At 35.4% G+C, this 110177-nt stretch overlaps 2 protein-coding genes across 2 annotated transcripts; one reads left to right on the top strand and one right to left on the bottom strand.

Moving 5' to 3' along the window:
- Positions 1-15504: 15504 nt before the first annotated feature.
- On the top strand, positions 15505-65015 carry LOC129759743 (chondroitin sulfate proteoglycan 4-like). Its single transcript, XM_055757263.1, has 10 exons — positions 15505-16007; positions 35277-35473; positions 35555-35785; positions 35849-36250; positions 36320-37578; positions 37640-37799; positions 50192-51730; positions 51791-52091; positions 52151-52516; positions 61968-65015. The coding sequence occupies exons 1-10, from the start codon at positions 15920-15922 to the stop codon at positions 64616-64618; spliced, it is 7194 nt and encodes a 2397-aa protein (XP_055613238.1). The 5' UTR covers positions 15505-15919; the 3' UTR covers positions 64619-65015.
- LOC129759744 (protein grindelwald-like) lies at positions 64653-82242 on the bottom strand. The gene is made up of 2 exons (XM_055757264.1): positions 81517-82242; positions 64653-69990 (listed from the first exon to the last, which is right to left on the bottom strand). The coding sequence occupies exons 1-2, from the start codon at positions 81728-81730 to the stop codon at positions 69446-69448; spliced, it is 759 nt and encodes a 252-aa protein (XP_055613239.1). The 5' UTR covers positions 81731-82242; the 3' UTR covers positions 64653-69445.
- Between the last annotated feature and the right edge of the window lie 27935 nt (positions 82243-110177).

Below are 110177 nucleotides of genomic sequence, written 5' to 3'. Positions count from 1 at the left end.
ATCGAGGAAAAGAAAAGAGCACATATGATCAAGTTGAGCTATGAACGCGTAACCTTTGAATTGTGGATCTAAATTATGCTTGCTGTAATTTTTCCAGAACGTATCTGAATCGGGAAAATTCCGGATATTCACTAACAGTCAAAAAGAAAAACACTTGAATAGTTTTTTTAGCTAAGCTTAGCTTTTCCGTGATTGACCGAGGCCATCAACTTTGTTCCCAACGGTCAAAAGGATGGTGTCTGGGATTGACAGCACATTTACAATGCCTCAAACTGATGTTCTCTTTTTAAACATCAATGACGACGCCGGCCACGTACTAGTAGTCCACCCAAGTAACACAAATTAAGCCAATTGGATTTTTTGAGTTTTATTATTGTTTTATGGAAGGCTTTTTCATGGCATTCAATTTTTAAAACGGTTTTATTGTAACATAGGAAATGCTTCATTTAACGTGTGTTTTTAAAGAGCCCTGAAAGTATTGCTAAAACTTGAATTAAACACTATCTTAAGAGTGTTGTAAAAAAGTTGCAAAAGTATTTCTAAGGCTACAATAAAACAGTGGATGTAGGCATGATAAAACTAAGTGTCAGACGATTTGACAATCGAGAAGAACGTATACAAGCATAAACTTTTTAAACTCCTTTTGAGATAACATAACTTGTTTTGAAAGGATTTTGAGTGATGGCTTTGAGAAAAACGGGCTCTCAAAATTATATAAATTCATCTGAATACATCTGAAAAATAAAAACAACTTTGTTGTATCCACATTAAAATTTCAAAAGATCCGCAAATCAGTCCGCATCATTCAATTCTCAGGGTTCGAATTAAAGCACACTGTGAATAAACGTTTTTTGTGATTCGATATGAATAAATGTATCAGAGAATTTATTTGTTCTTGATTGCATAATATTTATTAGTAATTCAAAGTTAGTTCTTTCAGTTAAATAAAAAAGAGCATTTGAAGTTCATATAACGACAGTATCCATAGACTAACAATTGCAATTAAATCCAGTGCAAATGGTGTTTAATCCTTAGAAAAAGCTTCATTCAAAGCTGATTAAAGTATTTATTTTATTTATCAATTTCTGTCTCTCACTTTCCTACCTTAAGCAAAATAAAAACAATTCTAGAACTACGACGGTACGTTAATCATTGTACAGGGTGACAAAAAAATCCGGTCACACAGAAAAATCTCAAAATTTCAAAGAATAATATGAAAATCAGAATCTGACTTTCATAGCTGTATTCAGTAACTCATCAAGATACTTCACAGACGATATCTCGGAATTACACCACCTTTCTCTGATCGAACCAGCTTCAGACGTTTCGGAAAGTCGTCGCAAGCGGCGCGCACGTCCGGTCTCGTAGAATCTTTTCCAACCTTGGAGTTCTCACAGACCTTGGTCGTCCAGATCGTGCCTCCAAATCGTGTCTCCTCGGTGCCTCTGGTCTCTAGGTATCGATTTATGGACTTTTCGGTTGATTACGAGCGGTTTTAGGCGTTTGAATATGTTGAATATGTGTCCGGGTTTGTACACTCTCACATATTCAGCGATAACAGCTGCTCTCAACTCTGCCACTCACAACTTAATGTACACAAACTGCACAGAAATGAAACTCTGCCACTGTGGGCAGCAAAGTTAGCATTTTCATTTGACATATAGACGGCACCAGAGAGATGCAAGTGTGACAGGACTTTTTTGTCACCCTGTAATAATTACCTTACACTGGAGATTCTGTGATCAAAACAGTTTTTGTTTTTTTTTGTTGAATCAACAATAAAAATACAAAACAAATGGGGATACAGAATTCTGTAACAAAAATTTGAATGTTATAAACCATCAAAATCAAATATCTTGAAGCTCATGTGAACTTCTGTTCCTTTTCGTTCCGGTCTTACGTTGTTTTTTAAAAAATAATACTAAATTAGATTTTTTCTGACGGGACGCAGTTATCCAAAAATTTGTTTGATTTTACATGGAAATGAAAATGTACTCACTCATGCACATTTCCCAATAATGCCTCAGCCCAAACTTCGAAATGTTAGCTATCAACATCTTTTTTTTTTTTTAAAAAAAAAAAGGGTGCACTTTAAATGAAATTTTTCCATGACTTTTATCGATGAATACGCCAAGACTTTTATCGGTGCATACTATTACTAATAGCGTTTCCTAAACCGTTAGCAAACTGTTTGCATAAAAGATTTCCCATACAACTGTTTCGTCAGTTTTTTACAGTTACATAACCTAACAACAAATTATAAATACAATCATTTCGGAGTTCACGATTCAGGCAATGTATGTATTTTACGATTGCAGTAATCGTTCGCTAAACGTTTTTTTACGCTTCATAAAATTGTCGTTTGACGATTTAAGAAATCGTTTGGTTATAATCCTAATTTATGCGCGTTATTATTCAGCTTTGAGGCCAGGCTTTGGATGACAGAAACTGATCTATTCCAAAACTGTCTGAGGTTATTTGATAACATTAGGGAAGATAAGGGCATAATGGCCACTTTAAGGAAAACGCTTATTTATCCATAGAGAACAGCTATAAAATGTGAATCACATCATTGTTTCGTGTTCAGACACTCAAATAGTCGATTGCTTAATTGGATGAAACTTGAAATAGTAGATAAAAACGTTCAAAAATGCATTTTAAAATTTTTTGCCGAAAGTTGAAAACCAGTCACTGTAGGGGCATAATGAGAACCCCCCTGGGGCAGTATAAGCACCATTTTTCAGGGCGTTTTAAAATGGATTAAAGTGAAAAATCAAAAATATTATGATGATGAAAATTGAGAAACAATGTCTAAATCATGTTGCAGTGCGTACATTTCAGATCATGACGATTTAAAAGATCATAAAAGCTTATTTGGTGGTGCTCAAAAATTATAATATTTTCGCACTTGAGAACCTAGCTGGTTATTATTTCATATTTTTCTAAAGATGATTAGGATTTTTTTTGGTGAAAAATTAATACTATAGGTAGCACGAAACAAATCCTCATGAAAATTTGTTTAAGAAAATAAGTACTTTTGTAGAAAAATGGAGTGCTTATTATGCCCTGGGTGCTCGTTATGCCCTTATCTCCCCTACCTACTTGTTATTTAAAGATAATTGACTGCCCTCATAGTCAAAAGGAAACAAAACAACCAGGATCGAAAAATCGAACCAAAATCGGTTGGATTTCGGTCCGTTCAACCCGTGAATCGGTCGGCAATCCAACTAGAAATCCAACCGAATTCGGACGAACTCAGTGCTCTGGTGACACAAGTTTGCTGACGGCGCGACGCGTTGCCAAAACCAAACTGTCAAAAAAATTGGTCCGGATTTCCAGACCGAGTTCTGTCCGGATTTCCAGACCAAATTCGGTGTAAATCAACGTAGATTTAAAAAATTTGTAATGAAAATGAGATTTCAAAATTATCATTGGAATGTTTAGCAAGTGAAAATTTTACTGGTAATGTTATGGAACTAAATGTTGCTTCTTCGAAATACGTAATTTAAATCGCGATTTTCCTTTCATAATTGTAAAGAAATGGGAAGCACGCGTACTATCAGTTCGACTTTCAACTTCCATAAAATTTATTCAGATGATATTTTTAAATCGATTTTTTGCAAAAGATCGCGAGGTACGCTTGATCATAAAAATGCGATTTTTATATTTTTTTTTTTGCTTTTGCAAGGCAGAATTACCTTTCCTTAAAAATTGGCAAAAAAATACAGCTCTAATAAGTTCATTTTGAGCCGGTCTATTAAGGAAACCCTCGGTACTTGGTCATGAGTGGAAACTTCTTACAATTATGTCAGGCAAAAGATGCTGCTGTTGGTTCTCTCAGTTGTGTCACAGAAAAGCGTCGTCGTCGTCGTCGGTAGATGGGAATGAAAACTGAAGAAAACATTCAGTTGACGATTTTCTTTTCTGTACATTGCACTCAAATGGCGGGCGCTCTAGCTTAATTTAAAGTACCGAGAAGCAGACGGCGATTTGTGATTAAAATTTAAGTGTTTAATTGAAGTGAGTTTAAGCTACTCACAAGTTGTGAAACAAACGTGTTTGATAACAGCCGAAAAGTTGTTCAACTAGCCTTCGACGATTCAAAGAGAACCCCTTTGAAATTTCGTTGAGAAAGCAACGGACAAACATAAATAGATTTCTAAGCCGAGATTGTACTACCCGGTACCTACCGCAAGTGATGGTGATGATTCATTGGACAGACCAGAGAAAAACAGGAAGGTGGATTGCCCAAAATTAATAAGTTTGGAAGAAGTGTTCTGTGCGATTGCTCTAGTTATTCGGGGACTGTCCCAAGAAAAGTGATTGATCAATTCACAGAAAAATAGGATGAGTGAGTTTTTTTTTTTCAATTGATCGATGAATCAGTGGTCGAAAAAAAGATTACCCTCTATACGATATTTTGAAAAGAAATCAGACTGAAACTGTTTATTATATTTATACCACAGGTATATTTTGTTGGAAAACTTCTCAAGTAGTGGGTTTTGTTAATATTTTTAGAACATGAATTAAACGGGCAAGAACGCCAAGCGGTGCGATACTTTATGAATCTTACGAATGAAGAGCTGACAGTTTATTGATGTCTACATTCGAAACTACCTACTCTCAGCTTGCAAAACTATCCGTTTAGGCTGGCGCACTTACTTCCGGTTTTTGATTTGACACATCCGACGTTTCGGAAGTGAATTAAAAGCAAATTTCAACTGGTACATGATATAACTTCCTGCAGAATACTAGGCCTCATTCAGAGTATTTTTTTCGAATAGATTCACTTTCTTCAGCATGTCGTTTGGCTGTGGATTGAAGAAAATAATACGAGTCAAATTCAACTTTTTTATGTCTTTTTTTAGTTGGTTTAATGACGCAAGACTATGGACTCCACAAGCAACTGCGGTCGAGAAGACTTAGCCCTCGCACGAAGTGTAACCTGTATATGACGCTCATTAGACCGGTTGTTCTCTACGGGCACGAGACATGGATATTGCTCGAGGAGGACCTGCGTACACTCGGAGTATTCGAGCGACGAGTATTAAAAACCATCTTTGGCGGCGTACAGGAGAACGGAGTGTGGAGGCGAAGGATGAACCACGAGCTCGCGCGCCTCTACGGCGAACCCAGTATCCAGAAGGTGGTGAAGGCTGGCCGGATACGCTGGGCGGGACATGTTGCGAGAATGCCGGACGACTGTCCTGCAAAACAGGTGTTCGCTACGAATCCGGTAGGAACAAGACGAGCGGGGGCGCAACGAGCGAGGTGGTTAGACCAAGTGGAGCGTGATCTGGCGAACGTGGGGTGCCCGAGAAATTGGAGAACGGTTGCTATGAACCGAGTGAATTTTAGGAATTATGTTCGTCAAGTTATGTCGTGAGACGGAATACTATGTAAATAAAAAATAAAAATAATGACACAAGAATCGTTTCCTGATAACCACGGATGTACGACTCGAATTGATCACGGTTTTTGTCCGAGTATGTGCTAAAATATAGGGGAGAGTGGGGATACTTGATCCCCTTTTCTTATTTTTACCATATCTTTTTGGAAAAATTAAGCAACTCGCCGTCTTTGACATTTTCTGACAGCTTGTAACTTCAAGTTTCTATGCTCCAAAAATTAGAACGATACTTGAACCCGTTGATGAACTAGAAGCATTTTCGTGGGAGTAAAAAAATTGCGATTTTTCTGAAGTTAGGGGAGATTTGATCCCCTTTTGAAGAAGACTTGGTCTTTTATTCAGGAAGCCCTAATCCTTGTATAAAAATCAAACAAAACCCTAAGATAGAATGTTTGTTTTCATTTCACAATTTATAGCAGACATAAGAAGAAAATTCTATAACTTTGTCTCAACGCTAATAACATTGCATACTTAAAGGCGCTATTTTTTCTTATTAAGAGAATATGAATTATTTTTGCTCTTTTCTTCAGACAATTGTTTGATAAATATTAGTTTTTGGATAAATATTAGTAATTTCGTAATCAGCAATCATAACGATCAATTCAGAAGAAGAAGATGCCGTTTGGAAAGGGGATCAATTGTACCCAACTCTAGGGGATCAATTGTACCCATAATCAACATTTTAGAAAACTTTTTCTGAAAAAAGTTGAGAGTTTTCCATTGCTTTGAAAATATGGCATTATGAAGTTCATTTTCGCTCGAACGATTGATACATTTGAACAAATATTGTTTTCATAATTTTCCCTTGTAAGGAACATTTTAAAGTGATGAAAAAAGATCTTCAAGTTACATTTTGTGGAATTTTTCAAACAAAGTTCAATTACTCAAACAATTATTTGGTTCAAAATGTTTAAACTACAAGCATTGTTATTTTGCTCATTTTTGGCACATTTTTCTTGAACATTTGATCTTTGTAAGACATTCCAGTTTCGAGATATAGCTAAGGAATCAAGTATCCCCAGGGATCAAGTATCCTCATTCTCCCCTACATTGCATAGATTTAAAGAACAATTCACGTACACGCACAATTGATAATTTATAAAATTTCCAAAAGTAATGTTGTAAAATCTACACAATCATAAAAAACTTATGGTTTCAGTAAAGCATCTGAGGTGTATTCGTGTATCTTTCACTGTAGATCGTACAGAAGAATGCTGACAAGAAATGCTTTATACATTGATTATTGTATATTCCTGATTTTCTTGATATATACCTACAGGGTTGTCAATAAATTCAATAAAGAATTGCAGATAGATCAAATCTGGCCGGGATGCATACATAGCATGTTTATAAGTTCTCGGATTCTGCCCAGGGTTATTCAGAATATTTGGTTAACTTAATAATAAACTCATAATTCTGTTTGAAATTTTTTGGACATCGTGTCAAAAAACGACTTTTGAAAAATTTAAAAAAATTACACATTTTATTTTGTTTGATTCTTAGATATGATTTCAACACTGTTGTGATTTAACTAGAACTTAAAATTTCAAGTACTTTAATTACATTTTTCTCTTATATATTTAAGAATAATGCCCAGATTTTATTCAAATTTTCTTTTTGAAAACGTGTGATAGAAAGTATGGGATGCTTAAGGTTGAAGTTCATTGTTGTTATTAACAAATGTATTGAAGCACCTGTTTCTGCATGTTTTGTTCCAGATTGCACAGAAACCCAATCTCTTTGATGATAAACAAAGACATTTTAAAATCAGAGAGACACCTACTTGAAAAAGATTTTAATATATTATCTTTTTGAAAATAATCTTATCAAAAACATGAGGGACATTAAAATGATAGGAATAGAAGGAAATTGAAATTATCGCTTTTGTTTTTTTTTTCTCATTAAAAACTCATAGAATACTCGACCGAATATTCGGCCGAATATTCGTTTGGTGTCAGTTTAATTTGCTTCTTGTTGGATGTTAACCCTGTTGGGAAACTGAAATATAAAAACATTTATTACAAAAAAAAAAAACTAGTGATTTTCCGATTATTTCATCAACAGTGTTGGTGTATTGAAACCAAACCAGTAAAAAGTTTCTTGATTGTATCGTTAAGTCGATCCGCCATACTAGATAATTTCAAACGGTATTCTATCAAATAATATAATTCTATGTATATTGCACGATTTTCTAATTTTTTATAAGAATTAAAAACTTAAAAAATTGACTTAATATTTGCGGCCAAAATACAATTTTTAAACGGCAATAGCTTTTTTGTTTTTAGTCCAATCGTGTTGCAGTCTACAAGTGAAATATTTGTCTGAGTGTTGGCTTTAAGGAAATTATTCATAAAAAGCAATCGACTTGTGGAGGAAAAAGTTATCAATGAAAAACCAGTATTTTTTCTTCCTCTCAAGCAAAATACCTTAAAATACTACTCACGTTTCAGACTCAAGCAACTTTTCCCCATGGTCAGATCGTTCTGAGATTTGGCATGTGGCCTTCTGGTAAGCTAATAATCAGTTTTAACTTGGAGCGAGTGTGATTTACCATGTTTAATTCTTCATATACTATGATAAATTATTCAAAAATGCTAAAATTATTGTTGTGGGAAAGTAACCATTACTTCTTCACTTTTCAACCGATTTTGATAAATAACCACTTGAAATCTTAGTTTTGAAATAATATTTAAATCAGATTTTCAAATGTTACTTTCGAGTCCAAAGCAGTCGCTGAAACAAAATTTTCTCCGAAAAAATGCGTTTTTTATATTTTTTCTTCTATCATAAAGTCACTAATATCCATAATATGGTTGATCATACGCAAAAAGAAGTTCAGTTGATCTATAGCAAACTTATTCACCTTTAATATGCCAAAAAGAAATTCAAATTAATGCTATGCATTCCGAAATTTGTGAACCTAAGAAGTGTAAGTGAGCTTAATTTCGCTATATTATATCAGTGGTTTTAAGTTTTTATATTATTTAGTAGGTCAAATCTTTAATTCTTAGATAAACAGTTTTTGGAAACTAAGTTCTAAATTTTTTTCTGAACTCTGTTATGGTTTGAAATAATCATTTCAAGCTTTAATTCACGAAAAATAGCATGTTTTTTAAAGAGTTTCGATGTTCCTAATTTGGCACAAATTGTTCCTAATGTTAACATACGAGAAAAAATGTATAAGCGTACTCAATATTATTACCCAATGTTCCTGATTATTGGGTGTTAATATTGGGTACGCTTAGTATTATTAATTCCTGACACTTAAGTTATCGTCCAAAAGTTTGGGATCACCCCTTAGTGTGCTGTATCGGCCAAAAGTTTGGGATCATTCTTCGAAAAACATGCAAACTTATCTCATTCATATCTTTCTCATCTAAAATCGTATTGCAGATCTTAAGCGTTCATTTGGAAGCTTAAGTATTGTTGATTTTTCATAAATTCATCCAAAAACTATACTTTTAAGTGATAACCATAAAAAATTCACCTTCAATTAATTGTTTTCAGAAACTTCACTCTTATGATTCTGAATTTTTCATGGTTATCACTTTATAATATAATTTTTAAATGAACATATGAAAAAATGAGTGATGTATCCACAAAAAATATTCTAGAGATTAAAAGAAATTAGTCCACGGTATTTTTATTACGATATTTCAATGTGTGCGTGAGATGTCGAATAAAGTATGTGGAGAAATTGCAAAAATTGAATTTATTTTTTTTTTTTTGAAAAAGTAGTTTTTGGAAAATTGCTGTTATTTCATCAAGTTTGCAAATTCAAACAATTTTTTTAATCTCAATCAATCACAAACACCTTCCTGCTCCCAATTAACAAGGTTTTGAAGAAATTAGCAATTCCGTATTGAAATTAACTAAGAATTTCGAAAAAATATTTTTCAACTTTGATGGATCATAACTTTTATAATACTCAAAATAACGACTTTAAACCTCTTGAGTTTTGTTTTTCGAATTAAAATGTTATTATTTCACTGAATCAATAACTGCAATTCTCATTTTTAAAAAGTCATGCATTAAAGGGTTAAAAATGACCCTTCAGATCTGCAATACGATGTTAGATGAGAAAGATATGAATGAGATAAGTTTGCAGTTTTTTAAATGAATGATCCCAAACTTTTGGCCGATACACCATACTAAGGGGTGATCCCAAACTTTTGGACGATAACTTAAGTGTCTATTTTATTAATTAAAAGTATACTCTTAAATTTTTGCACAATTTTTTTTATTGTGTTTAGAGAAGTAAAGAATAAGGATTCTAATGCAACTCAAAGTTTTGAAATTTGGTCCACTCTATCTATCCCGAGATGATCGGCTTTGAATATTGAGTGCGATTTTTTGAAAATGTTCTAACTTTAGGTTAAGTTTAAGGTACAACACTAAAACATTATGTCTGAGTAAAATACCTTCGAAATAGCTATTGCTCATTATCTTTCAAATGAGATAAAAAGATTTGCAATATTTATGTCCTAAGACGGCTGAGATATGAACGATCAAAATTTGCATGTTTTTTAGTAGGTGATCTAAAACTTTTGGCCGGCAGTGTAAGTAAAGTCATACAGAGCATCATGCAACAGAATGGTTAGATGCAACATTTGAGTACCACAACACTTATTCAATTTTTTTTCATATAACGTAATAAAATTATCATTTAATGATGATGCCATAGTTTCTCAAATCGTGAGATAGTTTTTTTTTAAGTTTTTGATCCTCACAGAAAATTAAAAAAATCGAAATTTTTACATTTTTCGGTGCCGTAAAAAACTTTACACAGTATGACGGATTGGCTTAATTATATCCCCTACAAACTTTATTCCTTTTATCATCCTGCTTGTGTATAAAAATATTCTATGCGGACGAACATTATTTTTTTAAATCAAATATTTTTTTAAAATTCCGTTACCAGTCTGGGCTAAAATGCATCAACATGCAAATCTATGATTTACAGTTTAAATCTTGTTTCTATATGTGGGAGTATAATTTCAAATTTTTTTGTAGTATTTTTTTATCCCTTAATGTGTATAGCATCTTTATGCTTTCTCTTAAAAAAATCATTGCAGAAAAAAAATTAATTTAAATCGAACAAAATCAAAAATAACTGCAGATCATGCTTTATGCGTAACGAAATCACAAATTTATCAAAAACTATAACTTTTCAAATTTTTGATTTGATTTTTCATTAAAAACAAAGGTTGTTGCAATTAACCTCATTTTCTTAGTAGGGTGAAAATCGCATGATTTTGTAAATTTAAAAACAACTGATGAAAATAATTTTTTTTTTCTGACTACGTCAATTTGATGTCCCATTAACCTTAAAACTTTTGATGTACAAGCGGTATGATTGTCTGTGGACATTAGGTTTTAGTAGCCATTGAAGTTGAAAAGTGTTACATTATACCCCAGGTGACGGTATACAACGTATTTTCTTTAGTTTATTTTTTTAATTTTTTCTTTCGATTCTGTCCTTGTTGAGAAGCTCTCTGTAATTTGATGGTTTCCTTTTCTGTCGCGTAGTGCTCGTTCTTTACAACCTGGCAAAAATATGTTTTCAACAACATAAAAAAAATCAAATATGTTTTATTAACTAACAGTTTATTTTACCATATCGTTGAAAATTAAGTTAAAACTCAATTTGTTTCAACAACTTTGCGTCAAACAAATTTACTTCAAATACATTCCATGACTTTGCTATAGTTTGGAAAACTTTGACTTTGTCCATCATTAGGAACACATTGAAATCAGTGTTCCTAATTGTGGACATAATTGTGGAAAAACTAAAAAATTTCACGAAAAAAACAAGGTTCTTACATACTAATTACTATAAAACAATCCGACAAAAAATTTAAAAAAAAAATCGGTTGACAAATTCAGCTTTTATCTTCCATTTTCAAAAAGGTGATTTTTAATAAATATGCTAACAATTTCATTGAATTCAGACAAACTTTGAAACAATCCGGATTTATAAAAAATCCTGTGAGTTAGAAAACTAATTTGTTTGTAAAATGAAAGTTCACATGATCCGTTACATTATAATTTTTTTTTTAAATTGTGATAAGTGAAAAATAACGTCAAAAACAGTCAAAACCGAACGGTATGTTAACATTAGGCACACATGTCAAATCAGGAACACCCAGCCTACACATACTTTTTTAATTTTTCTAAAATTATGTATTTGGAGCATAACTGAACAACTGTTCCACTGAGATTTTTTTAAATTTCATTTTAGGATTCAGCGCCCAATTTCACATTTAAATTGATCTTCTGTTTAGTTAGTTGAAAAATGCTGTAAACTCGTGTATGCTGAAAACTGAGCATTAGATTTTTGCAAAGCGTTGTATCTCTGAAACAAGATTATTATCAAGGCAAAATCTGTATCGTTTTTTTCCGGGAAACTGCCACAATGGAGGATAATAAATTGATTAAACCTTTTTTTTTGTATTTCATGTAGGTTAGTTTTTTCATCAGTTATCAATGGTTAATTTCATTCTAAACCCAACAGACTTTTTGGCTGATTTAAAACGACAACTGGCTGAACGAAAGCATGAGTTAAAGCATGATTGCTGTTTCAGCTTAATGGCTGAACAAAAGCAAATTGGGGCACTGTTTCAGCATTTAAAGAAGTTTAAGAGCAGCCAATGGGAGTAGTTGAAGAGTTGTTTTTGTAACACTTTTTCAGCCTTTCTTCACCCGTTCCTGCAACCATATAAACATGTCGGATTGAACTGTGGTAAAATTGCTTTGAGAATGCATAATGGCGGAAACTTTGAAATGAGGTTTCATTTTGATTTCAAAATACAGACTTTTTTAGGAATTTCTTGATTGGCTTGATTTTATATGGAAAAATGGCTTGCCTGGAGGATTGCATTTTTGATTCCCAACATCTAAAAAAATCCATTCATTTCTCATATGCATGTTTGCCTTCTATAGAGAGCCATTTCGGTCGCTTACGAACGACAAATTTTCGTTTCTTCGCAGACTTAATGGTTGGACCAATAAGCCAGATGTTTAAATTTCGATGCCAATTTTGAAACAAGAAAACAACCCAGGGGCAAAAATGGGTACCAAACATTGGGCCGACATTGGTCATGGTTTTTTTTTGTTTCTTTTTTTTCGGGTTCATCCGTCAATCTGATGACAGAATTGATGAATAACTTCTCCGGATTATGATAATTAAGGGCTGAAGACACGCTTTTTAGTGAATTTTGGTGGCCTTCTTTCAGCCAGATTGCTGATTAAAATTTATACCACGATATTTTTTCAGCTTTTTTTCACCGAAAAATGTTTGCTGGGAACTGATTAATTCTAAAACTTCTATGTACCATGTCCCTAAAACTAGAGGTGGTATACAAAGTCTGACAAAAATAACAAGTTCGTAAAAATCATCCAAAATCAGTGCCTATGTTTTCATTTTCCCCAGAAGTTCCCATCAGAATTTCAGCTATAAAGTAGAAAATTCATTTGGAAAATGAAACTTTGGTTCCCTTCCCGTGATCCGATCTGGCTCAAATTTGGCATTAGATCAATTATAGCCTGCAGCGCATAATTTTTTCAAAACTCGAGTCATTTGGGACACTCTTGTACCTACATAAAGAAAAAAAATACGCTTTTTCTTATTTTCCATAACTAAGTCATTTGTTACAAATTTGTTATTATTTCATTCGTTTCAGTTTCTAGAATTTCAAAGATTTTCAAAGGTTTTTAAAAGGGGGATTTAAGAGATGCTCCTATAGCGTTTAGGAATTTGAAACTTGAGCTATAATACTTTATCAAATTGCTATATTTCTTCATTATCATTTATTAGTATGATGCAAATTGACGAAACATAGATTTGAGGCTGAATTCGAATAAAAAAACAGGCTTCTAATTCAAATATTCTAATGTTTTGAAATAGTCAAACGCTATTTCTCTAGTTTGAAGCCATAGAAGGCAGCACAATCTGGCAATTAAACCGAATTGATGCCTATTTTCGAATATCTGGGATTAATTCAGGTGTCCTGGATGATTTTGGTCAAGAAATAAGTACTTGCAGCGCATAATTTTGTCAAAAGTCGAGTCATTTGGGGCACTCTAATGCCTATATAAAGAAAAAAATACGCTTTTTCACATTTTTCATAACTAAGTCATTTGTTACAAATTTGTTTCTATTTCGTTCGTTTCAGTTCAAATAGAACTAAAAATCTAGAATTAAGGTTTGAAATTCATGAGAAAAGTCACAGTGACATTTTTCAATTTTCGTAAAGTGCAATGTACTTTAAGCTTCACCGTTTATATGCTCAGTATTCGGATCTATAAGTGTCTTCCACAGCTGAATAGTGTCGCTAAATATAGACAAGTAACGCATGAATGCAGTACTAAAGTGTACCTTTAGGGTGTTGTGTTCCCCTCTTTGGAACCGAACGTGTCACCGAGTGCAATATGAGAAATAAAGTAGCAAGAGCGCTACCTTCAAGTGAATATGTTTCAGGCGGCACAAGAAGCTTGGAAGAGTTCTAAAGTTTGTGAGGAAAATAGGGCTGGTCCGATCTCTTTCATACCGTCAACTGGGGCAACATGCAACAATTTTCAACTTCAATGGCTTCTAAAATCTTAATGCTGACAGATAATCATACCTCTTGTACATCAAAAGTTTTAAGGTAGATGGGACACAAAACTGACGTAGTCAGAAAAATTATTGGTTTTACCAGTTATTTTTAAAATTACAAAAACATGCGATTTTCACCCTACTAAGAAAAAGGGGTAAGTTGCAACATACTCTGTAATTACTGAAAAATCAAATGAAAACGTTTGAAAATTTATAGTATTTGATACATTTGTGATGTCATAATGCATAAAGCACCAATTGCAGTAATTTTTGGTTTTGTTCGAATTAAATTTTTAATTTTTTTTTTTGACAAAAATGTTTTTAAGAAAAAAGTGTTAATCTGCTGCATACATTTAGGGGTAAAAAAATTCTACAAAATATTCTATTAGGTCAAATCGTGAAAATTAATCTTAGAATGGATAAATTTTTATGTTAACAAACGCATAATGCAAAACAATCATATCCCAGCATATGGAAACGTGATTTATGAGATTTAGTTCCGATTTGCATTTTGTTGCATTTTGCCCCAAACAGCTAACTGAATTATAAAAATATTCATTTAAAAAAAATTGGTGATTTTCCGAAAAAAATTTATACACCAACAGTGTTGGTATAGGATAATGAAAGCAATATAAAATTTGTAGGGGATATCATTAAGCCAATCCGTCATACTACGTAAAGTTTTTTATGGCATCGAAAAATGTAAAAATTTGTACATATATTGCTCGATTTTTTAAATTTTTTATGAAAATCAAAAACTTTAAAAAACTCTTTCACGATGTTAAAAACTAAGTTATCATCAATTTGTTATCATTCAATGATAACTTTATTACAGTATATTGAAACAAAAATTGAATGAGTATTGTGGTGTACAAATGTTGCATCTAACCCTGCTTTTGCATGTTGCCCCGTTTGACGGTATATATTGACAGTTGCGTGTCCTGATCAAGATCCAACTTCATTTTTTTTGTCAAAGAAAAAAACTTTCAGCACCCGAAAACATCCGTGAGTCATTTAAACTTGATTGATCCTAAATCTTCAAATTAGTTTGGTATTCTTAAAAACAGGTTCTAAATTATTACAACCTTTTAAAAACATCCAATGAATGTGAATCAGAACGGAAAACCAACATCTCAACTCTCCGTAAATCACACAACATAATTCGATCCATTCATCCAAATCAAGATCAAAAGATTGTCGCATCCGAAAGGGTGAATCCGCTAAGCGCTTCGAGGAACCAGGAGAAGTGCATTTGGCCACACGACTGTCCCGCAGTAGGTAGTCGGTAGCCAATTTTCTGTGGAATTCCGTCGTGCGTGAAGGAGACCATTGACCGAGCGTATCGGGGCTGAATGGCCGGATCTCATCACAGCCGAGCTCCGAGAGATGCTCTGCTCATCGTTCACGCAAAGAATGATCGTGGGCGGTTTCTCGGATATGTGAACGGGTGTTCTAACTACGAGAGTTGGGTACAGGGAAAGTGGAAAGCAAAACAAACACCCAAATGGACGCATTCAATGTTTTGAGCTGGGCACGACGTCGGGTGATTAGTGGCGTAAATTGATTAGTAAACACCGATGCGTGCATACTGCACATACTTATCTGATAATGTGATGAAGATTAATGTTGGCAACGATGGCATTTCGTTTTTATTGATATGTTTTTCCAACCAGTGCCAGTGAAGCTGTGGTGTGGGTTTATTTAAGCCAAAAAAAACGGAAGAAAAGCAGTCGACCAGCCATGAGGAAACGGAAACAGTGAAATGTTGGGGCCGGTGCAACTTACGGTGAAATCAAAAAAAGTAAATGAAAAAATATTTATATCTATACACAACAGTGAAAGCAATTAATAGTGAAATATAAAGTCAAGTTAATTGAAACGGATGCCAAAGATCATCGATCGACACATTTAAAATGCCAAAGATGGAAAAGCTTGGAGGCCGATTGGCGGCCATTGTAGTGTTTCTCGGAATGGTTCTCACGGTTGTCGATACTGTTAAAGGTTAGTAATTTTAACGATTATTTAAAATGACTTTTGTTGTTTATTTTATGCAATAACATGTTCAGAATGAAAAACTCACAAGAGCTTAAATCCTAGAATTAAAAAAAAGAAATTCAAACTATCAAAAATACTGGCAATTAAACTGATTGCATGTCAATAAGCTATTGATTTTATGTCCCTTTGAATAAAAACGTAGTACCGTAATCCAGGGTAAGAATGATCACTTTTTTCAATATTTTTAGATTATTTTTTCTGTTAAGGGGAATGTGGCATGTTTTATATTTTTTAAACCAGTACTGAACTCCTATGAACGTTAAACATCATTGCAGAAATTTATAAGACTATTTTAAATTTGATTTAAAAATTGATTTCGTCTCTGTTTAGAATTTGATGCTTTGGGGTAACATTGATCAGTCTCTATTTTGACGGTTTAACGAGTTTTCTTGATCATAAAGGATACAAAACACCAGCTGGATTTCTGTATTTCTGGATTAAGATTTATTCGCGGTCCAATAAAAAACAACATCGTGGTCCTTAATGTGTTAAGGCCGAACAACAATTCAAATTGAAAGATGGTCAATGATGCTACATAAATTAAGGGGGCTAAATTTTTTTAAAATTACTAATAAAATTTTAATTACAAAAACAAAGGAAATTTTGCCTTCTTTAAATTCCCTATACCCTCGCTCTATTCCCTTTTATTTCTTCTCTCAAACTTTACCATTCGACAAGGTTTCTAGCCTTTTGTCCTAGAATGGCTTACTCTTGTAAAATGTCTCTATTTTTTAAATATCAAAAATTAACCTCAAACTACAATAAAAACTACACCAAAAACTATCGATTTAATAAAGATAAAAATGATGAACTTTCACATAAATCAATCTATTTGTATCTAAACTCTTTGATTTCATCAGGAAGGGTGTTTGTTTGCGAACCTTCAAATCATAGATATTTCAAGATTTTCGAAATTACATTTTTACTTAAATTAAATTTTATTTTAAAACAAACCAAGTTTTTCCCAATTTGAAACTCAAATTATAGGTTTTCAAACGTAAAAAAAAGTTTTGAGATATTTTAACTTTAAACTCAGTCACTTTATGTTGATCAAAATTACCTCGGTTTTACGATATTTAGAAAACTGTAGTACATGAAATGCTTGTTCAATTCAATCAACATTAATCGTTTAGTTTGTGTTGAAAAATATTATTATTCATTTTCATAGTATTCTGTCTCACGACAGAATTCCTAAAATTGTTTTCATTTTTGTTTTGTATTGAAAAAATATCTACTAAATCAGGTAGATTTTTGTATTGTTTTTCATCAAAACATATTCAGCTTCGAAAACGGTTGGTTTTAAAATAATTCAAAAGTCCTTATCTATAGATAAGAATTCAATGAATCTAAATTTAAATCATGAATTTGAAGTACTCTCAAAAAGTATTTATCGATCAAGGAGTAACGAGCTTTAGCGATTTGTTTCTGTTTTGGCACCGGAACACTATTCGGACACAATTTAGAACGCGACGGTTAAATTGGTAAAAACTTAAATACTCAACTTTTATTTTAGTAAGAATGATTGGGTGTTTATTAAAGGCGATGTGTAGTACACGACGGATTGGTTTGAACTGTTTTTTCTACACTTGTGTTTTACAAAAAGTGGCGAAATAGAGAAATGTATATAATGCAAAAGTTCTCTACAACAAACACATGCACATTATTCAAGTATTAAATACTGAGAGTGTTTTTCTACGGATGTGGACTTTCGGGGCTATTAATTATGCGATGTTACTGGGCAAGACAAACATCAATTTATTTTACAAACGAACGAATAAAATCAAACTATAGCACGACGGTTCGGATCAACTTAGAACGTTTTATTGCTTGCTAGGTAGGTACGGACGACACCAGACAGAATACAAAGGACGCGTGTGTTCTGCTGGCCGTTTATTGCAAGTCTAATTGTAGGTACAGTTTTACTTAGCCAGCAAAGTACCGACTATTGTGTGGCGCATGGGTCGGCTCGTATGCGCTAATTGTAACTCGCCTCTTGGAGAATCATTCAATGATTCAATGATTGTACAGAGAGGAAAAAGCATAACTTTAGGTAAACAATTCTCCTCCTCAATGAACAGAGCTTATCTCTCCTAACTCCTATGAGATATTTTAGATGTGTTTCAGATGGTCTAAATTCCCGTTCCCTTCTGTCGTTTTGTTCTCTCACTACCACTAGGTCAGGGACCGCAATGTTTATACTTCAAAAGTTTCTTTTGAAAAACTTATTGAAAGGACGTTATTAATAACTTCTACAAATTCTACAGCCATTTTTTTTTGTTCTTGATTAAAAATTGGCAAAAAAAAAAAAAATTCAAAATTACTTTTAATTACTGAAACAATCGAAAAGGTTTTTATGAAATTAAAATGCATCGGTTCACTTTTGTTCGTTAATTTGGCTGCTTTTCAGTTATCTTTAAAACATAGTAGTTTTGAATAATTTTATAAATTTTCCAATTATTATTTTATATTATTATTATTTTGAAGCACACATTTGAACAATAGAAATTTGTGCACATTTTTAGCATAACTGTAGAATATCATATGAGTTCTAAATCTTAAAGTTTTAATTCGATGCTGAACTTTCTCGGAGATCGCGAGTCATTTAAACTGCTGAGAGAAATATTATCCATGATTTCACTTTGTTTATTTTTTCGAATTCTACACAATACGCGAAATCTGACGAAATTTTAAGAAACTTTTAAAACATAATTGATTCTTATATGTTTTTAAAGCATAAGTCAAATCGTTTTGCAGTCTTCAAAAAGTTAAATTAATAAATTCAAATCTTCAAAATTAAATATATAATTCATGCCACTCTTCAATGATATTAGTAATAATTGTAATATTTTGTAATATATTTAAATGCTTTGAGTCTCTAAAGCTACAATATTTGAGCCACATCTAAATCCTTGATTGAAAGAAACATAATAGATAGATTTAAAAACAGTTTTTGTTTTTCATGTATCAAGGATAGATTTCTTTCAAAATGGATTAATTTAAAAAAAAATTAAACATCATATCACCAAAACTAGTGGTAATGGACAAAATCCAACAGAAGATTCGAATCAGGATGCTAAAATTTTCCGGAATTTGAATACATGCTCCAAAAACCTGAGCATGCTATAATTCATAGCACAAAGTAACCAAAATGAGCTATCAATGCCAAAATTAAAGCATAATATGGTTTTGTATTTTTTTCCTATGCCAAAGTTAGGTTCCATTTAAATATCAAAATGTTTAAATATTATGACAAATAAATACCAAAATAAGACGAAAATTGCAAAAATTATAGCACCATTAGGTGCTGATTTTCCAACGGAAGGTAATAAGGCATCATTAAGGTTCCATTCACTTTCTTAGATAATGAGTTCAATATGATAGCATAATTTAGTTTCTTATTTTTTGCTAGAAAAAATTAAAAAATAGAAAATTTAAATATCTATAGCTGAGAACGAACTACGAATTCAGTCATTAACAGTACCTTTCATCCATATATCATTATTTTGATTTCATTTCTCTGTAATAGCAAAACTAGGCATCAAGGTATTTTAATTTTTTAAATATCGTTTTCATATAGCCGTATGCAGAATACAAACTTGGAATGAAAATTAATCAATTGAATAAAAATTTATCGAATCGAATGAGTTTTGAATATACAACGATGCAAAATTTTTAAATTACTCGACACCAAAAAGTGGTATTTCTGTGTTCTTAAAACGCGTTTTTAAATGGTGGCCTAACGTTTCATTAAGATTCCAATGAAATTAGCACTTGGCATAACTAAGGTCTTCACATATAGAAATTGAGACCCAATTACTGGCATTGTTCCACCTTTATTCGGGAATGATGAGACCACATTTTACTTTCAAGGCAAAATAAGGTATATTTTTGTCATAAAAGTCTGCTCCAGAATGCTGTTCACTTGTTTTATTTTCGGAGCTAAAAAATAATAATATCATGAGTCATGTGTGTTCATTTTAAATTCAAAATCATAAATTCAATTTTGGCTACGATTTTCAGTTTCGCATTTCAAATCTTCCACATCGTAAATGAAAGTATGTAGCTATGCAAAATAAAAATGGAATATAAAATATTTCAAATTTTTAAACTCAAGTCACTTAAAAATTTAAATCGGGTGACTGTTTTCTCAACAAGTGAGTGACTTTTGACCAATATGGTTGGAAATTAAAATTTACACCAAATATTAGTTATATGGTGTCCAGTTCATTCAAAAAATGATAATTAAAATTGAACTATAATCCAGTTTCAAATTTGATCAAAAAACCAATAGCTCGTGGAAATTAAAAAATGGATCAATTTTTACTGAAATAAGGTATTATTAACAGACAAACTAATAAACCTGTGTATAATATAAAAACTGATTTTAAATCTTTTCACTATCCTTTATTTAATGAAGGATCCAGATTTTGACTAGATTCAATAGTTTCAGAGATTTAATTCTTTAATTCTTAAGAAAAAAATGCAATATTCTTAATTTTTCAAAACTTAATAAAAATAAAAATTAATATTTCAGTCATCATAGAAGGGCATTTAACAACCATGTTGAAGACCGAAAAGCGTTCTGCTGTCAAAAAACCTAAGTTTCTTTTGGTTTTAATTTTTTTTTTGAAATTTTCTCAAATTCCTAAATTTCCGTAGAACTGCACAAAAATATTTTTTTCTTTTCATTTTCTTGGTTTTAATCCTATGCAGATGATTCATCCCTTAGAAGAATAAATAAATTATGTAACATTTTCCAGAATTCAAAAAAGGTACACCGGGGTAAGTGGGGAGGGTGGCTATTAAAACAATACTGTGAACTATTTTTTCAAACTTTTAATGCAGAATGTTAAATTTACTTGTAATCTATCCAATAGCTGTAGAAGAGATACGGTTCCGACCATTGCGGATGTTTACGGTGACTTTTTGTAAATTTTCTATTTTTATTTACGATGTGGAGTTGATGTGCATTTTTTTCAATCGCAAACTTCTCGTAAACTAGCTGGCCTTTGACGAAAAACTCTACATTGAAACAATCCTTACATTCGAAACAACCAGTTAGGAAAAGAAACGACGGTGACAAATTGAGAAAAAAGGGTTAATTTGCAAAAATCTAAAATGTTGTCTCCAAACCCTACCTGGGGTAAGTGGGGACGGCTTTATACATACTTGATGTTAACAAATTTTTTCAATTTTCTCTCCTTCATTCAATGAAATTTCCTTCATTCAATGCAATTGCAATATTTTTGATAATATCGGATTACACACAATAATCATTGAAAGATGCCTTATTAATAGTACCATGAACTTTTTTCAAAATTTCGGACGGTTCGAGCAATAAAGTAACGTATTCAACCAAAAAAACGCAAATTTGTTGAAAATTTCCTGAGAAATCAAAGGGAAAATCAACGTCCCCACTTACCCCATAAAGCGGGGTAAGTGAAGACACCAGCAGTTCATTACAATTTACGTGATAACTTTTTTTCGCTTTTCGTCTATCAAGCTCATCTCTTCAGCAGTTGTGAACAACATGTTCTGCATCACATTGAAAGCGATTTTATTTAAATTGACCCACTGCTGATTTTTTATTGATTTTTTTAAGTTGAACTATACGAAAAACCGTCCCCACTTACCGCGGTGTACCTTATTGAATTGATGAAGTGTGAAGAAATAAATCTAATATTTAATTTAAAAACTCTTAATCTTTAAAAAAATTGGAGTAATGTACCCATCAAGGAATGTAAAACATTTTTCACTTTTTTTCGTTTATTTTTTAATGCAAATTCGTTTCTATTCGAAACGAAGGGCTAAAATTGTATGTTGTTTGTTTCGGATTTGTTAATATAAAAATGTCGTATGAAAGCTTGAAATTCAAGTGCAAATAAAAAAAAAGTAGAGTCCCAAATGCTCCAGACATCAGAATCACATTGAAGGAATTTATTTCAGAATTGAATTAAGATTGAAAAATAAAATTCTTCACCCACAATTCACAATGTGAAATATATTTTAGAACTGATAAAAACAATTCGATATTTCCAAATTCCTATTCAGAAAAATAAAGGTATCAGAATAATAAATAAATTCCAAAATATCAATGTTTTAAAAACATGTTTAAATTCATAGCAATTATTATCAAAAATTTATCTTAAATATTTGCTCTCTCGAAAGATGCAAAATGAGAATCACAAAAATTTCGTTGTTTTCACCATGCGTTTTGCGATAATTTTGAACTCCTTATTTAGTACCTATACAATTACCCCCCCGGAGGAAAATCTAGAACTCGTTATATTAAAAGTTTCTTGTTTGTCAATTATGATGGAAATAAATAGAAAATTGTTCGATCAAAGTCCTATTTTATTTTGACTTTATATTGGAACAGTATCAGATTTCAAGAAAGGGGAGGGGCATTGGGACCCAAATATAATAGTGAGAGGCTCTCACTGAAAAGGTGGTAAAAATGTAAGAGAAGAGCAATTTGTGTAGAAAGCCACAAAAACTTTTCATCAACATTTCACTTTATCTAAGAAGCGCACTCGCTATATATTTCACAAAGTCTAAAATTTCAACCTAAGAATTAATTTCAACAATTTAAACGGTAAACAATAAATTTAAACGGTGATTGAAATTCTCAAACATAGATTTTATAACACGATCATATCAATAATTCTGAAATCTTATTGCAATTTAATTGCTAAATTATCCTCTTTGTCAACTAATCGCTTTGCAATCAGAATTTGTTAGTTCATAAAAATAATTATTCGTCCAAATTTTGGCTTCAATTCTATGTTTCTGCGAAGAATTAACATTCACTTTTTTTTAAATTATGATCAATTAGTTAACTTAATCTACTTTTATTTAAGTTCACTTTCATTTTAAGTTGCATAATAGCTTCAAATTTTAATTCTTGTTCAATCGGAATCTTTTATTATACATTGTTCATGTATTTTTGTTCATTTTTCTAGAGCTTCATTTTTTTCCAAATCCACTGCTTAAATTTCTGGGATTGTAACTCACGTCATTAATAACATTGTTGAATTTTCTGATTAAAAAAATGTCAGATTTGTTTACCAATTTTTCCATACAATGAATGTTAGTAATTCATGATTCAGTAAATTTTGAGATTTTTATTTTATAAAAGTTGGCAAAACGATTCAAACGATTTGGAATAATATAGGCGTTCAGATCAAGTTGATAAAGTTTAAATGCCAATATTTACTGACTCGTGCTGTACAGACATTTTGGCTGTGATCTGAGAAAAATTGGGATTAGGATACTTAAAAAAACAAGATGACGGACCAATTTCCGGCATATTTTTTGGACTAACTGTAGTATATTTATCACATCATAAGATCATGTATGTTTATGAATAAAATTATCCTTGATCTTAGAATTAGTTTTCTTTGCTCAATCATGAAACTTCAGTTCCACTATCGATTAAAATAGAATTTTTGAAGAATATTTTGAAATTAATGTTAGCGCTGTTTCCCAACTGTATATGTATATCTACTGTATCACGAGTTCGAATTAAGGCGATTCCTACACATTTCAAATCACTTATACAAACTTATTTTTTCATGATCCACTTTTAAAGTCATATGCCTTGTCCTATGACTTTTAAAACATAAACCAACTGCATTTTTTATGTCCTAATAAGAGAGACTTTCAGCCTTTGGCTGGTTTGGCATGCTTTGTAGGAACCACATGTAAGTTTTGATGTATCTTTATGAAATAAAATCAGACAATTTGCTATCACTACGAAAAGATTGTCAATATTTTGTGAAGTGTTGAAACACTTTTTTTTTCTTTTTTTACAGGGGTTAAATTTTGGGGATTATTTGGGTCATTTTTTCCTCTGTATGTGTTAAAACACTGATTTTTCCAAAGCTTGTGATTGTCGTTTTAAAGGATGATTGAAAAACAAGTCAATAACGAAAACGATATTACGTCTAGAGTTTGAGCACAGAATTTAAAAAGGAATAGGTACTTAAGTTTTTTTTTTTACTGAAAACATATCATAATTTCAAACAAGTTTTTGTTTTGTTTCAGATATCCATTGGTTTTCGGAAAAAGCTTATATTTATAAATTCTAGGATACTCATTCCTTTCCTTTTTTTGATACCTTAAAACGGGGTAACTTTGATCATCGAGGTAACTTTGACCAACAATAATTTTTTTCACATTATCATCAATAACTCAATCTATAGTTTGAATTTTTGAAAACTGTTTTCTACGTTTGAAAGCCTAATAATTGAGTATCAAATAGGCAAAATTTGGTTTGTATTTGAAATTTTTCTGTTAGAAAAAATGTAATTTCAAAATCTTAAAATATTTTTTCTCAAGGCTCGCAAACAAACAGCTTTCCTGATGATACCAAAAAGCATTTAGAAGTAAAAGGGTTGATGAATGTGAAAAAACAACTTTTTTCTTTGTATATGTATAGTTAGTGCTATTTTTAAAGTCATTTAATGATAAATCTTTGATATTTAAAAAATAAGGAAATTTTCCAAAAGTAAGCTTGTATTGGACAAATGGATAGGAACTCTATCAAATGGTTAACTTTGAAGAAAAAATGGAAATGGAAATAATGGGAGGGTCTAGCTAGGGGAATGAGTGAAGGTTAAATTTCATTTGAATTTTGAAGCTAAAACTATTTAGCAATTTTATAATTTTTGCCCCTAAATGTATGCAGCATTATTGATTGTTATTTTTCGAATATAAATGTTTTTAACGAAAACGTTAAAAAGCAAGGTTAAATTGATAAACTTGCATTTGTAAATATTATGAAGGTGTTTTGTATCCTTTATGATCAAGAAAACTCGTTCAAACCGTCAAAATAGAGATTGATCAATGTTTCCCCAAAGCATCAAATTCTCAACAGAGACGAAATAAATTTTTAAATCAATTTTTAAATAGTCTAATAATTTTCTGCAACCACGTATTACGTTCATAGGAGTCCTGTACTGGTTTTAAAAATATGAAATATGCCACATTCCACATAACAGAAAAAATAATCGAAAAAAAAAAGGAAAAAGTGATCAATTTTTCCCCGGATTACAGTACTAAGATAAGAAATGATTTACATCGTTCAATGAAAATGTTTTAAAATTTTTGTTCCTAAACTTCGTTCACACATAAAGAACGAAGAATTGAATTATTAAATTAATCTTTTTGATAGACAATATTTTTTTAAAGCACTTGGTATGTTTTGATATTATGGTTCTAAGCACCATGCAGTTAGCAACACGTTTTGTATTGTGCTAGCATAGCACATGTTCTGTTTTTGACTCACTCCTGCCTATTTATCACTTATATCCATTCGAATCGGTGGGGTGCAGCATCATTCACATTGCGCTGGTTCAAGAAACACATTGCATTTGTTTTTAACAAATAGCTACCATTTATGTTTTATGAAATGGGCCGGCCGGCTTGGTGGGTCTGTGTCATATGGTGTTATGTGGGATTTTCGATGACTTCCAGAATATTGTTCGCTCTTCAGTTCGTTGATCGACCGAGTATTTGAGTGCATCTAAATATAGATACGGCGATGTGTTCTAATGTGAAGCAGTTTACCCTAGCTTGGGATCGATGTCATCAAACTTTATGCTCGATCGCCTTCCAGCTGTCTGATAGACCCTTCATTCTTCATAAGTTTATTGACAGTCGTGTAAGAGTTTTCATAAATCAATAGAACTAATATCCATTCGATAAACGGCGTAAGAGTATAAAATATAAAAAATATATAGAAAAGTTTTTCAATTTAATGCGTATTTGATGAAAATATCACGTGATTTTTCTAATTGCTTTTTTATGCCAATTAAAACTCTTCGATTTTTTGGAAAATATAATTTCAGATGAAAATTGAAGCTTGAGGATCGACTTCTATTAGATCGATCTTCTTCATTTATAAAAGGGGAAGCTATCTCTTGTAAAAACACACTGACTTTCAAATTTCTGTCTACCTGATCCCAATAAAAAACGCTTCCAAAAACTCTCATGTTGGTATTCGATGTACCATCAAACGGGGCATCTTGCAACAACTGGGTTTGATGCAACATTTATATATCACAGCCTGAAGATTACTTAGATTTTTCCATTGAAACTCTGTTTGCAACATTACAATTTTTTTTTTCTCTATTTTGATCAGTTGAATGTCTTCTACATAGTTGTAGCCAGGGAATTGCCGTTTTAGATCAAAGGCAACGAAAATTCTGTAATTATTTTTCCGTTATATATAATTATATAAGATTTAATGAGATTTAAATTAAAAATGTTTGAAATGAAGAGGGTCTATATGTTTTTGTTATAACCAGAAAATAAAACCTCAAATATAAATTTCATGATGAACTTTTAATTGTAAGTCCCGATTTTGAATCCCATTCATTTTCTGAATAAATGGTAATTAACGCACTAGACAATTTCAACTAAGAATCACCTTTAACATTTTTCCATTTCAAGTCTACCACATTTTTTGAAACCGCGGTTTTCCTAATGAAAAAATTGTACATTGTGTACATTGTAAAACAGACGTAGAATTTTAAAATATTATGGATCAATAAATTCGATATAGAACGTTGTATGTCAAGAGACTAACTATTGTGTTCATTAAGAATTTTCAAAGTCAAGCTGTGATAGTTTGCATTAAAACTAACGCTGTTTGATATAAAAAAATGAATGCTTTGTTGATAGGAATTTAAAATCAGCTCCAGAATTGAAGAACACTTACTCACAATAATAACTTAAACTATTCCGTTATCATACAACCAAGGCCGGATTAAAGGGGGGGCAAAAGGGGAAATTGCCCCGGGCCCCCCAGCTCAGGGGGGGAGGGCGAGAGAAAAAAATTTTTTCACATTATTTTAATCATTACTACTTCAATTTCTTCAAATCAAAACTAGAAAATCGAAATGAAAACTTGAAATATAACAACTAATGTGGCCCCGTGAACTAATATCTTGAATAGTTTTTCTCTTACATAAGTTGAAGGGGCCCCCTAGAGTAAGCAGTGAAGGAGTTCTCCCGCAGTTTTCGGATAGAGAATATCAAAATCTTGGTATTAAGTTTCAAAATTTGCAGTCCAAAATCTGAACAAAACTAATGTAAACTGAATTCGAAAAAAAAAAAATCGACATATGAAGCATAACATCACAAATTATCTTTTTTTTCATCGAAACATGTCAGTCAGGATATTCTGTACAGAACAGGTAAAAAAAGAAAAACATCTTCATATTTTCATTACATAAAAACGTCTAGCACGATAATAATGTTTATTATTACGATAAATTTCCAAGTAATTGTCACTCCACTAAAATAGCAGCTAATTTTGCCAAAACTGGCTCACAGTGCTGAGAGAGGATAGAGAAGCTTTATTTGATAATTTTACCCGGGCAGTATCCGTGTTGATACCGGATATTATTATAACTTTTCACTTTTCAATTAATACTATTGATATTTCCGCTGGTTTATGAATTCTAAACCCTTTTCTCTACCTATCTTTGAAAATAAAATCTTTAAAAAAAATGTAGTTGGGCCAATCAACAGTACAGAGTTTCTTTTTTGAATTTCCATACCAATTTCTGTCTTAGACTTGAAATTCGTATTGAAACATTTTCAACTGATTTAACAAAAATGAATATCCTGAACTAAGCCTTTCATTTTCAAAATAAACATTTTCAAATTATCATAAAAGCGATCTCATAGTTTAGTTGCTAATATCATTGAGTGATTCTCTTAACTGAATATATCTATGTCTTTAGTCGTATCGTATTCCAGACTCAAGCCATTTCTATTTTCAAGTATTGTTTCTATTATTCAGTTACTTAAGATCAGTTTCATGATTTTTCTGAATATTGAAATTCCTTATCTGACTTTTTTCAATGATAACTGATTCTGTGTTTTTTAAACATTTAATCCCTTTTCTGATTTTTTTTTCAATTAATTATTTCCCTTTGGCTTTGAAGTCATCGAATAATACTGTTGTCTCATTTAGAATAACAATTTGATAACATTTTTTTTTATCTGATTAGAGTCATATACTTAAACATCTCATGAAAATGTTTTATTTTTGTGTTCGAAAGATATAAATTGAAATACACATTTGGTGCAATTTCGGCTTTGTCTCTGATTGTAACTTTGAATCTCTATTATTTTTATTAAATTTAATAGATATTTTTTCTTTACATTTGATTTGAAATCATGATTGAAATATTATTATATTGTTTTTTTATTTTTTATTTTTAAATCTATGTTTCTAATCTTCATAATACTTCCCAATTGTCATTTGGTAAATATTTCTCGATGAAGCACAAACCAGACGATCAATGATGAAATGAAAAACATTTAAAATATATATCCGGTCATTTTTCTCAATCAGAAAATTTTAAGTGATGAGAAGGGTTTGAAAAAAATTGAGAATTAGATTTTGTATTTCGCAGCTCAAATCAAAGCTTTCATTTTTGAGTAATTTCTAAATTCTTCCGCAATGATTGCACGTGATTAATTGACAATTTTTTTTTAATATACCAGAAACTATTCTCTACGCAAACAACATGGTTATTGTAAGACAGTATACTGAACTCACCTCTAGATCGTTTACACGTTTAAAATGTTTTATATTCTCTGGGATAGCGTTTGAAAAAAAAGTGAATCACAGCGGCCCTTTGAGAAAAATTACCCCGGGCCCCTCAATGGCATAACCCGGCTCTGCATACAACTATTTTATCGGCACGAGGAGATTGCTCGAAAAATCTTGGAGTGATTTTTAACTAGCTTGGATTCACAACAATCATATCGTTATAATCTATTTTCAGATTTTACATAAATGTTGATTGTTTCAATTCCAATCTAAGAATAGTACACAAGATAACAGTATTTTTGTTGTCTATGTTTTAATAACTGATTTTGAAAGATTTTGGCATCGGAAATTCTGATATATTGTCAGATTCTCTAATAAATTTTGAAATTTACCAATTTTTACATAAAACAGTCATTGGTGGGTGATCAACTTATATTTATGTACCTACTAGCTGACCCGTTGTACTTTGCTACACCTTCCGAAAATAAATGTAATTTGTAAAAATTTATTCAAATTTACATTTTAGAGAGCATTTTTTTAAATCAAACCTCATCATACTTCAGAACCAACAACTTTGAAATGAGAGTTGCAGCTGCAGTTCTGAATTGCAATTCAAAGATGGTATATATTATTTACTGAAACTTGATCTCTAAACTCGTTTTTCAAGAACTGAAATTTATACTCTGTACCCAAAAAAAAAAAACTTTTTAAATATGGTCCCTTCTTTGTAAAACTCTTTATCTTAAATTTACATGGGAGCTCCCCCATCTTTTCCAATTTTGTCCCCCACTGCTTGAAGAAGGTAGGCAAATTTAACCGGCTCGAGTTTACATAAATTACTAATTGAAAGAAAAAGATTCGCATATTAGAATTTATTGCAAATTTTACTTTATTGAGATAGAATTTTTAAAACCGATGAATAGCGTGAATCGAGACAGTTTTTTGAGTATATTACTAATATTCTGTATTATGAGCACTTCCAGCTCCTAATAAGCTTTAGATGGGGTATTTTATGGAGTTGAAAAACTAAGCTATAGAAATTTGAAAAAAAAAAAACGATGAAAAGGATTTTTAATAACCATTTTCAAACAGCTTTTTTCACCATCCTCGCCTACAAAGCAGTTTGAATATCTATCCTTTTTACTTATTTATGTTAAAAAATGTTTCGCCATATTCCAAACTCGTGGACATGAGACATTATAGCTTGAAGTTTTCCCAAACAACACTTATCATGATAATAAAAAATATATTAAATTTGTTATGTATTAAATACAGAGCAAATTTCTTTTTTTTTTAAATAAATTTACTACGGAAAAAAAATATAAATATTTAAAAAAATATCAGTTGCATCACTAAATAAAATCTTAACGTTTTTTTTATTTTCTTTTTGAAAGTCAAATATTTAAAAATGTTGGCAAAATCAAATTTCTAAGTTTACATTTTCCCGTATATTGGGGCAAGTGTCAATGCAAAGCTTATTTACAGATGCGTCAGAGTAATGGCTTTAAAATGGATTTAATACGTATTCCTGTTTTTTGTTCTACCAAGTTTCACTGATATATCTGCAGTATTCTTGCAGGATAAATTTATGTTTGTTACTCCACTTTTAACGAATGCTGTTCAAAGGGAATGACCTTCATTTACAAAGACATTTAAGAATTTTTAATATCCGCTTCAGTTTCAACATTCGGAATACCCCTTCTGGTCTTTCCAACATATTGAATCATTTTGAAGATGAATTTCTTAAAAGTTCGACGTTTTCCCTTGCCCCACCGCGTAAGTTGACAGGAGGGAATATTGTTTTTATCAATTTAAGGGTTTACTATAAATTTCTCAAAAATTTTGCGTCCAGTTGAATATCAGTTCTAAAGTCTCGCTTTTCAAAAACGAAGCGGATCAATAGTCTCTTTTATGCAGCTATGAAACACAAAAACACTTTTCATATTAAGTACGTACTTGAATTAGTATGTAATCAAAAAGTACGATGGTTTTTCAGAATTATTTGAAATAAAAAGCTCCCATATTCATTTCTAAATTCGTTTCCGTTGTGTATTTGGGCCGAAGTAACAATTTCTAGAAGAAAACATAATTTTTATTTTTTTTTAACAGAAAAAGTTGAACGTTTGAACATGTTCTAATATTCCTTGAATGAAAAGTCGAATGCACCTACATTAACACGAACTAAATATGGAAGTATTTTTGCAAATCTTTCAATTGGTTATGATTCGATTGATAAAATATCAATCCGTGTCACATCTAGGCGTCATTTATCACCACGTGCAATTAAGCAAGAAAAAACACATCTAGGTTGCATATCGCCCCCACGTGCATAAGAAACATAGGTACTTGGTTGAGAAACAGGCGCCTGTTTGTTAAATTAGTCCAGCGATCAATGAACAGTATGCTTTAGTTACTATCCACTTGTGACGACGTTTGCTTGACCATAGAGACGAAAAACAAACCCCTCAAATAAAAGAAAATCTCTAAAAATGGATGCCATGACTTTTCAATATTCAGATTTTGACAAAAAAAATGTACCTATATGTTTTATTCGATCGGCAAAATTTCAATCTGGGTCTCATCTAGGCGTCATTCATAACCATGTGCTGTACAAATGAGCTAGGAATCAAGTAGAAAAAAAAATCACATCAAGGTTTCATATCGCCACCCCTTGCATTGAAAATATTCTTGATTGAGAAATACGCGCCAAAATATTCCCACTGATCAGTATGCTATGCCATGGTCACTATCCTTTTGCGACGTTGGCTCGCGACGCCTCGACCATGGAGACGAAAAACAAACCGCCCAAAGGAAGAAAAAATCTCGAGAAAATGGATGTCATGACTTAAATTCGTTTCGAAAAACAACAAATTTTGTATGGAAGCTCCCCCTCCCTTAAGTCGGATGGAGTTTTGACTATTACAGAAACCATCCCCGGCCTCAAAAACCCTCAGATGCCAATTTTGACGATGATCGGTTCAGTAGTTTCCGAGTCTATAGGGAACAGACAGACAGACAAACATTCATTTTTATATATATAGATAGATGTACTATTTAGGATCCGGATTTGAACAAAAAAGTGAAACTAAGTTTTCTGAGACTTCGAAAATGATGATTATTTGGTAAAATGGATCACTTTCTCATTTTTACTGATTTTTAAGCTTTTCTAAGCACATGCCACGCGCATGTTAAAAAGCTGTATTCATTACGGAATCTTAACAAAACATCTTTTTAATCATTTAGCGTACAAAAATAACTATTCGATGCAGTTTTTTGAAAATTTTGTGAATTCCGCCTGAAGGCAAATGTAATCCTTAAATTTTTCTAAAATTAAATTTAAAAATGTAAAACCATTTTAAATATCACAACTTTTTTCAATTTCTGATATTAAAAAATTTAATTCATTTAACACCTTGATTGAAGACTGCAGACATCATTTCGATATAAAATTTCTAAGAAATTTCATCAAATTTCTGGATTTTCTAAGACTTGAATACATCAAAAAGAAAACTAATATATTTTTCTCCTGAAGTCATAATTACTCGCAGTCATCTAAAGAGTTAAGACCATCGATTTAAAACGTTTATTTCCATAACCTTTGTTACATTTTACAGTATTTTTGGGGGGGTTCCAATTTATTGAATGATTTTTTACGTATTTCCAAATGTAAATCTTCAATCTCAGAATCTCAGGGCTGAAATAATGAAATTAAATGCATATTTAAATTCAGCATTCCAAATAAGTCAAAATCCGCTGTTAAATTTTACGCAGCAAGAAAAAAAAAATATGTAAATTTCATAATGGCTTGTTCTATCAAAAGTTAATGCTAAATTTCATGATTTTTTAAACTTCGCATGGCAACAAAATACACACGTTTCGAATTATATTAGAGCTAAATCGAATAATTTTTGGGCGCTCAGTCTAAATATATTTTTTTGTTTCAATAAGCTCTTGATTCTTAGATATTTCCAAAAATTATATTTTTAATAATATGTATAAATTTATTAAACAAATTTTTGCACTATTTTGGCAAAACTGTAGAACATCACAAATTTATAAGAAAATAATGTTTTAAAATCAAGAGTCATCTTTTCCAAAAACTACGAAAAATATTCCTCTGAGAAAAAAGTGATTAAAGATTTTTTCCTAGTTTTTTTTTTCTCCAAATATATCAAAAATGGGAATTTTTACGGAAATTAAAACAAGCTTTAAATAAAATTGAATGTTTGATATTTTTAATATGATTGAACATTTCGCAAACTTCAATCAAGCTGTTGAATGAATTTGAATATTCAATATCAAAAGACCAAATCTTCCACAATCTGTGTTTGAAGCTTAGGTGCAAAAATGCTGTTCGCCTCTGTTGTTTCTTAAAAATGGTTTTGAAATATTAGGAATAATGTGCCTTTTAAGAGTTGAAAAAAAAACACACTTTTTTCATAAATTCATTTAATTCGTCCTCAACTGAAAAAAGTTGAAAATATAGAATAGGAGCTTCAAATTCAAAATCATATCAATGACACTAAAATGGCCACAATGAGATATGAATATCTGAATTGAAAAAATATCACGATATTTCCGAATCACTATTCAGAAAAATATAACAGAATCATAAAAATATTATCGGAGTTTAAAAATCACGTTTCAAATCATAGCTTTCACTTGGTCAAAAACTTATCTCAAATATTTGTTTATCGAACGCAAAATTAAATCATTAGGGGAGAGTGGGGATGCTTGATCCCCTTTTCTTATTTTCACCATATCTTTTTGGAAAAATTTAGCAACTCGCCGTCTTTGACATTTTTTGACAGCTTGTAACTTCAAGTTTCTATGCTCCAAAAATTAGAACGATACAGGAACCCGTTGATGAACTAGAAGCATTTTCGTGGGAGTAAAAAAATTGCGATTTTTCTGAAGTTAGGGGAGACTTGATCCCCTATTGAAGGAGACTTGATCTTTTATTCAGGAAGCCCAAATCCTTGTATAAAAATCAAACAAAACCCCAAAATAGAATGTTAATTGAATATTTTGGCCATGTTTGTTCTCATTTCACAATTTATAGCAGACATAAGAAGAAAATTCTATAACTTTGTCTCAACGCTAATAACATTGCATACTTAAAGGCGCTATTTTTTATAATAAAGAGAAAATTAATTATTTTTGCTTTTTTCTCCTGACAAATGTTTGATAAATATTAGTTTTTGGATAAATATTAGTAATTTCGTAATCAGCAATCATAACGATCAATTCAGAAGAAGAATATGCCGTTTGGAAGGGGGATCAATTGTACCCAACTCTAGGGGATCAACTGTACCCATAATCAACATTTTAGAAAACTTTTTCTGAAAAAAGTTGAGAGTTTTCAATTGCTTTGAAAATATGGCATTATGAAGTTCATTTTACGCTCGAACGATTGATACATTGGAACAAATATTTTTTTCATAATTTTCCCATGTAAGGAACATTTTAAAGTGATGAAAAAAGATCTTCAAGTTACATTATGTGAAATTTTTCAAACAAAGTTCAATTACTCAAACAATTATTTTGTTAAAAAATTTTAAACTACAAGCATTGTTATTTTTCTCATTTTGGCATATTTTTCTAGAACATTTGATCTTTGTAAGACACTCCAGTTTCGAGATATAGCTATATCCTTATTCTCCCCTAAATTTTTCTGTAGTAACCTCGAGTTTATATGAAGAATATATGGAGGTGTTCAAAATTTCTAAAATAATCTTAATAATCTTAATAAATTCGCTTGGAAGATTATAGATTCGTTGATTGGAGTTGGAAAATCGTAGGATATCGAAAAAAAATATGTAGAAAATGGGTTGTAGTTTGAATTTCTTCTTTTATTTTGATTTAATTCAATGAGATCAATTAGGAGGAAGCAGTGGCATGGAAGCGCCAATAATGAAAAGCAGTTTTTAGGATGGTGCAGGAATCAACATTTTGCACGAAACTGAATCTCAAATTCTCCGGAATAATTAGACCGATTTAATCGCTTTTTCCAAGGCTAAAGTATCGATGCAAAAAATCGGAATTTGAGTTCAAAAGATCGATCTCGCAAAGATCGATCCAAGATCGACCAATCCTTGGTGACAAAAGAAGAAATTGATATTTTTTGAAAATTTTTGTTCAAACAAAACCAAAAAAATACTGCAATAGGTGTTTTTATGTGTTCTAGCCTTAATAGCATCGAAAACTTATCATAAAGTAGCAGTTTTCCTACGTTTTGATAATATTTTTCATTTAAAACGAAATTTGTTGCAAGTTACCCCTTATCACGAGTAGGGTGAAAATCGAATGTTTTTAGAAAATTTAAAGTTACTGAAGAAACCAATCATATTTTTGACTTCATCAATTTAATGTCCCATCAACCTTTAAAGTTTTGATGGATAAATCATACGATTATCTGTTGACATAAGTGTTTTAGAATCCATTGAATTTGAAAAGGGTTGCCCCAGTTGACGGTAATCAAAATTGTATCTTCAAGATATCAAGATCGATCAATTTAATACCAACTTGTTTATTTGATTTTAGTAATCATATTTTGGTGATAATTAGTTTAAAAAAAACCCAATGATCATAATTATCAACTTATTTTAATGATTTTTTTTTAATATCCTTCTCCTAATTATCAGTATCCTTCTATGGAGCCAGCCACATCGCGATGCCCTTGCAAGAAGCGAAAATTTCCACCAACATCCGGCTGCGGTTCCGTTCCCGTCAGGATAATGCCCTGATTCTGCTGACCGCCGGCAGAACCGACTACTCGCTGCTCAGCATCGATGGAGGTCGCATACGGTTTAGTTTCAAGATCGATGACTATCACACCGATGTAAGTTTGTTTGGCACCTGGGTTTCTGTAATCGATATGAAAGATATTTTATTTTTTAATTTGATTTTTATATTTCAACAGTTATGGTCTCCGGTAACGTTAAAATTCAACGACCTTCAGTGGCATGACATATCGATTTCACGATATGCGGCCAATTTAACGATGCAAATTGACGAGTATTTTACTACCAAAACACTTCCCACAAATGTGACGGAGTTGAACGTTCATTTTGGAGTGTTCATCGGGGGAGTTGGAGCGTATTCGGCACCGTATCTGGGATCGCTGGAACATTTCAGAGGATGCATTGCGGATGTGAGTTTAAATTTTTTGTTTAAATTTTTAAGATCATACTTATTTCTTATTTTTTTTTTTAAGATTTTCTACAACAATATAAATATCTTCAAGAGAGCTCGCGAACGCACGGGACACGTAACCAACGAAAGGGTTTCATGGATTTGTGCTCCGGAATTTGATGCAGACGTGAGTACGCCTATAAGCTTTTTGGATGACGAGAGCTATGTCATCATCCAGAAGCCGACTTCCCGTTCCGGCGACCGATGGAGTATGGAGTTTAGAACGAACGAGCCCTTCGGTATGTTGCTGAGTAATATTCCAACTAGCGCCCGGTATGACTTCATGGCGCTGGAAATCGTCGAAAGTCAGGTGCGACTTTTGGTGGGGAAAGGTTCCAATGCAGTGGAGCTGATCCCGGATAGGAATGTTTCCGACGGAAAGTGGCACAATATTTCGATAACCTACAGTCCTATGCTTGTCGATGTAAGTATTGGCAGAAGTTTTACCATTCAGAGTCACTCTGCTTAACATTGAATTTCTATTTCCTTCCAGGTAACTGTAGACGATGTAACGAACACTGCAACGTTTGCTAACGGTAGCAGTTCTGTGATCGAGCTGGAGGATGAGTTTTTCATAGGAGGTTTCGATCACCGGAAGAAGCGCAAAGCATTTCTGAAGGGAGCTCGAGCCACCGAATCGAATCTGAAGGGCTGTATCCGGGACATTGTTTTGGATGATCATGTTGTTGGATTTCCCAATTTTAAGGTTACCCACGGCGTGACGGTCGATTGCGTTTGGCGCTATCCTTGTATCGAGAAACAACCCTGTATTCCATCTGGCCGTTGCCATCATCAGGGAATCAACGATTTTATTTGTGCCTGTGACCAGGCCTATTGCATAAAGGCAGATTATTCCGAAAGTTATAAAATATTTTCACGATCGGATCTGGTTCTCGAGAAAGAGTTGATGTTCATTAGTCCATTGGAAGTGATGGAGGGAGGCATCACATTTCTATCGCCCAAAAATATCGAAGTGCTGTTCGATTACGTCAAATCGGGAATACAGGAAGCTGGGATAATTTTTCACCTTATTCAACCTCCCAAACATGGGAAAGTAACAATCCATTCATACGGAGCGGAAGGAAACTCCACTGCAACTCAAATGAAATTTTTCTCCCACATCGATCTTACTACCGATAAAGTTAAATACACGCATAACGGAGCTGAAAGTTTGAATGATCACATGACCATAGATATGCAGATAGTTTCCGCCAACAGGAATAATCTCCCAAAATATCTGGAAGGGAAGCATCGTTTCGTGCTGCACGTCAACGTAACACCTGTCAATGATCCTCCGGTTTTGAAACTTCCTGCAAATAAACTGCTTCGAGTAACCCAAGGCATCCCGAAACCAATAGGACCGGAACTTTTGCAATCTGAAGACCCCGATAGTCCTCCGGAGTCACTCATCTACACAGTCTTGATGAATCCTAACTCCGAAGCACAGCAAGGTCGGTTCGAACTAAATGGTCGATCGGTTGCAACATTTTCGCAATCGGATGTAAACAACGGGCTAGTTTCGTACCTGATCAACATCCGTGGTTCCGATGATGCATCGTTTGATCTCAACATTCAAGTTTCCGATGGTATGGAGACAAGTCCTGCAAGTGCCATTCGAGTTTCGGTACTACCGTTGCAGTTGCGAATGATGAACAACACCGGATTGGTGCTGATTCACAAGTCTTCAGCATTGATAACACCCTACAATCTGTCGTTTGTACCGAATTCAGAAGAGGAAAATGTTGATATCAGGTATTTTTTTGTTGAATTTCTACATGTACAGAAACTTTCATAATCCTTAATTTTTTTTTAGATTCGATGTGGTGCAAGCTCCGATTTATGGAAATCTTCAGAAACTGCGAACGGTTGATTCTTCATGGATTGGTATCGATTCTTTCAGCAGCAGTCAGCTTCTATTGGAGCAGATTCGTTACCTTCACTCCTCCGAAATGCCACAGCATGATGAATTTAAGGTAAATATTGCACAAATCCTCACTGGCAGCCTTCTTTAATTCCAATCACTTGAGTGATCATTGGTTTTAAGTACACTGGATTCTTTTTTTAAACGATTGTTGTGTTCGTGCAAAAAAAGAAATCGTTTAAAAAAAGTTCAAAACAATCGGGCTAAATTCATCGCTCATTTCGAGTAAAGTGGCCAACTTGGACTGCAAATCGATCATTTCCAGCCAGGTAGACCATTCTGGGGTGATTTGAGTGAAAATGGGAAGCTCAAAGATTTGTTTTCGATTGATCTGTTTTGGGTTATAAGCCACGGTTGTTCCGGAACTTCCGCAAAGTCTGTAAGTGGCCATTCCGGCCTTGTTTCTGTCGGGAAGCAACGTCCGAACCAATTTACCATCCAGGAGTGGTTTGGTTAAAAGCGGGAATGTCTACAATCTGTTTTTGACATGTTCGTAAATCGTCTTATTCCGAGAAAATCGTTTAGAAAAAATCGTTTAAAATAAAACCGCGTAAAATAAGATCGTTTAAAAAAAGAATCCAGTGTAGTTTTAATTAGATTAAATAAGTGTTAATGAGGTCAAATCCAAAAGCTGCCTCGTAAGTTCTACTTCAGGAAGACGGTGGCACAGTTAAAATCGCTCCAAGTGGCGTCTGTATGCATTTTTCGACGCGATACCACTGCTTCCTGACAACCAAAACAACTGAGTGAGGACAGTTTGGCGGATTAATGTCCTTTGGAACAAAATGGACAAAATTGGCCTCATAAAACTCAAGGAAAAGTGACATGATGCCAAATCTGGCCAAAATAGCGGAGTTTCTTCGTGCTACTGCAAGCACGGCAAAAGGCGCTCCTCGAGACACTCAGAATTGTAGATCTCTCGAGAGGATTACTCCTCAGTCCGCAAGAGCAGATGGCCTGCCAAACGAGATATTTGGAGGCGAACGACATTTTTTCTTCCTCAATTGGTCTTCCACATCAAACTTGTTCTTGCCGGTGAAAAACTCTAACCCCGGAATTTGCTTAAAATCGGCTTTAATATACGTTTCGTCGTCCATCACACAGCAGCCATACTTTGTCAGCATCTTCTCGTAGAGCTTCCGTGCCCGAGTTTTAGCCGTCGATTGTTGCCGCACAGCGTGGTTTGGGAAGTTCTGTACCTTGCATGTATGTAGTCCAGCTCTCTTCATTGCATTCTGTACGTTACTCACGGCTTGAGACGTTGGGATTTGCTTTAATCATCAGCTTCACCTTTCCCTCCGTCTTCTTGTTCTCCGATCCCAGTTTTCTTCCAGTTTTTTTTGCCGTGGTCTAACGTCAACCGCTCTTGGAGCCGCTTCAACACTCTGGAGACGGTTGAAAGGTGAATGTTCAACATTTTTCCCAACTGCCGGTGCGACAGGTCAAGAAATTTCAAGTGTTTGGAAAGATTTTGTTCTCTCGACTCGCGTTTGTCTACCTCCCCGCGGTGCCGGCTAGGGTGCGAATAACCTAAGTGGAGATCGGGTACCCAACCCCGGTGGATGCTTTGGTCGCATGCAGACTGAGAAGGTGGCCGCACGCGTCTGTTCCCCAGGTCAGGGGCGGCGTGCAACAACAACCGAGCGTCTGTTCTCCAGGTCAGGGGCGGCTCAAACAGCGTCTGTCTTGCAGCAAGCGGCTGAATTTATGAAATGCGGCTCCCGCCAGCTAAGTCCAAGATGGCAGCCCCATCGCGGGATAGGGACTTTAGGCTAACAACCTACTGCTCCCGATTTGAAATTGTTACGGAATCCGAAAGAAATGACCGACCTGGAACTTTAGCGACGACTTTAAGCATGAAAACACGGACACGAATTGGAACTTGGAATGTTTTAACCCTTGCCCAACAAGGCAAACTGGAGCAACTTGCTAGAGAGGCTAGCCGCCTCAAGCTTGAAATTCTGGGACTGAGCGAAGTCCGTTGGCCTAATACTGGAGAACACAAGACACAATCCGGGCAAGTCCTGCTTTACTCTGGCATACGAGGAGAACATGCTACTCGGGAACGAGGAGTTGGTTTCCTGTTAAGCCCGCAGGCCTACGCGGCCCTCATTAGATGGGAACCGATAAACGAAAGAATAATCGTAGCCAGATTTAGAACACGGGTTAGAAACCTTACAATGGTCCAGTGTTATGCGCCAACTGACGTTGCCGACTTGCAGGAGAAAGAGCAGTTTTACAGTCAACTGAACAGCGTGGTTGAGAGAATTCCGAAGGGTGACATTCAAATCCATTTGGGCGACTTCAACGCAAAGATTGGCTCCGACAATCAAGACCTTGAGCGCATCATGGGGCGCCATGGCCTAGGACAGATGAGCGAAAACGGAGAGCTTTTTGTAGAATTTTGTGGCAACACCAACATGGTGATCGGTGGATCGCTCTTCCCCCATCGACCAGCACATAAGGTCACTTGGGTATCCCGAGATGGCCGAACAGAAAATCAAATTGACCACATCAGACGAAAATGGAGAAGGAGCCTTCTTGATGTCCGCAACAAGCGAAGCGCAGACATTGCACCTGACCATCACCTCGTCCTTGGCGAGATACGACTGAGAGTTGCACGTGTCCAACGGCGCGAGGAGAAAGTCGGGTGTCGATACGACGTCCGCCGGTTGGAGAATCCAGAGGTGAAAAGGGCATACGTTGAACAGCTAGAATCCCGAGCCTCGGAGCTGCCGACAGACGGAACAGTCGAAGAACAGTGGTGTGGAATCAAGAATGCCTTTATCACGACGAGCCATGGTAAAGTCTGCTTCATTTAATATTGGAACAAATTCTTTTGCTCATTGTGGCGCTCCTAGTGGACGGATTTGGAAACTTTTTTCACCCACGTGTCGGGAAATTCATTACCTTTCACCATGTATTTATGTCATAACACCAAACGATAGCATTTTGTAAACAACCGCCATGGAAGCCGAACGGAGAGATCAAATTGTGCACAGTTTTCTTACGAGTACGAGTACGAGAATTTCTTCGAAACAGCAATGAATAATTTTTTTAATTTTTTTTTATGAAAGAGTAAAGAAAGTGCTACATTTGTATGAAAAACAAATTATGAATTCGTTAATAAATGACTGAACTACACGCAATTGTTTGTGTTCCAATATTAAATGAAGCAGACTTTACATCCGTCGAACTTGGTCAGCACTTGGTCGTACAGCTTTCGAGCACGGATTCTGGCCACATTGTTCTGCTTCAGCGTCCGATTTGGCTGTTTGCTGGCTCGGAATGACCTTATTCCTTCCCGGAGACGAATTCGTCGCACCGTACTGTGAGCGGCCTGGAACTTATTGGCCAAATCGCGGTCTGAAAGATTGGGATTCCTCTTAACGGCCTTGATGACTTTCCCACGCAGTTTCCGGTCGACAGTTCCACTCCGACGCTTCGAATGCGGCTTCCGAGCCTTCGTCAATGTTTCCTTGTACTGCTTGATAACACGCCATACGGTATTTCTGGGCATTTTAAGCTGTTTAGCTAGCTTCGATGCCGACAACAATGGATTTTCAAGAAAACTGTGCACAATTTGATCTCTCCGTTCGGCTTCCATGGCGGTTGTTTACAAAATGCTATCGTTTGGTGTTATGTCATAAATACATGGTGAAAGGTAATGAATTTCCCGACACGTGGGTGAAAAAAGTTTCCAAATCCGTCCACTAGGAGCGCCACAATGAGCAAAAGAATTTGTTCCAATATTAAATGAAGCAGACTTTACTCTCGGTAAAGTTTGTGGAAGAAGGAGTGAATGGATGTCGGATGAAACTTGGAGGATGGTCGATGATCGGAGAAAGGCGAAAGTCGGAATTGAGCAGGCATGTACCGGGTCAGCCAAAGCAGCCGCCCGCTTACGATATGCGGAGCTGGAAAAGGCAGTTAAACGAGCTTGTAGACGAGACAAGAGAGCCTGGACAAACTCCCTAGCCGAAGAGGGGGAAAGAGCCGCCGCCAATGGAGATATCCGATTACTTTATGACATTTCTCGCCGCCTCAGTGGTGCAAGGACTAATGCAAGAATGCCGCTGAAAGACCGAGCAGGTCAGTTATTGACCGATCGAACAGATCAGCTCAAACGATGGACTGAGCACTTCGAACAACTCTTCCGAGTCACGAATAGCGATGCCCAACAGAACCCGCAGCTCCAAGCGCCAACAGTGAGTCGCATAAATGGCGTCAGCTCGGAAGCGCCCTCGCTGGCTGAAATAGAAGCGGCAATCAAAAACATTAAATCCAACAAAGCACCTGGGATCGATTGCATCGCTGCTGAAATGCTGAAAGCCGACCCTGCCCTATCAGCACAAATGTTGCACCGTCTTTTCGCTGACATCTGGGATACTGCAACATTCCCGGCCGACTGGATGCAGGGTATCCTCGTAAAGGTTCCGAAGAAAGGAGACCTGACAGAGTGCGGTAACTGGCGAGGCATAAAGTTGATCTGTACAACCCTCAAAGTACTCTGCAAAGTGATTCTGAACAGGATCCAGGAGAAAATAGACGCTACACTCCGACGGCAACAAGCTGGATTCCGATCCGGACGATCATGTGTGGACCACATCACAACGCTACGAATAATACTGGAACAAATCAACGAATTCCAGGACTCTCTTCTGCTGATGTTCGTTGATTTCGAAAAAGCATTCGACCGACTTAACCATGAAAACATCTGGGCGGCTCTAAGGCGACGAGGGGTCCCAGAGAAACTAGTCCATCTCATCGAAGCACAGTATGAGGCATTTTCGTGCAAGGTCTTGCACGACGGTGTCTTGTCCGAACCAATCCCGGTAACTGCTGGAGTGAGACAAGGATGTATTCTATCACCGCTACTTTTTCTAATCGTAATGGATGAGATTCTGATTGGATCGATTGACTGTGCACCGAACCGAGGATTGCCGTGGAATCCTTCAACAATGGAGCAACTGAACGACCTTGACCTGGCTGACGATATTGTTTTGCTCGCCCAAACACAACCAGATATGCAGAGCAAACTCGACGACCTCACCGAAAGTTCCAAGGCAGCAGGTCTCAAAGTCAATGTCGGAAAGACCAAGTCGATGGAGATCAACACAGGAAATCCCTCCAGTTTCATGGTAGCTGGGCAACAAGTTGAGAAAGTGGAGTGCTTCCAGTATCTTGGTAGCCAGATTACGCCTGATGGTGGTACCAGAAAAGACATCGAAACACGGATCAGAAAGGCCAGATTTGCGTTTGCGAGTCTCCGAAACATCTGGCGGTCACGCCAGATCTCTCTACGAACAAAAATCCGAATCTTCAACTCAAACGTCAAATCCGTATTGCTGCACGGGTGCGAAACTTGGTGCACATATGCGGTAACGACGCGAAAACTGTAAGTATTTGTAAACCGCTGCCTGCGGAATATCATCCGCGCTTGGTGGCCTGGCAACTGGATCTCGAATGAGGAACTACATCGCCGGTGTCATCAAAAGGCGCTAGAAATCGAGATTCGGGAACGTAAGTGGAGATGGATTGGGCACACGCTGCGAAGAGATGAAAACGAGATTTGCAGAGAGGCGCTAGATTGGAATCCAGAAGGTCATCGAAGAAGAGGCAGACCCAGAAATTCGTGGCGGCGAAGCCTAGCCGCTGAAATCCGAACTGTCGACGAGAATCTTGACTGGGACCAGATGAAGACGCTGGCTCCGGATCGTCAACAGTGGAGGTCTTTTACCACGGCCCTATGCACCGGAGGATCGGCGCGGGATCATTAAGTAAGTAAGTACTCGCGTTTGTTCACCTCCATTTTCGTTGAATCGAGAAACACGACTTCGAGTTTGACAGCATGTAAACAATACACATCGAGGAGAAAGTGTGCAAAATTTAGTTGATTTTTACCCAATGGTAAAAACGTTTAAAATGAAGCAATTCGCTGAAGGAATGCTATAGCAAAAAAAACGGTGTCCACACGCATACGCTAAGGGATGATATTAAAGATTTGTTGGATAATTGCAGCAAGTTTTGAGTCAGCACTCCTCTAGCAAATTCCGGGCCCATTTCTTCGATCCTTATTTAGCGGGTGCTAACATCACACCCAAAGCAACGCTGTGATACTCAAGAGCCAGATTGCGATCCGTTGTTTCTGCCGGAGGACGTTTCATGAAGATGGTAGACTGTCAGTACTTCATTTCTACACCGATCTATTCGTTGTCCACCTTCAGGTGCCCGTTAATGAAGCAAACTAACCAACTGTCTTCATTGATAATCGGGATCTGGATAATATCTTGCTGGAGGGTAGAGCACCGTGTTCCGTCTTGTAACTTGTGCCCTCTCAAGTCAGCTAATGTCGGCAGATGTGTCATCGATCAAGTTTTTTTTTCAAATTAGCAGATGATATTTATTTCATAAGCGCTGATGTGGTCTAGTGGATAGGCTGGCGCGAGTCTGGTAACCCAGGCGTACTGGGTTCGATTCCCGGTATCGGCAAGAAAAACTTTTGGGTTCGAATCCCATAAGTTTGCCGACAGGTAAGATGTGTTTCATTGTATAAATAATCATATATTTCAGAGAGAATGCATCTGGGGTTAATCTGAAGAGACTATTGCAAGCGGAGTGGATTGCCAACCATTGTAGGTCTCTGAAGGTAGGATGCCTTCCCTTGACGAACCATCGGCCGTGGAAGCCTGAGAAGCAATTCGAAGGCCAAGCCACACAGACATAGGCTGGACCTTGCTACCGATGGGGGAACCATACATACATACATTAGCAGATGATATTTATTTCATGACAAATATTCAGTAAAAACCTTAATGAACTTACGTTCCTCTAAAAGGTTTAAGTAATAGTGAATAAAGATAAGACTTAAGTGTTATCATGCTTAAATTAAATTAAATTAACCGCTCTAAATTAGTTTTGAAAAAATGTTTAACACGAGAGTTAAATAAAGGTACATTATTGCTATTTCTTATATCTGTTCTAAGACGGTTGTACATATTTGGACCTGTTGTGAGGAGTCTCCTTTCTCCAACTCTAGTTGATGCATTTTCAACAAAGAGCCTATCGACAAACCGGGTGTTATAATTATGCGAAACGTGTTGTACATCGAAGTTATGATGGATATTCTTGATCTTAACTATCCGGTGCATAATTAATAAAGTTTGCAAGTCCCGCATGCAACTTATTGGCAAAATATTATGTAGTGGCATTTTATACAATTCTAAGGTGGGATAAAGGTAGGGAAGTTTAAATATTGATTTTATACATCTATTCTGCTGGACTTTCAATGTAGATAAATTTGATACGTTTGTGTGACCCCAGGCACTTATCGCATATGTGTATCTACTGTGTACAAAACTGTGATAAAGCTTCTGTAGAACATGCCTTGGCATGAAATATGAAAACCTGCGAATTATTCCACAAATGGGAGCACAATTTTTAATAACGTTCGATATATGTGGCTTCCAAGATAAACTATTGTCTAAATGTACACCCAAATATTTAAAGCTAGAAACTTCTTCTACTTCGTTTTGCTTATGGATCAGGGGGGAATGCGGTGGTATTTTAGTTTTGATTCCTCGGAAAATTATGAATTTTGTTTTATCGGTGTTCAATGTTAATAAGTTATTTTGGAGATAGTTATCTACAATATCGAGGTCGTTCTTCATTTGATTAATTGTTGTTTCAACATCCTTATTGGAGTATTCTAGAACCGTGTCATCAGCGAAGAGTTTCGGGATACCATACAGAGGAAGCTTTGGCAAGTCATTCACATAAATGAGAAAGAGTAATGGCCCTAAATTGCTACCTTAGGGCACACCAACAGTTAAAGGTAGTTGAGAGCTTAAGGTGTCTTTAATCCGGACAACTTGTTGTCGATTATGAAGATAGCTTCGCATGAAGTCGTTGACTACGCCTCGTATGCCATACGCTTCTAATTTTTTCAGTAACAGATCATGATCTATTGTGTCGAAGGCCTTCGATAGATCTAGAAACAATGCAGCCGGTATCTCCTTCTTCCTGTCTAAGTTGTGTGAAACACTGTTCACTAGTTCCAGAACAGCAATCTCTGTAGATCCACCTTTACGAAATCCATGTTGCTGTTCGTAGATAAATCTTTCACCCTCGAGAAATTCCATCAACCTTGATGCAATCAGTTTCTCGAAAACTTTACTAAAGGCGGACAGCACAGAAATCGGTTGATAGCTATTAAGGGATTTGGGATCTCCAGACTTGAATACCGGACGAACGACGGGAAGCTTCAAACATTCGGTATACTTGCCCATCGACACGCTTTCGTTGAAGGACGAGGTAAGAAAAGGGGCTAGTTCCTTTTGGTAAGTTTGCAGTGCTGAAATCAGGAAGGAATCCTCACCAGGAGCTTTTCCAAGATCCAGTTTGGATATAATCGTCGTGACTTCCTGGACTGCGGTTGGCTGGAGATATATTGAATTTCTAATTCGCTTGATAGTGCCGTTTTCGTTGATATTCCCAATCGATTGGTGTTGGTTTGCTAGATGTTTTCCAATTGAGGTGAAGAAATCGTTGAAAGCATTAGCCACGACTAATGGATCATCCACAGAATCGCCCTTTATATTCAGTACTAGGTCATCATGTTTTAAGTTCTTTCCAATTAATTCATTTATTTGTTTTCAAAGCAATTTCGCGTTGAAGGTACTCATCAGTTGTTCGTAGTATTCTATTTTCGTCTTCCGTTTTAAGCTCTTCAGTTTTTTATTAACCCTTCATTTCATGATTTTTTATTTTTTCTTGAAAAAATTCTCAATAGTGCGCAATGACGAGTACATGAAGGGAAAAATAATGAAAATATATAATTTTCACACATTTCGAGTATTTAGCCAAAATATTAATTGTTGCAAATTTGCAACAACATGAAATGGTTATACCTTTTTGTTCCTCATACAAGACAGCTAGATATAAATGTTTACTCTTAGTTTATCTTGCACTAACCACAGTTTTAGCTCAAAAACTGCGTAAACCTAGTGTCTGGACACCATTTAGATGGGGGTAGAACCTATGTATGCTGGTTATCCACCATGGGTGCATGGATTCACCGCAGTTCCTACCTAAGTATATGCTTACATGCATTATTGAGACTAATTAGATCGACACAGATCCAGTTCTTTTTCAGTAACTTCATTTTTTTGTGTAAGATTTTATGTGGTTTTATGAGCTTCGTGTTCATGGTTTTTTAGCGCAATACACAACAATCTAAAAAAAAGTTCATTCTCGGCTGACAACAACGAATTATAAAACCATTTATAATAGAAAAAGTGATTGTTGTACATGGTATACTTAATTTCAAAGAACCAACTAACTTCAAAATCAGGGAATACAAATTGTTGAAGAAACAATTTGAATTGTTTATTGAAACACCAATAATAAAAAAAAAAAAACTAAAAACAATATTTCAAATATTCCTTAATAAAGAAAACCGATAGATAAAATACCTTCAAAATGCACTCATATAACTTTTGTTGATTTTTTTTAATCATAGCTTTATTTATTAAGGCATTTTACTTATAAGTTTCATTTTGCCGAGGGGATCACTATTTAATCCATGTTAGTAGAGGAAGGAGCCGTAAGAGTTGCGGTGACTCAACTGTTAGCTTTTTCTTCTGATTTGGAAGAGGGAAGGGGAACGTTTAGGGTTCAATATCGAAAAAGGTTTTCCGATGGTACACATTCAGAAGAGTTAACGGAATTATTAATAAGTAGGACTAAAATGAAACTGCTATTTCACCACCATGCACCGTTTCCTTATCACAGTCGTTCTGAAAACATTAATACTGTAAACATTAATACTGTTTAAATGATAAAAAGTAATTGAAGCACATTATGGAACTCATGTTACAAACTAGGGTACTACATTGTATAATGTTGAGAACATGTTATGCATTTGTTCTTCAAAATTCAATGTACTAGTATGGAAAAAGTATGTTAATAATTAATTTACTAAAAATGCAAAAATATTTATTTCGAACCCAGAAAATCTTTCCCGGGGATCACAATATAATATTAAAAATCATAGAAACACAGCGCTTGTTGTATTTGAAAAATTAAAGATTCAAACTATTACTACAAATACTTCAACTACTCAAAAGTCACAAATTTGTACTAAATGTGACCCTTTGGAAATATATTATCGAACTTAATAATCTGAGAATACATTTGAAAACAAACTGAGGCAGAAACTGCAATGAATCCGTGCACCCATGGTGGATAACCAACATTCAACATACATACATATGTGACCCTTTGGAAATACAATTTTTCAACATTTATGCAGGATTTCTAACGAGGTTTCGTAATTGATGCCATTTTTTTAACTTTATGATACGAATGGTTGATGATCTAGTCAAAAGAATTTTTCACTGTTTTTTCCCATATTTCTACAGTTAGTAGCCATTTTGTTCAGTTAGAGGCTAATGTATCTGCATTATTTTTAAAAATGTCTCGATAACATGATAATATAACATTAAAATAATAATACTTTCATCGGGACACATATACACTGTTTAAACGATGAAACTTTCGAAAACACACTTTGTAGCCCATATACGTAACTAAAGGTGCTACTGTTGCATGATGTTGCAAATTTGCTACAATTAATAAAAGGCCATTATATCAGACAAAAATAAAAAAAAAATCTACACAATAACCAATTGTGTTAATTGCATTACTGAAAATGCGAAAATATTTTTTCCAGTCAATTTTTTTTCCTCGGGGCGAATTGGACTAGGTCAAAGTTCTGAAAAATAAGCCTATTTTAACATTTCATATTTTTCAGATTGGAGTTGGTATAGTTTGTACATATATACTCGGAAATTCTTTTTTTTTTAATTGAATGGTATCTTGAAGTTAGAAATATGATTGTCATGAGAAAAAAAGTTGACTATTTGAATTTCTGCATAATTTACAACTGCTTTAATTAATTGTTGCAAATTTGTTACTTTATGAAACGAAGGGTTAACATGCTTAAGTTGCTCGGACATATTGTGATCGCTGGGATTTCTTTTACATTTACTCAGGATTTTGTCTCTGGATTTTGACAGTTGCCATACTTCTAACGTCATCCAGGGGCAAAGTTTTTTCATTTTAACCGTAGCTGTGGAAACTTTGGTGTGTTTTTCAACAAGTTGCTGATAACGTTCAGATATCGTTCGTAGTTTAGCATTGGGATCTAGATTTCGTGAATCGAAATATCTAAGAAAAGTCAATGAAGTCTCGATTCAGATCCATCCAATTCGTATGCCGCCGTGATTTTGTAGAGGAATATGTTGTGAGAACTGGCCTGTGATCACTGTTTGGAGTCCGGATTACTGACTGCAAAAATGGATTTTTCTCCCTACCACCCAACTCAATCCGACTAAATAGCTAAATTGATTGACCTCCAAAATCAATTTTTTCCTACCACCCTACCCAATTGTATTCATCGAAGTGCTGCTTTCACCTTTTGATCACCTTACGATTGTCCGTCAGGATACCCCCGTCCTTATCCCGGCACATTTCGGCTTGCGGCACGAAGCCTTTGCGGGATGCGTTGAGTTTCTGATAGAACTTTCGTGTTTCTTGGGAACGATGCAGCTGCTCCAGCTCCTCGAGCTCCTCCTCCTCCAGGCGGCGCTTTTTCACCTGGAAAATTCGGACTCGCTGCCTCTTCCGCTGTCGGTGATTTTCCACATTTCGACGGGTGCCTCTTTGCACTACTGCATCCCGCGCGGCATTCTCTTCGTCCATCACCCTTCTACACTCCTCGTCGAACCAGTCGTTCCGTCGTTTTCGCTCCACATAACCGATGACGTTCTCCGCAGCACTGTTGATGGCTGTCTTGATGGTATCCCAACAGTCCTCGAGAGGGGCTTCATCAAGCTCGCCCTCTGCCGGCAGCGCTGCTTCGACCGATTGCGCGTAGTCTGCCACGACCTCAGGTTGCTTCAGTCGTGCGATATTTAACCGAGGCGGGCGCCGGTTTCGTGTGTTGTTCACTACGGAGAGTTTTGAGCGCATCTTCACCATCACCAGATAGTGGTCTGACTCGATGTTGGCGCCTCGACAGGATCTGACGTCGATGATGTCCGAGAAGTGCCGGCTGTCAATCAAAACGTGGTCTTTTAAATAAGTGGTCGTGAATCTCGTTTTTAGGGTTTTTTTCAGATTTAAGCTTTTTTGCCTTGAGAGCATAGGAGATGAAAGCTTAAATCTGAGGAAAAAAGCTTAAATCTGTCAAAAAAGGGGACATTTGAGAGATTCCGTGAATCTCACTTTTTAATGAAGTTGTTGCGGTCAGTTGTTTGCGAACAAGGCTTTTTCAGTTACATAAGGATTTATCGTTAATTCTTATTAGTTGTAATAAAATGTTATGAAATACACCAACCAAAACCACAACGTTTTCTCCAATTAACCATTCATTTTTTTTAGTTTACTGTCACACTTGGTCCGGTAACTACACCTACCTACGATTTTCGAATTTCGTTCACCAAACTTCGCATCGGAGTCATCCGCCAGAACAACATGTACATCAACACTAAGGAAAACACTATCCGTGCCGAGTATCTGTACCATCAAACGACACCGATAACGACGTTCGCTCGTAACATTATTTACACCGTAGTGAAGCCACCGCGATTCGGTATAATCTACGTTGATGGTCACCCCGAATACGCCAAACCGGGAGATTCGTTCACTCAGCAAGAAATCGACAAGAACCTTATCAAGTACCGCACATATCAGTCCTCGTACGGAAACTTCATTGACACGTTCGAGTTTGTAGTTTCAGTGCCGGAATGCGAGGATGTTCAGGGTAAACTTGATTTCATCTACAATCCGCCAGACTATTTGGCCAAACAAATCATCTATCAGAAACGTGAGAAGATGTTTGTTCACGAGGGTAACAAAACGGCCCTGTCCAGGACTAACTTTGAAGTGCTGTTTAACAAGTTTAGTCACCTTACTTTTAACTTGACCCATCATCCGAAGCATGGTACTTTGTGCAAGGTTAATCCGAGGACTTTCGAGTCCAAGGAAGTTAGTTCGTTTACGTTGCAGTATTTGTATTTGGGTGATATTCACTATTGTCACGACGATTCGGAATCAACGGAAGACAGCTTTAGATTGCTGATTTTGTCCGATGATGAAACGGACTTCCAGTTTGTTTGCGAAATACAGGTGGAAATAACTTTGCTGAATGATAATGGGCCTTATCGTGTTTTTGACAAAGTATTTCATATAGTAAGAGACGAAACTAAGTTATTGACTTCACACGACCTGAAGTACGCTGATCCCGATATGGATACCAGAAACTCAGACATTGAATACAGATCTGTGACTTGCACTAACGGAGAGTTGCTGAGACATGGAAAGCTAGTAGAGTTCTTCACACAGGATGATTTGGACTCACGAAGGCTTCTATTTCAACACAACGGAACTGATCAAGGAAAGCTAGCTTTCATAGCCACTGATGGGCTGTATGAAGTTCCTGGAATGTTAGAAATCGAGGCTTCAGATCCATTTTTGAAAATACGAGAAAGCAATGCTTCGATTGTTCAGGAAGGGCGTGTAGTGCTTTTGACACTAGAAGACCTTAACGTTGATACCAATTTGAACGTAAAACCTGAAGAAATAGACTACCGAATGCTGAATGAGCCGAGTAATGGTTTGCTCAAACTATTCAGGAGCAAATTCAACACCACCCAGTTGCACAAACTGAGTAATGCCACGACGACTATGAATTTCACCCAGGCAGATATCATTGGCGAACGCTTGGTCTACTGGAATCGGGATGTGGCTTCTATGGACAAGATAAGATATCGCGTAACGACGAAAGGTGTCTGGGCGGAAGGTGAAATTATGATTCGAATTTATCCTCCAGCTTACTGGGAACCTTTGAGGATACGGCGTAACCAAACTTTGTTCGTCGAAGAATCCACCAGCGTTATCATCTCGAGAGATATCTTGGAGGTAAGTTTGATCTTCACAAATCAGGATATTCTTTAATTCTTATTGCTTTTTTAATCGTAGATCGTTCATCCCAATATTTCACCGGGAGACATAACATACCTTGTGACGACACAACCTCAGCACGGTTACCTGGAAATTCAATCGATCACAACGGATGACGAATACAATTCGAAAGTATTCGACCAGTCAACTATCAACGCGGAAAAAATGTTCTACATCCAGGCGGGTGTCAATCAGTCTTCGGACTTCTTCACCTTTGACGTAACGAACGGAATAACCTGGCTTCGGGATCTGGTTATGAGGATCGTTATCATTCCTGAAAATTTGTACATAAAAACCAATGTAGTGGTTGTAGAAGAAGGTATGTGTTTCGTTTGATTTGTTAAAATGTTTGATGACACAAATGATAATATTTTGCAGGAAAAACTGTTAGAATCGAGCCAACGGACATGGTACCCTATTCGGAGTACTATACCGGTAAAATTCTGGAGTACAAAATTCAGGAACATCCCCAGCACGGTAGCATCAAGTCGGGCAAATCGTCGAAGGTAAATCGCTTCACCCAGAAGCAACTGGAGGCGGGCATCATAACATACGTGCACAATGGAAGCGAAAATTCATCGGATACGATTCGACTGATAGCGCTGGCCAGAAATAAGGACAGTGTTCCGTTCAGTCTGAACATTCAAATACTGCCGATCAACGACGAGGTGCCGCAGGTGGTTACCAATACCGGGCTTCAAATGTGGATCGGTGGGAAATCGATGATCCAGAGTACAGATTTGAGTAAGTGCAAATATTCATGTTGAAAACGCAAGTTTCAGTGGTAGAATAGAGTTAATTTTTATTCGTTTTGTTCATCAAGTCCTTAAATAACTACTTATAACATAAGCGATAGCTATTTACATTATTCACTGAAGTGATATCCTCACTTATTAGTTTTCTCATTTTCGTGTGATATTCTTAGCTAACCACTCAGAATATCTGGCAACACTGGTGACTAACCTCACCATCACTAACCTAAATTGAGTTGTTTGGCTTCACAGTGTGATGATGTAAACATTTATACCGTGTTTACCATCATCGGCTATCATCATCAATCAACACCGCTATTGTTTCTATTGTGAATTGACTCAAAGCATGCGGAACCAAAACAAACTGTTTTGGTTTCGCCGAACGGGTCGGCAGATTTCCTCTGCTGATTGTTCCGAAAACCGATTGTATCAACAATTCTTTATTTATATTTAGAAACGTTGTTACGCCAAATTTCGACAATCGCATGTTGAATAAAAATACAATGCATCGGCAATGCATCATTTTAATATTTTTAATATATTCAATCAGAAAGTAAAACAAAAATGTTTCTGACACGACAGTTTATGTTCTTGGATCAATCTTGGTACCATCTTGGCGCACACTTTGTTTATCTCGAAACCCTACACTACTTAAAACGTACTGTGGTCTGAAATTATACATATAGGTCATGCCATCCCAAGTGACAATTTTAGCTTTATTATGGTCAACACAACTTCGTTAGAGCTACAACATTAATCTTCTTAAAAAAATGTATACAATGTATACATCATCAGAACTCTAACGAAGCTAAAATTTGGCTATTTGGCCCTGTTCTAGTAACTTCATGATGACTAATTGGAAAATCTGCTGTAAAATTTAGATCTCTACAGCATTTATAAAGCTTTTAAAAATATGCTAGCAATTTATTTTTTTTTTTCGATTTCATGAGTTCTCCGAGTTTTTTTTATTTTTTTCAGCAATCATGATGGTTGATGAATGATGATTGCTGATTATTGATTATTGAGATATGATCTGGTTAATTATTAACAAAAATAAACCAATGTTTTAACAATAATATGAGCATCTTTTTTACTGCCAGTCAAGATTTTAGGTAAAATGTTAATGAAATATTTTATCACTGTAAATCGCATGAAACTCGCATAATATGGGCATTGGGTGAAACGGCTTAAAAAGTACAAGTTGAATTTCGATATCAGACGCCATTTTGAAATCCAAGATGGCGGCTTTAGCTGAACTTTAAAATGCTGTAAATGACTGGAAATCGCACGAATACCCTAAAATGCAAGGGATTGCAGTGGAGAGAGAATTCTTTGCATTTGGAATGGTAATGATCAAAATTCCACAACTGCTTAACAAATCGTAACAATTTGCAACAATAAGCACATTTTCCCTCTCTCTGAGCATCGGTTTCTCTCATTTTAACTGAAACCTTCTAATTCTCTCTAACAAATTGCAACAAATTATAACAAATTCAATCATTGGCTGCAAAATTTGTTTGATCATTGACGATGATTCTCCGTTTATCTCAGTCGCCTGCTAAAATATGTGTATTGGGTGAAATGCTAAAAAAGAAGAAGTCGAATTTCGCTATCTAGAGCCATATTAAAATTCAAGATGGCGGCTTCCACTGAACTTTAAAATGCAGTTAATTACTGAAAAACGCATGAAATTGCCATAATATGGACACTGTATGAAAGGACTAAACTATAGGAGTCGAATTTCGCTATCTGACGCCATATTCAAATCAAAGATGTCGGCTTCCACTGAACTTTAAAATTCTGTAAACGACTAAAAATCGCACGAAAGCCCTAGAATATTTGTATTGGGTGACAACAAGAAGGAACCGAATACCGTTATCTGAAGCCATCTTGAAATCCAAGATGGCGTCTTCCGCTGAACTTTAAAATGCTGGCAATGAATGAAAATCGTTTAAAAGCCCAACAATATTGGTAGTTGGTGAAAGGGCTAAACTAGAAAAAAAACTAATTTCACGTCGGACAACGAAATTCGACTTCTAACTCGTTTAGCCCTTTCATTGTGGATCAGGGCCGTATGAAGAACCGACTCATGGAGGGGAGGGGGGTTGGGTTTTGGAGAATTTTTTTTTTCCTAAAACATTTTTGCTTGAACTATGCATTCATAAAAAAAAACAAAATGTGTAGGTTCGATCTATTTATTCAGATTAAAGTTATTTCACATTAGAAATTATTTATTTTGAATCCTAACTTTGGAAAATAAGTCCAAGATGCTACCATTTTTATTATAAACTTTAGAAGAATAAATATAAAATTTTGAAGGCTTCATTTCAAAGCAAATATTTTCGTTTTGAATCAAATTGACAAATTCAAAGCTAATTATATTTACCAACACGCATAACCATTTTAAGAATTGGTTAAATGTATCAAATATGCTTAAAAATATTGTATACATTATATAAATTTAAGATTATAGTTTGAAACTTTGTGTTTAAAGAGTCTGCAATATAAATGCTAAACAACAAACCAATAAAAAAAAAAATTCAATCTGAATTTTCACCTGATGATTCAGTACAAGTTCTATGACCAGCAAATAGTTTGATTATTAATTTAGCTCAAAATGAGTATCCTGCGAATAACTATTTCAAGATAAAACATAGATTTTTCACATAGCAAAATCTTCAAAATTATAGTAAATTCGATTATATTTGTGATTTCTTTTGGTTTGTGTTGCCATATTGACTTTGAGAGAGTGTTAAATTTTAATGTTGGATCAATAATCTTTTTTTTGTAAATGTATTTTCGAGATATTGATGAAAATATGTATTCTTGGAGGAAGAATATCAGAATTGAAAATTGATAAAGATGGATATAAAATCTAGGAGAAAATTTACAAATGTTGAAAAGTGCAAACTCCTAACTTTTTATCCATCTTTATCAATTATCAATTCTAATATTATTTCTACATGAATATACATTTGAGCCGATATGCCAAAAATAAATTCACAAAAATATTAACGGTGGTTTATTTATCTTAGGAATCAAGAATCAAAATTATGAAACTGCAAATTGATCCCGTGATGGAATTCTCACATTGATATTTTAATCTTTTATAAAACTTAACTTAAGAGCTGAAGCTGAACTTATAATTTTAATTCTGAATCTGAATCCTGCATTTTTTATCTGAGTTCAAAAACTGAGTTTTGAATTCTTGGACGTTTTTTTTAATCTGAAATGCAGATAATTTCCATGAATTATGAACCAAAATGGAAAATTTTTATCAGAACCCTCAACCAGAAATCTTTTATTTGAATTCCAAAATTCGATTACAAAACAATTCTTTCATTACTTATTCATTCGTAATGCAATTTGTGATTCAAAAAGACAATTGCAAAGGACGAAACTATTTCATTATTATGAAACTTTTTTTTATTCCAATTTTGAATAAGAATTAAAAGCAATAAATTTCAATCCGAATCTTTCAAATGGTTTGTAATTTTGAATAATTTTTTTTCATACTGCGAAATGATGAGTTTCAAATAACGATATTGCCTCTTGTTTAAGTTTGAAATTCAAAACCAAGATTCGAATCAGGATTATGTCTAAACCGGTCAAAACTCGAGACTCTTATTTCAAAATTTACCTCAAAATCCGGCCAACATTCAAGCAAATTTGAAAATTATTCAATAGAAATCACGTGGAAATTTTAAAGACTTCATCCAAATTTTTGTTTGATTATGCAAATAAAGTGGAAAAATTCGGACAAAATCTAGACAATCTGGCAAGCTTAGTCTAATTTTAATAAAATTAGATATTCGGGACGAAATTTTATCAACCAGAGAAAATTTTTTTGACAGTATGTAATATGGAAGATTGAGGAATCATGGGCCACTTTTTTTTCTTTGTTTCATAACTTTTTTATTATAAAAGATAAAAGGAAAAAAAATAAATGGAAAGGTTTTCTACATTTTTTAAGTATCATTTCTAATTTTTTTAAAATTTTAAATAAGTTATTTTCCTTAAATTCTGACTGTTTTAAAAAATCAATATGTATAAGATTTTGAAAAATGGTGGGGAATGTCGGGGGGGGGGGGTGGTTAATGGTGAGGATCCACAAACCCTCCACCCTCCCCCCGTTCCTACGGCCATGTTGTGGATGTTTCATAAGATTATTAGTAATTTACAGCTTTGAAAAGAAAAGTGGAAGCCACTGACTTTAATTCAAATAATTATTTTTTTGTAACCAAACTCTTGTTCCGTTGAACCAACGAATAATGGTTTTGATTCAAATGAATAATTTTTGAAAGAAAGAATTAATTTTTAGAACTGAATAATTTTGACTATAATTTTGAACGAATCCTTTAAATAAAAAAAAAGTTCAAGGGCATATTTCTAATCAAAGAAAAATGTTTCTAAAGGAAAGAAATGATTTTTTAAATAAAAACTTCAAACTCGAATGTTTTTTTTTTGCATTGAGCAAGAAGAATTTGAAACCGAAAAGCCAGCAACCGAAGTTGCTTTCGGAAGTCTATTGAGCGGCCCACGAAGCCCTTCGACCAGAATGGCAAACTTTATCAACGAAAATTATGACCGAATGATTCAATTATAGTAAACTAGTGTTTGTGTTTAGTTCGTGAATAAAAATGATTTTAAGATAAAAATTCTTTTTTTATTAGTATCTAAAATTCCTAATATGAGCTTCGGAACAACAGAAAATATTTTTTCTAATAGGAATCAATTGAAAATGGTTCAATGAATAAATGATTTAAATCTAAATCTAAATTCATTGTAGCAAACGAAAAAATCATTGCATCAAATGAAACTGTTTTAGTTTCAAAGCATTAAGATTTAGTTTCCTAGATTTTCCAAAAGAAAAACTCTTCGAAATAAAGGAAAATGCATACATAGAATCAAAGGAATTTTTATTCATCCCAAAATTAAAGGAAAAAAAATCTTTTTCGTTGCGTGTTAGATTAATGATGGCGTCAAGCAACAAATTTTTTGACCTACGGGCCCTTTCAATTGATACTCATGTTGTAGGGATATTCATACCACTTACGGTGATTAAAAGTTTTTCAAAGATTTTCAGGTATATATTATTTTATTAAACTCCAAAAACAACACACATAACTTATCTAAAATGTGGCTTATTCTGTGTTACTTGGGATGTCTTAGCGTATGCAAAGAGAAAAAAACTATTTTATCCGAAACTCTCAAAAGTTAGCCGATAAACTCGCTATGGTCTACAAATAAATCCTGAAATTTTCAGAGCAAAATAAAAAAATTGGAAACATATTTGATCTCTAATATCTTGGGAACAAGAAATGTTTTATTGAGGTTTTTATTGGTTCTAATGTGAAACTGCCTCAAAAAAAAAAGATGCAATTAAAAAAAATTTAAAATTAAATTATTTTAATTTATTTCACACATCGTCTTGGATTCAAATGTCCTACAGACTGATCTTAATATCTAAGGTTCTTTATCCTATGTTTAAACATTGTTTTGGACATAGTAAAATCAAACAAATTGTTCACAACATTAAAACACTGAAAACAGCTGGTCAGAGGTTTATTCTGTCCGTAAGTAGTGCGGTGCATGCCTGGTGCTAAAAGTTGTCTTCTTCGCAGATGTCTGGATGGTGCAAGAAAGCATACTTCATTGAGTAGAGCTGCACAATCCACGTTGCCGGTAACCAGATCAAACACAAAAAGCCGTTTTAGTTTTACACGTCTGGAAGAGAGGGTTTCTAAATTGATCAACATGCACCGACTCTCATAATCCGGAAGATTGATGGGGTCGTTCCACGGAAGTGACCTGAGAGCGTAACGAATGAATGATCGCTGCACTCTTTCGATTCGAAGACTCCAAGATGTATGGTAAGGAGCCCACACACAAGCAGTGTACTCCAATACACTTCTCACCAAGGAACAGTACACAGCTTTAAGAGTGTATACATCCTGAAAAGATTGTGAATTGCGCCTCACGAATCCAAGAACAGAGAAAGCCTTCGCTGCGATGGCACTGATATGGTCGCTGAACGTTAGTTTTTTATCAACGATGACGCCCAGATCGTTCATGGAGCTGACTTGATCGATGCTGGTACCATTGATACTATACTAGAAGCAGACATTGGACTGACGGTGACTAAAAGTTATGGACTTGCATTTTTTATGTTTAACTGCATCCCATTTTTCAAGCACCACAGGAGAAGCTCGTCGATGTCAGATTGAAGAGCGTGGCGATCTAGAACCGATGAGATTATTTTGTAGATCTTAAGATCATCAGCATATAGCAGCATACAGGATTTCAAACAGAAAGCCCGGTCGTTAACAAAAAGAACAAATATCAAAGGGCCTAGAATACTGCCTTGAGGGACACCTGAGGTCAAGTCAAAAATACGCGAACGTGATGTATTGATCTTGACAAACGCTCTTCGATATGATTGAAGCCATTCGGTCATCCAAGGGGGAAGACCCATGTGAACCAGCTTTTTAATGGCAAGTCGATGAGGAACTTTGTCGAAAGCCTTACTGAAGTCAAAGTAGACTGCATCCACTTGTCGACGCTTCTCGATTTCGGTTGATTGGAAGTTGGTGTTACACATCAGGTTTGACACTGGATCGCTTCTTAACGAATCTGTGTTGATAGTCAGAGATCAAGTGACGAGTGGCGTTATAGAGCACCGAGTGGACCATGCTCTCAAAGACTTTGGTTATGCAACATTCCTTTATGAAATTCCTCGGTAATTTTCCACGGAATTACGACAACCGGATTTATGTATCGGAGTTATCGAGGCGGTCTTCCATACCGCAAGAAACTTCCGTTCGTGAAGAGAACGATTGAAAAGCAGACAGATAGACAGCTTCATTGATTCTGCACATTCCCTCCAGAATACTGGTGGAGTTAGATCAGTTCCAGGACCTTTTTTGACGATCAGCTTTTCCAGCTCAGATAGGACACCACGTTGCGTAAAGTTAAAGGATGGTAGCGTAATGTCATGCATAGGAATACCCTGTCTACTCGCATCAGAAAGCTCAGGTGAATTGGGATTGTTCACGCTGCTGAAGAAGTCGGCAAACAGATTGGCCGATTCTTCAATAGAATCTGCGGACAATTCGTGGTACTTCATTTGCTCAGGTATACAGTTGCTTAACTTGCGGTTCTTCACAAACGTCCAGAAACTAAATAGATGGGTTGTCCTTCAGGTTTAATTCCATTCGGTCGATGTAGCTACGAAATGATGCGGCTTGGCAATCGTTGTATCGAGTTTCGAGTTGTTTTAGACTCTCTTTATCCTGTTGGGACTTGGAACGTAGTAAACGCTTTCGAGCCTTGCGTACAATATTTCGAAGATGACGAAGTTCAGAAGACCACCACGGAAGTTTGGTTGTGTTGAGACGTCTCCGCTTACGTGGAATGATCCTATTCATGACATCAAAAAGCTTTCCGTAAAACAGCACCGTTGCGTCATCCGTTGATTTGTCACCGAGTAACTCAAGCCAGTTGATAGAAAACAGACTTTGATTCAACATAAAATAGTCACACCCTGCAAAGTTGAGCTCTAATTCACCGTAGTTTGTTGGAGAGTGTGCGTCAAAGTTATTATTAAGAGAAGACTTGAAGGGGGTTCAATCACTTCAATGTCACAAGTGTCACTAACGAAAGCGAGATCAAGATTACGGTCATTTGCGTTCCGTAGAGAATTAACTTGACTAAGTCCAGTAACCAACATCGTTTCGGTGAATGTTGACTCTGCTTCGGTCGATGCATTGGTGGGTATATAACAGGTTAGTTCCTCGTCATAAACCCAAACAAATCCCGGTAGATTATAGTCCCCCAGAACAACGATTGTGTCGTTTTCAGAAGAAAGATTGCAAATCTGCTGAACAGCCGAAGCGTGCAAAGAGTAAACTTCAGCAGGAGAAGAAGGCCGTATGTAGATATCACAAAGATAAATCGTGAACTCCAGGAGTTTCAAAGTGACAGCCACTTGTTCCTAGGGACTGGAATCACTCAGTGTGAACGATGAACAATGCAAAGACGAGTTTACAGCAATTAGCACACCTCCAATCCGAAGAAAGGAACTAGTTTGAATGTTACGGTCACATCGAAATACTGAATAGTGCGGAGTGAGCTCGAAATTAAGAACCTCAGGGCATAACCAAGTTTTCGTTAGAACGATAATGTCGTAATCGCAAGCAGCCGCGCTGAGATAGAAGTCGTGCGTTTTCGTTCTCATACCTTGGACGTTCTGGTAGTATATTGTAAATTGACGGCGGGAAAGGGTGGAAGCCAGATGCACAGTGCGTTCTGTGCGTTCTAGAGGAGCAGTTGGTAGTAGGTACATCCGTCAGCCTGCGTCGAGGTTCTGGCATAGGTGTCTCTTTCGGCGCTCGATTCTCGGATGCAAGCGATGGAATCGAATTGTTCCACGTGAGTGCTGCGAGAAGAGAAATCATCAGGGGAGAACGTCGCTCTATAGCCATTAAACTCACCTGATAAAGGAGCTTGGGAGATCCCTAGACCAGGTCCATACACAGGAGCGGGGCGACTTTGATGGCTGGAACCAGACGCGTGATTCTTAAAAAGACGGGGTACAAGCTGATGTTGAGCACGAAAAAGTAGTTGTTGGATTGGCAAAGTCGTCTGTGGTATGCATGCTGAAAACCGGAAATACTTGAGAAAATAAGGACATTTTCCAAGAGTAAGCCCGTATTGGACAAATGGATTGGAACCCTATCAAATCGTCAACTTTGAAGAAAAAATGAGAATGGAAATAGTGGGAGGGCCTAGGGAATGTGTGAAGTTTAAATTTCATTTGTATTTTGAAGCTCAAACTATTTAGCAATTATAATTATTTTTGTCCCTAAATGTAGGCAGCATCATAGTTATTTTATCGATTATAAATATTTTCAAAATAAAGCGTTAAAAATCAAGGTTAAATTGAAAAACTAGCATTTTTAAATATTATGAAGGTGTTTTACACCCTATATGATCAAGAAAACTCATTGAGACCGTCAAAATTGAGACTGATCAATGTCACCCCAAAGCATCAAATTCAGAACAGAGACGAAAACGATTTTTAAATCAAATTTAAAGAGGTCTAACATTTTTCTTCATCCATGTTTTACGTTCATAGCAGTCCAGTACTGGTTTTAAAATTATGAAACATGCCGCATTCCCCTTAACAGAAAAAATAATCGAAATATATATAAAAAAAGTGATCAATATTACCCCGAATTACGGTACCTATCTCTAGTGATTTCATCTGAGAAATTGAGTTAAGGGATTTCTCACAGGTGGTTTGATAATCTCATTTTGCACAGAAATCTCCCAGCACTTCTGATACTTACTGAATTTATCCTTTTTTTGGTAGACTGGTTCCTTAAAGAAACTTCCTTTGAAAGCAATGTACTGACGGTTTTTTTTAAATTTTTTTTTTGCAGTGGTCCAAGACTATGATACCTTCCCAGAGAACCTAACGTTCTACATCACCCAGATGACAGGCGGTTATTTGGCATTGAAGGACAGCTACAACAGAAAGATTCATACCTTCACCCAGGAAAATATCAACCAAAACCTGGTATACTTCATTCACGACAGCAGCAATCAGAACGGAAAAATAGCGTTCTACGTGAGTGATGGAATCCACAACACCACCGAACAGGTGCTGCACATCGTCACCAATCCGGTAACATTGGAGCTGGTTAGGAATGAAGTTCTTCACGTTTTTCCCCTAACGCGAAAGCAAATCCTGCCGGATCAACTGTTCTACAAGTGTTCGGATGACGATCGCGAAGTTAAGTATGTGGTCACAGTTCCACCCCAGCTGGGACGATTGATTTACGAACACCTGGAGTTTGGTTATAACACCGAGATAACCGAGTTTCGCCAGCATGACGTGGAAAATGGAAGGATATTCTACGAGCACACTCACGCCATGGTGGAACTTAAAACGAATGACTCATTCTACTTCGATGTGACTGCTCCGCTCTCGAACAGTTTGGTGGATCAAATATTCAATATTGATGTGTCAGTTTCTTCGGGAGGTTTGTTAAGATTCTTGCCCGTTCCAAGAATAACACTCGATGAAGGCGAATCGGCACCGATTAAGCTTGATTTGTCGAAAATTTTGGAATATTTGGAAACGAGAGCAGGGATCCAGAATCCGGAGCTTTACATTGAGGTTTATGATCCTGCCCATGGATTGGTTGAACTGGATGAATCTGCCGCGGATTTGAATCGGTTTTCGTTGAACGACTTCTACAGCAATAAAGTATTCTACAAACATGACCATTCCGATAGTGTTGAAGATAAGATAGCGTTGGCAGTTTATCTGGTACCGGGTCATTTGTTTTTGTGCAATATAACGATCCCCGTTACGATCAATCCAGTGAATGATCAACCGTTCCATTTGGTTACGGCTTCGCCGCACATTTCGGTTATTGAGGGAGAAAATCAAACCATAACTTCGACACATTTGCTCACCGAAGACGCTGATACAGATCCTAAAGATATAATTTATGATGTAATCAGTGGTCCCAATTTGGGCGTTTTGCTTAAAATATCAGATGAAGGTTATCCGCAGGACATCATAACTTATGGAAATCAGTTTTCTCAAGCAGATATCAATGAGAACCGTATAATCTATACGCATTCCGGGAACCCTCAATCAACGACGTTTTATTTTAAAGTATCGGATGGAAAGTTCAAACCAGCCTATCAGATATTTAACATCAAGGTCCTGCCGATCACGATACTACCTGGGTTTAACAACCAACCGATTTTGGTTCAACAGGGAACCACTTTGGGTGTACTTGAGCCGAAACACGTATCAGTTGAGACCAATGTTCAGAAGACTCGTATTGTTTATAACATAACCAAGAATCCTTTGGGTGGAATCCTCATAGCGAACAACAAACCTGTGACGAAATTCACTCAGCGACAGCTAGATGATGGTAAGATTAGCTATATGCAAACCGATACGACTCGTTCAAATGATACTTTCCAGCTGGATGCTTTCATTCCGGATACAACCTCGGCTTGTTTGGTTGATGTGAACATGATCGTGCAACCATTTATCATAATTAATCCGGTAACGATAACACCAGGAGAGCGAAGTCGTTTGAGCTCTACCTTCATTTTTGATAATCCAGCTCAGTTGAAGCTGAATCGATACAATCCCAAGATAACGATTACCCGGAAGCCAAAGTATGGAAGATTACGCAAAATCGTTCGAAGTTCTGGTGTAGATTACATCGAACAGCCGAGTGACAAAGATATTACAACATTCACCTACAAAGAATTGAAAAGCGGGGTGATTTACTACGTTGCGAGGAAGTTCAGCCAGGAGTTCCAATCAATAAATGATAACTTTGAATACGTTCTATCCACGAAGACTGCGCAGCCTGGACAAGGTACGGTACCGATCGAGATATACTCTCCCTCGAGAAACTCTAACGGGAGCAATGATGTAGACATCGTTACAGCCGATAGCGCCTTACCATGGGATTATCTGATAGCTGCCTGTGCAGCAGCTGCCGTAATCGTTATTCTTATTCTGATCATCATTGCTCTTAGATGCCGATCAAGCCGCTCCCATAAAGATCATCCAGATAAAGATCATCCACCGTCTCTCCCAAGACCACCAGACTTCATGACCCTGAACAATCGCATGTACACACCATCGGAAAACGAATCTCTCCCGGTGACAAATGCTTCAACTCCACTGCCCATCATCAGCAGTATACCCCATTGCAAGGTCATCCCCATTGGCTTGGACAACTTTCAGCTAGACTCGGAGAGCGAAGAAGACATGCTGGACATGAACGATGATCTGCTGCAGCACCAGAACAATCTCAACTATCCCTACGGAGACGAAGCAGACCAGTGGAGCTCGTCATGCGATGTTGGGCCCGATGTGGGTTACTCTACGATCGCCCATCAGAATGCACAACAACACCAGCAGCTACTACAGCAACCGGTTCTAGCTTCGCAACAACAGCATCTACAGCAACAGCAACAACAGCAGCCACTTCTAGCTTCGCAGCAGCAGAAAGCGAATCCGCTGCTGCGACGAAATCAGTATTGGGTGTAGGGACATTTCTCGGTAGAAAGAATACACGTTTAGCCAATTTCGACTTTCTATTGTACAGAGTTCATAAATTACTTACTTAAGCTAACTAAGCTCCTTCTGCTACGTCATTTAAAACGATTTTTTTTTTCGACCAGTGCCTTTTGTGGGCCGTACTTCATTTTAATACTATACCGGCATGCCTTTGAATTCTATTAACATCAGAAGATTTGAACTGAAAAGAAACTTAAATTTGCCATCCAGCGATTGGTGCCACATCAATAAACTTAAGCTAGAATAAGTGTCCGGAACGAGATTCGCGTGCGAAAGGTTGTAGAGTGAAAGGTCAAACACCTTAGTCGAAAAAGGTGTGTGTTTCGTTTGACTAAACGTATGATAGGAAGCATTTTACTCAGTAGTACTTAAGGTTTGAATGATGAATACATTAAAACGATTTTCAACTTATAATAGTAATGCTTTTCATTTACTTTTAACTGAAATTATATTACCAATTACAAACGTTTGTTACTTTTATAAAACATATCGAAAAACCTGCCTTTAAGGAAACCGAAATACAAACTTCGTTAAACAACGTACATATGTACATTAGGTGAGAAAGATAGAATCGCTTTAGGGCTTCTACGTTTATCTTTCATAAATAAAAAAAAACATTTTTCGTATATAGAAGAATAGAATCACTACTATTTTAAAACTGAAATTATCACTTCAATGTTCACTATAGAGTATTTCACTAAGTCTAAGCACGATTTTGATACAGCACTTCCGCTTAATCTGGAAATGACGTTTAAACAGCTTAAAGGGTGCCCACGATGAAATTGCCACACTAATTATTTATTTATTTATTTATTTTTTATTACTTGGTCTTTGGATGAGGAATCTCTAAACAAAATTTAATGAAAATTTGGGTGAATTTAGTTCATAGTGCATTGTTTACATCCTGCAAGTTTTAAAGTCCTGTGATCGAGACTCGCGGAAATAGAGCCGAAAGAACAGCTCATGGGTGATAAAATCTTGCACATTCATCGCGAGGATAAGGATCTCTCGCATCGTTCAATCGCTAAAACGTTGAAAATCGTGAATTCCACGGTGTCGCGAGTGATTAAGTGGTTCGAGGAACGATTGACCACCGATCGAAAGCCCAGAAGTGCAGGAAAAAGTATTCCGTACAACAAAAAAAAAACACAACCGCGTAGTTGGGGCCTTAAACCGAAACCCGAACGCCTCCGTTCGGGATGTGGCTAAGAAGCTGCACCTAAGCCGAAGTTTTTCAAAGAGGCCAAAACGAAGGCTGAGCTTCGAACCTTCTTAAACGACCTAAGGTAGTGAAGACAGTCAAGGAACTGAAGAAAGTATGGGTTTACATGCAAAAAACCATTGATTTACATGCAGAATCTTATGGCTGGGCCAAGCCATAAGCCAAGGTGTGGGCATTTGCATATGGACTGTTAATAAAATACGAGTAAAATGGTAAAATGTAGTTTAAAAGCCATTTTTCAATGCCTGAAAATTAATTTCATCTGATGGCAATCGGATGAAAACTCGAATCTTACTAATCAATTGTGTGTGTGCGGCAATTTCATCGTGGACACCCTTTATTTGTGTTGTGAATTGTTGTTCGAAGTTCATCCTAAAAGTCTGTGTATTATGAGCTCCAGTTTTCATAGTTTTTTTGAAATGCGATACCATCCCTAAAGGGTTGATACGGTCAAAATTTGGTCAATATCAACTTGACGTATTTCTTTCAATTTTGCATTTAAAAAACCTGAACACCCCTCATTTTTAAGGTGTGTGTGTGTGTAGAATGTTGCTCCTATTTTGATTTTGGAATTCACTCTTCAGTTGTCAAAATGCCAAGGAAAAAGATTTTCGCGCATCGCGAAAATCCAAGCTACTTGCGCGCAAAGCTGGCCAAATCGCTAAAAGTTGCCAAATCAACCGTTTCAAATGTAATTAAAGTGTTTGGGGAACGTTTGTTGACAGCCAGGAAGTCTGGATCGGGGGGAAATCGAAAACCGGAAGCCGCTGAGACGTCAAAGAGAGTTGCCGGTAGTTTCAAGCGAAACCCTAAACTCTCTCTCCGAGATGCCGCAAATAAGCTGGGTGTATCGTCTACAACCGTGCATCGAGCCAAAAAACGAGCGGGACTATCGACTTTCAAGAAGGTAGTGAATCCAAATCGCGATGATAAACAAAATACGACGGCCAAAGCGCGATCCCGGAGGCTGTACACGACGATGCTGACGAAGTTTGACTGTGTGGTAATGGATGACGAAACCTACGTCAAAGCCGACTACAAGCAGCTTCCGGGACAGGAGTTTTATACGGCAAAAGGAAGGGGAAAGGTAGCAGATATTTTCAAGCACATGAAACTGTCAAAGTTCGCGAAGAAATATCTGGTTCGGCAAGCCATCTGTACCTGTGGCTTGAAAAGCAGCATTTGCATAGCTTCCGGGACTGTCAACCAAGAAATTTACGTGAAAGAGTGTTTGAATAAGTGTGCTGCCGTTCCTGAAGAAACATGGTTGTTCCGTATTGTTTTAGCCGGATTTGGCATCTTGCCATTACGGTAAAAAGGCCATGGACAAGAACCCTCCCAACACGCCAGAGCTCCGCCCAATTGAGAAATACTGGGCTATTGTCAAACGGAACCTAAACAAGACCAAAAAACTGCTAAGGACGAGCACCAGTTCAAGGCAAATTGGCTTTCTGCGGCGAAGAAGGTGGACAATGTGGCTGTACAAAGTCTGATGGCAGGGGTTAAGCGTAAGGCCTGGCAATTCGGATTTGGAAAAGCGGAAGCCTAACTAAATATTTTTCCTGAATTTTATACCAATTGAACTTGAAAAAGAAATTTAATTTGATTTTTTGAATAAACGATTTCACCGATTTACAAGCGTTTTCCCTTGACCAAATTTTGACTGTATGACCCTTTAAAAGGTTTTACTAAGAATATATCATTCCTAACTTTTCTTATTAAATAGCCAATTGTTATATTGTCTACATTCATTAGATGGACCAACATGGTTTAAGTTGTATTTGCCAGAGTACAAATAAACACGCGATTTTATTTTGTTGAATTAAATTCGAGTTTAATTATAATATCGCGATCCTTATACGGATGTAACATTGGCGACGAGGGCCAAAAAACCGGGGAAGTTATTCGTAATCGATTGGATTAAATTCGAACGTAAAAGTTGTTGGGAAAACCGCGTTAGTGCAACCACAAAATGTGTGGTTATAATCTGCGAAAAATGGATCCATTGCATCAAAGTCTTCCTCCGTTTGATACCGGAGACACAGCTACCGTCTCTGCTAGATGGAAAAAGTGGAAACGTTCCTTGGAAATCTTTTTGGATGTCAACAACGTAGCTTTGCCCAGCCGGAAAAGGTCTTATCTGCTGCATTATGGCGGATCGCAAGTACAGGACATTTATTACTGCTTGCGAGGTGATGCTGAACCTGAAATTCCTGAAGGATCGGATCACTACACAGTAGTACACAGTGGCATTATAGTTACTCGATAATTATTTCCTGCCGATGAAATGCCTGCCACTAGAGCGCCATAAGTTCCGCAATATCGAACAGCTGCCGGACGAATCAATTGAAAAATGTGTCCTTCGTCTGCGCGAGCATTGTAACCTTTGCGAGTATGGTGACCACCTGGACGACGAAATAAAGAAGCAAATCTTCGAGAAAGGTATATCCGACGATCTGCGGTTCAAAATTTTTACGAAACAGGAAATGACCCTGGCTGAAACTGTTGAATTGGGTCGTTCTTTGGAAGCATCGCAAGAACTTGAACCCAGTAACCAGCTGCTCCGATGTCAACAAAATAGGCAGCCAGCCAAACGATGCTAAATGTTCCCGCTGCGGAAACACTGGTCATTTCGCAAAAGCTCCTCATTGTCCGGCTCGGCTCAAGAAATGCAGAAAGTGTGGAAGAAAAGGCCACACAAGTGAACGCTGTAAAACCAAGATATCGGAGTCCGGGAGATTTTCCAGTGACCACAACGTACGTCAGGTGGAAAATCGGTTTACCGAGGAGGAATCTGGAAGCGACGAATCTGATGGAGAAGTCTAGTACCTGTTTGCGACGGAACCTGACCTGGGAGAAAAAGTGATTTGTTCCCTTGGCGGAATAAGACTGAATTTTATACTCTGGAAGACCTAGGCGCCAAATCCGACGGCCGTTGAGGTATGAAGATTAATATGTTAACAAGAGAAAGAGAAGAGTGTAATATTGTCTACATTCATTAGATGGACCAACATGGTTTAAGTTGTATTTGCCAGAGTACAAATAAACACGCGATTATAATTTGTTGAATTAAATTCGAATTTTAATTATAATATCGCGATCCAAATACGGATGTAACACCAATCTCTACTGAAAATAAAACTATTTTGATAACTAGAATACTTGATGTGTGTCGTGAATCTCACTTCTCATCCATTTCAAATAACTTTATCACACCTATCAAAACGAATGATATGTTTTAACATGCTAAAATTCATATCTCATGAATTGAACTCACTGGTTTGAATTTTCATACTTTCATTGCACTGTGATGATTGATTCGTGAGGAATTGATTAAAAGTGTCAATGATGTGGCTTAAAATAATTAAGTTCTACCTCTACACACTTTAAGTAAGTATTCCTCAATTGCATTGCATTGCTTTCATCAACTGTAAAGTTTAGAGATCTAGATTGAAATAATCACCTGGGAGGACAGAAGTTGAAGAAAATCAGCAGATAGTAGTCTCACTTTTGCATTGAGGAATTAAGTTCCAACATTTTCAAAGATACGTCGTCGACCCCGACTTAATCCGATCTCATATCCTTTGATGCATCCGTTGATTCATATTAGCTTCGACATATTCGTAAGTGTTTTCCATGGGCGTCACTGCCAAGCCCCCATTATCGTAACAGTGATTCTCTCGCCAATCTTCCGCCGGATAGCTGGTCCTACTAAGTGGTGTGCTGAGCGTACGCATCGAAGTCCTGTCCATACCCATGTAGCCGGGAAAGTCCGCACCGGAAATGGTGGTCACTGCCGTTGGACTACTTCCGATGCCACTGTCATGTGGGGTCGGAGGGAGAGTGCTTCCGCTGTTATTTGGATTGATGCGTGCGCTGAGCTTGGGACTTTTGGTGTTAGGATTTTCGTGGGTATACTCCATCGTCGGTGGAGGAAGTTTATCGTTGACTCCGGTGAACCGTTTCAGCGTAGACATGGAGCAGTACCCATTTTTGCGACACCATCGGACAACGATGATGGCCACCATCAGGACCAGAATGACGAGGATAACCGCAAAGATGATGATCGTTGTGTACAGATTGTTTTCCAGAACGGCAATTCTCTGAATGATTAAGTAATCTGCAAAAAAAGAAATCAAACATCACAAAAGTATTAACTGTGGGATACCTGTGATGAGGAATTATAACAAATCATGTTCCATTATCGAACATTCCTAACAGTTTAAACTGGCAACACGATTTGCCAGCATTTCATGCATATCTCCAGTTCTCTCCCCATCCCATCCTCACTCGCACCAGCCATTCAACTAGCCACTTCGTCGTTCATCGTTTCGCTCAACAGACGTGCCACCTTTTAACGGGAAGCTACCGCAGGTAAGTCTTTGGACCTGGTCAGAGAAAATCGGATTGTCTCGTTGTTTCCAACCACAACACCCTCTGCACCTCAGGAACGGTCCCACATTTTGGCGACCGTGACAGGACCGGGTATCATAATGATGATTCCCCTTAGTTCTGAAAAATCGAGACGCAAGACGCCGACAAATGCGTTTCCCAAAATGGCGGCCATCAAGGAAAATTAAACAAACCCCAAATGACGAGACAATCCGATTGATTCCATTGAATCCGACTGATATCAGATATTTACCTTACTGGTAATCTTGCCAAAGTTTGGCGGAAACCGAACTAGGCCCAAAAAAACCAGCGGATACCGGTATAAAAATTTTCCGCAGTTCGGCTGATACCGACTGCGGACCAAAAACCGGCGGATACCGGTATAAAAATTTTCCGCAGTTCGGCTGATACCGACTGCGGACCAAAAACCGGCGGATACCGGTATACAAATCTTCCGCAGTTCGGCTGATACCGACTGCGGACCAAAAACCGGCGGATACCGGTATATAAATTTTCCGCAGTTCGGCTGATACCGACTGCGGACCAAAAACCGGTGGATACCGGTATACAAATCTTCCACAGTTTGGCTGATACCGACTGCGGACCAAAAACCGGCGGATACCGGTATATAAATCTTCCGCAGTTCGGCTGATACCGACTGCGGACCAAAAACCGGCGGATACCGGTATATAAATTTTCCGCAGTTCGGCTGATACCGACAGCGGGCCAAAAACCGGCGGATACCGGTATATAAATTTTCCGCAGTTCGGCTGATACCGACTGCGGACGAAAAACCGGCGGATACCGGTATACAAATTTTTCGCAGTTCGGCTGATACCGACTGCGGACCAAAATCCGGCGGATACCGGTACACAAATTTTCCACAGTTTGGCGTATACCGATTGTGGATCGAAAACCGGCGGATACCGGTATAAAGTACCCATAGCTCGGCTGATACCGATGTCTTTACTTCGAATTTAGAGGTTGTAAAAAAAAAAAAAGAAGCAATCAATTATTGAAAAGCACTTATCAAAACTTGATTGAGATTTACCTGAACATTTGGTTGTTTAGTCTACTTACAGACAGAAATTCAAGATGCCGAAGCCTGGACGTTTCGTTCGTATCAACTGGAGCGACACAGATGAGAGCAGCTACGACTCCGAAGTTGAAACATTCAACAGTTCCGGATGTTCGAATTCACCGTAGGATATTGTAAAATTTTAATTGGAATAAGTTATATGACTAATATCATTTTTTAGAATCAGAGAATCGACAAACCCAGAACCATCAACGAATTCAATCCAGAAGCCTATCCAAGAAAACTATGGAAAGAGCACGCCTTTAACCGAATGCTCGCAGATTGGCGATACCAGTACTGCACCTCCAAGTACATCTTCCGGCAACAGGATGGAACAAATAGAAACGTTCGGTCGAATGCTGAATGCCTTTTTGGCGACATACCACAGAGAGGATCAAACCCTTCCCGTAGCCCAACCAGAAACACAGCCTGATATGCCAACTAAAGTCAGCCCGACCGGCAATAATGAACTCGAGCCATTACCTTCCTCATCCGCTTTTGACCCATCACAGGGCATTCGTTGGGGACATGTCCAAAAGTTCCCAGAAGATGTGCCAACCGGTCGGCTATGGGAGGTATGGCGTCGCTTCATTCAAAATTTTTAAATAGTAGCTTCGCTCAGTAACGCTCGAAGTCCTTCTCAGTTGGCGAAGTTGTTATTCCTTTCTCTGAGTGAGCAGTTACAAAGAATAATAAACGCCTTCAACTTAATGCCGGATTTCGAGGCACCTGACTCGTATAATGTCTTAGTGAAAAACATAGAAACACACCTCGTTTCTATGACTGACCCAGCGGCAGAGCACGAGTCCTTCCAAGCTATGAAGCAGAGCTTGGACGAATCGATAGTATCGTTTCATTCGAGGCTTGTGGAAAAGGTGCGACTATGCGGATATAGCCAAGATGACCAGTATAAGTTTGTTAGGTCCCAGCTAATCGCAGGTATGCTGAATAGGGACCTAGCTATTTCAGCAAGAAACCTTGGCTACACCACGACCCAGATAGTTCAAATCGGAACTAGAGCAGAAGCTAGTAATGTTGGAGCAGGTCCTTCCACAAGCATCTCCCGAGTGGAACAAAGAAGCTATGAACCAACCAGGCGCGATGAACTAAAACGTAGCTACAAGGAACGGTTCCGAAATTCATCTTCTAAGCGATTCCGAAACAACAATGATCAACGCTTAAGACGGCAGTTTCAACGTTGTCCGAATTGTAACTACAACAAGTCACCTAATCACCGAAGCCCAGCCCTCACGAGAAAGTGTATAAGATGCAAGAAATTCGGTCATTTTGTGGAGGTTTGTCCATCTAGTCGAGTCGATGCCGTAGAGGACGATACAATTGTACCCGCAAAACAAGAAACCGAACAGGTATAGCTATTGATTTCAATGGCCCCTACATAAAGTTTGGTGGAATTTCAATACTAGTAATCGTTGACTATCGCTCTAGATATCTAATCGCAAAACCAGTACAATCAACCAGTTTTGATCACACCAAAAAGATCCTCGATGAAATTTTCGATAGAGAAGGCTATCCCCAAAATGTAAAAAGCGATAACGGACCCCCGTTCAATGGGGCTGAGTACCGGGATTATTGTTCCCAGCGAGGCATCATTTGCATATACTCGACGCCTTACCACCCACAACAGAATGGGCTCGTCGAGGGGTATATGAAAATAATCAATCGAGCGATGGCAGCGGCAATTAGCAAAGGAACATCTTATACAGAAGAGATACGAAACGCGGTACAGGCGCACAATGCCGCAGAGCACAAAGTTACAAAACTTCCTCCTGAAGAAGTTTTATCTGGTAGACGAATAAGGAGACGGTTGCCACTTATGTGCCCGGGAAAATCTGAATTTGAGGACAAGCAACTTGACGAAAGGGATCGCAATTCTAAACTCCAGGGAAAACATACTGAGGATGCACGTCGTGGCTCAAAAATTTGTTCAGTCAAGCCTGGGGATATAGTCATACTCGAAAGGATGATGCGAGCCAAAGGCGAGAGCCGATTCGATCCTAAAAGATACACGGTATTAGAGGAAAGAAATGGTGATCTGCTGCTTAGCGACGAGACAGGTCAAACCTTGAAGCGCAACGTTATTCACACTCGTAGGGTTCATGAGTGGAAGGTATTCAATCAGGTACCTTTTCCTTGTCAATCGGCGCCAAGATCGACAAATGAAACTCCTGTACAGGACAGGCCATCGCGCGAAAAGAAAATTCAACCCACCTGCAAGACTACGTACGAATCTGCGAACAGGAGGCAAACGAACGTAGTCAATTTTCCGCCACACAGCAGCTAAAACGAAAAAGGTATGATTAATTACATGTTATAGATAAACATTACCATATTTATGTTGTTTTGTTTCCTGTTTTTAAGCCTTCCGGAGTGAATTTGGCCACTTCAGCGGTGATATCTTTCCTACACAATCTGTATTAATCTTCATGTCAACATAAACAAACAAAGTTGGAAAGATACACGATTAAATAAAGTTACCCATTAGCTGTTAATTTTAATCTAATTTTGAGTTAACTAAAACCCACTGACACGTTAAACTGAGATACTGAAACAAACCAATATTAAATACTCAGATTGCAGTTTGAGCACAGGAAATAAAAGTAGTTGTTAGATACAATTTATGTTTATTTTAATGAAATCGAACTAATGAGAGTTTTATGATGAGCATCGGCGAGTAGAAAAAAAAGAATTATGTTTCCCCCCTTTTTTTTTCCTTTTCTTTTTTCGGGAGGAAAGGGAAGATGTGGGATACCTGTGATGAGGAATTATAACAAAACATCTTCCATTATCGAACATTCCTAACAGTTTAAACTGGCAACACGATTTGCCAGCATTTCATGCATATCTCCAGTTCTCTCCCCATCCCATCCTCACTCGCACCAGCCATTCAACTAGCCACTTCGTCGTTCATCGTTTCGCTCAACAGACGTGCCACCTTTTAACGGGAAGCTACCGCAGGTAAGTCTTTGGACCTGGTCAGAGAAAATCGGATTGTCTCGTTGTTTCCAACCACAACACCCTCTGCACCTGAGGGACGGTCCCACATTAACGTAATGTAATTAATTACTTAATATTAGTGTATAACAAATTTAAACGAACACACACACATAGGATCTCATGATATGCTAGTTTAATGGCATTGCGGTGAACGTTATGATGGAAGTTTCTTGATAGAAGAATTACAGATTGGAAAGAAATGACGGATAGATAAAGCAGATGATTATTAGAAGAGAATTTATACAGTATGCAAAAAACTTTATCCACCCACCTCACAAATTTACAATTGTAATGTTTTTCTGGTGAAAATCAAGTTGATTTCATGAATGTTCCACCACAATTTATCATTTTATGTTTATTTATTATATTACCTTTGAAAATACGGCGTTTATATCTTTTCTCGAGGTTTTATGCGATAAATTATGAAAAAGGATAAAAAATTCCCAAAAAAGTATATCCACCCTCAAATGGATACTACGATTTAAGTGTGTTTTACAAAGTTTGAGCGTATAGCCTGCAGCTTTCTTGAATGTAAACATTATGTCTAGCTCTAGCATTTAGCGCTCTTGAAGTTTTCGTTTCGTGTTCAAAATTGGAAGTAATTGGTTGTAAAATGCGCAAAAAAGCACAAATTCCGATCGGCATCCGAATTTTGATTGTAAAACATCACAAAACCGGCAAAAGCTACCGTAATATTGCCGATATCCAGCTTAATAAAGATAAGGTTGCTAGGATTGTTCAGGTGTACAAACAGCGTGGTTCAATCTCACTAGCTAAGCGATCGGGGCGTCCTTCAAACACTACAGGCCGAATTGACAGAGCAATCGTGAAGAAGGTAGAGCTGGACCGGGGACTATCAGCTCCGAAAATTGCGAAACAGATTTAAAGCGAATTTTTCATTCAACTGACATCACAATCCGTGCGAAATCGTCTTCATAAGAAAGGTCTTAAGGGCAGAGTACCACTTAAGAAGCCATGGTTGTCCGCAAAAAATATCAAAAAAAAAACATTGAAGTGGGCCCTGGACCACATTTCATGGACCAGTGATGACTGGAATAAGGTGATTTAGTAAGATGAGTCGAAAGTAATGCTATTTCGGTCAGATGGTATCACAAAAAAATGGCCGTGAACCGGAGAAAGTTTGAAAAAGGAGTGTTTGCGCCCTACAATCATGCATGGTGGTGGTGCGTTACTTAACATACATTGATTTTTCAGCCAACTGAGCATAACTTTGATTTTAATTTGCAGGTAGAGTCATGGTGTGGGGATCTATGGCTACATCCGGCGTTGGAGAACATGAATTCATTGATGGAATCATGACCAAGGTGGTTTATTTGAATATTTTGTAGCAGAATCTACCAGCGTCTGCACAAAAGCTAAAGTTGGGGCGCAGATATACGTTCCAACAAGACGGAGATCCGAAACACACCTTGAAGCTGGTTTCGCAATGGTACAAAGAAAAGCGTATCAAGGTTATGGAGTGGCCAGCACAGTCTCCCGACCTTAATCCGATCGAGCATCTCTGGTCAATTTTGAAAATTAAGCTTCAGGAGCAAAAACCAACAAGCATCCAGCAATTGCGGCAGGTAATCTCAACTGAATGGGAAAAAATCACCCCGAAAACAACTGCTAAGCTTGTTGAATCGATGCCACGACGTTGTCAAGCAGTTATTGAAGCCAAAGGAGGTTACACGAAGTACTAAAGCTAGGTGAGCCAGAGGGGTGGATAAACTTATTTGCGTTATTTTTAATCTTTTTTTTTTAGCATTATATCTCAAATGCAACAGAATATTATTTTTATTTGGAACTTGAATGAATTGACTTTGTTTAAACATAAACAATAATAAACTGAACAACAATTAACTGTGTTTTAATTTTCCGTAGGGGTTTTTGGAATAAATCTTGTTTTTAGCTGGGGGTAGATAAACTTTTTTAGCATACTGCAGGTGTTGAAATGCACCTTTGAAGCTTTCCGTGAAAATATGCTATTGGCTATATTTCAACACCTACAAATTTTCTTCTAATAAGCATCTGCATTATCTATCCGTCAATTCTTTCCATTCTGTAATTCTTTGATTACTGGTTAATCGCCACGATGAATTGTTTGTTGTTTCCATCGACTTTTTTCGGCGAAAATTAAAACGAAAATACTTGCAGTTGGTCCAAACGTTTCGAGCTACTTTTGGCGTTTCGCTCCTCGTCAGTGGACCTTAAAATTAAATTTATTTATTGTATAATTTTCCATTTAACAAGAGCTAATTATCTTACTTTATCTAGCGATCGTCGTACTATTATTCGCTGTCTGTTGTTTGTTTTTGATGTTATGTTTACATTGATCTGTCAGTGCAGTGTCTTGATCGTTGGTAAAATGGAGTTGTATGCTGATTTGAAATTGATTAAATCTTTCTGTTTGTAAACAACGTCGTTGTCGCCTCTTATTTTAATGTGAAACATTTCTGCACAGATTCTGGTGTTGTATTTCGAAACTTTTTCCAAAATGTTGGTATTTTTAAAATCAAAAACATGACCGTACTCGATACTATGTTGTGCGAGTCCGGTTCCTCCTATTTTTTTGGTTTTAACATCGTTTTTATGTTCATTTAGTTTTTGCTTTCAATATTTTGAAACTAAACACTGTCATCAAAAACTTTGAAAAAATTTCTAAATCTTTAAAATTAGTTACAGAGCTATTTAAACATAAAAAATTGCTTAAAAATAACTACTAATCCTTAAAGTAAAAAATCGGCAAATCCTGCCAGCAGTCTGAGGGATCAGATTATTTGGAATTATTAGAATTATCTGGAATTATTAGAATTATCTGGAGTTATATGAATCCATATGTAAATCCATTTGAATTAAAAAAAAAATGAATGATTGAGAAAATCAGTTAATACTACAGGGTGACAAAAAGTCCGGTCACACAGGAAAATCTCAATATTTCAAAAAATAAGAAGAAAATCTGAATCTGGCTTTCAAAGATTTATTAAGTAACTCATGAAGATACTTTACAGACGATATCTCGGAATTACACCAGCTTTCTCTGATCGAACCAACTCCAGACGTCTCGGAAAGTCGTCGCAAGCGGCCGCGCAAGTACTCCATTGGCAACTCGACCCAGATTTTCGTGACAAATCGCTTGAATTGCTCCAAATTTGTTATTTTATAGTCTTTAAGCTTCGACATGATGTATCCTCACACGAAATAATCCAGTGGATTCAGATCTGGAGACGACGGAGGCCATTCATTCTTCGAAATTAAATCGGTCAAGTTTTCCTCACATCACGCCTGAACAACCTTTGCGGTGTGGGATGGGGCGCCATCTTGCTGGAAGCAGTAGTTATCGTCTTCAAACAATAGTTCAGCATGAGGCAGATCATTTTTCTTCAAAACCGTGTCCAGGTAGTAAGATGCGTTGATTTTGACCCCTTTATCGATAAAAATAAGAGGCAGTTTAGATCTCTTGCAAATGGCTCCCCAAACCATCACTGACGTCTTATTTTGGAACCGGGAAACGTTAAGCTTGTCCGCAGGACCTTGCTGGAGGATCACACTCCAAACTCTATCATTTTGGCGAATGACTGTTTGCTCCAAAACGAACAGCTTCTCGTCCGAAAAATAATCTCGTCATGTGCGCGCCAACAACCGAGCAGCGATAACAGCTGTTCTTAACTCTGCCTTGGCTCACACACAACTCAATGTAAACAAACTGCACAGAAACGAAACTCTGCCACTTTGGGCAGCGAAGTTAGCCCTTTCAATTGACATATAGATGGCACCAGAGAGATGCAACGTGTAGGCTACAGGCGACCCCAAAAAAGTGTGACCGGACTTTTTTGTCACCCTGTAGGAACCACTTAACTTTTTTTGTGGTAACGCTTATCCTGATGCGATCTGAGGAAGAATCGTTTGCCTTATTTAAGCTTTGAAAAGAATAAGATAATGAGTGTTTAAAAATTAACGATCCGCTAAAAACAATTTTTGATGAGAAATCAGTTTTTATACTTCTCCTGAGTAAGATGTTTAATAATCTCATTCGCACTTTAGACTCAATACAAATCGCTTCAGCAGTTTAATCTAGCCGAAATTTTGCAGGTTACTTTCTTTTGATACAATGATCGCTATGAGCCTTGAATTTTATTAAACGTTTAATTTTCATTATTTTCTTGTCCAATTTTAGTAACCCTGCTGCGCACTGTAATTCTTCCATTTTATTCAAAGAATTATTATTATTATTATTTTTATTATAGACATTTTACCATTTACATGGCATTCGTGTCTGTACAATTCAAAGAATAAAATAGAAAAATCACTATTAGGTCAGATTTTTCGCAGCGGCTGATATCCGGCCAGTGATTATACGGAGAAACTTTTGTCAGAACAATTCAAGTGTGCAGGATGCTGACCGAAAAAATATGATTTCCGGAACCATTCAAGGATGCTGATCATGCTCATTCGAAAAACATCCCCGTGCTGGGAATCATCGGATGCAACAACAATTCCAGCCTGACGCTTTCCGAATGGTTTTTTATGTTCAGTTTTGGAAATAAATGTGAATTAAAAATGATACATGCGGCGTATTTATTCAAGACAAAAGCAAAAACTTTAATATTTAGAAAAAAATTCGTTATTTACGGTAATAAATTTTAAAATTTTCATCCCTGTTTATTTTTACACGACGGCTTTTGTGATCCAATATCGTGCATTGATTTCGATCTAAATTTCCACGCCTCAAAAATTACATCCTCGAAAAAATACACCGTAATAGAATTTTACATCAAAATTGATGTTCCGTTTTTGTGCATCGTTTTCAATTTAAATTTACACGAATTTTTCTCGCTGTGTATATCTGTGATAAATTTGAATTTTTTTTCCCCAAAAATGCATTTCTATGGTAAAACCACAAGAAATCATTGGTTTGAATTGGCCATAGAAATCCATGAAAACAAAAAACAAATAAAATGCATAAATCTGGTCTCAATCCGTCGATGAAATCAAAATTTCTTCTGGAATAAAGATTAAAATAAAATATTAATAAAGAAACTAAAATTTCTTCTGAAATAAAGATCGTTTTTTATCTTTTTGTTGAACATTTATTAAAAAATATCAACAGTACTTCAATTCTTAAGCAAAAATGAAGGGTGAATGAATGATAGAAAATGTTTACTTTCAATATGAGAAACAGAAATTTTAAATTGATATTTTTAATATTTCGTTGGAAACCGATTAAAGGGTGTTGGACTGTTGTTATTCATGTATCCAAAAGTATCATTTAACCAGAAAAAGTTTTCAATGATATACACATCTGAAAGAAAATTTTAGTTTAATTCACCAATCATGAAAAAATATTCCAAAAAAAAATTGTCCAATATTTCCACGTAAAAATAAGTTTATCAAAAAATCTAAATCACTAATCTTTCCAACTTTAACATTTTTTATTGTTTCAAAATGACAAAAACTTGAATAAAAAAAAAACAAATTTGTAAAGCAATAAATTACTTTTCCATTGTAACGGAATAATTTAACAGATATAAAATTATAAATATGGACTGCAAATCTTGAAAAAAAAAACGTATGGGAACCCACCGACCAAATATTTTAATTTTGCCTGAAAATAATTCAGAAAAGGCTTAATTTTGTATTTCTGAAATAAAGTTACTGTTTTTTTTTCTTTTAAACATCTTCTATAAATACACCGTGTTTATTTTGAAACTTTTAGAAACTAGATTAAATAATCTACCCAAGAATCTAATATCATCAAAATCGGTCTTAATTTGCCGCCACGGGAATAACAACAAACTACAAGTAAAATTTCTCCGAAACGAATATTTTAAAATTTTGCGAACAGCTCTGGAAGGATAAATTTGTTGAAAATGAATACTTTTTTTCAAATTGAATATTCAAAACCGTTCAACGTATGTATGTCCTATTATTAAAAAAATATCCAATTGCTGTTGATTTTATTTGACTTTAGTAATAAAAATGATAAACGAATTTGAAAGTTTTTGGTTCACAAACGGACGAAGTTAAATGTTGTCGACGACGACGACGTTAAATGTGTCCTATACAAGTTTCAAGTTGAGAGACAAAAATTCATTTATGTCATAAAGTTTTTTCTGGAGTGAGCATTCATCGGACTTGTATTTATTGTTGTGGTGATTACTGAAAAATGCTTACTGAAATAAAAATTATAATTCGGACATGTGCTAACGGCTTTAGAATCTGGAACCAAGCATCCGATCATCCAAAACATCATCTATCAAAAAAATCTGAAAAACGTTACGATGGTCTGGATTCCAAGTCACGTTGGTATTCAGGGCAACGAAGAGGCTGATCGACTTGCGAACTTAGGAAGAAATGAAGGTAGATACGCTATAAATATTCCAAAAGCGGACGCGCTAAAGTGGATCAAGAGAATGTTGAAACTGCAACACGAACGGAACTGGAACAATCAGCGGAACATAAAACTACGAGAAATAAAATCGACAACGGAAAAATGGAAGGATAGGAACAACAAGAAAGAGCAGAAGGTCCTTACCAGGTTAAGAAACGGTCACAGCAGGTTGACCCACAAACATCTGATGGAAGGAACGGAAACACCAGTATGCGACGCGTGTGGTGTTCAACTGACGGTAAAGCACATAATTATGGAGTGCTTGAAATACAACGACAGAAGACAAATGCTGCCGGAAGGCAGCCTAGCGGAAAAACTTGAAAACATTCGATCCAAGGAGAAGAAAGTGATACAATTTTTAAAACAGTGTAACCTTTTTAGTGAGATCTAAAGTGTAAAAACAAAACTTTTGGAGGGTGAAAACAGAAGGTTAATCCCTCATTTAATAAAACGTACAAAAAAAAAAATAATAATTCGGACATTAAATTATCCTTTAATAACCCAATTAAATTTTAGTTAGTATTTCCCGAGAATTAATTTTAACATCAAAACCAGAGTTGCAATTGCAATTGAATATTTCAACAACTTTAAAAACTGTAATTGATGAGAGTAAAAGTGCACAATCTTCCAACCGAGATCTTATTTACTCGCTTCCAAGCAGGAAATTCTCGAAGTAGGTTAATAAGTGTAGACATTCTTTCACGTTCACACTTAGCACAACGTATCTGGAATGAAATGTTAGATATTTACTCGATGACATTACACATTACCTTTGCATTTCTTCTCACAATCTTTACTCTGGGCACCGGTCACACAAATTTCACTGCAATGACCGCAACTATAATCGTGCTCGTTACAGAACTCATCATCTCCACAGGGTTTGTTATCGTGGCACGATTCTCCTTCCGAAGATACCAGTGATGCAAATGTCAATATGACCAGCGCCATTGACAAAACTGTCGGTATTCTTATCACGTTCGCCATTATAATTGTAATTTGTGTTGATTTTTTTTATCTTAATTAGCACTAGCTTAACAACAACGTTTTATGGAATCAGATTTCACTCAAAAACTGCCAGCTCAAATCATCACGAATCGATGTTCCGCTCAAAGTCACAAGTTAAGAATGGCCGAACAATCTGTCCAGACTTGAGGCGTAGGTAATGAAACACGCTGCATCAGAACAGGTTTTGGATCAACCACAAACTACCGGAATGCACGATCATTCCCCACAGGGCGATGATATAAGGGGAAAAAACCCTTGGCCGTATGCCTTTCGGTAGTCTTAATCTTCAAGAGGTGATTCCGAGCATAATTTTCGGGAAACTGCGATGACTCATCGCCAGTCAACTCCGTTTCACGTTTGCAAAAAAATGATACTGTTTTTTTTGGTCACTTCAGCTTCACACTTTGATTATATTTGTCTCTCTATAGCCAAGCTTTAACAATTTCACAGGTTTTAATCTTAACTTTTTGCTTCGGAAAATAAACTATCGATGTTCGATCAATCACTCTTAAGTCAAGGCCGGAATTTTCACTACTGGAATAATTGAAAAATCACCTCCGGTTTCGGGACTGATCGTTAGATCACTTGAAGCTGGACCACAGCTAGGTGGCTGATTGTGAACTCACATACGCGAAGGCACCATCATCATCATCTCGATCACGCCTGAGCGCGTTTACCTGTCGTAGTAGAATTGTTTGTTGAAAAGCTCGCATCGAGTTTCTCTCCCGTTCGAGCCTTTAAATCTACAACACGCCAATGCAATGCAATGGTTCTCTTCTTGTTCTCTCCCAACCAGAAAGGTCCGATTCATAAAACAAACAACACAGGTACACGGCCTACACCCAGGTAAACAACGTGTGTACATAATAAACGATTCCACGGATTGAAACAGGTAGGTAAACGACAGGTGCGACTGAATTTTTTGAATCTATTGATTCATAGCTAAATTTGAAGAAAATATTGATAGTAAGTAAAATTTAACTTTTTTTATGTTTCGATTTTAGTCGTTTTACAATCTTTATGGCATTTGCGACTTCATATCAACGTTGCAGTTGCGCTGTTGTGTTCGATTTTTACTCTTCTGATTGATTCTGATCTAATTGTTGAACTAATCTTCAAATATTATCTTAGCATTTCAGAATTTTCTTGCACATCAAAACATTACTCCAAAAAAAAACTTTAGAAGAAAAGAAATGAAAATCACTTTTGATGTCATCGAAGCACATAAGCAACGTTCAAATCACATTTTATGGTTAATTTTTCTTATGTTCATCTATGTATAAATGGATGTTTGTCAACCTGTCTGTCTATTCCCTATAGACTCGAAAACTACTGAACCGATCAATGTGAACTTGGTATGTAAGAGATTTAGGGGTCGAGGATGGTTTCTAAAATACTTTCAAACCGCTCCGACTTAAAGGAAGGAGGGCTCCCATACTAATTCTACAAAAATATTACACAATTTGAACTATTTCCGAAAACTAATGAAACGACCAACGTGCAATTTGGTGTGCACGTGCAACTGGTTTAATTTGGTTCAAACCCTTGAAAATTAAGAAGGAGAAGGCTATATATGGTGTATCCTATACCAAAATTTATAAAAATATGACTCAATTCGACACAATTTTCGGAAACTACTGAACCGAGAAATGTGAAATCTGGTGTGGAGCCGTTTTGTAGACTGGAAAAAGTTTCTATAACACTTTCAAACTTTTCCAAATTAAGAGAAGAAGGGGGGCTCCCATACAAAATCAACAAAAATTTAATACAATTCGTACATTTTCCGGAAACTGCTGAACCGATCAACGTGAAATTTGGGAATGGTTTTATGATATTTACTTTCAAGAATTAATAAAAACATGAAAAAATTCGAACAATTTTCTTAAACTACTGAACCAATGAACGTAAAATCTGGTCGATGACCGTTTCCAGGGCCCATGGTTTCTATAATTGTTTTAGAACAGAATTGCTTATAAACGATTTTTAAAACGTTTTAAAATTAACATAAATTTTTGTGTAATCTTTAGAAAACTAAGTAATCTTTAGAAACATATTTTGCTCAAATTTGACTTTCATCTAATTCTATATCAAATAAGCAATTTAAAATTACTTGGGACCCGTCTCGACGTGTTTTGTAACAGACTTCATTGGGAACCATTCTCTTTGGTTAAAACACCCTAGAAGCGTCAAGCCATTTGATGTCCTTTCAGTTATTGGTGTCATTTTGAGAATCAGAGAGACCTCTATTTGGAAAGATCTTGTAAAACGTCATCTGGTTAGATCATTCGGTTGAAAATAATCGAAACAAAACATAAGAGGAAATAAGACGGAAGAAATAGAAGGAAATTGAAAGAATCACTTTTGTATGTATGTATGTTGGATATCCACCATGGGTGCACAGATTCACAGCAGTTTTTTGCCTAAGTATGTGCTCACATGCATTCTTAGATTATTAAGTTAGAAAAATCTCCAATGCAGCACGAACACCATACCCGGACCCCATGGCTTCGAATGAACTGTTATGGAGTGAATGTATTGTGTTGTTGTGAGGTATATTTTGGAAGAACGAGTCAATCAGGTGGGCTAGTTTACTTACAGGTATTCCGGCATCCGTGTATATACCTGACCAGCTGACAACTGAATGAACATTCCGATTATGTAGTCAGTTATAGAAACACATCTTACCTGTCGGCCACTTTATGGGATTCGAACCCAAACGTTTTCTTGCCGATATCGGGAATGGAACCCAGTACGCCTGGCATACCACAACCAGACTGGCGCCAGCCTATCCACTAGACCATATCGGCACTGTGGAAATTGAAATAACCACTTTTGTACTTTTATTAAAAACTTGACAGAATACTCAACCAAATATTCGGTTGGATATTCGTTTGGTCAAATAATTGAAATGGTTAATATTCGGTTTTACCGAATACCACTATTTGGTAAATTTTTATTCTCTTATTCACTGTAAAAGGTTACAGAACTCGAACGATTTTTAAACGATTATGTTCAAACTTGGCACGAAATGGATATTCTGAAATTATTCAAGGTATCATCCACCTTATTCCTTTTGTAAAGCGCTCCTATAGAAAATAAATAGAATTGTGGTAAATTCGTACATTTTTTATTCAATGATTTGGCAAACAAATTTTGCTGTAACTAAATTATATATTGTATCGAAAGATTGGTTTCGTTTTATTTAATGAGAACTCTTTTATCATTGAAATGTAGCATACATGTAATCAACTTATTGTGTTGAAAGACTCCCTCCACTTTCAAACATGGTCATTATTTTTTTCATTTAATGAGATAATTTATTGTATTATTTTTATAAAGACCGTTCCCATTTATTTGTAAAGGACGTCTTGCATAAGGTTGCCAGATTGCCCGGTTTTAACTGGGTGTGCCCGGATATTTTGTACAAAATTTGGGAACAGTCCGGCCCGGCCTCGTTGCACGGATTTCATTGAAAAATGGCCGGATTTTGCCCGGATTTATTCATTTTATTTGGAAAATCATACAAAAAACAACAAACGCCTCCAAACGCCTACAAAACGAAATTTGATGAGTTAGTTTTTTTTTAAATAATCATGAAAGGAAGCCAAAAATGGGATTAAAGTCCATCGAAAAGTTTTAATGAAAAAAAAAAATGTTTTTTTCTTAATTTTCTTAAAGTAGTTTCAAGGTTTTGAGAAAATTTGCCCGGATTTACGGTCGTCACTTTTGAAATCAAATTCCCGGTTGCCAGGTTTTTATAAAAAAAATTGCCCGGTTTGTCCGGCCCGGATACGTGCTGACAAAATTCTGGCAACCTTAGCATATACAATCAACTTTAAGCATAACGCAAATCGAAACATTTCTGAGTGATATTCATCGAAATTGTATAAACCGAGTGTCGATATAGTTTGATGATTCGTTGTTTTGAAAAACTTCTAGAATTATTTTAAACGATGACATTATACAAATTTTGACACTCAACATAGGGTATTTGGGTACGAGTAATATTTTATTATTGTTTAAAGATTCCTTTCTCCTTCTACAGGGAGATAGAAAGAGGGAAGGTGGGCTCTTATACATTCTCAAGCATAACTAGGGAACTAATCGAGCAAATAAATTAAATTTAGTAATTATTTGAAAACGAGAAATGATTCTATGACTGTTTGCAATCCTCCCTCCCCATTCTTCAACAGGGGAAATCAAAAGAGGGCTCTCATACAACTATTTACACAAACCAAGCAACAGAAATTTCTATGATGATTTCAGATCCTTACACCCATACAGAGGGAAAATAGAATGGAAAAAGGCTCTTACCAATTTTTCTCACACTCATACAAGCCATATATCCCTGCGTTAGAGAGGAGACGAGAGTTAGAGGAAAGCTGTTTTATATATTTTTCGCATAACTTGAAAACTAAATAAACAAATAAATCCAAATGATGCTTGTGCTGTTATTTAGTTACGAAAAAAAGTTTTCTATGTTAATTCAAAACCTGCTCTACATTTGGCGGAGAATAGGAGGGAAGTGCTTTTAGTGCTTTTGGAGCAAATAAAGGCAGAGTACTAATTTGAGATTATAAGTAATGATTTAAAAAACAAATTTCAGATAAGGTTTTGAAAACAGAAAAAAAATCATTCAAGAAAATTTGAGTTAATCCCTTTAGAATTACATTTCAAAACTTAAATTGCAGCTTATATTTTAAAAAATAATTTAGAAGTTTGAATATGACATACCTGCAGATAAAAATTTGAATAACTTAAAAACGTGTTGCAAAGAACACCAGGACAGCTAGTTTGTAATAAAAATCGGGCACTGAATCCGAAAATGAAATTCAAAATAATTCCAGTCGATTATCTGAACTTAACTTGGCCGTTTAATGCTACAAATAACAATTAACATTTTCCGACGTGCAAGGAACTTATGAGCTATAAATAATTAATCTGTTTATTTTTTAGAGATAACTTTTGAAAACAGTTGAAAATGTGTGCACTTTTTGGTAAAACTGTTGCACAATAAGAACATTTTAAAGATAAATGTTTCAATTCAATTCCCGAAAACCGCGAGTAAAATTAACTTTGTTTGAAAAAGTTTTAAATTTTTTTTTTAGTTTTTCACAAATTTGCAAAACGTTGGAATTTTAACAAAATTTTAAATAAAATTAGTACTAAACCAAATTGAATATAAGAAATTTTTCAAACATAAGTCAAATAGTTTTTCAGTCTTCATCAGAGTTGTTGAATCAAAAAAAATCTTCAATATAAAACATTTAAAGAAATAAGTAAAAAAAATCTTTGAATGTTTAAAAAAAAAGTTGTAGGATTTTATTCTATTAAAGCGTTGTATCGACGAAACTGGAATATCTAGACAAACTCAGATTTCTTAATTGAATTGAGGAAAATCAATAGATTCAATCACTTTTTGTTTGAATGTAGGTTTGTTATTTGTAAAAAAAAAAGGTTTTTTTAAGGAAACTCTATTTTATCGTCGGTTTTAGACTCAAACTTAACATTTCAAATATTAGTTTCAACAAACTTTAAATGTATGAAAAAAAAGTTACCAAGTTCTTTTTTTCTAACATTTCAACTTTGTCGACATTTTTAGTTCAGAATTTTTCATTCCAAAAATGTTGTTCTCCATGAACCTATGAAGTCAATTCAAAACAGAGTATTTGAAAGGTGAAGTTTGTAGAGGGGGTCACTTCGCTTATTCAGGCCATTCAAATAAATATTCATCTTGATTTATATTAAATTACTACCATAAAAAGCAATCGGCCAGTATAGATAAAAAATATCAAGGAAATTACAGTATTTTTTGCTAACAAAATCTTATTCATGCCTCATGGCCACTCCCTCCCGTTGCAAGATCTTGCTAAAATTTGACAAGAAACCTACACACAAAATTTTCGAGGCCGGAAATTAGCAAAATTTTGCTCAAATTTGACCAGCTAGAAACTTAGCAATCATTTTAGCAAATTTTTCGAGCTGAAATTTTAGCAAACGAGAGAAAAAATTAGCCGCCGCAATTTTTGCTCACTTTTTTTTAGCAAAAACCGGTAAAGATCTTATTGGATTTGAAATTCAATATTTTTTATTTTTTCGTTGGAAATTCGGGAGAAATATCTGTTTATGAAATAGAAAACCAAATGTTATTTTCACTTTTTTATTTGACAAATTATTTTTCAAATTTCACTACACTTTCTGCACTTGAGAAACAAAACAGCATCCTGATGGCAGCAGCAACCTGTAGAAAAAAAAACCAATGAATTTTTCAAATTCAAATCCGGACTTTCCATTGGCGAAATCGGTTCTTACCTGTCTGCTCCCGGTGTCAATCTTCATCCAATTGTCCATCACATGCAGCGATGTCGACCTGGCTTCCATTCCGTCGTTGTCAGCCCAGTCTTTGCAGGTTCCGCCAGCATCTAATTTGTTCAAAAGCACTGATTCGCGTCGAACTATTTTTTTTCTCGAAGCCGGCGGCTGCTGTCTAAACGAAGCGGCTAGGTAGGCTGATTTTTTACTAGAACCAAGCAAAATAATTATTTTGCTATCGCGTTAGTAAAACAACTCTTTTTGCTAATCGAAAGTAACACAGTATTTTTGCTAAGTGGAGCCTCGAAAGTTTTGTGTGTATGAGCATATAGAGTGTAAGATTTATTATGTTGTATTCTTCCCTATATAAGTAACTCTACTGTATACTTTGGTTCTTCGTTATTATTCTAAAATGCAAACATTATTGTTAAGTAGTCAAATGAGCGTAGTCTCTTTACTGCTTCAACAGATTCTGATAAATAACCTCTTAGTTTTGAATTGACATTGAAAATCCATAGAGAACAACGCGAAGTACTAGAATAGAAACGTTGCCTAAGTTGATGTTTTGAAAAATATGAACTGGAAATCTTTGATTAAAAAACATTCATAGCTTATACACATATCGTTTTCATTTCCGATCTGTGCTTGGACGCAGTAGTTTTTTTTGCTGTTGTTCTTTGCCTGACGCACTTTACTTGTGATTCCTACAGTACTCAAAATGTTTCTAGCAAGAGATCAGTAATATGTACTTTAGTTGCCATTGGTAAGAACCCTTACAATTAAAAGTCGTTTGACTCTTCAATACTGTTGTCTTATTTCATTCCCATTCAATAAAAATTGTAGTACACTATCAATGATTGAGAATCAATGATGTTTAGAATTGATGTTTGCTAAAGAATTGTATGTTTTAATTCATTTAAATAATCTTTGTAATTTAGAATGCTGTTTTAAAAATTTATTACTAAATTTCAAAGTTTCGAATTTCATGAAATATCATCAAATTAGCTTTTCCAAATGAAATATTTATGATGTTTTATTTACCTCACTTTATACTCTGTTTTTTCTCGTATATTGTGTAATTCGAATCATCACAATCAAACAACAAACAAAATATACACTCAGAAAAAAACTGGCCTCATAAGAAAAATAACTGAAATTCATAAGATTTTCTTATGACGCGAATAAATTCTGAGATGTACACCTACTTCATCATTTTATTTAATAAATCAAATTTAAAATATTTGATGTTTTCATTTTATTTTTTCGCAAATTTGTGTGGAATAATTTCATGCATGGTCACCCATAACACCCGGTTCCAATTAAGTTTTTTGTCCCATCCAGATCTTTGGCCTTGCGTTTGTTACCGGTCATCATTCTGAAAATTAAGCCAGAAAATATAGTTGAGTTTGCAAACAAATTTAACGAATACAAGAAAAAGTTACCACTTAAAAAATATAATTTAATTTCACTTGAGGAAAATTAAAAAATGCACGGGGAGTGCTTTGTTAGACGATAATAAAACTGATGGAATGAATGAATGTGTTTATTTTGTTTTCACAATGCAGTTTCTTCTGTTTGTGCATAAGATGTTCTTATGAATACTGAAAGAATTTCATAAGACTTTTATGCAAAACAGTTTTACACTCTCAAAAGCGGTTCATAAGACGCATCCTATAAAAATAATAATAATAATTTGCCTGAGTGTAGAAGAGATCCTTTCTAGGGTACTAATAGAAATCGCCAATACCTATAATGTCAACCGTGCTGTGAATTTGAGGACGGAGTTTTTCAATTGAAAAAATGTATGGGAGAGTGGGGAATCATGGGCCACTTTTTTTCGTTGTTCCATAACTTCTTTATTATAAAAGATAAAATGAAAATAAAAAATGGTGTGGTTTTCTTCATTTTCAAGGTATCATAAGGTATTTTTTTTAAATTTTAATAAGTTATTTTCCCCAAATTCTGACTGCTTGAAAAAAAGCAATATTTTTTGGATTTTGAAAAATGGTGGGGAATCGTGGGCCACCAAATCCAAATTGACCAAATAACATGCAAAGTTTATGAGTTGACCCAAAACTGTGATTTCCTAATTCATTTCGTTATTTTAAAGCAATTTCAGATGATGAAATAAAAAATAGTGCTGTGTATGATCGCATAGATTCCCAAACCTGGCTTGCGAACGTTTTGGCAAAATTTCTAATATAGGATGGACAAAATATTTTTCATAACTCATCATTTGGCATAAGAAAACTTTGCAGATAGGCAAAACGTATTTAAAGTTCTAAATGTGTATAAAAACATAAAAATATAGGGGATTCAAGATGTGTGGCCCACGATTCCCCACAAGCTATGATTTGCAAATTTGTTGCGTTTGTGTGACTTATTGATGTTTCATCAAAAATTCCTTTTCCACGTGAAAGATCATGACAAAACGAAGATCATAAGCGTATGAGCATATTTTTGTTATGCACTTTAGGTTCCCCATCGATGAAATTAGCGGGTGTTTTTTTAATTATGTAAGTAAATTTTTCTAACATTTTTTAGCTTGATAAATAAAAGAAGCATATGATGCGTATTTCAGTCAACAACATATAGGAATATATGCTCACGCAAAGCGACGACGATGACAGTTGGTTTGAGATTTTTATCTCAACACACATCTGAGATATTAAAAGTGGCCCACGTTTCCCCATGGCCCACGATACCCCACTCTCCCCTACATATTGTTGCCTTTGTCAATCTCTCCTGAAGCTGTTGAGATGCTAACAGTTTTTGAGCTGTTGCTTAATTTAAGTAAATATTGATTTCGTTTCAAGCAAACATTTATTTTTTAAGTTTTAATTGAAAAAAAAAAATGGAACGTGATTAAAACATCGATGGATTGAAATTTCATGAAAAAAGGCCTGTCAGTATATATTGTACTATTGTTTCAAATGTCTTGTGAATGTACGTACACGAACACTGATGGACATAAGCTAACTCATCGGATTTTTTTTTCAAATTTAAAGTTGGTCTTATTATTTTGTTATATTTGATATCTTATTCATGACAATACATTCTTTGCAAGGCAATCTATCTTATGGCATAAAATTTCCATAACTGAGAGGGAATATAATAAATCAACGAAAATATTAACAGAACACTAAAATAACTTATGTCCATCGGTGTAGGTATTTGAGAGTTTGTAAGCTAAAAATTCTTTTTTTTTCAATCAAATTAACTCCGACCCTGTAGTCTGTAATCCATAAAATACCACCACAGACCAGCTTCTTCTTTTAATACACATGACCCGTACCTGTGTCATTACTTGGCACTTGAAAGGCATCTATCAACGCTCTGATCATCCACAGCTTTTCCGCCACGCCATGGTATTGTTGGAAAAATTTCATTCATTCCGTTTTCAGCAGCAAAATATAAAGAGAAACGAAACATCTACAGAGGCAACACGGGGTGGTATCTTCTGTAACAAAAAATTCTGTGTTGGTATCAGTTTGAAGAAGTATTTTTTTCTGGTTCCATCCACACTTTTTTTTGTTTTCATCCGTCTCTTCACATAACCCATAATTAAGATCCATTTGCCCGGATCGTATCGGAGTGTTCCCTTGGGCTGCTTGGAATCCAATAGTATTGTATTTATATTTTTATTGTTACCTTTTTCGCTTCTGTATTTAGGTTTTTCGTTCCATTTCATGCCAGTTTTTGTGCAATGAGTTATAATTTTCCTTGATCTACACACCTCTAGCCAAGCCACAGGTGAGTCTGTCTGAATTCACCCTGGGAGGGGAAGTTATTATTATTATTAAAGCTAGGCAAAATTACCTGAGCTGGTCAGAAAATACGCAGTGCATGATTTTTTTTTCTTTACATGATGATGACTCTTTTAGATGAGATTCTCTCAGTCCATCCGAGGGATTTTGTGAGTAATTATACTTGCATAGGTATTAGAAACTTGGCTTTACTTCACGACCAAAACTGTCTTGAGTAAGAGAAGAAGGATCGTCTAAACATGCAGAAGCTATTATCGAGTTACAAACTTGCTATTCAGTGATCGGCATCCGGGTTTTGTTTGTAAATAGTGCGTAGTTTAGTGGTGTTTGACGTTGTCGTCGTAGGGTTTCTGCTTCAGAGTGCCACTCAAAGGACTTGAATGACTGCCAAGAGAGTGTTATGATTGTATGGAAAGAATAAGTGACGAACCTTTTAGGAGCCGGCTGCAAGGTACAGTTGAAAACAAGTGAACATGTGCTGTAAGATGTATCATCTTTCGAGTCGATACTTTCAAAATTGACATACAACAATGGATCACAATTATAGAATGAGACCTTCAAATGATAAATATCTATCAAGAGTTATTTCTGACGAGTCCTATTAAAAATTTCGGTATACTCGGTCATTGTCCTCTAAAACTTTTAATGATAATAAGAGTTTTTTTGTCACGGTCCTAGATTTTGAAATACCTAGTTTAGTTGGAAGTAAAAGGAGTGAAAGTTGAGTATAAAATTGTTAAAAGTAATGAATTTACTCTCGAGAAATGCATATCGGCGATGCATAAACTTATTTTTCATTATTATTGATCATAATTTTCTCAAAAATTTATTACTTCAATCAATGTTTCCCCTGTGATCTAGCCTCTCTTAATTTGCGAAACCACATTTCGAGATCTCCACAGGTTTAAAAAAAAGTTTATTATGACTGTTTCGTGACAAACCAAACTAAAAATTCTATAACCATGTTCGTTTTTTGAAAAATCGGAATGCGAACCTCATTAATTTTTTTATACCTGCTCTTAGTTTTTGTATTAATACCGCCGTTGCCAAGTAGATTTTAAAAACTCCAATCTCCATACGGAATTCAACTCAACGTGATTTTGTTGTTGCAATGCAGAAGTGACAAGATTTATTTTATAAAAATTTTTTTTAATAAGATTTCATGTTAAAATCCAGAACAAACAACTTTCATGAAACCTTAACGATGAGCTTTAAAAAATATTTGAAATATGTTGATTTAGAGATTTTTAGAAAGTCAAATTAAACAAGAAACATAAAAAAAAATTGAAATGTTGAATCTTATTTCAGAACGGAAACAATTTTAAAACTATTATTCATTAAGAAATTTTTAAGAATTTCTTGACAGTAATCACTTAGTTTTTAGACATTTTGCTTAAAACCCTTGAGCTTTCTAGGGAATGAAAAATTTGATCCGCCGTTTCAATCACATAAGTCATACTTTTACTAAAAACCATATAGTTTCGGAAAAATCTCATCACTTGAATATACTATTCACTTGCTGACCCGGTGAGCTTTGCTACAAATGAATGCTGCAAACAAATAAATGAAATTTTAGAAAGTTTTTAAAATTTTGTTTATATTATATGGTCTCTATTGCTTGATAAGAAATCGATTTAGGCCAGAAAACTTGTATGGAAGCCTTATTTTCCTTCCCCATAACTGTCATAACTTATATTTTTTTCTGTGGTTTGGTTGTTCACACGCTAGAATACTATGTTTTAACAGAAATACGATCTCATTACCATTGGCACAACAGATTTGAGTTCTATCCACTATTTTATAGCCGCTGGCAATTGCAAACAAATTTGAGGCAACACTATAAGTTAACACTGTTATAAACGTGGTTGAAATGCTTTTCCAAGGGAAATAACTTTTTTGAATTTTTGAATATAACAATATCTGAGAAAATTTGACCATAATGGTAACAAATCGTTGGATCACCATTAGAAATACGAATTTTCACGTAGATTATGATTGAATTGAATTTCACGTAGATTATGATTGAATTGAATTTGATAAAAAGATAATATTCAATTTTATTTCAAGAATGCCAGTGATGAAAGTTAGAGATAATTTTTTTATATATATTAAAATTCTTCCAGTGATCAGAATAAAAGGGAATTAAAATTTGATTTTTTTATTAAGTCATAATAGATTCCAAGAATAAACATTGAAACTATAAAAATCAATTAAAATATTTGAGTCCTGCAAAGCAAAAACGGTAGAAACTAATTTTTTTCATATTTGAAGTCTAGATTTATTGGCTTCCAGCAAGAATATGATTGCAGAACACAAAAATTCAGAAACCAAAGCAAACATGTTAAAAATATTTAAAAAAAAATCTTTTTTTTTTACTTTAAAATTCTGTTAATTTATTTGAAACTAAAAAAAAATGCAAATTCAATTTTTTGGTCATATCGGTAAAAGTTATGTCGTTTCAATAACAACATTTCAAAATTATGGAAATGAAAATTCGTTTCATGAGGAATAAGTTGATGACATGTGATTAAAATGCTTTAACGAAATTCTACTCGTTCATTTTCATTGCCATAGTCATAATCTTGGAATGTTCTTTTAAAAGAATATAACTTTAGTCGATAAGGTCGATAAATCACATTGACAAAAATAACTAACGGATATTAAACTCTTCATAAATTAAAATAAAATATGAAGATTAAAGTCAAGTTTATGATGCCTATGTTTTAATGATTGATTTAGAAGATTTTGACGTATCGAAATTGAACTTTTGTTAGTTTTTCTCAACCACCCCTCGTTTTGGTGATATGAAATTTTAACGATTGAAAATGAAACAGTTTTGAGTCATCAATCATTGAAAAATGATATATCAACAAATGTGCATGAAAAAAAAAATGATAATGCATTTTTTTATTACTCGTTATTCAATTTAGAAAAATATCTGAGTGATGATGCATTATCATCTAATCTAAAAAGGTTAAATTCTACAGTTTTGCAAAATTGAGAAAAACATTTTTTTTTACCTAACAGAAGAAAGTTTGAAAACGATTTTATTTCATACTAGTTGATCCCGTACGAACTTTGTTTCGCTTTCAATCATTATTACGTTAAGATGATTTAAGAATATTGAATCCGATGAATTGAATTGAAAACATTAAACAGTGCTTATAGTCGCCAGTTTTTGTTGTACTTCAACTTGAAATTCAAATAAGGAGGTCGAATGGCTTTTTAATAAAATAAATGTGAGATCGTTTTATTCTCAACCGATTGCAAAATCACGACACTGTAATAGAAACATGTACAAAGGAGTCGTACATATAAACAAATATGTACGACTCCTATACTTGACATTCGCACAGAAATTTTATACCAAGCAAGTTCAAACTGCCTCCCCCAAAATTCTTGCATAAAACGCTGAATTTTTAATGTAGACGACCTCTTTTACCGTCCCAAGGCCTGAAATTTGATAATTGTATGCAAATTTGCGTCCCTCAAAACTCCCTTGTGCGATGTTTTATATTTAAATCATATGTATAATTAAGTCAATAACTTGAAAATAGTAAACAGTTAATATTGACGACCCTTTTTTGCCGATCCGTGACCTGGAATTCGCAACCTGGAATCAATTTCTCATATCTCAAAACCCCCATCTGAAGATTTTCTTCTCAATCCGATAATCACGACGAAATCGAGAAAACACTAAACAACAAGGCCGGATTAAGGGTGTTGGGGGGGGGGCAAAAGGGGCAATTGCCCCGGGCCCCCCGGCTTAGGGGGGCCCCCCAGAGGGAAAAAAAGTTTTAACATTACTTTAATCATACTACTTCAATTTCTACAAATCCAAGAAAATAATTCAAAACTAGAAAAACAGAATGAAAACTTGAAATATAACAACTGAGGGGCCCCCGTGAAATAATGTTTCTCTTACATAAGTTGAGGGAGTCCCTAGAGTAAGCAGTGAAGGAGTTCTCCCGCAGCCCAAAATCTGGACAAAGATAATGTTAACCGATTTCGAAAAAAATTAAGAAGAATATTAGGAAAAACACCTCAAATTTCCATTTTTTTATAGAACCATGTAAGACAGGATATTCACAGAACAGGTAAAATAAAGAAAAATATCTCCTTATTTTCATTACATAAAAACGTTTTGCGCAACATTTCAGAATTTTATCCTGGACAGTTTCCGGGAAAATACCGGGTATTATAATAACTTTCCACTTTTCAATCATTTTTATTGAAATTTCCGTTGGTTTATAAGCTTTAAGCCATTTTCCCTTCCTATTTTTGAAAATAAAAAATATAAAAAATACTGTAGTTGCTTAAATTGGACAAATCGACAGTACTGAGTTTCTTTGTTGAATTTTCGTCTCATTTTTGGTCTTAGACTTGAAATTCGTATTGAATCATTTTCAACTGAAAAAATTTTTTATCACTGATGTAAAAATCCTGAATCCAGCACATCATTTTCCAAATGATCATTCTCAAATGATCATAAAATCGATATCATAGTTGAGTTGCTAATATCATTGAATATTCTCTTAACATGAATATTTCTATGATTTAACCTTGTCTTTTTCCAGACTAAATTCATTGAGATTTTTAAGTCTTGTTTTTTAAGAATTCGGGATCTTTGTTCGAGGTACTGAACTCATTTGGATTCCTAATTAGACTTTTTTCAATCATAAATGATTCTATGTTCTAAATATTTAATCCCTGCTCGGATTTTTTCTTTCAATCGATCATTTTTTCCTTCTACCTTTGGGAGCATCGAATGAAACTTTAGAATAATAATTTGATAGAATTTTTTTTTTATCGGATGCGAATTATCTTCATAAACATCTCAATAAACCGTTTTTTCTGTACAAAAAATATAAAATAAAAATACACTTTTGGTGCAATTTCTGCTTTGGCTCTGATTGTAACTTTGAATCACTCTTTTTTTTTTTTATTAAAGTCATATTTTGTTTCTTAAAATCTGGTTTGAAATTATGATTTAGATTTGAGACAGTGGATTGTGGTTCTGAATTTAACCTAATTTTATGTTTTGAATTTTTAAACTCATACATCTTAATTTTTATGGAATTTGAGTTTAATTACCTATTTTGTTTATGTTTTAGAATTTGGTATTCTATGTTTCAAATCTTCATGATATTTTCCGATTGTCATTAGGTGAATATTGCTCGATGAAGCTCAAATCCGACGATCAATCATGAAATGAAAAACATTTAAAATATCTATCCGGTCATTTTTTCTTAACCAGAGAATTTTAGTTGGTGATAAGGGCATTAAAAAAAATTGAGAATTAAATTTTACAGCTAAAATCAAATCTTTCTTTTTAAGGAAATTTCTAAACTCTTCCGCAATGTTTGCACGTGATTAACTAACAATTTTTATTTGAAGATACCAAAAACCATTTTCTTTGCAGACAGCATGGCTGTTTGAAGACAGTTTACTGAACTCATCTCCAGTTCTTTTATATGTTTAAAATGTTTAATATTCTTTGGGATAGCATTTAAAAAAAATCGAATCATAGGGCCCCCCAAGAAAAATTGCCCGGGCCCCCCGATGGCTTAATCTGGCACTGCTAAACAACAAATATTGACGACTCCTTTTTTGAACCACTATTCAAAACATGACACCTGAAAAGCGCCGATGTGGTCTAGCGGATAGGCTGGCGCGAGTCTGGTATTGGTATGCCAGGCGTACTGTGTTCGATTCCCGGTATCGCAAGAAAAACTTTTGGGTTCGTTTCCCTTAAGTTGCCGACAGGTAGATGTGTTTCATTCTATAACTGACTATATATTTAATAGGAATGTTCAATCAGTTGCCATCTGGTCAGGTATACACGGATGCCGGAATACCTGTAAGTAAACTAGCCCACCTGATTGATTCATTCTTCCAAAATATACCAACATCAACACAATACATTCACTACATAACAGTTCATACGAAGCCATGGGGTCCGGGTATGATGGCGCGCTGCATTGGAGATTTGTCGAACATAATAATCTAAATAATGCATGTGAGCACATAAATACTTTGGCAGAAACTGCGGTGAATCCGTGCACCCATGGTGGATTACCAACATACATACATATACATACTATTCAAAACTTGAAACCTGAAATCAATTACCTGTTCTTTAAACTCCCATGTGCCAATTTTCATTACAATCCTTTGCATAATCAAGACAATTTCGCAAGAATAGCGAACAGATTATATGGGCGACCCCTTTTGCCGACTCCTGATCTAAACTTTAAAACCTGAAAGCATTAGAGTGTTCCTCAAAACTCCTACATGGATACTCCCAGCTCAACACAATGTATAATAACGTCTTTATCGCAAAAATATAAAACAGTTGGTATGGACAACCCCTTTGGCCGACCCCTGTATTTCAATTTGATACCTGGAATCGATTTCTCGTCCCTCAAAACATTCATGTGTTAATATTCATCACAATCCGATGTATATTAACACCAATGTTACAAAAACATTATAAAGTTGATATGGACGACCCCTTTTGCCGACCCCTGTTCCTCAGTTTGATACCTGTAGTTGATTGCTCGTCCCTCAAAACACTTATGTGCAAATTTTCATCACAATCCAATCTATAATAACGTAGATATCGCAAAAATATATATTTCTATTTTGTTTATTTAGAGAAGATTTTAACCAACATGGTCATTCTTTCTCTATCCTCCTTCTATCAAATAGTTGATATGGACGACTCCTTTTGCCGACCTCTGACCCAAAATGTAATACCTAAAATCAATCGCTCATCTCTCAAGACCTTCATGTGCAAATTTTCGCCACAATCCGACGAAAAATAAGGTCAAAATCGCGAAAACAATATTTGTCTTGTATGGACGACACCCTTTAGAAGGGGTCATCCGAAAATCTGAAAACATTTCTCATCATTCCTGGTCCTAATGAGCATCCGTGCCAAATTTCAGATCTCTAGCTCTTAAGGCCGCTTAGTCTATAGAGGACATACAAACCCACAGAAATTACTTTTTATATATATAGAAAACAAATTTGTTGAAGTCAGCAAGACGATTCGATTTTTGCAGTTTCATATATCTTTATTTCAATATAATTAATACTTCTTCAAAAATTCGTTGAAAATCAATTGTTTCACAGAATTTAGAAAAACTAACAAACAGAAAATTTTATATATTTTTATGCAGATTTTAAAATTACTTGAGGTCTTTCAGAAAGTTGATAAAACCTTTTTGAATTTGTTGTAATGTTTTAAAGTTTTGTCAGAAAAGTGCTGACCTTTCTTAAATAATATTTGAATTTTATCAGAACTCTCAAGGCACCAAAATTAATCAAAATTAGCTCTTAAAATCTTTGCACCTCAGAAAATTGTTAATCTTAAGGCCTTGTGTAATTTATCAAAACCAAGAACTAGATACACAAAATTAAAATGAGGCTCAAATTGGTTTCTTAAAGAATAAAATAATGGAAGGAAAACTTTTAAGGACGAGATACATTTTGTGTGTAAATATTTTAATTTAAATTTTAAAAGTTTATGTAATTGCAGATCGAAATTGACAATTTGAAATAAGTTTCAATTCGTGAACGTCATATGGTGTCAAATGGAAATGATTTAGGGATAGAGTGGTTTGGGATTGTATACCGTCGGTGGCGAGTCAATTTTCTGACAAGTTTGTTAATACTTATTTTCAAACACCTTTTGAAATACAGTAATTTCACGTTACTACGATAAATTCATTTCTTCAACTGAAAATTTTACTTCGAAAAATTCTCCATGGGTCCCCCGTTCGCACGACTTTGATTACTTTTTTTTCCACTCATTAATTAAAATGGGAAGAGTTCTACAGCATCTCATTTTATTTCAAAAAAAACTTGTTCGCCGTGTCAATATATCAGCTCATGAAGACAAAACGCTTATGTTTATCAAATTTATTAAAAATATTTCAAAAGTTGTTCGAATTTACCATAATTATATTTATTTTGTTCAGAAGCCCTTCTTCACAAAAGCGATAAGATAATACTTCAAATAAGTTCATGACATCAAAAACTCCATTTTGTGAGAAATTTGATCATATTCGTTTGAAAATTGTTCGAGTTGCTTAACATTTACAAGGAATGGGAGGGCCCCCACCCCTTTTTTAACAAAAAGAATTTATAAATATATATAGAATATAGAAAACTGTCATTCAACACGATGATTAATTGAATTGTGTGAAAATATGTTCGTTTAGAAAATGTTATAAAAATCGCTTGTAAATTAACCAGATTGTGTCATATAATATGTAATTTTGCTATGGGAGCCCCCCCACTACCAAGTCAGAGAAATCTGAAGGTATTATAGAAACCATCTTCGTCCCCTAAAATCCTCAGATGCCAAATTTCATGTTGATCGGTTCAGTAGTTTCTGAGTCTATAGGGAACAGGCAGATAGACAGACAAACATTCATTTTTATATGTATTGACTAGCTGACCCATAATTCATGGAATCATATCTTGTATTTAAATACCATGTCAAATTTGATTCTATTTGCTTAATTACTTCTCTAGTTATACCAACAAAATTATATTGGAGCCCTTCCCCTCTTCCTGTGTACTCTCTGGAAGAAGAGTGATGTTTCAAATAATCATAGAACCAGACTCGCGCCAGCCTATCCACTTAATTCATCCCAAAAAAAAACTTTCAAAATTTACATTAATCCATTTTGATTTTCTTTTCAGTCAAAGTGTCCGTAAGTATAAGTTAGTACCCTTTATTCGGGTACATAGGCTTTCCTCTGATGTCGGGTCAAAATTACACATTATTAAAAACGCTTGCGCTCTATGGAGATGTGAGCAGTTATTCATTGTTAAGAATGTTGCATGCATGGAAAACTATTAATCAAATTTTACCATAAATATGAAATAAAAATTATTAATATTTGCAAATAAAAGGCACTGGTTTTCCTTTACCTATTGTTGATCAGTTAGAAAACCTTTTCCGGATGAGTGGCAATAAGATACAGAAGTCTAAAAAAAATTGATTAGTGTTGGGCATCTGCTCTAGCAAATAATTTATTAAACTTTCCTTCAGCTCAGAGGAGAATTACTAAGATTTATGCCTTATTATCTGTCGCTTTCCCGCTAAATCCGCATCAGTGGCTTGCCGTATTGCCGTTGTAGTAGAAGATCCGCAATATAGTTTTTCAATTGGAATTTTTCATATTTTTGGAATTCCTGGCCGGTGTAACGAGAAATATAGTTGATAGACTACAATAATAAATTGAAGCATATTTAAGCAATAAAACACATACGATTATATCCTTCTTGTCCCGTTAATTTCACAAGCAGTCGAAAGTTTTTTCTGGAAAACATGACCACTGAAAATATTTCAAGTCCTAAAACTACCCGACTTGAAGCGTTTGCGGGCTGTTTTAAAAAAAAAAGTGTAAATTTGAATCGACAAAATGACCCGTTATTTGATAGATATCAGCGGTCCCAAATAACGAGTCAATTTTAGTATTTTAAAGTGTTCCGCCAAATTAGTGTGTACCTTAAGTTCATACATCTTCTAATAAAGAGATACTATCTGCCATTATTGAATAGTAGAATAGTAGGTAAGTCAGGGTTTCGAAAGAATTCTCGATTTTTTCCTGTAACACGGCCCATTAGGGGGCGTGGCGCACACCTTCTTCGTCCATCGTTTTAACTATCTTATTCCACCAGGTCTTTATCTGATTGATGTCTTTAGTGACCTTTCCCTTTGCCATAAGTCTCTTCTTCATGATTTCCCAGTATTTCTCAACAGGGCTACGAAATTGAGCGCAGTTGAAAGGGTTACGGATTTTCGAAACAATCTGGACCCCTTTCTTTTCATACCATTTTTGAACGACTTTGCTGTAATGACAGCTTGCCAAATCTGACTAAAACATTACGAGATGGTTGACACTTCGTTAAAAAACACGTCAACAATTATTCAATGATGGTTTTAGCTTAGCTTGATTGATTACTCATATCCACCTTTAGTCTTTGTAGCCGAAATGTAGCCTAAAATTTTGACTGAATTTGAAATGATTCTATTGTTTTCAAAAGAATGTGAACGAAAGGTATCTGTAAACGAGATCAACGAAAGATATCTATAAACGAGAAGAAACATCTGTTGACAAATTTAAAATTTAAATTTTAATGATCATTTAATTTTCTGTTTGTTGTTATATAAATCTGAATTTCTAAGATTATTTCTATAAATAAGGCCGGAACAAATTTCTAACCCTTTTTGTCACTCAGAGTTGGAACACCGCGAGGGGGGGAATAATAAAAAATAATGCGAAAAACAAATGACAAAAAAGAAATTGATTCCAGCCTAAGGAAGTAAATACAATAAAATTTTCACATTAAAACCAAACATATTAGTTTTTGTAAATTTTAATTCTGTACTTGCCGAATATTCGTGGTGGACACCATTTTTTTCAACACTTGATCGTATGGGAATTTTTTAAATTATAGATACCCGATTTAAGTTGATGGTTTTCGCTTGTAAAAAAAAAAGCAATACCAGCTTTCCGGCGAATTGGAACTTCCGGTCAACTCGTTCGAGCTCCTGTGCAAACAAACCATTTCCATGTCATGAGTAAGGTGAAAAACCTCTTTTAAGGGTTTTAAATCGACCGTCGTGGACGCTGGCAGTTCAACCTGTTTTTCACCAATGTGACTCGAAAGGGACAACTGAGACAAAAAAAAAGTAAAACCAAATCATTCGTTCTACATGGCTCTTGAGGTACGTCAGCTAAGTCAGTAACTTTGTCGTGAGAGACTCTAGAACCAACGCATCGTCCAAAAATTTGTTAAGAACTAAGGAGGAATGTTTTTGTTCGTTTTTATGAGCTTTGGAAGAATCTGATTTTGTCATCAAAATTTTAACCATAACAATTAAGAATTATACTTTGACATGTAGAATTGAAATATTTATAGGTAACTTTTTTGGAAATAAGTTTTCATTGAAATAAAAGTTCCGGAAACCCAAAACTATTTCAATCATTTCAATTCTCAATTAAAAGCTTTAAAACAAATTATTTCTATGTCACTATTTCCCCTTAAGAAAAAAACTCACTTTTCCCATCGCCTTTCGCGCTTGATCCTATGGCAAGAATGTGACCTCAACTTAACGGGGTGCTGGCGTGCGCAAACGGCTGAGGATGGATTGTAAACGCGATCAACAACACGATAACAACAACATCAACAACGTCACCGGTTGAAGGAAACCGAAACCGAGAGAAGACCTCATACCTGTGTTTGGGGCAAGCGATGCTGGCCCACCAGAAGAGGGGAGCCTTGAATCGTAACCTTCATTCTAGCCAGTGGACACATGCATGACTTGAAGAAAAAGCGGGATTCGTTAAGCCCCTACTTCTGGATTATCTGGAGCGAGGTTGTTGGTTTGTGTGAGATTTGTGTCTTCCTTTGGGTTCTGTTTGAATGTTTTTTTTTCGCGAAGAAACATTCAAGAATGGTCAATTTCTCAGTTGTTAAGTTACATCCCGAAGAATGGGTTCTTTTATGGTGATTTGATAAGTGAAGTGAGAATCAAAAGGAGTTTTCAGAATATATAGTAAAAATTGAAGGTAAATATTAACAAAATAAAATAGTAAGTTTATATACTTGGTAGAAATTATCTTAGTTGTGAGATTTTTTATTATGGAATACACAAGGCATATTTATTCCACGATTTTAAATCATTCATGACTGTTTTAGAGTTATTCATCGTGAATTTTAAGGATTTGATTTAAATCATTTAAAAGATAACTAGAAAGGGGAAAAAAGCCAAGTTTAATTCGGGTTTACCCAGATATTTGAAACAAAAAAAAAACAAACAAACAAACAACAAAACAAAATAAAACAAAACAAAACAAATAACAAAAATATGCTCATCCGCTTACGATCTTAGTTTTGTCATGTTCTATTACATGGAAAAGCAATTTGTGATGAAATATCAATAAGTCATACAAAAGTAATCCATTTGCAAATCAAAACTTGTGCGGAATCCTGGGCCACATTTTGTGGGGTATCTTGGGCCACCTATATTTTTACGAACCATTTATACTTTGACAGACATTCAGAACTTAAAATACGTTTTTCTTTTCTGTAAAGTTTTCATACGCCATCCTATAAAAGGAATTTTACCAAAACGTTCGCGAGCCAGATTTTAGGAATTTATTTTAGGATCATTATGATCCGATCATACACAACTCTCTTTTTTTATTTCCTCATCTGAAAATGCTTTAAAATAACTAAATTAATTCACATTAATTCATAGACTTTGCACGTTATCTAGTCAATTTGGATTTGGTGGCAAATTATTCCCCACAATTTTTCAAAACCCAAAAAAAAAAATACTTTTTTTAAAACAGGTAGAACTCGGGGAAATTGATTTATTAAAAATTTAAAAATAATGCCTTATGATCCCTAAAAATGTAGAAAATCTATCCATTTGTTTTTTATTTTTATCGTTCTTAATTAAAAAGATATCAAGCTTAGAAAAAAGTGGCCCATGACACCCCACACTCCCCTACTGATTGATCATGCCATTAAAACACTTTGATCGTACTGATAAGTTTTTTTTACCAGATTAACCATACAGTGTTTTTGATTTCTATTTGGCCAAAGTTATTCATTTTTATGAAAAGATTTATCACCGTAATTTATGTTTTGTTACTTTAATTTATCGGCCTTATCGGAGAAAAGTTATGTCCTTTTCAGTGGAGACATCTAAAGATTATGAAATTTTATAGATTCATAGAAGGTTACCATTAAGTTTTCGAAATAGTTCAATTATTATTCGCTGCCAAAAACTCTATTCTGACGCAAAACTGTGTTGTTTTTTTCTTATGCGTATAATTCTGCAGACGCATACGCTAGGAGCTATAAATTCTTTAGAATTAAAAAATGCCATAAGTTGCATGAAACACGAAGACCAAATTTATCTAATGTAAAAAATTAAACTTAATTCAACCTTTATTTCTGAAACATTTAAATGCTCCGTTGCTATCAAGAGTTTGTCAGATTTTATCTCTTTTAACAGGGTTATAAATTGTTTCTTACACATGATACCCAACTTCTAAATTAATTTATTTTGGTTATTTCAACTATTCATACCTCTAGAAGAACGTAATTAAAAAAGAAAACTTTTTTATGACTTAAAAGGTTGGTTTTCTTTTTATTGATTCAGGAAACGATATACTGAGTTTTGTCGCAAAAACGATTATGTGGCTCTTTGAATCTCATAAATTTTGTAAACTTATTGTTTTTGGCTCTTTCTACTCAAAAGGTTGCCGACCAATGCCCTATATTATTCAAATAATTCAGAAACACTACAGGTTCTAACTTAAGAATTCTGAACCAAGTGATACTTATCTTGTTAAAATGCCTGACAAATATGGAAAAAAAAGACTTATCTTGTGTGATTTTTATCCCAGGAATCAAACGCAAGCTATTTCAGCCAACCCAAGCATCGAAAACTGGAGTTTTTGCTATTTTACCATCAATTTCCCTATGTTTTTCAATTAATGCAGAGCTTATTCGCCAAGGAAAATTTTAGAACAAATCGATACTGGTGTGATTTTTTCCTAGAAATCGAATTAAAGCTATTTGAACCTTCTCACGCATCTGAAAATGAAGTTTTGGCTGCTTTACCCTCCATTCTCCTACAGTTTTCAAATATTTCAAAGAAATGCATGTTTATAAATACTTGATAATTTGGTACCAAATGAGACTTATTTTGTGTGTGTATTTTTTTTTTCAGAAAAATCTCATCGAGACTGTCTGAGGCAGAGCACGCTTCGTAAAATGGAGTTATGGTTTAAATATTTGAAAAATGTAAGGGAATTTTGGGTAAGAACGGCCATAACTTCATTATACGATGCATGGTGGCGATGTAAATAGTCGCCAATCGATTCCTCGGGAAAAAACAACCCACATAGGTTTTATTTTATTCAAAATTTTCAAGTCTGTGCTTACTGTTTGAATAATTTATAGAGGAATCGAGGGTAAAATCAGCCATCACTTTATTTAACAAAGCCTGTGAAAGCTTAAACATCCTTCACTCGATTTCTTGGAAAAACTCACACAAGATAAGTCTGATTTGGTTCAAAATTTTCAAGTCAGAACGTACTTTTTCTGATGTATTTTAAAAATGTGGGGGAATTAAGATTTTTAAAAATTACATAACTCCATTATCAGTCTTCATTTGACTTTTCGGAAAAAATCGCACGAGAAAGGTCTCATTTGATACAAAATTTCAAGTCCAAACATGCTTTTTCAAATTAATGGAGCATGCAGGGCAATTGAGAGTAAGACGTTCATACGTCCATTTCCAGATGCGTTTGGTGACTCAAACAGCCTTCATATGGTTCCTCGATCGAAATTACACTAGATAGGTCTAATGTTGTTCAACATTTTCTTGTCCTAATCAGGAGCTAGATATATCTTCGTTCGTAAGCTTGAGCGGCATCTGAAACTATGTCCAATCGATTCTCCGGAAATTTTTACTCAGAAAATTTATATTTTCATAGATTTGGATCAAGTAGGACGCAAGTAATTGAATTTCTTCACGGTTATACACACTTTTTCCTCATTGTGCAGGGGTTTTAATTTTAAAAAATCGTGATCATGGGCTTTTTAAATACTTAGATGTCAAAATTTGTCAATTGTTTGTTCTACAATGTTTCATTTTGTTTAAAAGGGGAAGGTTTGGTAAATCTTTTTTTCTGATTAATTCACCTAAAAGTGAGAACATTTTTCTAATTTTTTAGTTTAGTTTAGTTTAGTAATCACAAAGAGGTCTTCATAAAAGTTGTAGCTTATTCAACTAAAAAATTTTTTTTAGCGAGCATCAAAACGAATGTTAAAAGAGATTTTTAGTTCAAAAAGTTAACTCAGGAATGGAAATTTCTTTAATTCTATCTTGGAGCAAATTCCGTTTCCCACTTTGAATGAAAGAGTTGCGATAATTCTAAAACTTTTCAACTTTTTCGAAGATCTAAAGTCTCTTATAATCTAGAAGTTTAATGGCATTTTTAGAAAAATGTCATTTGAAAATAACATGTTTTCAGACATCAGTATCTCTGAAGATTGAGAACATTTGAAAACATAAACATTTGAGATTGCTCTTTAAAACCTTTCAACGTCCATGGGCATATAATTTAGATTGTATGAATTAGATTTGACTTTTAAATTACATTACAGAAAGACAGTCGATTGGAAATTTCCCAATCACGTGGAAGCTCGAATAAGTGGGGTTCTACTGTACAAATGAAATTATATGCTTATGAAAGTTTTTAGGTTGCCCTTTCAAATGCATATGTTCTTCTTTTTAAATGTTTGCAACCTTCATAGATATTGATGCCTGAAAACATGCTATTTTCAAATGAAATCATTCGAAAAGCTATTAAGCTTTAAAATTAAATTTTTACATCTTGAAGAAATTTTTAGAATTTCAAAATTGTCTCAATTCTTTCATACCAAGTGGGTGTTAAAATGTGCTTTTAAAAAAATTTCAATAAATTCGTTTTTGGAGATTTTTTTGAAATTTTTTACAATTTTTGAAAAAAAAGCTTTTTGAACATTTGTTTCAAAAGATAGAGCTTTGGTGACTGCTAAACAGTTTTTAAAAATTGAATAATCTACAACTTTTACGAAGACGTCGTCGTGATGAGATGATAAACTAAAAAAATAGATAAATTATCTCACTTTAAAGGTGAATTGATCAGGAAAAAAGTATCAGCAAATCATGCGCATTTTCAACAAAAGAAACATTGTAAAACATTCGATTGAGAACTTTTGACGTCTTAGCCTCCAAAAGCCCATGATCACGATTTTCGAGTATAAAACCATTGTGTATTGGAGAGAATCGGTTTATTCGAGATTTTTTTTCTGTCACAAGAATTTTGCAGGGGAAAGGTTTCCAAAACCAACTCAAAAAAAATTAAAAATTCATACAAGGTTTTGATACCTTTTGATGTAATATTTTGACTTTAAAAAATTATACGTAAAGAAGCTCAAAACAAAAAAAATTGTGGTTTTTGTTTCTTTTTCAAATGAACCTTAGAAGCAAAACATATTCAAGCTTTTATGGCTGTTTCATAATGATTGGAAAGTGGAATAAGAGAGTGTTTTCGTATGCCCCCATCATGTTTGTAATATGCCGCTATGCTAAAATAACAGGTCAAATGGCATAAATATATGACTTTTATTATCGAAACTTCGAATTTAAGCTCTAATTAACACGTTTAGAAATAATTGAAAATCTGAAAACAGATTTGATACGGTTTTTCTTATGGATGAACTGCCTAAATTTTGTTTTATTCTACAAAATAATAAAAGAAATAGATTTTCATAAAACTTCAACTTTATCGTATGAAAGTTACCAATTTCTAGCATTCCCAATGAAATTATACGGAAATATTGCCAAAAAACAGATATTTTGCCTAAAACATAAATAGGCGCATTTAGCCCGTACGATTTGAGGTTGTAAGTTTGAAACCTACCACCCCACCGGCGTTACAGGGACTCCCTTTATTAGGCCTCAGGGCGGCTCGCTTACCAAAAGAAATCGCAGGGAGTTCGAACTCTAAGATCAGGAAAACCCCAATTATGTACTTCTCTACCTTTATTTGACAATTGCAATGCGCAAACTAGTAATGACTAGAAAGATACGGTACCTTTAAGGGCCAAGCCCTGGTTGTCGCTGTTGAAACAGGCGGACCTACGGCGATGATGACGATACTGCTGACCAACAACTCTGTCGGTCCAATTCCGGCCGGCAACCGGGAATTTCCTTCCGTGAATCTCTACGGCGAGGACGAATTAGCGGGTTGGAGAGCTGGTTGGTCGTTCCGAAGGGTTCGTATTGCGGAATCGACAACCCCCTTCGACGTGGGATCATCCGGCGGATAACTGCTATCCGTGACGACCGGGACTAACTACCAAGGCCGATTCAGGGACCAGGGATCAGGGACAAAGGTTGGCTTCTGTCCCGCCAAATGGTTTCTTTTGGCCAAAACTTAGGGGTCCTGGGTAATAATACGGCGTTAGTGTTCCGTCTGATGGCTTACCTGGTGTCTGGCTTTCAACACTTAGCTGGCTTTGTGTGCTGGATGTATTGTGCACTTTGTACTTCGCAGTTTTGTGGTACTATTGGAAGTGAGCCAGCACCAGGTAGTCGCCTTTGACCGTCCTTGAACCGCGAGTACAGGTCGTTGCTCTCCCATTATGGCGGACACGATCGCTTCGCCTTCGGCAGCTCGTCGGGCGTCGCTACGGTGGTTACCAAGCAGCTTGGGTTACCGTGAATGGCCCTCTGGTTGTCAGGTGTTGAGGCTTCCTGGCTGCATACTGGTGGCTTGTGGCGCTGTCGTCGGCTTTGAAGACTACACTATTTGGGGAAAACCATCACCCATCATTTTCCCTCACTGCGATATTAAAAAACTACAATTAACCGCGACAAATCACTACAACCTCGATGGAAGTGTTATCTGACGCTTACAAGGTTCGTCAATTTGGACAACAGTTATAATAAAATCGATTTCTCAAAAACTGAAGGAGATTCCAACATATAAATTACTCCAATCTATAGAAAACAGATGTCTGCTCATGTGTATATAGTTTTTGTACACATTTTCGATGTAATATTTGATAAAATCAGTATTCCGCTTAGTAGGAGCATATAGCCCGCTTCTCCCCTATCTTTAACAGATCTTGGCTATGTTTTTATGAATCCGTATGGTAAAAAAGGTGTTTCAAACTTATTGAAAAATCTCCGGTTTATAAATGTTATAATAACGAAGATGTATAGTTGCCTTGTAGGTTTATATGGTACTTAAGTATAGTATAGTTGCCTTGTAGGTTTATATGGTACTTAAGTTGTTTTTGGGCTTTTTCATACAAATTTGTTTCTTTTCGAATCCAATATTATGGACTTGTCTAGAAGTTATATACAGTTATGTTGGCTTTGTCATCGATATTTCATACCCAAGTAACCAAAATCTCCATAGAACGGTCTCTTAAAAGCTCACTCAGCCCTATTTAAAGACTATATAGCATTCTTCTAAACTTATAATGTAAGTCTACCGTTTTAGACTTACCATCATTCTCATTAATTGATAGTTGTACAACGGAAATCCACATTTCCGTCGCTCTGCCGCCGCGTTCAAATTATGCTTCTACCATCATTGAACGCACTCATCGCTACGACAGAAGCCATCCAATGATAGCGAAGGCAACATAAACGTCAAGGCCTTCACAAGGTCTAGCTAGTTACCTAGGTACCTACCACCAGTTGCTTCATTGAGGAAAGGATCGATCATGGCATGGGAGAACTC

This window comes from Uranotaenia lowii, unplaced genomic scaffold (assembly GCF_029784155.1).
Source record: "Uranotaenia lowii strain MFRU-FL unplaced genomic scaffold, ASM2978415v1 HiC_scaffold_26, whole genome shotgun sequence".
NCBI lineage: Eukaryota > Metazoa > Arthropoda > Insecta > Diptera > Culicidae > Uranotaenia > Uranotaenia lowii.
Note: the sequence above shows the minus strand (reverse complement) of the source record. Positions and strands in the feature narration are given on the sequence as shown.

Coding starts and splice junctions, on each gene's coding strand:
- LOC129759743 (XM_055757263.1), top strand. CDS start 15,920: ATGCCAAAGATGGAAAAGCTTGGAGGCCGATTGGCGGCCATTGTAGTG. Junction 36,251..36,319: donor ACAGTCCTATGCTTGTCGAT/GTAAGTATTGGC, acceptor ATTTCCTTCCAG/GTAACTGTAGACGATGTAAC. Junction 52,517..61,967: donor GATCCAGAGTACAGATTTGA/GTAAGTGCAAAT, acceptor TTTTTTTTGCAG/TGGTCCAAGACTATGATACC.
- LOC129759744 (XM_055757264.1), bottom strand. CDS start 81,730: ATGGCGAACGTGATAAGAATACCGACAGTTTTGTCAATGGCGCTGGTC. Junction 69,991..81,516: donor TTGTGAGAAGAAATGCAAAG/GTAATGTGTAAT, acceptor CTTTTTTTGCAG/ATTACTTAATCATTCAGAGA.